Genomic DNA, 144,179 nt, shown 5'->3' with positions numbered 1-144,179 from the left:
AGCTCTTTATTAATTAAATGAGAAATAAATGTAAATTTTTACCTTTGAAAGCACAGAAACTTTTATTTTTAAAATGGCTTCTGGAGATACTGTTTAGACAATATCACACTTTAGAAAATAACAGCAGTGAAATAGTGACATATTATGTGAGGTCATACAGTTATATACTCCACTTTTCCAGCTATTGTATTAGGGGCACATGATCCAATTTTATATAACAGCAAGGTAATAACTACAGAATATTCCACTAGGCCCATATACCATCTCTTATTCTGAACTAATCTTTCATTTCATTCCATTAATACACTTCCTAGTTAAATTTTTTCTGCTGCTAATTTGCAAAGAATTATTCATGTCCATACATATATTTATTGTTTTTCTCCATATTTATTGCTAAATCTTAGATTACTTATTAAATGCTAAATTTGAACTACTTACTCAATATATTAAAATAGCTTTAAAGCTTCAATTTAAGTACTTTAGACAAATTTACCAGCACTATTATCATTTACTAGAATGATATCATTTGCATCATGTCTAATTTTTCCATCATTTCCATCACCAGATATCACCTCTGTAATATATAATATGTATAAAAACAAGGGCTAGTTATTGTTTGCATTATGTTTCTGTTGAGAGAATTCCCATGAAGCCAAGAATTCTATCTTCATAATTATACTCCATAACCTACAAGAGTACCTGGAAAAATAATGTTCAATAAATATTCTTTCAATGTCATGTTTCCAACAAGTTTGAAAATTTGCTTTCTCTTCTGTATAATGTGTAAATAATTCTTGGTCACTTTGAGCCCCATAATGTGTACTCTTGACAGTTGTCCTCCTGTGAGAACATTTCCTCACTTTGAAAATCTCTTCAGGGTGTTTTCAGTAAAAGTAAAACTATGTCAAAACCCACTGTAGCTACTAAACAAAAGCCGGAAAGAAGTTTTACAAGCATACGGCGAATTTCAAATCCACCTCAATCTAAACTGGACAGTGTTTGGTAGTCCACAAAAGCAAATCTGTTGTAACATGAGTACAGTTCTCTAGAATCCCTGGGAGTGTACATCTGATGCTTTGCTGGCAAGGATCAGTCAGATTTCTATGGAGGTCTGTTTGACTACCCTGGTGCATTCGCCCTTTCTTTTGCATTGTGATGCAGTGTGCACTCTCTCCTTTTGAAATGTGACTTTCCCTATTAACGTTGTTGTATTATTACCTTAGCACATAGAACAATAAAGGAATATATTTAATTTACTTCTTACCTATAACTGTTCAATTTCTAGTACTATGAAGGGAGGTGGGGTGTTACAATTTTAAAATAATCATTAGAATTATGCACTAAAATGGATTTTTGAAAGTGTGTTGCACCTGTGATTTAAAAATATGTGGCGTAAGCTAATGAAATTCTTGGTAAAAGTAAATTAAAAGCCAGTAACAAAAACAAACAGCCATGCTTTCAAGATAATATGGATTTTTTTTTCTTTTTTATTAATCTTTATTTTTTTTTATATTAATCACAGGTTATTTACTTTGTATCCCAGCTGTGGCCCGCTCCCTCATTCCCTCCGAATCTCACCCTCCCTCCCTCATCTCCTCCCTGCCTCTTTCCAAGTCCACTGCTATGGGAGGTCCTCCTCCCCTTCCATCTGACCCTAGCTTATCAGGTATCTTCAGGACTGGCTTTCATGTCCTTCTCTGTGACTAGCAAGGCTTTTCCTCCCTCGGGGGCTGGGGGGCGGGTAAAGGAGCCAGTCATTGAGTTCATGTCAGAAATAGTTCCTCTTCCCCTTTGCAGGTAAATGGTGAGATCTAGAAACAATCATCCTGGGTGAGGTATCCCAGGAGCAGAAAGACAAACATGGTACATACTCATTTATATAGACCTATAAGATAGGATAAACATACTAAAATATGTGCACCTAAAGAAGATAAACAAGAAAGAGGACCCAGGATAAGATGATCAATCTTCACTTAGAAAAACAAATGGGATTGACATGGGAATTAGGAGAAAACAAGTAACAGGACAAGAGCCTACCATAGAGGGCTTCTGAAAGAATCTACCTAGCAATGTATCAAAGCAGATGCTGAGACTCATAACCAAATCTTGGGCAGAGTGCAGGGAATCATAAGATAAAAGGGGGAGGTAATATGACCGGGAGAGGACAGGAGCTCCACAAGGACAAAATATATCAGGGCACGGGGTCCTCTATGAGACTGTTTCTCCAACCAAGGATCATGTATGGATATAACCTAGAATATGGAAATTTACCTGAAGTGTATGACTTCTCCTCAAAGAGTTACAAAGGCTAAGGCTGTGGCTTAATCAGTAGAGTTCATGATGGGTGTGCAGGAAACCCTGCGTTTGGTCTTCAGCTCTGCATAAACTCAGTAGAATGGCTCATATCTACAAAGCAATCACGTATGAACTGATGTTATGAGGACCAATAGACCAAGGTTATCCTCCATTACATTACAAATTCCCAAACAGCCTGAGCTACATAAACCTGTCTCCAAGCAAGCAAACAAGCAAGCATACAAACAAAAATAGAAACTTTTAAAAGTACGCAACATGTTAATACCATATTTTCCCCTTAAACAAGACTTCCCAAAAGAACAAGTGTACAGTAAACAAATGTCAGTGCTCAAACTAAAATGAAAAACTTGAGAAACGTTATTAGAAGAACTAGTCTGCATGAGAATTTGCCAAAGGTCACCGTATGCTTAAAATATCCCAAAGAAACCAATAAACAATGTAATTTTTTTTTTCTGGCCAGGAGTAAGATGTTCTTTGTCACTTATTCAGTTAAGAGATGAAAAACAAGTCTTGCTCCCAGCAAATATGGTACTGACGGCAACTAAATGTTTGTAGCATTTTATCATACGGTATATTCCATCCATTTACAATGCTTTTCTAACTGACTTGTCCTAGATGCAAGCACATGTCTTTAATGTTGTCTGTCTTCTGTGCTATTCCTGTAAGTTAGCTATTAAAATACATTAAACTATAAAAGAAATAAAGAAAGAAAGAAAAGAAAGAAAGGAAGGAAGAAAAAGAAAAGAAGAAAAGAAAAGAAAAAGAAAACTGTCACTAGTAAAATGTATAGAATGGCTTTAAGTAAAAATGGAAAAAGCCCCATACAACATGAAGGCAATATCTCCTGACACAGACAACCACTCTCTCAATGGTGAAGTGCAAGCACTTAATTTCTTTAATTTAAAGTTTTCTCTACCTGGTGGAATTCATGTTCAGTCTTTTGTTATTGTTTAAATTGAAATTGAGAGAAAGTGTACACTGTCTTTGATTCACTTCTTTCAACCTCTAGGATGAATCTAGTCTCAGGTGATAAAACATTTTGTCTTTTTGATACCTGGTTGTTTAATAAGTAAGGCAGTTATTGTCAGTAATTATAATATCAATTAATGATTTTTATAAATGGACTCGGCAATCTCTGCCATAAAAAAAGTCCACGTCTCACTCGGCCAGACAACATAGAGAAAATGATTTATTAGGCAGTTGATGCCATTGGTCCAGTGGTCTCTAACTATTGTTCCCAGTATTCTACTGCTGACCTCCTCCCCACGACTCTAAAAAACGCAAGAAAGTTCAACTTTTTCTTCATCTCTTAAAGTAAATCATTCCACACCAATACCTTGGCTGTATTTATAGATCTCCCCAGTTTAATACAATTTTAATATCTTCTTAAAACATGAATAGGCACATGATAAACCCATTACACTCCATTATTCAGTGATACCATCGATATTCACCGCTTCACTTTGTGCCAGGCCAGTACTAAGCAGGCTAGCCCTTTCTAGCTTTCAAAGGCTGAGGCAAAGTGCTGTGTTCACAGTTGTCTATTCAACACACTTACATTGTCTGCCTTCACTTACTGATATGTTGTTACTCAGTATATGGTCAAGGTTCAGCTTCTTATTCTGGATTTTAAGAAATATAATATTTAATATTCTTTAAGAATTGTACAGAAGGATACAAGGAATTTTGTTCACATCTACCCCAACTTTCCCCATTCTGTCTTCTTCGAAAGCCCTTCCCTAATACATACCCTTGCCAACTTCATGTCCTCTTCTTTCTTTTTATATTTTTATAGCCCTTTGAGACAAAAAAAAAATGTTGTTCCTATGGCCATAAGTGTTTGACCATCCACTGAAGTGTGAATAACCTACTAGTGGCCACAGCTTTGGCCTTCAGACCTTCAGGCCTTCAGGCCTTCTTCTTCTTCTTCTTCTTCTTCTTCTTCTTCTTCTTCTTCTTCTTCTTCTTCTTCTTCTTCTTCTTCTTCTTCTTCTTCTCCTTCTTCTCCTTCTTCTCCTTCTTCTCCTTCTTCTCCTTCTTCTCCTTCTTCTCCTTCTTCTCCTCCTTCTCCTCCTTCTCCTCCTCCTCCTCCTCCTCCTCCTCCTTCTTCTTCTTCTTCTTCTTCTTCTTCTTCTTCTTCTTCTTCTTCTTCTTCTTCTTCCTCCTATTCTTCTTCTTCTTCTCCCTCTCTCTCTGCTCTTTGCCCCTCTGCTTTCTCTCTCCCTACCCCCTCCACTCTTTCACAGCTTCTTTTTTTATCTCCCCCTTGGGACAGATGAACCCACCTACTGCTGCTCTCAATAAACCTGAATTTAATTAAAAAAATTAGCTTGAATTGAATCATTTCACCCGTGGAAGAATGCTTACCAACAGCATGAAAGAAAAGTGAGTACCCTCCCCCAGCAGCCATCAGCTTCAATTTCAGCTTCTTAAATTATTAATCAAATAATACATGCAATGATATCTAGTTCCTAAAAAATTGTCAGTAAGAATCACATAATATGAGCAATAAATAACTGATAGTTGCATATTGTATCTTATCCATTGTCCAAAGCACATTGTTCTGGGTTCTCTAACCATGAAAATGTTTGTCTTACATCCTGTGTAAATTGTGATTCTAACTCTCTTTCAACTTGTTTCTTAACAGTGCAATTGATTGAATGGTTCAATTTGATAATATTGAGCCTGTGATTAATAGCCTTAAACAACCATTATTGCACTTCAGTATAACAGAATGCAACAGCCAGCCCTGACTTAATTTTTTTTAATAAAGAACACCACATATGCAGCCTTTGTAAAAGACTGCTCCTGTGAGTAGAAAATACTCTGTGCTGTGCAGAATGGTTTTATTCTAGGGCAAATTGGTTCACGGTTTCTTTGAAAATCGTATGTCTTCTTTTGTCAAATCTGAGTTTTTAATTTAACTACAGAGATCTGTTACAATGTGAAGTGTGATGACATTTTAAAAATCATTCTTATGGAGAGAGAAAACAATAGATATCACAAAGTGCCTTCTGCTTTGTTGTTTGTTTGTTTTATAGTTCAAGTTTCTCTTCCTGAATACCAGGAACTGCTTGTCTTCTGGTTTATTTGATAAAAATTTATTTATTTATTTCATGGTTTTTCTGTATTTGCTCTCTTGGATTTTAGGGTAACTCATTTTATAATTATAAAATTCTCTAGTAGTGTTACTGTTATTATAGTTGCAAAAGACTGTATGAATTTAAAAGCTTACATGATAAACTGGAAGAACTGGCCAAAGAAAGATTGAGGGCAAAATGAAAGGAGTCATGATACTTAATCCCTGGGTTCAAGGTAAAGCTACAAGAATCAAGGCAGAGACTCCCTAGCAAAGGAAATTTCCCATTACCTAGCAGAAAAGGACAACCAGTGTAGAATAAAAACCTCATGCTGGAGCAAATTCTAGTTGACAAAGGTAGAAGTGAATCAGTGGAAAAGATGGCACAGAGACAGTGTGTGCTCAAAGCAACCGCAAACCAACAAAACTTCTGCCTTTTCATTCTAGAGTAAATATAGACTATGCAAATTCAACTGCATAATAACTGTAATATTTACAAAATCAAATTTCTGGAAGAAAAATATGGCAGAAATTGACATGATCATCTGTCTGGTGATGACTTTTTATATGACTTATCAAAATTACAACACATGAAGAACTTGACAAGTCAAAATTACTAATATTAAAAAGTAAAGTCAGAGGATGGGAGAATATTTTATTAAAACACGTCTGATTAGAGACATTTAGTCAAAGCATATAAACAACTTTTAAATTCAGTGGCTAAAAGGTGAACAACTAATTTAAAAATGTACAGAGATGTAGAGAAATGCACATTTGAAAACACTCACATACATTCTTTGGGTCTATTGACTGTAGTATGGTTATCTTGCATTATTTGGCTAATATCCACTTGTAACTGTCTTTCTGGGTATGGGTTCCCTCACCCAAATTGAATCAGTCAGTCAAATGCACTGTTAAGAAATAAGTTGAGGAGAGATCCTGGGGAGGGGCAAGATGGCGGCGCCAGGAGGACTCTCATTCTGAGCAGCAGCACAGCAGGATCAGCACAGTGAACAGCAATCAGAACTCTCGGCCATAAAACACAGTCATTGTGTTTTCGAGGTGAGAGGATACCCCACGGTGGGGGATTCAATCAGCTTTTAACTCACCCTGCTAAACCGCGGAAGAGATCCCGGTTCCACCAGACGCTTGGCTGCCGGCCGCCAGCCCCAGCCCCAGCCCAGAGCCACAAGCCAGTGTCTCTGGTCACGGTCCCAGACTGAACCTTGGGCACCACACTATCAGAGACTGGAATTTTCAGTTGAGAGATAACCCCAGGGTACAGGAAACGATTGGGACCGGCCTTAGGTCACCCAGACATCCCCTGGAAAAGACTCGGGCAGGTTCCACGGGCACCCCAGGAGCCAGCCCAGAGCCAGAGCAGGGGACCCAGGTTCTGGCACAGAGCCCTGCCTGCCTGCGCGCCTGATTCGCCGCCTGAGATAGAAACGGCGGGTCTGATCTCAGAGCACTCAGCTCACCCCCAAGCTGAAAAGGTCCCCGGAAAATTACCCAGCTTAGGGAGCCACTCGGGCTCCCAAAAGCTGCAAAGGCAGACACAGGCAGTTTCTGCGCACCAGACAGCTGACAGAGACTGAGCCGCCATCACACAGCTGTGCTCCAGGCACAGGCAAATTTCTGTGGCCAGCCAGCTGGCGGACACTGAGCAGTGTGCACCAGGGCAAAAAAAGACACTAGGAGTCCGTGTCTCCAGAGAATCCACGGGGAAGGAGGGAAACTGTACTGATCTAAATCACCCAATCCTTCCCTAGAAAAAGTCTAGCAGTCTAGTGGGGCCGAGGCACCAGCACTCAGCTGTGCTCCAGACACAAGCACAAACAGTTGAGGCGCGCCTGATGTCCAACTGGGTCAAAGCAGCTGATCATTAAATTTGCAACAAGAAACCCAGAAACAGGGCAGCTGCCCTCAGGACTTCCCTGGGTGAGAGGAGAACCCTCTCGACTAACAAAGACCACAGTTACCACTCAGGTCTATATCCCTGAGGTGAGCAACTCCTGAAAAAACACCAGCCATTCAGGGACTATACCCAAAAAGCTGAGAAGACATCCTTCAGGAAAAACCAGCTTTCTGCAAAGGGGATTCTCTACACCACAGGATCCCCAGGAACCACCAGAAAATAACCCCAAACACCTAAGATAACACAATGGGTAGAGGCCAGCGTAAAAGTTCAAGCAACAAAAGACAGAGCAATATGGCATCTCCAGAACCCAGTTACCCAGGGGCAAGTAGCCCTGGACACCCCACCATAACTGAAATCCAAGAAGATTACCTAACAAGTATGCTCATGAAGATGATAACAGAGGAAACAAATAAGATTCGTAAAGACATAGAGGAAGATAAACTCAAACAGAAAATTGCCATCCGTAAAGAAATAGAGGAAGCTGCAGCCAAACAGTTTATGGCCTTTAGAAAGGAAATGCTTAAAACACTGAATGAAATGATAGAAACAGAGTTGAAGGAACTAAAAGAAAAACAGGAAAGTACAATCAGACAGGTGAAGGAAGTAAACAAAACAACTCAAGACCTGAAGATAGAATTGGAAAAATTAAAGAAAACACAAATGGAAGAAATAATGGAAAGGAAGAATCTAGGGAAGAAAACAGGAACTACAGAGGTAAGCATAACCAACAGACTAAAAGAGATGGAAGAAAGAATCTCAGGTGTAGAAGATACAATGGAAGAAATCGATGTATCTGTCAAAGAAAATGTTAAATCCGAAAAATTCCTGACACAGACCGTCCAAGAAATGAAAGACAATATGAAAAGACAAAACCTAAGAATAATAGGTATAGAGGAAAAAGAAGACTCCCTTCTCCAAGGCCCAGAAAATATTTTCAACAAAATCATTGAAGAAAATTTCCCCAAGCTAAAGGAGAGGCCAATTAGAATACATGAGGCCTACAGAACTCCCAACAAATTTGACCAGAAAAGAAAATCCTTCCACCACATAATAATCAAAACAGTAAGTATACAGAATAAAGAAAAAATACTAAAAGCTGCAAGGGAAAAAGGCCAAGTAACATATAATGGCAAACCCATTAGAATCACACCTGACTTTTCAACAGAGACTATGAAAGCCAGAAGGGCCTGGACGGATATCATGCAGTCCCTAAGAGAACACAGATGTCAGCCAAGGCTACTATACCCCGCAAAACTCTCAGTCCTCATAGATGGAGAAAACAAGATATTCAATGACAAAAACAAATTTCAACAATACCTACAAACAAATCCAGCATTACAGAAGACACTGGAAGGGAAAATACAACCCAAGAAAGCTAGCTACATTCAAGAAAACACAGGAAATAAATAACCTCACTTCAGTAAAACAAAAAGCAACCAAGCACACAACCTGATGACCACAGCCAACATCAAAATCAAGAGATCTAACAGCCACTGGTCATTAATCTCTCTCAACATCAATGGACTCAACCCTCCAATAAAAAGACACAGATTAACAGAATGGATACGTAAACAAAACCCAGCAATATGTTGCATACAAGAAACACACCTAAGACACAAAGATAGACATTACCTGAGGGTAAAGGGTTGGAAGACGACTTTCCAAGCAAACGGACCCAAGAAGCAAGCAGGAGTAGCCATTCTAATATCTGATAAAATAGACTTTCAACCAAAATTAATCAAAAGAGATGGGGAAGGCCACTTCATACTCATCAAGGGAAAATTCCACCAGGAAGACATCACAATCCTGAACATCTATGCCCCAAATACAAGGGCACCCACATTTGTGAAAGAAACATTGATAAAATTTAAAGCACATATAGATCCCCACACATTAATAGTGGGAGACTTCAACACCCCACTCTCAACAAAGAACAGGTCAACAAAACAGAAATTAAACAAAGAAACAATGTCTCTGACAGAGGTCATGAATCAAATGGACCTAAGAGACATTTACAGAACTTTACACCCAAACACAAAAGAATTTACCTTCTTCTCAGCACCTCATGGAACCTTCTCCAAAATAGACCATATAGTGGGTCACAAAGCAAGGCTCAACAGATACAAGAAGATTGAAATAATCCCATGTATCTCGCCTGATCACCATGGAATAAAGCTGGACCTCAACAATAACAGAAATAACAAAAAGCCTACACATACATGGAAACTGAACAACTTGTTACTAAATGACAGCTGGGTCAGGGAAGAAATAAAGAAAGAAATTAAAGTCTTTCTAGAAATCAATGAAAATGAAGACACAACATACCCGAACTTGTGGGACACAATGAAAGCAGTGCTAAGAGGAAAGTTCATAGCACTAAGTGCCTTCAAGAAGAAATTCGAGACAGCTCATTCAAGCACCCTAATGGCTCACTTAAAAACCCTACAAAAAGAAGAAGCAGACACACCAAGAAGGAGTAGACGGCTGGAAATAATCAAACTCAGGGCTGAAATCAATCAATTGGAAACAAACAAAACAATTCAAAGAATCAATGAAACCAAGAGCTGGTTCTTTGAGAAAATCAACAAGATCGACAAACCCTTAGCCAGGCTAACTAAAAGGCAGAGAGACACCACCCAAATCAACAAAATCAGAAATGAAAAGGGGGATATAACTACAGACACTGAGGAAATCCAAACAATCATTAGGACTTACTTCAAAAGTCTATATGCCACAAAATTTGAAAATCTAAATGAAATGGACAATTTTCTTGATCGATTTGACTTACCAAAGCTGAACCAGGACCAGGTAAATCAACTAAATAAACCTATATCCCCCAAAGAAATAGAAGCGGTCATCAAAGGTCTCCCATCCAAAAAAAGCCCAGGACCAGATGGCTTCAGCGCAGAATTCTACCAGACCTTCAAAGAAGAGCTAACACCAATTCTCTTCAAACTATTCCACAAAATAGAAACAGAAGGAATATTATCAAATTCATTCTATGAAGCAACAGTCACCTTGGTACCTAAACCTCACAAAGACTCAACAAAGAAAGAGAATTTCCGGCCAATCTCCTTTATGAATATTGATGCAAAAATACTTAATAAAATACTTGCAAACCGAATCCAAGAACACATCAAAGATATTATCCACTATGACCAAGTAGGCTTCATCCCAGGTATGCAGGGGTGGTTCAATATACGGAAATCCATCAATGTGATCCACCATATTAACAAACTGAAAGAAAAAAACCACATGATAATCTCCCTAGATGCTGAAAAAGCCTTTGACAAAATCCAACATCCATTCATGTTCAAAGTATTGGAGAGATCAGGGATACAAGGCACATATCTAAACATAGTAAAGGCGATATACAGCAAGCCTATAGCCAACATCAAACTGAATGGAGAGAAACTTAAAGCAATCCCACTGAAATCAGGGACAAGACAAGGCTGCCCACTCTCTCCATATCTCTTCAACATAGTGTTGGAAGTCCTTGCTAGAGCAATAAGACAGTTGAAGGAGATCAAGGGGATACAAATTGGAAAGGAAGAAGTCAAATTATCACTATTTGCAGATGATATGATAGTATACGTGAGTGACCCCAAAAACTCTACCAGGGAACTCCTACAGCTGATAAACACCTTCAGCAAAGTGGCCGGATACAAAATTAACTCAAAAAAATCAGTAGCCCTCCTGTATACAAAAGACAAAAGGGCTGAGAAAGAAATTAAGGAAACAACACCCTTCACAATAGCCACAAATGACATAAGGTACCTCGGAGTAACCCTAACCAAGGAAGTCAAAGACTTGTATGAAAAAAATTTCAAATCTCTGAAGAAAGAATTAGAAGAAGATATGAGAAGATAGAAAGATCTCCCATGCTCATGGCTTGGTAGGATTAACATAGTAAAAATGGCCATCTTACCAAAAGCAATCTACAGATTCAATGCAATGCCCATCAAATTACCAACACAATTCTTTACAGACCTGGAAAGGAAAATTCTCAACTTCATATGGAATAACAAGAAACCCAGAATTGCTAAAACAATCCTCTACAATAAAAGATCTTCTGGAGGTATCTCCATCCCTGATCTTAAGTTGTACTATAGAGCAACAGTTTTAAAAACTGCATGGTACTGGCATAGAAACAGAATGGTGGATCAATGGAATCAGAGGACCCAGAAAAAAACCCACACACTTATGGACACCTGATCTTTGACAAAGACGCCAAAACCATACAATGGAAAAAAGATAGCATCTTCAACAAATGGTGCTGGTCTAACTGGATGTCTACATGTAGAAAAATGAAAATAGATCCATACTTGTCACCCTGCACAAAACTGAAGTCCAAGTGGATCAAAGACCTCAACATAAAACCAGACACATTAAATCGGCTTGAAAAAAAAGTGGGAAATACCCTAGAACTCATTGGTACAGGGGGAAACTTCCTGAACAGAACATCAACAGCACAGGCTCTAAGAGCAACAACCAATAAATGGGACCTCATGAAAGTGAAAAGCTTCTGTAAAGCAGACACCGTCATCAAAACAAAGCGACCACCTACAGATTGGGAAAGAATCTTCACCAACCCTTTATCTGACAGAGGACTCATATCCAGTATATATAAAGAACTAAAGAAGCTGAAAAGCAACAAACCAAGTAATCCACTTAAAAAATGGGGAACAGAGCTAAACAGAGAATTCTCTGTAGAGGAATACCGAATGGCAGAGAAGCATTTAAAGAAATGCTCAACCTCACTAGCCATTAGGGAAATGCAAATCAAAACAACCCTGAGATTTCACCTTACACCCATCAGAATGGCCAAGATCAAAAACTCAAGTGACAACACATGCTGGAGAGGTTGCGGAGAAAGGGGAACCCTTCTCCACTGCCGGTGGGAATGTAAACTTGTACAACCACTCTGGAAATCAATCTGGCGCTTTCTCAGACAACTAGGAATAGCGCTTCCTCAAGATCCAGCCATACCACTACTGGGCATATATCCAAAAGAGGCTCAAGTACACAAAAAGGACATTTGCTCAACCATGTTTGTAGCAGCTTTATTTGTAATAGCCAGAAGCTGGAAACAACCCAGATGCCCCTCAACTGAAGAATGGATGCAGAAATTGTGGTACATCTACACAATGGAATATTACTCAGCAATGAAAAATAAGGAAATCATGAAATTTGCAGGTAAATGGTGGGATCTGGAAAGGATCATCCTGAGTGAGTTGTCCCAGAAGCAAAAAGACACACATGGTATATACTCACTCATATAGACATACAACATAGGACAAACCCACTAAAACCTGTGCATCTAAAGAAACTAAGCAAGAGAGAGGACCCTAACTAAAACGTCCAATCCCCATCCAGAAAGGCAAAGAGGATGGACATCAGAAGAAGAAGAAAACAGGAAACAACCTAGGAACCTACCACAGAGGGCCTCTGAAAGCCTCTGCCCTTCAGACTATCAAAGCAGATGCTGAGCCGGATGGGCAACTGTTGGGCAGGAGAACGGAATTTTAGGTAAGAACTGGGAAATAGTAAGAGCTGGAGAGGACAGGGTCTCCACAAGGAGAGCAACAGAACAAGAAAATTTGAACACAGGGAACTTCCCAGAGACTCATACTCCAACCAAGGACTATTCATGGAGATAACCTAGAACCCCTGCACAGATGTAGCCCAGGGCAGTTCAGAGTCCAATTGGGTTACATAGTAATGTGAAGAGGGACTGCCTCTGACATAATCTGATTGGCCTGCTCTTTGATCACCTCCCTCTGGGGGGGGGGGGGAGCAGCCTTACCAGGCCACAGTAGAGGACAATACAGTCACTTTTGATGTGAACTGACAGACTAAGATCAGAAAGGAGAGGAGAACCTCCCTTATTAGTGGACTTGGGGAGTGGCATGCAAGCAGAGGGAGGAGGGAGGGTGGTATTGGGAGGAGAGGAGGGAGGGGCTTATGGGGGGATGCAGAATGAATAAAGTGTAATTGATGAAAAATTTAAGAAAAAAGGGAAAAAAATAATTTAAGAACCTTAAATGACTTTCAAAATTGGAGGAAAATATGGAGTTAGTAAATTGGCATGGAGCACGTCTCGCCCCTGGGGGCAATGGTCTCCTGAACCTACTCAGACCTCGGACACCACCACTGCTAGTTCTAGAACTGACGCAGGATGTTCCAACGAGGGGTTAAGGCTTCTCATAATATTTCCTATAAGCCCACACCTGTTTGTCTATATCCCCCATTTTTATTCATTATTAGCCAGATAGAGCCAAGTAATTGTGGTAATGATACTTGCTTTTTTGCCCAATGCTGGAATGCTAGTAAATTTAGGTATGCCCTGGTTACTCGCATGCCTCACTGGGTGCCTGTGCCCATTGATGCCCCTCACGCTATGACTCTCTTCAGACAGAAAAGGGATCTTGGAACTACAGCCACCATTGTTACTACCATCTCATTGATGGCTGTTGGAGCTACCACCAGGGCATTAGCCATGAGTCATACTGTGCAGACTGCTCAGACCCTGAATAATCATTTAGCCAATGTAGCTCATGCCTTAGTTGTACATAAAGGAATTAATGCTCAACTAAAAGGAAGCTTGATGGTGTTCAATCAGAGGACTGACCTCTTGCAGGAGCAAATTGATACCCTATGGCAAATCGCTCAACCTGGCTGTCAATGAAAGTATGCTGGACTTTGTGTCACTAGCATACAATATGAGAATTTTTCCTGTGCTGCAAATCTGTCTAAACAATTGTCGAGCTATATTTTAGGTAATTGGACTGGAGAATTCGATACTACGATGGAGCAGCTGACAGTGGCCATTGTCACAGTAAATTCTACCGGAGTGGACACAGGACTAGCTACAGGATTATCAACATGGATTGCTGCAGCCATGAATCATCTGAAGGAATGGGCGGGCATGGGAGTGTTAGTAGCCCTTCTGGTGTTGGTCTCCTTGGTTTGCCTGTGGTATATATGCAAGATTAGAGTCTCACAACAGGGTGATGCAGCCATGATCATTCAGGCCTTTACAGCCATTGAAGCAGGACATTCTCCCCAAGCATGGTTGGATACCATAAAAAGCTAAAATGATACGCTCAGGATGCGAGGCTAAGCACTGCACTCAGGGTCAGCCGCTTTGGACCCAGAGAAGAGCATGTCTGATTGCATGCGGGTTGATGCCCCAGGTCCCGCCTCTGAGAAAAAGGTATCAGACGGGTCTGATGCTCTTTGGGTGGATGACACCTAAATGAACATCTGTACAAAGTCCCAATTTATTTCTAATATAAGAGATCAGACCTCTACTCTTGCCTGATGCGTCTAAAACAAAAAGGGGGAACTGTAGAGAGCTGCGGAATGCTATGCCTTAATGATGGAGCTGGTTTCCGCCTTCCACCTTCCCGATGGTGAGTGCTCTGTGTCACGAACAACTCCACATTTGGCTAAGGCCGAGGATCTGGCTTGCTTCCATGTATGTGGACCTATCTGCATTGCCCCCGTGGCACGCCTGGGTTGGCTACCCAGAGGCTATTTAAGCTGTGGGCTGGCTTTCCCCGGGGTCCGAGGATTGTTCAATGTTCCTGAATAAACTGCATTGAAAAAAAAAAAAAGAAAGAAGTTGAAAGAGAGTTAGAATCACAATTTACACAGGATGTAAGACAAACATTGTCATGGTTAGAGAACCCAGAACAATGTGCTTTGGACAATGGGTAATTTTTTTTTTATAATTTAATTTAATTTACATATTTATCTATTACAATTTATTTACTTTGTAATCCAACTGAAGCCCCTCCCTTGTCTCCTCCCAGTCCCACCCACAATCCCTCTTCTCTCCCTATGCCCTTTCCCTTCTAGCAATTGGAATGGGGGCCGTCTCTGACATGGACTCCATTGCATGCTTTTGGATCACTTTCCCCTACCTGAGTTGCCTTGTCTGGCCTCAGTAGAAGAGGATGTGTTTAGTCCTGGGGAAGTTGAGTGGCTGTCTTTCCTGAGGGGAAAGGAAGGATGGGAGTGTGGGACTGGGATGAGAGGAGGGAGGGGGCTGCCATCAGATTGTAAAGGTAATAAATAAATGAGAGGAAAAAAAGAGTCAGAGAAGGAAGATTCAGACATACACAAAATCCTAATCCACAAGAGTCTTTACAAATAGCTTAAAGAAGCCAATAGAAAGGAATGATCAGCATGAGGCTTGCCTAATTTTAAAGCCATTCAATGTGAACATTAAGAGTATTAATATTCCACGAAAAAAAAAAACAGAAAACATACTCACTTTCAATTTCATTAGAAAAATTCAAATTAAAACAGAAATACAATAGCACTTCATAGTGATTAAGACAAACTTTCACAAAAGAGGCAGTCTAGCAAGCACATTCCCAGAGATCTAAAAAGCTGATTGGAGAACCTACATATCCCCAAAAATGTGAATATGAACATTTGTAAGGTGTTATTTATAATATCTCCCCAAATTTGAAGAAAAACCATATTATTTAGCAACAGAAAAACATGGTACGAGCTAAGGACCTTCTTATCGGGATAGGGTGATGCAGAAAGATGGGGGTGGCAAGGTAGAATTAGTTGTATTAATAAGAGCTGGAATTAGTAATAAGAACTCATATTAGCTTAATGTAGATTAAGGGATCATTATATATAAAAATAAGTACAGATGTAAGTATACTGGTTATTTTATATATATGTGTATATATATGTTTACTTACTCTTTAGCTGAATTGTTTTTGGAAGTAATGACTCCTCAGTAGCAGAGAACAAACCTAGTATACAGATCTCTTGCTTTTAATTGCATTCCGAAACAAGCAAACAAAACAGGAATCCTAGGGGAAAGAAATGAATTTCAATAGAAAAAAAATTGAGATTAGTAAAGTTAGCCTCTCACAATGCCCAAAGTAACGGACTTCTTCAACACATGCTCTCAAGGGCTTGCATGTTTTACAGCCGTGCAGAACAGGAATGTTTCTCAATGGCTAGAACTGTAATAATTTGAGCAACACACTAAAATAATATTGCACTATAACTCAGAGTATGAAATAAATACTCACGAGTCTGAGTTCCTATAAACAATTAAATGACTAATACATGAAAAGCTGAGGGGAGGAGAATGAATAGGCAAATTTTTCATGCAAAGTAATTCCAAACCTTCTCAAGTGGACGAAATAAACTTTTCATGAATGAAGTACTGAGTGCACATAGTTTCCTTCTTTCAACGACTGTATGATGCTAAAGGGGATGTAAAGGACAGTGTCAAAGTAAAAAAACATGAAAAACACTGCCTAGTCAGATAAGGAAGGTGATATCCAGAGGAAAGTAATAGTGAATGAGTATTCCCTTTACATACTGTGATGAAAAATTCACGAAACCTCTATGATATTCCACAAACCTCAGCCATCTTAAGAAAAAAGTCAGAATGATCTAGCATGAAGGTCACATAACAAAAAATTTCATTCTATCTTCATGCTATCAAAAACATTGAAAGCAAGAAGCAAGTCTTAGACATTGTTACAACCAAACGAAACATAAGGAGATAACATAATTAAATATAACATAATGTCTTAGAAGTTATACTGAAACATGCTAAAAATTAGAATAAGACATGAACTTTGCTTAATAATGCATACAAATTGGTTCATCATTTATGACAAGAACATTATATAAAAATAAAGGGTAAATAACAATAGAATCTTGTGTGGTATGTGCAAATTCTGTACTGCCTTCTTGGTGATTCTGTTAATATAAACCTTCAATGTTTATTTCTAAGTGTGTTCTGAATTTATGGTCATATGCTCAGAGGAAGTGAGGGTTTGGATTAGCTCTGCACTGAAGGAAGCAAGTGCCCTAAGAATATGCTTAGACAAAAACAGTGCAGCATTCTTACCTCCACTAAATTCCACTTGTAACTGCCTTTTTACAGACAGGTAACTTCGTATGGACTCAACAGGTCTTATCTAGGAACATGTACTCACACTTGGAAAAGATGCCATTGCAGCAGAAGGAGGGCACGTGGGAGGATTCGGAGAGAGAAAAGGGAATGGAAAATGCAATTAATTGACAAACCCAAAAGAAAAAAAAAAATATGTCCAAGCAAAATTTTCTCTCAAGCATTACTTGGGGAGTATTTGAAAAATTAATTCTTGTATACTCAATTAATTTTACATTATCAATAGCCGCTATAGTAAATGCTTTCAAGCATTAAAAACATAGCACACTGCTTTATTGATTTTGCCCGTGAAGAAATGGAAGCCTGAATTCTTTCAGTTATTATCGAGCCAGGTTTGACATGATGTTTACACAGCAAACAAAGGGGCAAAATACTTACGACTTTTCTGAATGGTTTAAGCCAAGATGTAATTTTTTCCATATGCTTTCCACAAATGGTTCATCAATTATTGATTAGGCTTAATGAGTATGCTAATAAGCAGAACTCAAGTGACTTCTTTAGCCCTTCTGTGCTTTTCAGATCCTCATAAATTTTTGAAATGGTGACTGCTGGAGATAGATTATGGATTAGTGCCAAGATGCCATAATGTAGACCACATATGGTGTTCAAGGGCTGATGTTTGTCCTTTCAGGATAGAACCAAGATGTTCTTTGTGTGCCATTTGTTCTCAGATGCAAATTAATTTACAAGTTTTCCCCCTGTGTGCTTGTTATGTATCATGCTCATGCTCATGAGTGATGATAGAATACTACAATCCCTGAAAAGATTAAACTGAAAAGGATCAAATTGGAGTCATATTGTGTCTAGAGATTGTTGTAGTGACCCAAATTCCAAAGCAAATTTCTGTTGCCTGGATTCACTTTAAGAGAACTACGTTAGAAGTCCGTGAAGAAAACTTGTGGAACTTGATGGACACACCCCCATTCTCCAAATCACTGGGCTGAGTAGTATATTTTCATTTAAAGATAGCAGTGTATTCAGATGATTATTTCCTCAGAAGGAGGAATCTAGAGTACACATTCTTTCATGGTAGTTTTTTCATAAAGAGAATCTACAACTCTGTTCAGAGCATCCTTTAATTATGAGTTCTGTAGGAGTGAATGAATTACAAGCTATTGTATTTTCCTAAGCATCCAAATTTTTTATTTAATTTTTATTTTATTTTTACAATTTATTTTTATTAATTACAGTTTATTCACTTTGTATATCCCCTGTAGATCCCTTCCTCCTCCCCTCCCAATCCCACCTTCCTCTTCCTTCTCCACCCCTGCCCCTCCCACAGTCCGCAGATAGGGGAGGTCCTTCTCCCCTTCCTTCTGATCCTAGTCTATCAGATCTCATCAGGAGTGGCTGTATTGTCTTCCTCTGTGGCCTGCTAAGGCTGATCCCCCATCAGGTGTAGCCCATGGCAGTTCAGTGTCCAAGTGGGTTCCATAGTAATGGGAACAGGGACTCTCTCTGACAAGCATGCATATAACATGATCTTGAAATCAATGAATACAAATCCACTGAAAAAGTTTATTTTACAAATAATTACTTGAATTTTGCATCATGTATTTCAAATTTATAGCTGAAATAACTTGTAAAATGGTGATTTGTAAAAATGACTGTGCATATATTGAAAAGCATCCTTTTCAAATGCCGTAAAATCTTTTTGTTGTTTTGTTGTTGTTATTATGTTTTTTGTTTTGTTTTGTTTTGTTTCTTTCTGCTGTGTAGCCTTGGATGTCCTGAACTTGCTTTGTAGACCTTGCTGTCTTCGAACTCACAGAGATCTACTTGCCTTTTCTTTCCTGAGTGCTAGGATAACATGGGTGTGCTGTGTGCCTGGCTCACTGTAAAATCTTTTTGATGTTTTTTTTGGGGGGGGTTGTTTGTTTGTTTGTTGTTTGATAGCTTCCTATTGAAACCCCAGTTTTAAAAATTTGTTACTTAAAAATATAAGCTGAAGTAAGAGATGTAATGATACTTAATTTTTATCAACATTTTTTGTTGTAAGAATTCAGATAAGATGGTGTTATATATTTCCCTACTGTGTCTGCCTCTTACAAGCTCTGTAAAGAAAGCAGTATGGTAACCTACATTCCTCAAATAAACACAGATTTCTTCTGCTACTTTGTTTTTTTACTGGCCATCATATTTAATATTTCTATGTTCAGGTAATCAAAATCTCAGTTTAGATAACTTTAGTTAACAGTATTTATGTTTTCATTTTGAACTTTAATAAAGATAATAACATATCAGGCTATTAGGATATTTCCTAAAATATAGATGTCTGCCCTTGTCATAAGTATTATTCCAAAGCTGTAAGGATAATGCATGGAAATATATGAAAGATTAAATATATTTTAACTGCAATTACCCAAGAGGTATAGTTTAGAATGATTCTAAAAGATGGTCAATTATTTAAGGTACTTTCTAATAATTGAATAATTTATAAACCACTGATACAAATTGATTATCCAGATATTTGTCTCTTTTCACTGTGGTCAATCTAGTAGTATACTAGTAATCTTCAGTAGCATACGTATGTTTATTCTTTGTTAATACTTTTTTTTGTTGAATAAATACTTTCTTTTGTTGAATACTTTCTTTTGTTGAGAAATATTTCAGTCCTCTTCAACAAACTGCAGCCATCAAAGAAAACCCATCCTACAAAATTGCATTCCACATAGTTACTAATTCCAAACAGGTAAGAGTTCTGCAGATAGAGACTTCAGAATTAAGTAATAACATAATTAAAATTGTGATAGAGAGCATGGATATGCTTTGACTTTTGATGCTGCTGGTGGAATTTTGGGATTCTTTCCAGGTCAATTTTTTCTTGTAAGTTATCAGTCTTTGATTAAACATATTTTACTTTAAACCCACACTAATATGTAGAAACTCATGAAAATCAAACCTTACAAAAATATAAATAATAACAGAAAAAAATGGTCAGATCCCAATTTACATTTAACCTTTGTTTTAAATGATTAATGGATGCTATTTATGTAAACTACTTCTACAATGCAGCATGAAATGAAATTTAAATTGCAGATTTTACAGTGTAGTATTTTAGCTAGTGACCCTCTCCCCATGAAGAAAAATAAAAGAAAACCAATTACATTTGTAATAAAGATGCTAATGTGTTTCTTATTTTAAAGTTATTTTAAATTGTGATTGTTTAGGATACTTGGTATTTTTTATGAGAAGGACTTGTGAAACTTTTGTTTTGGATAGAAGAAAAAGTAATTGGTTTCATTCTCCATTCTCAATTGAACAATTTTCCTCCCATGGCCCAGCTTCTATAAGTATCTGCAGGCAGTCTGGTGGTAAGTAGGCCACTGCTCATCCAGACTGAGAGAGACTGAGAGAGAACTATGGATTTGCCCTGAGCCAACCATCTGGGAACTTGGTCAACTGCCCTGTTACAGCTGTCAGACTGGGCCCACAGACCTGTAGACCTTTCAAGTGGGAGGTTGGCATTTATATTCTTGAGTGCACCTGAAATTTCTGATACCCCAGCATAAAAGAGGTGTTAATATTGGTTTGTTTCTTTTATTTTTCAGGATTTTAAATTTTAATTTAACTTAATTTTACAATTTATTCATTTTTATATCCCAATTGTAGCCCCCTCCCTTATCTCCTCCTGGTCCCAGCTCCCGCCCTCTTCCCACTTATCCTTTTCCCCTAGTTCACTGAAAGGGAGAGTTCTTTTATCAAGTCTCCTTAGGACTGGCTGGATACTCTTCCTCTGTGGCCTGGCAAGAACACATCCTTTTTTTTGTTTGTTTGTTTGTTTATGCAATTTTTTTTTAATTTTTCATCAATTACACTTTACTCATTCTGCTTCCCCCCATAAGCCCCTCCCTCCTCCCCTCCCAGTCCCACACTCCCTCCTCCCTCTGCATGCATGCCACTCCCCAAGTCCACTGATAGGGGAGGTTCTCCTCGCCTTTCTGATCTTAGTCTGTCAGTTCACATCAAAAGTGGCTGCAGTGTCCTCTACTATGGCCTGGTAAGGCTACTCCCCCCCAGGGGGAGGTGATCAAAGAGCAGGCCAATCAGATTATGTCAGAGGCAGTCCCTGTCCCTCTTCACATTACTATGTAACCCAATTGGACTCTGAACTGTCCTGGGCTACATCTGTGCAGGGATTCTGGGTTATCTCTATGAATAGTTCTTGGTTGGAGTATGAGTCTCTGGGAAGTTCCCTGTGTTCAAATTTTCTTGTTTTGTTGCTCTCCTTGTGGAGACCCTGTCCTCTCCAGCTCTTACTATTTCCCAGTTCTTACCTAAAATTCCATTCACTCTGCCCAACAGTTGCCCATCAGGCTCAGCATCTGCTTTGATAGTCTGTAGGGCAGAGGCTTTCAGAGGCCCTCTGTGGTAGGTTCCTAGGTTGTTTCCTGTTTTCTTCTTCTTCTGATGTCCATCCTCTTTGCCTTTCCAGATGGGGATTGGACATTTTTGTTAGGGTCCTCAAAGAAGCTGAAAAGCAGCAAACCAAGTAATCCACTTAAAAAAATGGGGAACAGAGATAAACAGAGAATTCTCTGTAGAGGAATACCGAATGGCAGAGAAGCACTTAAGGAAATACTCAACCTCACTAGCCATTAGGGAAATGCAAATCAAAACAACCCTGAGATTTCACCTTACACCCATGAGAATGGCCAAGATCAAAAACTCAAGTGACAACACATGCTGGAGAGGTTGCGGAGAAAGGGGAACCCTTCTCCACTGCTGGTGGGAATGTAAACTTGTACAACCACTCTGGAAATCAATCTGGCACTTTCTCAGACAACTAGGAATAGCGCTTCCTCAAGATCCAGCCATACCACTACTGGGCATATATCCAAAAGAGGCTCAAGTACACAGAAAGGACATTTGCTCAACCATGTTTGTAGCAGCTTTATTTGTAATAGCCAGAAGCTGGAAACAACCCAGATGCCCCTTAACTGAAGAATGGATGCAGAAATTGTGGTACATCTACACAATGGAATATTACTCAGCAATGAAAAATAAGGAAATCATGAAATTTGCAGGTAAATGGTGGAATCTGGAAAGGATCATCCTGAGTGAGTTGTCCCAGAAGCAAAAAGACACACATGGTATATATTCACTCATATAGACATACAACATAGGACAAACCCACTAAAACCTAAAGAAAAGAACACATCCTTTTTAGAGACCGTAGGTAAATGGCAACCTTGGGTTCATGGTTTAATAGCACATTGGAAGTTGGGCAGTTATTCAAAACTGCTAAATGGTAGAAAATGTTTGTGCTAACATTATTCACAGGTCTATGAAAATCATACCCTTAGATTCTATAATCTCAAAGACAGTGAAATAATGTTATACTTCAAGAGAGATGCCAAGAAAAATGAAATAAGGATTCACCCATATGAAGACAATAGAGAAGTAAAAGCAGCAAAAAGTTAAGTAGCAATATAAAAACACTTGTTAAAAATTAGAAAAATTCAGCAGCGCCAAAATACCTGGGCCCAGGGGGCCTGCAGAGACCAAGACTCCAACCAAGGACCATGCATGGAGAGGACCTAGACCCCTATTCAAAGGAAGCCCATTGGCTGATCAGTTTCCACGTGGGTTCCCTAGCAAGGGGTACAGGGGCTGTCTCTGACATGAACTCAGTAGCAGGGGGGTTTACAGCCTTTCCAGGCCACAGAGGAAGATGATGGAGCCAGCCTTAATGAGACCTGATAAGCTAGGGTCAGAAGGAAGGGGAGGAGATCCTCCCCTATCAGAAGAATAGGGAAAGGGCATAGGGGAAGAAGAGTGATAGTGGGTGGGACTAGGAGGAGATGAGGAAGGGGGCTGCAACAGATACACAAAGTGAGTATTGTAATAAGTAAATATATAAATAAAATTAAGTCACCAATATTAAAAACAAACAAACAAAACCAAACCAGATTTATTTGAGTTCAAAAGATTAAATAAGAACATGTGCTTAACTCTCCTCTATGTGCTATTTGCTTGTAAGTCAAAACGCTTGTGACTAGAGCAAAATTAGAATAGACTGCCAGCTGCAAACCATATTTGAACACAATTCTGGAATGACGACTGAGGATAGCAGTAATTCATCTAGGGAATAATGAAAGAATGAGAGTAAATAGAGCTGAGGGAGATCCCTCCCAAACAAGTGAAAAGACAAGCATGCATAGAGGAATGCTGTGAAGGAACAAAGAAGTAAACCTCAATCAAACCTCAATTAAATACATTTTAATTGTGGTATCGATACAAGCATCATCTTTAGTCTATCTGGATTATTAAAAATACGTGTAAGAAGAAAATAAATAAATATAAACAAATCATGAAACTTAAATTAAAAATTTAAGAGATTGATATAACTGATAGAGGATGTAAATATAGTACCACGTGTTTGTTTACACAAACACAGAGAGAGAGAGAGAGAGAGAGAGAGAAACACCACAGAACTACCTGTGTAATAAGGATCTAATAATAATCAGAACATAAAATTACAAATCTGATCAGGATGACATTTTATTTACAAGACAAGAAGTAATTCCAAGACAAAAAGTAATTCAAATATATAAACCAAACATGTAATAGTTAAACAGAATCTGTAAAGATAATATATATGTATGCATATGCATACATGTATCTATATATACATACATATGGACAGCCACAAGACAAAAGAAGAGATTTTACAAAATGTTATCTAAAACCACAAATTATCATTACAATAATAGTTATTTAAAGGTCTTGTTAAGAAGTGTAAACCGATATGCATTCTTAAATTTTAATTTTTATATTAATTGTAGTTTATTCTCTTTGTATCTCAGCTGTAGCCTCTTCTTTCATTCCCTCCCAATCCCACTCACTCTCCCTTATCTCCTCCCATGCTCCTCTCCAAGTCCATTGATAGGGGAGGTTCTGAACCTAGTCTATCAGATCTCCTCAGGATTGGCTGCATTGTCTTCCTCTATGGCCTGGTCAGACTGCTCCCCTCTCAGGGGTTGGTGATCAAAGAACCAATCAGAGACAGTCCCTGTTCCCCTTGCTAGGGTACGCATTTCAATATTGAACTACCATGGGCTACATCTGTGCAAGGGTCCTAGGTTATCTCCATGAATGGTCCTTGGTTTGAGTAACAGTCTCAAAAAAAAAAAAAAAAAAAAAAAAAAAAAAAAAAAAAAAAAAAACCCTGTGTCCAGATGATTTGGTTCTGTTGCTCTCCTTATGGAGCTCCTGACTTCTCCAGGTACCACTGTCTCCCCATTATTTCATAGAATTCTCTGCACTCTGCCCAAAGTTTGGTTAAGAGTCTCAGTATCGGCTTTGATACACTCCTGGGTAGAGTCTTTCAGAGACCCTCTGTGGTAGGCTCCTGTCCTTTTCCCTGCTTTCTCTTTCTTCCAATGTCCATCCTATTTGTCTTTCTGAGTGAGGGTTGATCATCTTACCCCGGGAACTCCTTCTTGCTTAGCTTCCTTAAGTGTACAGATTTTAGTATGCTTATCCTATATTAGATTTCTAATATCCACTTATAAGTGAGTATATACCATGCGTGTCTCTGTTTCTGGGATACCTCACTTAGGATGATCTTTTCTAGCTAGATCCTACCATTTGCCTGCAAATTTCATGAATTTTGTTTTTGTTTTTGTTTTTAATTGCTCAGTAGTATTCCATTGTGTAAATACCACAATTTCTGTATCCATTCCTTATTGGGTTGTTTCCAGGTTCTGGCTATTACAAATGAAGCTGCTACAAACATGGTTGAGCAAATGTCCTTGTTGTGTACTTGAGCATCTTTTGGATATATGCCGAGGAGTGGTGTAGCTGGGTCTTGAGGAAGCATTATTCCTAATTGTCTGAGAAAGCTCCAGGTTGATTTCCAAAGTGGTTGTACAACTTTACATTCCCACCAGCAATGGAAGAGGGTTCCCTTTTCTCCACATCCTCTCCAGCATGTATTGTCATTTGAGTTTTGATCTTAGCCATTCTGATGGGTGTATGCTGAAATCTCAGGGTCCTTTGGATTTGCATTTCCCTGATGACTAAGGACGTCGAGCATTTCTTTAAGTGTTTTTCTGCCATTCTATATTCCTCTGTAGAGAATTCTCTGTACCCATTTTTTTAATTACTTGATTTGTTGGTATTTAACTTCTTGAATTCTTTATATATTCCGGATATCAGCTCTCTGTCAGAAAAGGGTTGGTGAAGTTTCTTTCCCAGTCTGTATGCTGCCGTTTTGTTCTGATGACAGTGTCCTTTTCTTTATAGAATCCTTTCAGTTTCATGAGGTCACATTTGAACAGGAGACAATTTCCTGAACAGCACAGGCTCTAAGATCAACTGATGTGCATTTTTAAAAAGAACAAGTTGGCTTAGAGAATGAAGGTAAAGAAAAGTAGCAAAAACACACTGTGGACAAATGAGGTAGCAACTTGAGAAGTAATAGAAAGTATGTATGAATTCCAAATAACTTATCATTAAAGTTTTTTAGCATTATACTAAGATTTGAGCAAAATATACAAGATGAGAAATTATAGTGTGCAATTATGGATGTAAAACAAATTAAATAAGTAACTCAAGTTGAAAGCTTTAAGGCCTTTACAAGGGCTGGAGCGTTTATTTTCCAAAAGCCATAAAGATAAGGGGTGTGGTGTGTGCATGTTTGTGTGTGTGTGTGTGTGTGTGTGTGTGTGTGCGCACAGGAGTGTTTCAGATGAACATATCTAATTAAATAGTATGTATACATGATATCTATAATTATGTTTATTATACCTATCCCATCTTAATAATAGTCAGAATCTAATAAAATCATCACATATCAAAAAAGCTTTTTGACATGTTTACCATTTTTCGAAGGTCAGAAGTTATATAATAAAATTAAAAATAGCATGTCAACTAATGTATTTTATTTTTTTAAGGTTCTTAAATTATTTTTATTCCTTTTTTTAAATTTTTCATCAACTACACTTTATTCATTCTGCATCCCCCCATAAGCCCCTCCCTCCTCCCCTCCCAATGCCACCCTCTCTCCTCCCTCTGCATGCATGCCACTCCCCAAGTCCACTGATAGGGGAGGTTCTCCTCTCCTTTCTGATCTTAGTCTGTCAGTTCACATCAAAAGTGGCTGCATTGTCCTCTACTATGGCCTGGTAAGGCTGCTCCCCCGCAGGGGGAGGTGATCAAAGAGCAGGCCAATCAGATTATGTCAGAGGCAGTCCCTCTTCACATTACTATGTAACCCAATTGGACTCTGAACTGCCCTGGGCTACATCTGTGCAGGGGTTCTGGGTTATCTCCATGAATAGTCCTTGGATGGAGTATGAGTCTCTGGGAAGTTCCCCGTGTTCAAATTTTACTGTTCTGTCGCTCTCCTTGTGGAGACCCTGTCCTCTCCAGCTCTTACTATTTCCCAGTTCTTACCTAAAATTCCATTCACTCTGCCCAACAGTTGCCCATCAGGCTCAGCATCTGCTTTGATAGTCTATAGGGCAGAGGCTTTCAGAGGCCCTCTGTGGTAGGTTCCTAGGTTGTTTCCTGTTTTCTTCTTCTTCTGATGTCCATCCTCTTTGCCTTTCCGGATGGGGATTGGACATTTTTGTTAGGGTCCTCTCTCTTGCTTAGTTTCTTTAGATGCACAGGTTTTAGTGGGTTTGTCCTATGTTGTATGTCTATATGAGTGAGTATAAACCATGTGTGTCTTTTTGCTTCTGGGACAACTCACTCAGGATGATCCTTTCCAGATTCCACCATTTACCTGAGAATTTCATGATTTCCTTATTTTTCATTGCTGAGTAATATTCCATTGTGTAGATGTACCACAATTTCTGCATCCATTCTTCAGTTGAAGGGCATCTGGGTTGTTTCCAGCTTCTGGCTATTACAAATAAAGCTGCTACAAACATGGTTGAGCAAATGTCCTTTCTGTGTACTTGAGCCTCTTTTGGATATATGCCCAGTAGTGGTATGGCTGGATCTTGAGGAAGCACTATTCCTAGTTGTCTGAGAAAGCGCCAGATTGATTTCCAGAGTGGTTGTACAAGTTTACATTCCCACCAGCAGTGGAGAAGGGTTCCCCTTTCTCCACAACCTCTCCAGCATGTGTTGTCACTTGAGTTTTTGATCTTGGCCATTCTCATGGGTGTAAGGTGAAATCTCAGGGTTGTTTTGATTTGCATTTCCCTAATAGCTAGTGAGGTTGAGCATTTCTTTAAGTGCTTCTCTGCCATTCGGTATTCCTCTACAGAGAATTCTCTGTTTAGCTCTGTTCCCCATTTTTTAAGTGGATTACTTGGTTTGCTGCTTTTCAGCTTCTTTAGTTCTTTATATATACTGGATATGAGTCCTCTGTCAGATAAAGGGTTGGTGAAGATTCTTTCCCAATCTGTAGGTGGTCGCTTTGTTTTGATGACGGTGTCCTTTGCTTTGCAGAAGCTTTTCAGTTTCATGACGTCCCATTTATTGGTTGTTGCTCTTAGAGCCTGTGCTGTTGGTGTTCTGTTCAGGAAGTTTTCCCCTGTACCAATGAGTTCTAGGGTATTTCCCACTTTTTTTTCAAGCCGATTTAATGTGTCTGGTTTTATGTTGAGGTCTTTGATCCACTTGGACTTCAGTTTTGTGCAGGGTGATAAGTATGGATCTATTTGCATTTTTCTACATGTAGACATCCAGTTAGACCAGCACCATTTGTTGAAGATGTTATCTTTTTTCCATTGTATGGTTTTGGCGTCTTTGTCAAAGATCAGGTGTCCATAAGTGTGTGGGTTTATTTCTGGGTGCTCTGTTCGGTTCCATTGATCCACCATTCTGTTTCTATGCCAGTACCATGCAGTTTTTAAAACTGTTGCTCTATAGTACAACTTAAGATCAGGGATGGAGATACCTCCGGAAGATCTTTTATTGTAGAGGATTGTTTTAGCAATTTTGGGTTTCTTGTTATTCCAGATGAAGTTGAGAATTTTTCTTTCCAGGTCTGTAAAGAATTGTGTTGGTAATTTGATGGGCATTGCATTGAATCTGTAGATTGCTTTTGGTAAGATGGCCATTTTTACTATGTTAATCTTGCCAAGCCATGAGCATGGGAGATCTTTCCATCTTCTCATATCTTCTTCTAATTCTTTCTTCAGAGATTTGAAATTTTTTTCATACAAGTCTTTGACTTCCTTGGTTAGGGTTACTCCGAGGTACCTTATATCATTTGTGGCTATTGTGAAGGGTGTTGTTTCCCTAATTTCTTTCTCAGCCCTTTTGTCTTTTGTATACAGGAGGGCTACTGATTTTTTTGAGTTAATTTTGTATCTGGCCACTTTGCTGAAGGGGTTTATCAGCTGTAGGAGTTCCCTGGTAGGGTTTTTGGGGTCACTCACGTATACTATCATATCATCTGCAAATAGTGATAATTTGACTTCTTCCTTTCCAATTTGTATCCCCTTGATCTCCTTCAACTGTCTTATTGCTCTAGCAAGGACTTCCAGTACTATGTTGAAGAGATATGGAGAGAGTGGGCAGCCTTGTCTTGTCCCTGATTTCAGTGGGATTGCTTTAAGTTTCTCTCCATTCAGTTTGATGCTGGCTATAGGCTTGCTGTATATCGCCTTTACTATGTTTAGATATGTGCCTTGTATCCCTGATCTCTCCAATACTTTGAACATGAATGGATGTTGGATTTTGTCAAAGGCTTTTTCAGCATCTAGGGAGATTATCATGTGGTTTTTTTTCTTTCAGTTTGTTAATATGGTGGATCACATTGATGGATTTCCGTATATTGAACCACCCCTGCATACTTGGGATGAAGCCTACTTGGTCATAGTGGATAATATCTTTGATGTGTTCTTGGAATCGATTTGCAAGTATTTTATTAAGTATTTTTGCATCAATGTTCATAAGGGAGATTGGCCGGAAATTCTCTCTCTTTGTTGAGTCTTTGTGAGGTTTAGGTACCAAGGTGACTGTGGCTTCATAGAATGAATTTGGTAATATTCCTTCTGTTTCTATTTTGTGGAATAGTTTGAAGAGAATTGGTGTTAACTCTTCTTTGAAGGTCTGGTAGAATTCTGCGCTGAAGCCATCTGGTCCTGGGCTTTTTTTGGATGGGAGACTTTTGATGACCGCTTCTATTTCTTTGGGGGATATAGGACTCTTTAGTTGATTTACCTGGTCCTGATTCAGCTTTGGTAAGTCAAATCGATCAAGAAAATTGTCCATTTCATTTAGATTTTCAAATTTTGTGGCATATAGACTTTTGAAGTAAGTCCTAATGATTGTTTGGATTTCCTCAGTGTCTGTAGTTATATCCCCTTTTTCATTTCTGATTTTGTTGATTTGGGTGGTGTCTCTCTGCCTTTTAGTTAGCCTGGCTAAGGGTTTGTCGATCTTGTTGATTTTCTCAAAGAACCAGCTCTTGGTTTCATTGATTCTTTGAATTGTTTTATTTGTTTCCAATTGATTGATTTCAGCCCTGAGTTTGATTATTTCCAGCCGTCTACTTCTTCTTGGTGTGTCTGCTTCTTCTTTTTCTAGGGTTTTTAAGTGAGCCATTAGGGTGCTTGAATGAGCTGTCTCGAATTACTTCTTGAAGGCACTTAGTGCTATGAACTTTCCTCTTAGCACTGCTTTCATTGTGTCCCACGAGTTTGGGTAAGTTGTGTTTTCATTTTCATTGATTTCTAGGAAGACTTTAATTTCTTTCTTTATTTCTTCCCTGACCCAGCTGTCATTTAGTAACAAGTTGTTCAGTTTCCATGTGTGTGTAGGCTTTTTGTTATTTCTGTTATTGTTGAGGTCCAGCTTTATTCCATGGTGATCAGACGAGATACATGGGATTATTTCAATCTTCTTGTATCTGTTGAGGCTTGCTTTGTGACCCACTATATGGTCTATTTTGGAGAAGGTTCCATGAGGTGCTGAGAAGAAGGTAAATTCTTTTGTGTTTGGGTGTAAGGTTCTGTAAATGTCTGTTAGGTCCATTTGATTCATGACCTCTGTTAGAGATATTGTTTCTTTGTTTAATTTCTGTTTTGTTGACCTGTCCTTTGTTGAGAGTGGGGTGTTGAAGTCTCCCACTATTAATGTGTGGGCATCTATATGTGCTTTAAATTTTATCAATGTTTCTTTCACAAATGTGGGTGCCCTTGTATTTGGGGCATAGATGTTCAGGATTGTGATGTCTTCCTGGTGGAATTTTCCCTTGATGAGTATGAAGTGTCCTTCCCCATCTCTTTTGATTAATTTTGGTTGAAAGTCTATTTTATCAGATATTAGAATGGCTACTCCTGCTTGCTTCTTGGGTCCGTTTGCTTGGAAAGTCGTCTTCCAACCCTTTACCCTCAGGTAATGTCTATCTTTGTGTCTTAGGTGTGTTTCTTGTATGCAACAGATTGCTGGGTTTAGTTTACGTATCCATTCTGTTAATCTGTGTCTTTTTATTAGAGAGTTGAGTCCATTGATGTTGAGAGAGATTAATGACCAGTGGCTGTTAGATCTCTTGATTTTTATGTTGGCTGTGGTCATACTGTTGTGTGCTTGGTTGCTTTTTGTTTTACTGAAGTGAAGTTATTTATTTCCTGTGTTTTCTTGAATGTAGCTAGCTTTCTTGGGTTGTATTTTCCCTTCCAGTGTCTTCTGTAATGCTGGATTTGTTTGTAGGTATTGTTGAAATTTGTTTTTGTCATTGAATATCTTGTTTTCTCCATCTGTGAGGACTGAGAGTTTTGCGGGGTATAGTAGCCTTGGCTGACATCTGTGTTCTCTTAGGGTCTGCATGATATCCGTCCAGGCCCTTCTGGCTTTCATAGTCTCTGTTGAAAAGTCAGGTGTGATTCTAATGGGTTTGCCATTATATGTTACTTGGCCTTTTTCCCTTGCAGCTTTTAGTATTTTTTCTTTGTTCTGTATACTTACTGTTTTGATTATCATGTGGCGGGAGGATTTTCTTTTCTGGTCAAATTTGTTGGGAGTTCTGTAGGCCTCATGTATTCTAATTGGCCTCTCCTTTAGCTTGGGGAAATTTTCTTCAATGATTTTGTTGAAAATATTTTCTGGGCCCTAGAGAAGGGAGTCTTCTTTTTCCTCTATACCTATTATTCTTAGGTTTTGTCTTTTCATATTGTCTTGCATTTCTTGGACGGTCTGTGTCAGGAATTTTTCGGATTTAACATTTTCTTTGACAGATACATCGATTTCTTCCATTGTATCTTCTACACCTGAGATTCTTTCTTCCATCTCTTGTAGTCTGTTGGTTATGCTTATCTCTGTAGTTCCTGTTTTCTTCCCTAGATTCTTCCTTTCCATTATTTCTTCCATTTGTGTTTTCTTTAATTTTTCCAATTCTATCTTCAGGTCTTGAGTTGTTTTGTTTACTTCCTTCACCTGTCTGATTGTACTTTCCTGTTTTTCTTTTAGTTCCTTCAACTCTGTTTCTATCATTTCATTCAGTGTTTTAAGCATTTCCTTTCTAAAGGCCATAAACTGTTTGGTTGTAGCTTCCTCTATTTCTTTACGGATGGCAATATTCTGTTTGAATTTATCTTCCTCTATGTCTTTACGAATCTTATTTGTTTCCTCTGTTATCATCTTCATAAGCATACTTGTTAGGTCATCTTCTTGGATTTCAGTTATGGTGGGGTATCCAGGGCTACTTGCCCCTGTGTAACTGGGTTCTGGAGATGCCATATTGCTCTGTCTTTTGTTGCTTGAGCTTTTACGCTGGCCTCTACCCATTGTGTTATCTTAGGTGTTTGGGGTTATTTTCTGGTGGTTCCTGGGGATCCTGTGGTGGAGAGAATCCCCTTTGCAGAAAGCTGGTTTTTCCTGAAGGATGTCTTCTCAGCTTTTTGGGTATAGTCCCTGGATGGCTGGTGTTTTTTCAGGAGTTGCTCACCTCAGGGATATAGACCTGAGTGGTAACTGTGGTCTTTGTTAGTCGAGAGGGTTCTCCTCTCACCCAGGGAAGTCCTGAGGGCAGCTGCCCTGTTTCTGGGTTTCTTGTTGTAAATTTAATGATCAGCTGCTGTGACTCAGTTGGACATCAGGCGCGCCTCAACTGTTTGTGCCTGTGTCTGGAGCACAGCTGAGTGCTGGCTCCTCGGCCCACTAGACTGCTAGACTTTTTCTAGGGAAGGATTGGGTGATTTAGGTCAGTAGTTTCCTTCCTTCCCCGTGGATTCTCTGGAGACACGGACTCCCATTGTCTTTTTTTTGCCCTGGTGCACACTGCTCAGTGTCCGCCAGCTGGCTGGCCGCAGTAACTGCCTGTGCCTGGAGCACAGCTGTGTGATGGAGGCTCAGTCTCTGCCAGCTGTCTGGTGCGCAGAAACTGCCTGTGTCTGCCTTTGCGGCTTTTGGGAGCCTGAGTGCCTCTCTCAGATGGGTAATTTTCCGGGGACCTTTTCAGGTTGGGGGTGAGCTGAGTGCTCTGAGATCAGACCCGCTGTTTCTATGTCCGGCGGCGAATCAGGCGCGCAGGCAGGCAGGGCTCTGTGCCGGAACCTGGGTCCCCGGCTCTGGCTCCGGGCTGGCTCCTGGGGTGCCCGTGGAACCCGCCCGAGTCTTTTCCAGGGGATGTCTGGGTGACCTAAGGCCGGTCCCAATCGTTTCCTGTACCCTGGGGTTATCTCTCGACTGAAAATTCCAGTCTCTGATAGTGTGGTGCACAAGGTTCAGTCTGGGATCGTGACCAGAGACACTGGCTTGTGGCTCTGCGCTGGTGCTGGGGCTGGGGCTGGCGGCCGGCAGCCAAGCGTCTGGCGGAACCGGGATCTCTTCACTCTTTAGCTGGGTGAGTTAAAAGCTGATTGAATCCCCCACGGTGGGGTATCCTCTCACCTGGGAAACACAATGACTGTGTTTTATGGCCGAGAGTTCTGATTGCTGGTCACTGTGCTGATCCTGCTATGCTGCTGCTCAGAATGAGAGTCCTCCCGGCGCCGCCATCTTGCCCCTCCCAATTTATTTTATTTTTAAAAAATTGTTTATTATAATAGTCAAAAACACATTGTTGTTATAATCACATTGTTATATGTACATATCACAAATATTTTATTGAAGTTTGTATTAACGTACTAGGTCAATTTTGTTTTATCTAACAATACCATACTCACTTAGTCTTTACCATGCTATTCAGTAAGGTAGGTATTAAACTACTCACTGCCTCGTGTCACAGTCTTTGAAGTAAATTAGTTCATGTTCCCCTCTTGTGTTAGCTGCCAGCACTGGTGTCTCAGAACTACAGGTAATTCAAGTTGCCTTGGATCCATATCTCTGGCACTCAAAATGTGTGTAATGTAAAAATCACCCTTGGTTGAAGCATCAGTTTCTGCAGTACCCCCAGGCCCAGATTTTTTGACTTTGTTGGTCTCCTTGTGGCTCTCCTGTCCCCTCCATGTCCTTCTATCCCCCTTCTTCCATAAGACTTCCTGCTCTCTGCCCAAAGATTAGCAGTATCAGCATCTGATTTGATCCTCTGCTGGGTAGACTCTTTCAGAAGACATCTGTGATAAGCTCCCATCCTGTTCCCTTTCTTCTGCTGCTACTAGTGTTTACCCTGTTTGCCCTTCTGAATGAGAATTAAGCATCCTCCTTATGGTCCTTCTTCTTGTTTAGCTTCTTTAGTTCTGTATATTTTAGTATGCTTATATTATATTACATGGCTAATAGCCACTTATAAGTGAGAATATAATATGTGTGTCTATCTGATTTTGGGGTATATCACTCAGGATGATCTTTTCTAGTTCCATCCATTTGCCTGAAATTTTCATGATTTTCTTGTTTTTAATTGCTGAGTGGTATTCCATTGTGTAGAAATACCACAATTTCTTTATCCACTCCTCCATTGAGGGACATCGAGGTTGCTTCCAGATTATGTATGAAGCTGCTTTGAACATAGTAAAGCAAATATCCTTATTGTATTGTGGAGTATCTTTAAGGTATATTCCCAGGAGAGGTATAGCTGGTTCTTGAGGTAGCATTATCCCCAATTTTCTGAGGCCCATGAAGGGAGAGGACCTAGACCTCTTGCCCAGATGTAGTCCATAGGCAGCTCAATCTCTCCTTGGGTTCTATTAAAGGGAGCAGCTGTCTCTGACCTGAACTCAGTTTCCTGCTCTTTGATCACTCCCCCCTGGTGGGGCAACACACAAATGAGGAGGTTCCATGCAGTCCTGCAGAGACTTGACAGGCTAGGCTCAGATAGTAGGTGATGAGGACACCCCCTTCCAGTGAACTAGGGGATGGGATAGGGGATAAGAGAGAAGGCAGGTGGGAGCAGGAGGAGATAAGGAAGGGGTATAGAATAACCAGGAGCAGCAGGGGAGTTGGGATAGCATCAGCAACCTTCTTTCTTGGAGCTCCCTTCTCTCTCTGCCATTTATTCCCTCTCCAGAGTCCTCAAATTTAAACTATCTGCAGCTGGCAAAGAGCACCTCTCAGCGCCCACATGAGGTAAATAGTCTGCTGCTGTGGACAGTCTGAATCAGTCCCATGTCCCTCACCTGGAATTAAAAAAATATGTACATATCATAAACCAAAACCTCCACAACATTCTTGAGTCCTTTACATACTTTGGATACTAGCCCTCTGTCGGATGTAAGATTGGTGAAGGTCTGTTCCCATTCTGAAGGCTGGCGTTTTGGCCTATTGACAGAGTCCTTTACCTAGCAGAATGTTTTCAATTTTTTTTTCTGGGATTTTCATATTTTATTAAACAAAAAAGTTAGTCATAAAATTACCTGCATTCATTCACTTGATCATCATTTGTTAATATTTGTATAAATGTAGGAATTATAGGATATAGGAATATAGAAATATAGGAATTAGGATAGATACAAAGATGACATCCTGGCTTACATATATACCCACCATTAGAATTCTATTGGAATCTCACTTCTAATTATATTCCATAACTTGGCTTATATGAATCCTAAAATTAAATTCAACTTGAATGATTTTTTTCTCTCTCTAGAAGAAAATCTGGGAAACTAATTTTTAGGAAGTCTGACCATTTATGAGATGCCTACTATTAAAAATCAATAATGATTTTAATTTTCTAGTTCATTAAATTCTAGACTTTCATGAGTTCCCATTTATTGACAGTTATTTTAGTGCCTGAGCAGTTGCTCTTCTGTTCAGGAACCAGCTCCTGTGCTGATGAGTTCAAGGCTACTCCCCACTTTCTCTCTATTAGATTTAGTTTATCTGGTTTTATGTTGATGTCCACTTGGACTTGAATTTTGTGCAGGGAGAAAATAAAAATCTTTTTGCATTCTTCTCCCTATAGACATCCAGTTAGACCATCATAGTTTTTTTCTTTTTAGATGTGTACCCCTATTTTGAATAGAGTTATTTGTTTCATTGACATTTAGCTTTTTTTTGAGTTTTTTGTGTGTTTTGAATATTAATCCTCTATTGTATGCAGAGTTGGCAAAAAAAAAACAAAACAAAACAGCAAATCATTTTTTTAGGTAATGCTTTTTTATTTTTTTGCAGAAATATATATTTTTATTTATTTATTTTTATTATTAGTTACATTTTATTAACTCTGTATCCCAACTGTATCCCACTCCCTCATTCCCTCCCAAAACCTCCCTCCCTCCCTCATCTCCTCCCTGCCCCTTTCCAAGTCCACTGCTTGGGGAGGACCTCCTCCCCTTTCATCTGACCCTGTTTTATCAGGTACCTTCAGGACTGGCTGCAAAGTCCTCCTCTGTGGCCTAGCAGGACTGCTCCTCCCTTGAAGGGTGGCGAGGTCAAAGAACCTGCCATTGAGTTCCTGTCAGAAATAGTCCCTATTCCACTTACTTTGGGAAACCAATTGGTTACTGAGCTACCACAGGCTTCATCCAAACAGAGGTTCTAAGTTATATCCATACGTGGTCCTTGGTGAAGTGTCAGTCTCAGAAAAGGCCCCTGTGCCCATATATATTTGGTCCTTGTGGCGCTCCTATTCTTTCAATGTCATAAGAACTCCTCCTTTTTTCATATGATTCCCTGCACTCTGCCGAGGGTTTGGTTATGAGTCTTAGTATCTGCTTTAATACACTGCTAAGTAGGGTCTTTCAGAGGTCCTCTGCAGTAGGCTCCTGTCCTGTTACTTATTTTCTCCTAAGTCCAATGCACCTCCCATTTGTCTTTCTAAGTGAGGATTGATCATCTTACCCCGGGTGCTCTTTCTTGTTTATCTTCTTTAGGTGTATAGATTTCATTATGTTTATCATATTTTATAGGACTATATGAGTAAGTATATACCATGTGTGTCTTTCTCCTGGGATTCCTCACTCAGAATGATCTTTGAATGATCTCAGAATTTGCCTGCAAATTCCATGATTTCCTCATTTTTGATTGCTGAGTAGTATTCCACTGTGTAAAAATACCGAAATTTCTGTATTCATTCCTCCGTTAAGGGTCATCTATGTTGTTTCCAGGTTCTGGATATTACGAATAAAGCTGCTACAAACATGGCTGAGCAAATGTCCTTATTGTGTACTTGAGCAAATTTTGGGTATATACCTAGGAGTGGTATAGCTGGAACTTGAGGGAGCCCTATTCCTAATTGTCTGAAAAGCACTAGATTGATCTCCAAAGTGTTTGTACAAGTCTGCATTCCCACCAGCAATGGAGGAGGGTTCTCCTTTCTCCACAACCTCTCCATCATGTGTTGTCACTTAGAGTTATTGATCTTAGCCATTCTGATGGGTGTAAGGTGAAATCTCATGGTCGTTTTGATTTGTATCTCCCTGATGGCTAAGGATGTTGAGCATTTCTTTAAGTCTTTTTCTACCATTCTATATTCCTCTACAGAGAATTCTCTGTTTAGCTCCGTAACCCATTTTTAAATTGGATTACTTGATTTATTGCTTTTTAACTTCTTTAGTTTTTATATATGCTGGATATCAGCCCTCTGTCAAATACAGGGTTGGTGAGGATCCTTTCCCAGTCTGTAGGCTGTCGTTTTGTTCTAAGGACAGTGTCTTTTGCTTTACAGAAGCTTTTCAGTTTCATGAGGTCCCATTTATTGATTGTTGCTCTTAGAGCCTGTGCTGTTGGTGTTCTGTTCAGGAAGTTGTCTCCTGTGCCAATGAGTACTAGGCTGTTCCCCACTTTTTCTTCTAACAGCTTTAGAGTATCTGGTTTTATGCTGAGGTGTTTGATCCACCTGGATTTTAGTTTTGTGAAGGGTGATATATATGGATCTATTTTCATTTTTCTGCATGTAGACATCCAGTTGGACCAGCACCATTTGTTGAAGATGGTGTCTTTTTTCCATTGAATGGTTTTGGCTTTTTTGTCAACTATCAAGTATTCATATGTGTTGGGTTTATTTCTGGGTCTTCTATTCAGTTTCATTGTTCCTCCTTTCTTTTTTTATGCCAATACCATGAAGTTTTTATTATTATTGCTTTGTAGTACAGCTTGATATGGGGGATAGAGATACCTCCAGATGAACTGTTGTTGTACAAGATCGTTTTGGAAATTCTGGGTTTTTTGTTTCTCAATATGAAGCTGAGAATCTTTTTTTCAAGGTCTATAAAGAACTGAGTTGGTATTTTGATGGGAATTTCATTGAATCTGTAGATTGCTTTAGGCAGGATGGCCATTTTCACAATGTTAATCCTATCAATCCATGAGCATGGGAGATCTTTCAATCTTCTGATATCTTCTTCAATTTCTTTCTTCAGAGACTTAAAGATTTTTTCAAACAGGTCTTGCACCTCCTCGGTTAGAGTCATCCCAAGGTACTTTATGTTATTAATGGCTATTGTGAAGGATGTTGTTTCCCTGATTTCTTTCTCGGCCCTTTTGTCTTTGGTATATAGGAGGGCTTCTGACTTTTTTGAAATAATTTTGTATCCTGTCATTTTGCTGCAGATGTTTATCAGCTAAAGAGTTCTCTGGTTGAAATTTTGGGGTCACTCATGTATACTATCATATCATCTGCGAATAGTGACACTTTGACCTCTTCCTTTCCAATTTCTATCCCCTTGATATCCTTTAGTTGTCTTACTGTTTTAGCTAGGACTTCAAGTACTATCTTCAAGAGATATAGAGAGAGTGGGCAGCCTTGTCTTGTCCCTGATTTCAGTGGTATTGATTTAAGTTTCTCTCCATTTAGTTTGATGTTGGCTATAGGCTTGCTGTATATTGCCTTTACTATGTTTAGGTATGTGCCTTGTATCCCTGATCTCTCCAAGACTTTACACATGAATGGGTGTTGGACTCTGTCAAATGCTTTTTCAGCATCTAAGGAGATGATCATGTGGTTTTTCTCCTTCAGTTTGTTTATGTGGTAGATTACATTGATGGCTTTCCATATGTTAAACCACACTTGCATGCCTGGGATGAAGCCTACGTGGTCATGGTGGATAATATCTTTGATGTGTCCTTGGATTTGGTTTGCAAGGATTTTATTGAATATTTTTGCATCAATGTTCATAAGAGATATAGGTCTGAAGTTCTCTTTTTTTGTTGGGTCATTGTGTGGTTTAGGTACCAAGGTGACTGTAGCTTCATAGAATGAATTTGGTAACATTCCTTCTGTTTCTATTTTGTGGAATATTTTGGAGAGAATTTGAGTTAGCATTTCTTTGAAGGTCTGGTTGAATTCTGCACTGAATCCATCTGGCCCAGGGCTTTTTTTGGAAAGGAGACTGTTGATGACTGCTTCTATTTCCTTGGGGGATATAGGACTATTCAATCTTTCTACCTGATCTTGACTTAATTTTGGTAGATGGATTCTTTTTTTTTTTTGTAATTCTTTTTTTTATTTTTAATTTTATTCTTTTTCTTATTAGTTACATTTTTTATTTTTTTAATTTTATTTTTTTCTTATCAGTTACATTTTATTAACTTTATATCCCAGCTGTATCCTGCTCCCTCATTCCCTCCCAATCCCACCCTCCCTCCCTCATCTCCACCCTGACCCTTTCAGAGTCCACTACCTCCCCACCCCCCAAGAGAGGAGCAGTCCTGTTAGGCCACAGAGGAGGACTTTGCAGCCAGTCCTGAAGAAACCTGATAAAACAGCATCAGATGAATGGGGGGAGGAGGTCCCCCCCATCAGTGGTAGATGGATTCTATCTAGAAAATTGTCCATTTTTTTTTAGATTTTCGAATTTTGTGGCATATAGGCTTTTGTAGTATGACCTAATGATTGTTTGGATTTCCTTACTGTCTGTAGTTATGTCCCCCTTTTCATTTCTGATTTTGCTGATTTGGATAGTTTCTCTCTGCCTTTTAGTTAGTTTGGCTAAAGGTTTGTCTATCTTGTTGATTTTCTCAAAGGACCAGCTCTTGGTTTCATTGATTCTTTGAATAGTTTTATTTGTTTCCGATCGATTGATTTCAGCCCTGAGTTTGAGTATTTCCAGCCATCTGCTCCTCTTGGGTGTATTCGCTTCTTTTTTTTTTTTTTTTTCTAGGGCTTTCAATTGGGCCATTAAGTTGCTGGTATGTGATACCACAAATTTCTTCTTAAAGGCTCTTAGTGCTATGAATTTTCCTTTGAGCTCTGCTTTCAATGTGTCCCATAAATTAGGGTATGTTGTACCTTCATTTTCATTGAATTCTAGGAAGTCTTTTCTTTCTTTATTTCTTCCTTAATCCAGCTGTCATTGAGCAGCAAGTTGTTCAGTTTTCATGTGTTTGTAGGCTTTTTTCTAATTCCATTGATGTTAAGGTACGGCTTTAGTCCATAGTGGTCAGATAGAATGCAGGGGATTATTTCAGTCCTCTTCTATGTGTTGAGGCTTGCTTTGTGACCAACTATATGGTCTATTTTGGAGAAGGTTCCACGAGGTGCTGAAAAGAAGGTATACTCTTTTGAGTTTGGGTGGAAAGTTCTGTAGACATCTATTAGGTCCATTTGATTTAGGACCCCTGTAAGTGCCTTTATTTCTTTATTAGGTTTCTGTCTGGATGATCTGTCCCTTGATGAAAGTTAGGCGTTGAAGTCTCCCACTATTAAGGTGTTGGGATCGATGTGTGATTTGAGTTTTAATAATGTTTCCATTATGAATGTAGATGCTTTTGTATTTGGGGCATAAATATTCAGAATCGTGATGTCCTCTTGTTGGATTTTTCCTTTGATGAGAATGTAGTACCCCTCTCGATCTTTTTTGATTAATTTTTGTTGGAAGTCTATTTTATTAGATATTAGGATAGCTACCCCACCTTGTTTTCTGGGTCCATTTGCTTAAAAGACATTTTTCCAGCCCTTTACTCTGAGGTAGTGTTGTCTTTGTTGCAGAGGTGTGTTTCTTGGATGCAGCAGAATGTTAGATTCTGTTTCAGCATCCATTCTAAAACAGCAAATCTTTTCCCATTTGGTAGGATGCTCTTTTGTCCAAATGACAGAGTCCTTTGCCATGTAGGTGCTTCTCAGTTCCATGATAATTGATAGTTGTTGATCTTAGTGCATATGATGTGTACTATTGTAAAGTCTTTTCCTGTGGCAATGAATTCAAGGTTATTCAAAACTTTCTCTTCTATCAGGTTAGGTTTATCTGGTTTTATGTTACTGTTTCATTCCAGTTGGAGTTGGGTTTTGTTTAGGATGATAAATATGGATCTATTTGGATTTTTGTACATAGAAGCATCCAATCTAACAAGCATCATTTGCTGAAGATGCAATTTTTTTTTCAGTAAGTATTTTTGGCTTCTTTGCCACAATTCAAGTGTCTTTGGGTTTGCAGATTTGTGTCTGGGTCTTTAATTGATTCTGTTGACCAACATGTCTTTTTTTGTGCCAATACCAAGCTGTTTTTATTACTATACTTCTGTAGTATCACTTGAAATCAGGGATAGAGAAACCTCCCACAGGATTTCCTGATCCCCCTCCCCCATGAGGATTACTTCAGCTAATATGGGTTTTTGTGTTCCTATATGAAAGTAAAGATTATTCTTTTAAGATCTGTAAAAGTTGTTTTGGAATTTTGATGGGGATTGCATTGATTGTTTAGATGGCTTTTGCCATTTTTATTTATTTATTTATTTTTACTATATTAATCCTACTGATCAATGAGTATGGCAGATCTTTCCATTTTCTGGTAACTTCTTTAATTTCTATGTGCAATATCTTAAAGTTGTTTTTATCATCAAATCTTTCACTTCCTTAGTTATAGTTACCCCAAAATATTTTATATTATTTGAGAGTGTTATGAAAGTGTTCCCCTGATTTCTTTCTCAGTCCACTTGTCATTTATTTACAGAAAATTTACTGATTTTTGTGAATTAATTTTGTATCCAACTACTTTGATGCAAGTGTCAGTTGTAGGTCTTTCCTCGTGGAATTTTTTGGGTCACTTATGTATATTATCATATTTTCTGTAAATTAAGATACTTTTAATTCTTCCTTTTCCAACTTGTATCCACTTGATCTCCTTCAGTTGTTTTATTGATCCAGCTAAGACTTAAAGTACTACATTGAGTAGGTATAGAACGAATGGACAACCCTTCTCTTGTTTCTGATTTTAGTAGAATTGCTTTGAGTTTTTATCTATTTAATTTGATGTTAACTATAGGCTTTCTGGAAACAGCTTTTGTTATGTTCAGGTATCTAACTTCAATCCCTAACCTCTTTAGGACTTTTATCATTAAGGGGAGTTTAATTTTGTCAAAGGCCTTTTATTACATCCAGTGAGAGGATCATATATGTGTATATGTTTTTTCTTTTTCCTACAATTTGTTGTATGGTAGATTTCATCTTTTGATTTACATATGTTGAACCATCCCTTCATCTCTGTGATAAAGCCTATTTGATCATGATAGATAATCTTTTTGATATGTTCTTGGGTTGGGTTTGCAAGTATTTTATTGAGAGAATTTACATTTATCTTCAGGAGAATAATTGGTTCATAATTTTCGTTTCTTGTTCAGTCTTTATTCTTTATGTGGTTGCTTCATAAAACGAATTGGGCAATGTTCCTCTTTTTTATTTTGTGAAATAGTTTGAGGAGTATTGTTGTTAATTCTTCTTTAAAAGTCTCTTAGAATTCTGTGACAGTGTGATAATACTATCTGTCCTTGGGCTTTTTTTCAACTCTTTGGTTGGTAGACTTTTTGTTACTGCTTCTGTATCAATAGGGGTTATGGGTCTGTTTAAATTACAAAACACTTATATGCTCTTGATTTAACTTTGGTGATATGTATCAAGAAAATTACCAATTAAGGGTTGGGGGTGGAGCTGAGGGTATTCTACCAGCATCAACATAGTGCCCTGGGAATGAAGCCAGAGAGTGAGAAGAGGCTGCAGTGTGTAGACTGCTGCAGAGCTGCCAATGAGACTCTGGCACTAGATTTGGCAGAGAGGTAGAAGAATGAAGATCTGAAGCTGACTTACTTCCCTGTCTACTTGCTTTTCTGTTAGCGAACGACTGTTAGAGATAGAGACTGGTATAACAAGATGATTGGGGAGGAAATTTAGAGAAGTGCTGTGTGATTTTCTGTAGATGGGGACAGAAAGTAAAAGGAAGCCACAGCAGGGAGTCTGCTACAAAGTTGAAAATGAGAATGGAATATTGGATTTGAAGAAGAGCTGAAGATCTGCAAATAGGCTACTTGTTTTCTTGGCTCTCCTGGCCTGAGGGTACTTCAAGTATGTTAGAGTTAGGGTCTGGAATAAAGCCATGAGTGAGAGGAAAGGAAGGTTGTAGAGGAAGATCTTTTTGATCTGCTGAAAATGGGGCAAGGAGGGAGGTGACGCAACAGCAGGTCTGATGTTCTGCTACAGAGCTGAGGGTGAGACTGAGAGTTGGATCTGGAGGAGGGTTGGGGAGATGTGATGATCTTCAGATAACCTACCTGATGTCCTGGGCTGAGTGTGAAAGTTGTTTTAAATAAATGATGCTGGGATGTAGACCATAATTTACATATAAATGCATGGGCTTCAAAATGTCTTAATACTTTCTCTTAGAAGTAAATAAATATCTGGATGTAAAATACATACAACAAAGCTTAGAGAAGGCATGGCACAGGAAAAATCTCAGTACTGCTGGGATAGCTGATGAGTTTCTAACACCTCAAACAAACCTGATACTTGAAAGTGGATCATATAGAATGGACATATTTTAAAATGCCCTTGCTGTTGAAAACAATATTGATAGAAAAAGCCAAATGATAGGCATGGAGAAACGTAAGCAAGGCATGTGTAAAGATTTATTTTATTTTATTTTTTGTTTTCTTTTTTTAAATTTTTTATTTAACTTTTATTAATTACACTTTATTCATTTTGTATCCCCCCATAAGCTCCTCCTTCCTCCCCTCCCGGTCCCACCATCCCCCACCCCTGCATGCATGCCCCTCCCCAAGTGCACTGATAGGGGAGGTCCTCCTCTCCATCTTTCTGATCTTTTTTTTTTTTTATCAGTTACATTTTATTAACTCTGTATCCCAGCCGTGTCCTGATCCCTCATTACCTCCCAGTCCCTCCCTCCCTCCCTCATCTACACTGTGCCCCTTTCCAAGTCCACTGATGGGGGGGACCTCCTCCCCATTCATCTGATCCTGTTTTATCAGGTATCTTCAGGACTGGCTGCAAAGCCCTCCTCTGTGGCCTAACAGGACTGCTCCTCCCTTCGGGGGTGGGAGACCAAAGAGCCAGTCATTGGGTTCCTGTTAGAAATAGTCGCTGTTCCCCTCACTTTGGGAAACCAATTGGTTACTGAGCTACCACAGGCTACATCTGAGTGGAGGTTCTAGGTTATATCCATACATGGTCCTTGGTTGAATGTCAGTCTCAGAAAAGACCCTGTGCCCAGATATATTTGGTCCTATCCTTTCCCCATCAGACTAACTCCCCTTCTTTCATATGATTCCCTGTACTCTGCCAAAGGTTTGGTTATGAGTCTTTGTATCTGCTTTGAAAACACTGCTAGTTAGAGTCTTTCAGATGTGCTCAGTAGACTCCTGTCATACGTTCAATGCACATCCCATCTATCTTTCTAAATGAGGATTGATCATCTTACCCCATGTCCGCTCAATTGATTATCGTTTTTAGGTGTATAGATTTCATTATGTTTATCATATCTTATAGGTCTATATAAGTGAGTATATCCCATGTTTGTCTTTCTCCTTCTGGGATATGATCTTTTCTAGATCCCACCATTTGCCTGCAAATTTCATGATTTCCTCCTTTTTGATTGCTGAGTAGTATTCCATTGTATAAAAATACCACAATTTCTGTACCCATTCCACTGTTGATGGACATCTGGGTTGTTTCCAGGTTCTGGCTATTACAAATAGAGCTGCTTTAAACATGGTTGAGCAAGTGTCCTTTTTGTGTACTTGAACAAACTTTGGGTATATACCTAGCAGTGGTATAGCTGGGTCTGGAGGAAGTACTATTCCTATTTGTCTTAGAAAGCGCCAGATAGCTTTCCAGAGTGGTTGTACCAGTTTACATTCCCACCAGCAGTGGAGGAGGGTTCCCCTTTCTCCACAACCTCTCCAGCATGTGTTATCGCTTGAGTTTTTCATCTTGGCCATTCTGATGGGTGTAAGGTGATATCTCAGGGTCGTTTTGATTTGCATTTCCCTGATGGCTAATGAGGATGAGCATTTCTTTAAGTGTTTTTCTGCCATTCGATATTCCTCTGTCGAGAATTCTCTGTTTAGCTCTGTTCCCCATTTTTTAATTGGATTACTTGGTTTGCTGCTTTTCAGCTTCTTTAGTTCTTTGTATATACTGGATATTAGTCCTCTGTCAGATAAAGGGTTAGTGAAGATTCTTTCCCAATCTGTAGGCAGTCGTTTTGTTTTGATGATGGTATCCTTTGCTTTACAGAAACTTTTCAGTTTCATGAGGTCCCATTTATTGATTGTTGTTCTTAGAGCCTGTGCTGTTGGTGTTCTGTTCAAGAAGTTGTCTCCTGTGCCAATGAGTTCTAGGCTGTTCCCCACTTTTTTTTCCAATTGATTTAGGGTATTTGGTTTTATGTTGAGGTCTTTGATCCACTTTGACTTTAGTTTTGTGCAGGGTGATAAATATGGATCTATTTTCATTTTTCTGCATGTAGACATCCAGTTGGACCAGCACCAATTGTTGAAGATGCTGTCTTTTCCATTGAATGGATTTGGCTTCTTTGTCAAATATCGAGTATTCATAGGTGTGTGGATTTATTTCTGGGTCTTCTATGCGGTTCCATTGATCCTCCTTTCTGTTTCTATGCCAATACCATGCAGTTTTTATTACTGTTGCCCTGTAGTACAGCTTGAGATCAGGAATGGAGATACCTCCAGATGATCTGTTGTTGTACAGGATCGTTTTGGAGATTCTGGGTTTTTTGTTTCTCCATATGAAGCTGAGAATCTTTTTTTCAAGGTCTGTAAAGAATTGAGTTGGTATTTTGATGGGAATTGCATTGAATCTGTAGATTGCTTTTGGCAGTATGGCCATTTTCACAATGTTAATCCTACCAATCCATGAGCACGGGAGATCTTATATCTGAAATAACTGAAAAACTTTAAAAACTCAGCTAAGGGGGGAGGGCTTAATTCATAAAAAGGGCAAAAAAATACGAACAGGCACATCACCAAAATTACAATAGCAAAAGCATGAAGAAAGACAATCAAGTCATATCTTGTCCAAACTTTGCAAGTTAAAACATTAAGACGTTCCTGCAATGTTACAAAATTATTAAGATGACTAACTCCAAAAATAAAACAAAACTGAAAAAAAACGATCACTTTTTGGTGAGTTGTGAAAGAACAGTAAAAGTCATCTGTTGCTGATGCAAATGAAAAATAGCAGACTCCTTGGAAGACACATGCCCTTGGAAAGGCACATTCTAATAAATCTAAATGTGTTTCAACACACAATTTAGCAATTTAGTTTGCATTTATTTATCTATTTGAAATTAACATGATTTTCAATACATAGTTTGCATACTTTTTTTTTTTTTACAATTTCACCTATATTTATTGAAAGGTAGATGGTAGATGTATTTCAGTAAGTGAATGCTTGGACCAGCTATGATGTATTCATGCCGTTGAATGTTGTTTAACTCTAAGTTAAAAGACCTAGGAGTTGATGTGTAGAAATTTCAAATGTGCATTGCTAAGTGAAAGCTGATAGTCTCAACAGGCTCTAAGTTACATAGTTCCAAATATCTGATCTTCAGAAGAGAGGAAAACAACCACGGAAAAGGCTTAGGTTTGCCAGGACTTTAGGGACACAAGGAAGAGACTGTTGACATAAACACAAAGGATTTTTAGGAAACCAAAACTATCTTGAAGATTGATCACATTTATCAAATGTAATAAATCAAATTTATCAAATGTTCCACTCTGTGGAACAGAGTGAACCTTAAACTATGGCCTTTAATTGTATAGGAATTTTATTTAGCAACTGCTCTGGCTGTAATACAGATACACCCTTAGCACACAACTTTAATCCCTCAGACTAGAATACAGACAGGCCCTTAATATGCACCTTGAATCCCAAACCATAAAGGTAAAGTTGGTCAAAGGAAGCAGCCATGTTTGAAAGTGATCTCTTTGTCAAAGATCAGGTGTCCATAAGTGTGTGGGTTTATTTCTGGGTCTTCTGTTCAGTTCCATTGATTCACCATTCTGTTTCTATACCAGTACCATGAAGTTTTTATAACTGTTGCTCTATAGTATAGCTTGAGATCAGGGATGGAGATACCTCCTGAAGATCTTTTATTGTAGAGGATTGTTTTAGCAATTCTGGGTTTCTTTTTGTTCCATATGAAGTTGAGAATTTTTCTTTCCAGGTCTGTAAAGAATTGTGTTGGCAATTTGATCGGAATTGCATTGAATCTGTAGATTGCTTTTGGTAAGATGGCCATTTTTACTATGTTAATCCTGCCAAGCCATGAGCATGGGAGATCTTTCCATCTTCTCATATCTTCTTCTAGTTCTTTCTTCAGAGACTTGAAATTCTTTTCATACAAGTCTTTGAGTTACTTGATTAGGATTACACCAAGGTACTTTACGTCATTTGTGGCTATTGTGAAGGGTGTTGTTTTCGTAATTTCTTTCTAGGCCCTTTTGTCTTTTGTATATAGGAGGGCTATTGATTTTTTTTGAAGGTGTTTATCAGCTGTAGGATTACCCTGGTAGTTTTGGGGGTCACTCATGTATACTATCATATCATCTGCAAATAGTGATAATTTGACTTCTTCCTTTCCAATTTGTATCCCCTTGATCTCCTTCAACTGTCTTATTGCTCTAGCAAGGACTTCCAGAACTATGTTGAAGAGATATGGAGAGAGTGGGCAGCCTTGTCTTGTCTCTGATTTCAGTGGGATTGATTTAAGTTTCTCTCCGTTTAGGTTGATGTTGGCTATAGGCTTGCTGTATATTGCCTTTACTATGTTTAGATATGTGCCTTGTATCCCTGATCTCTCCAATACTTTACACATGAATGGATGTTGGATTTTGTCAAATGCTTTTTCAGCATCTAGGGAGATTATCATGTTTTTTTTTTCTTTCAGTTTGTTAATATGGTGGATCACATTGATGGATTTGCATATATTGAACCACCCCTTCATACCTGGGATGAAGCCTACTTGGTCACAATGGATGATATCTTTGATGTGTTCTTGCATTTGGTTTGCAAGTATTTTCTTGAGTATTTTTGCATCAATGTTCATAAGGGAGATTGGCCTGAAATTCTCTTTCTTTGTTGAGTATTTGTGATGTTTAGGTACCAAGGTGACTGTAGCTTCATAGAATGAGGTTGGTAGTGTTCCTTCTATTTCTATTTTGTGGAATAGTTTGAAGAGTAATGGAGTTAACTCTTCTTTGAAGGTCTGGTAGAATTCTGCGCTGAAACCATCTGGTCCTGGGCTTTTTTTTTTTTTTTTTTTTTTTTTGGACGGGAGACTTTTGATGACAGCTTCTATTTCCTTAGGGGATATAGGACTATTTAATTGATTTACCTGGTCCTGATTCAGCTTTGGTAAGTAGAATAGATCAAGAAAATTGTCCATTTCATTTAGATTTTCAAATTTTGTGGCATATAGCCTTTTGAAGTAAGTCTTAATGATTGTTTGGATATCTTCAGTGTCTGTAGTTATGTCCCCTTTTTCATTTTTGATTTTGTTGATTTGGATGGTGTCTCTATGCCTTTTAGTTAGCTTGGCTAAGGGTTTGTCTATCTTGTTAATTTTCTCAAAGAACCAGCTCTTGGTTTCATTGATTCTTTGAATTGTTTTATTTTTTTCTAATTGATTGATTTCAGCCCTGAGTTTGATTATTTCCAGTCATCTACTCCTTCTTGGTGTGTCTGCTTCTTCTTTTTCTAGGTTTGTTTAAGTGAGGCATGAAGTTGTTTGAATGAGCTGTCTTGAATTTCTTCTTGAAGGCACTTAGTGCTATGAACTTTCCTCTTAGCGCTGCTTTCAGCATTTAAGAAGATTGTCATGTGTGTTTTTATTTTCTTTCAGTTTGTTAATATGGTGGGTCACATTGATGGATTTACTTATATTGAACCACATCTGCATACCTGGGATGAAGCCTACTTGTTCATAGTGGATGCAAGTTGCCAAAACCATACAATGGAAAAAAAGATAGCATCTTCAACAAATGGTCCTGGTCTATCCAGATGTCTACATGTAGAAAAATGCAAATAGATCCATACTTATCACCCTGCACAAAACTAAAGTCCAAGTGGATCAAAGACCTCAACATAAAACCAGACACATTAAATTGGTTAGAAGAAAAAGTGGGGAAAACCCTAGAACTCATTGGTACAGGAGAAAACTTCCTGAACAGAACACCAACAGCACAGGCTCTAAGAGCAACAATCAATAAATGGGACCTCATGAAACTGAAAAGCTTCTGTAAAGCAAAAGACACTATTCTTAGAACAAAACGACAGCCTACAGACTGGGAAAGGATCTTCACCAGCCCTTTATCTGACAGAGGGCGAATATCCAGTATATACAAAGAAGCTGAAAAGCAGCAAACCAAGTAATCCAATTGAAAAAATGGGAAACAGAGATAAATAGAGAACTCTCTGTAGAGGAATATCTAATGGCAGTGAAACACTTAAAGAAATGCTCAAAGTCATTAGCCATTAGGGAAATGCAAATCAAAACGACCCTGAGATTTCACCTTACACCCATCAGAATGGCCAAGATGAAAAACTCAAGTGACAACACATGCTGGAGAGATTGTGGAGAAAGGGGAACCCTCCCCCAGTGCTGGTGGGGATGTAAACTTGTACAACTACTCTGAAAATCAATCTGGTGCTTTCTCAGACAACTAGGAATAACGCTTCCTCAAGATCCAGCCATACCACTTGTAGGCATATATCCAAAAGACACTCAGGTACACAATAAGGGCATTTGCTTAACCATGTTTGTAGCAGCTTATTTGTAATAAGAAGAAGCTGGAAACAGTCCAGATGCTCCTCAACTGAAAAATGGATGCAGAAATTGTGCTGCATCTACACAATTTAGTATTACTCTGCAATGAAAAATAAGGAAATCATGAAATTTACAGGTAAATGGTGGGACCTGGAAAAGATCATCCTGAGTGAGCTTCCCCAGAAGCAGAAAGACACACATGGTATATACTCACTCATATATCATATAACATAGGATAAACCTACTAAAATATGTACATCCATAGAAACTAATCAAGAGAGAGGACCCTGACTAAAACACTCAATCCCCATCCCAAAAGGCAAAGAGGATGGACACCAGAAGAAGAAGAAAACAGGAAACAAGTTAGAAACCTGCCACAGAGGTTCTGAAAGGCTCTGCCCTGCAGACTATCAAAGCAGATGCTGTGACTTATGGCCAACTGTTGGGCAGAGTTCATGGAATCTTATGTAAGAAGTGGGAAATAGTAAGATCTAGAGAGGACTGGAATTCCACAAGGAGAGCAACAGAACCAGAAAATTTGAACACAGGGGTCCTCCCAGAGACTCATACTCCAAACGAGTACCATGCATGGAGATAACCTAGAACCCCTGCACAGATGTAGCCCATGGAAGTTAGTGTCCATGTGGGTTACATAGTAATGAGAAGAGGGATTGCCTCTGACATAATCTGATTGGCCTGCTCTTTGATCACCTCCCTCTGAGGGGGAAGCAGCCTTACCAGGCCACAGAAGATGACAATGCAGCCACTCCTGATGTGATCTGATAGACTAAGATCAGAAGGAAAATGAGGAGGACCTCCCCTATCAGTGGACTTGGGGAAAGGCATGGGTGAAGTAGGGGGACAGAGGGTAAGACTGGGAGGGGAGGAGGGAGGGGCTTATGGGAGGATACAAAGTGAATAAAGTGTAATTAATAAAATAAAATTAAATTAAAAGAATTAAAAAAGTGATCTCTAACAGTGAAGAATCAGAGAAAGTTTTGACAGACTGGGATATGAAAAACTAGAGGAAAAAGAGAGGATTTAGGAGAGCAGTGTAGACGAAACGAGAGAAAAGGTAGTTTTACCAGGACAGTTTAAAGAGACAGGTTGTAGAGAGAACAAGCTAGACACAAGACAAAGCAGATCAATCAAGAAAATGAGAAAGAGCCAGAAGGTCAGAGCAGATTGCTAGAATTAATTTGAAGGTAAGCAGAGCAAGTCAGTCAGAGGCTTAGAGAAACGCCAGATTGAATCACCCAGTTTGGAAAGAATTTGAGCTGAGTTGAACCAGCCGACTAGAGTTCAGAAAGAGCTGCAAAGGATGAACTTATTCAGCAGTATTTCTCAGAACCTGAAAACATTCTAGGCCAAGATTAGTTTGTACAGAGGCTAGAAGCTTCAAGGACTAGGCCTAGGCCTAGGTTAACAATCATAGATAGCAAGGAAATAAAAGATGCTTTAACATTTAATAAAAAAAAATGTACTAGTACTGCGTCATTATTGGTAGTAAATGAAATACATTAAAAGAAGATGCTATTTCATGAAAAGGTGTAGGGGGAAATATACAGAAACCTGTGTAGTGTATAGTATTTTCTAAATTAGCTTTTACTTTTTCTTTTGTTTTCTTTCTTTTTTAGTGTAATTTTTATTTTTCCTAATATTTCTATTGATTATTTGGGAATTTTACATCATGAATCTCTAGCAAACTCATTTTCCAGTTCTCCAGGTGGGCTCAACGTATCATAAGGTATGGAAATCTCCAGGATAGGGGAGGTTCCCCGAGTATATGGGTGACCCTGGCTGAGATTCCTATGGGGGGATGTGGAGCCTGAAGTTGAGACCTCCTGTAGCCAAGTGGGACGTACGTTGGACAGAGGTTGACACCAACCTTTCCATAAAATCTTCAACTCATAGTTTGTCATGTCTACAAAATGTGCAGGGATAAAGATGGAGCAGACTGAGAGAATGGCCAACCAATGAACAGCCCAACTTGAGACCTACTCCATGGGAGAGAGAGAACCCCGACACTGTTAATGATATTCTGCTATGCTTGGACACCGGAGCCTAGCATAAGTATCTTCTGAGAAGCTTAATCCAGCAGCTGATGGAAACAGATGCAGAGACCCACATGCAAACAATTGGCAGAAAGATCTCTTGTGGAAGAGTGGGAGGAAAGACTGAGGGAGTCAAGGATACCACAAGAAGACCTGCAGTGTCAACTAATCTGGGCCCATGGGGTCTCACAGCAAGTGAAGTACCAATCAAAGAACACAGATGGACTGGCCCCCTACACACATGAAGCAGATATGCAGCTTGGTCATCCTGTTGGCCCCATGTAGGCTTATATTTTTTACCAAACCTAGTTTATTTAGGGATCTGAAACGCCTTTACCTCACTTCAACACCTGACCTTAGTTATGAGATTCGTAGGGAAAAGCTGTAGACTTCTTTTATCTGTTTCCTGCTGATTAGGGTCAATGGGTCTTTAGGGGATTACCAAACTCAGTTGTCAAGATACTAGCAGTCCAGTCCAAAGGCCAACACCAAGCAGCAACATGAATCAGCACAACAAGTCAGGCAAAGCAAAAAGACTCTGTTAGATTGACCTGAGAAGTTCCCAGGAACATTTCTTTCTGTGAAGACAAGTATTGAAGCACGAAGATCAGTGCAGCATGTGGATCCAAAAAAGAGATGCCTCACTGTGCAGAGCCTCCATATATCTCCTCTCCTCAGAACCCACCCATGGATGTTCTCAGCTGGCCAAAGTCATTCCACTCAACTAAGATAGCTTACAACAAAACAACATCACATGAGAAAACCGTGTCTTGAATAAATCAGAAACTTCCACTTCAGTCCCCTAACAATGGGAGTGAGAGCTATCTCTGACTTTGTTGCCTGCCTTTAGATCCCTTTCCCCTAGCTGGACTGCCTTGCCTGGCCTCAGTGGGAAAGGATGCACTTAGTCCTGCTGCAACTTGAAGTGCTAGGGTAGGTTGTACCCATGGGAGGGCACCCCTACTCAGGGAAGGAGAGGGGGAAATGGGAGCAGAGGGAGTGAGGGTGGAACTTGGAGGAGAGGAGGGAAGATGCTGGGATCAAGCTTTAAAGTGATTAAATTAATTAATGTTTGTTTGTTTTTTTCTGTCTCTGTCTCTGTCTCTCTATCTCTGTGGATGTGTATGTGCCTAAGTATTTTTGTTTGCACTACATACATGTACCTATGCCTCAGAGGACAAAAGTGAGAATAGTAATAGAGGAAGTTGTGAGATGTCCAGTATGTGTTTTGGAAAGTGAAAATAGGTCCTTTAGAAGAGCAGCAAGCATTCTGTACTGCTGAGCCATTTCTCTGACTGCTGTAAAATCCCTGTGAAATAATTAATACAATTAATTGTGAAAGACTTTGGAGTTTCTCCTCAGGCTTGGAAGATGCTGAGGCTGTTTACTATCATCACTGAGGCAATCACTAACAGCAGAAATTAAAGAACATTTAACTACTGAGAGCTACCACATGTTTCTGGGCTAGAAGAGTCAATAACAAGACACCATCTGCAAATTATTTATAGATTTATTGTTCTCTCAATGAAAATTTCAGAGGGATTCTTAACAGTGATCATCAAGTTAATTGTAAAATACATATGGAGAGCTGTAGAAACTGAAGTAGTCCAAACAACCCTGAAAAAGATAAACAAATGTGGAGTAGTCATTTTACTTGAATCCATGAGTTTTTATATCAGTTATGTCAGTTTGATGCTAAGGAAACGATATTCATGTAAGCAATCAGGAGCTCCCACAGGTATGGCGGATTGAGCTGTACCAAAAGTGCAGAGGATGCTCAGTGCACAGAGAAGCATCTTTACAAGGGAAAAAGCTGGAGCAATTAGCCACGTTTCACAATATAGACCTCCAACTATATTGTTCAGAATAAGAAATGGAAATGAACCAGTAACATGAGTGGTAAAACTGAAACTGTCTCCATCATAAATTAAAATTGTTTAATTTTGGGCTAAAAAAATATATTTTCTTTAATACTAAATATGTTTTAAAATGGTAACAATAAAGGCTCATCAAAATTATGATCTCATGTTCAAATTACCATATTAAAAAAACATTAAAAAACAGGTGTAATTTGTGAAAAAAAAATTGGGAAGTATATGTCCTATATAAGTCTGCATAGATTTACATGGTCTCAAAACTAAGTAGTAGTAACAATACAAACAAGAAGAAAAGTTAATCAAAAGAATGAAACGTACTACTCACCCAGGAAAACTGACAAGTGATCAATAATACATGACAAGTTGTTCACCATCAGGACTGACCAAATCAATGCATCATCAGTTACTATGGTTACATGTATAAACACTGATGAATTAGGTATTAGTAGGCTGTCCTTCCTGGCAATTTATTTTTTGTTTTGTGAATTAAGATAATCTAGGATCACGTGGGGAAAAAAAGAGGGAACATCAGTTAAGAAATGAGTCTTAAGCAGATACTGAGACTCATAGCCAAACTTTGGGCAGAGTACAGGGAATCCTATAAAAGAAGGTAAAGATTGAAAGACCTGGAGGGGACAGGAACTCCACGAGGAGAGCAACAGATCCAAAACATCTGGGTTAAGGGGTCTTTTCTGAGACTCTAACCAAGGACCATTCGTGGAGATAACCTAGAACCCCTGCACAGATGTAGCCCATGGCAGCTCAGTGTTGAAGTGGGTTCCCTAGTAAGGGAACAGGGGCTCTCTCTGACATGAACTCAGTGGCTGGCAATTTGATCACCTCCCCCTGGGGGGATGCATCTTTACCAGAGCACAGAGGAAGACAATGGAGACAGTGCTGATGAGACCTGATAGGCTAGGGTTAGAGGGAAGGGGAGAAGGACCTCCCATGTTAGTGGACTAGGGGAGGGGCATGGGTGAAGAAGAGGGAGGGAGGGCAGGATTGGGAGAGAATGAAGGAAGAGGCTACAGTTAGGATACCAATTAAATAAATTGTAATAAATAAAAAAATAATTTAAAAAGTGCTATTAGAAAAGAAAGAAATGCCTTTATTAGATTGACTTATAAATATGTTTGTTGAAAATTTTCTTGATTAATAATTGATGTTGGGGTGCCCAGCCCACTCTAGGCAGTGTCACTAATGAACCAGTGGTCCTGAGTTGAATAAGAAAGTAAACAGAAAAGCATAAGGAAAAGTCACTAGTCAGCATTATTCTATGACCCCTGCCTCAGTCCCTAACTTCAAGGTTCTGCCTCATTTATGCTTCTACCTTGGTCTCTCTCAACGATTGACTATGCCTGAGAGATATAAACCAAATAAACCCTTTCTACCCCAAAACTGGTTTTCGTCATAGTCATTTCTACAGCAAAAGAAAACAAACTTGGGCATGGGAACAGTATATAACAAATATGCAAGTTTAACGCTTTCTTCCCCCGAGTTATTTTTTGTCATGGCATGGTCATTTCAAATGTACAAGTTTAAACTGCTAGTAAGATTAGAAAATAGCCTGGTTTCTTCAGAAAACAGTTTGTGCTTTCTTTTAGGGACAAAAATAACATCCTATGTTATGTAACAGAAATCATACTCTTACGCAAAAGAACTGAGGACACGGCCGTATAGAAATCTGTGCAGTGTGTTTTACTGGCTTTGCTAAGTATTGCCAAAAGCTGGAACAAATGACTTTTGAAGCATGAATGGGTCAATACACATTTTCATGTCGATTAAAATGCAATGCTTCTCAGCAGCAGCAAAAAAAAAAAATACCTCTATTACTGATAGAACCATATATGTATTTGAATCTCAAGTACGTTAAGACAAGTGAAAGACATCAGATCAAATGGCTACATGATATGCTCTCATTTCTGTAATCTGAAACAGGCAAAAATAAGTATTGACTAAGATATGCTGTGGATCAACACAGCTCTGTCATTTCCAAAGAACACATTGGAACAGAAAGCTGAGGAAGGTATTTAGGAGCAATACTTGTGATGACATATTATTTATTTTCATTTTGCAGTTAGTTCTGAGAAATCATGCTTATAAAAATTTAACTGTATGTGTATTTTACCTTAGTAAAATTAACATTATTTTGTGTGTGTGTGTGTGTGTTTGGTCTGGGGAGTGGCTTATGAGTAAAAGTGCTTGCCCTGAAAGCATGAGGGCCTGAGTTTGAATCCCCCAAACCTACATGAAAATCAATTGGACTGGAGAATTCGATACTACTATGGAGCAGCTGAGAGTGGCCATTGTCACGGTAAATTCTACCAGAGTGGACACAGGACTAGCCACAGGATTATCATCATGGATTGCTGCAGCCATGAATCATCTGAAGAAATGGGCGGGCATGGGAGCGTTAGCAGGCCTTCTGGTGTTGGTCTCCTTGGTTTGCCTGTGGTGTATATGCAAGATTAGAGTTTCACAACAGCGTAATGCAGCCATGACCATTCAGGCCTTTACAGCCATTGAAGCAGGACAGTCTCCCCAAGCATGGGAGCTAAAATGTTATGCTCAGGATGCGAGGCTAAGCACTGCACTCAGGGTCAGCTGCTTTCGACCCAAAGAAGAGCATGTCTGATTGCATGCGGGTTGATGCCCCAGGTCCCACCTCTGAGAAAAAGGTATTGGACGGGTCTGATGCTCTTTGGGTGGATGACACCTAAATGAACATTGGTACAAAGTCCCAATTTATTTCTAATATCATAGATCAGACCTCTACTCTTGCCTGATGCATCTAAAACAAAAAGGGGGAACTGTAGAGAGCTGCATAATGCCGTGCCTTGAAGATGGAGCTGGTTTCTGCCTTCCACCTTCCCAATGGTGAATGCTCTCTGTCACAAATAACTCCATATTTAGCTAAGGCTGAGGATCTGGCTTGCTTCCGTGTATGTGGACCTATCTGCATTGCCCACGTGGCACGCTGGGGTTGGCTACCCAGAGGCTATTTAAGCTGTGGGCTGGCTTTCCCCAGGGTCAGATGATTGTTCAAGGTTCCTGAATAAACTGCATAGAAAAAAAAAAAGAAAAAGAAATTCACTCTAGTGCTTATATCTGTTATCTTCAGCACACTTATGGATGTCAGAGGTAGAGACGAGCAGATCTCTGGAAACTCAAATGTAGGCCAGCTAGCGTGACACAAGGAGTGATAAAAACAAAAGAGAAAGACTGCTTAAAGAACGTGGGAGGTGAGGATTAACAATTAAAATTTTTATCTAACATATGTACACTATGGCACAAAAATGACTACAATAACACACACACCAGGCAAGCAGGTTTTCAAAAGAAATCACGAAGTTGAGTAGGAAGGCAACAGTATGGAAAAGTGGTTATGGAAGAGTTAGGGAAGGAAGATAAATATGCTTAAAATGCACTGTATGAAATTCTCAAAGAATTAATAAAAATATGTTAGAAACTGTAGATGGGCTGTAGAAGTTGTAGATGGGCTTCTGTGGGGATCTGGGAAAGGACAGAGTCTTGGAACATCCCTGACTCCCTGTCCTACAGATACCAACTGTGCTGCAGCTCATCCTCCCACCGAGAGGATGTGTGTGTGGTAGAAAGGAAGGCTCACACTTTGGAACTTTAGTCCTAATGAGATGTCTTCAACAAGCCCCTCTCCTCGAGTCTAAGAGCTATGTGGAAGAAGAGGAAAGGTCATGGAACTAGATGGGATGGATGATGCCAGGCAAGGAGTGTCATCCAGATAAAGCAGGACCAATGCACTTATGAACTCACAGAGACTGTGGCAGCGTGCATAGGATCTGTACAGTTTCAAGCCAGATGCGGTCCTAGAGCTGAAGGTGGAAAGTGAACCAGAGCTCCCATTTCTAACTAAGAACCTATGTCCAGTTGACGACCACTTGCAGAAAGAAAAATCATGTTCTTCAATACAATTTTTATGTGTTATGTGTGTGTTTCTTATGCTTTTTGTTTTCTTTTTTAAGATTCTGTTTATTTGTTTACTTATTTATATTTTTCCTGTTGTTTTATAGAGAAAGAAAAAAAGAAAGTGTGGAGTTGTTTGTGAAACTATGCACAAAATTTATTGTATGAAAATTATTTCAAAAATTTTGTTAAATTTTTATTAATTACAGTTTATTCACTTGTATCCCATTTGTAACTCTCTCCCTCCTTCAATCCCAATCCCACACTCCCTCCTGCTTCTCCACCCATGCCACTCCCCAGTCCACTGATGAGGGAGGTCTTCCTCTCCTTCCTTCTGATCCTAGTCTATCAGGTCTCATCAGGACCGGCTAGATTGTCTTTCTCTGTGGCCTGGTAAAGCTGATCCCCCCTCAGGGGGAGGTGAGCAAAGAGCAGGTCAATCAGTTCATGTCAGAGACAGTCCCTGTTCCCATTACTATGGAACCCACTTGGACCATGAACTGCCATAGACTACATCTTTGCAGGGATTCTAGGTTATCTCCATGCATGGTCCTTGGTTGGTGTATCAGTCTCAGGAAAGACCCCTGTGCTCAGAATTTTTGGTTGTGTTGATCTCCTTGTGGAGCTCCTGTCCTCTCCAGGTCTTACTATTTCTCACTTCCTTCATAAGATTCCTTGCACTCTGCCCAAAGTTTGACTATGAGTCTCAGCATCTGCTTTGATACCCTGTAGGGTAGAGTCTTTCAGAGGCCCTCTGGGGTAGGCTCCTGTCTTGTTCCCTGCTTTCTCCCTCTTCTAATGTCCATCCCATTTGCTTTTCTGAGTGAGGGTTGATCATCTTACCCAGGGTCCCCCTTCTTGCATAGCTTCTTTAGATGCACAGATTTTAGTATGTTTATCCTATTTGTATGTCTACTATCCACTTATGAGTGACTATGTATCCTGTGTGTCTTTTTGCTTCTGGGATACTGCAAAGAAAGAGAGAAAGAAAGAAAGAAAGAGAGAGAGAGAGAGAGAGAGAGAGAGAGAGAGAGAAAGAAAGAAAGAAAGAAAGAAAGAAAAAAGAAAGGAAGAAAGAAAGGAAGGAAGGAAGAAAGAAAGAAAGAAAGAAAGAAAGAAAGAAAGAAAGAAAGAAAGAAAGAAAGAAAGAAAGAAAGAAAGAAAGAAAGAAAGAAAGAGAAAATCCTGGGTTCCTGACTGTTTGCTACCTGGACTGGCTTCTTTTTTAAAACATCAGCAGCTTTGCTTGTTTGTTTGTTTTGTTTGTTTGTTTCTTTAAGACAGGGTTTTTCTGTGTAGCCTTGTCTGTCCTGGATTCACTTTGTAGAACAGGCTGACCTCACACAGAGATCTGCCTGCCTCTGCCTCCTTGAGTGCTGTGATAACAAGCATGTGCCACTGCACCCAGCTCACCAGTAGGTTTTAAAAGATATATTCATCTTCTCCTATGCCACTTCCCCAGTCCAAAGATAGAGTAGGCCCTCCTCCCCTTCCATCTGACCGTAGTCTATCAGGTCTCATCAGGACTACTTTCTCTGTCTTCCTCTGTGGACGGGTAAGGCTATTTCTCCCTCTGAGGAGGTGATCAAAGAGCCAGCGCATGAGTTCATGTCAGACACAGTCCCTGTTTTTAATATTGGGGAATTCTTTTAGACAAGGAGCTGCTGTGGGCTACTTCTGTGCAGGAGTTCTAAGTTATCTCCATGCATGGTTCTTGTTTGGAATATCAGTCTCAGAAAAGACCCCTGTGCCCAGATTTATTGGTTCTGTTGCTCTCCTTGTGAAGCTCCTGTTCCCTCCAGGTGTTACTGTCTCCCCCTTCTTTCATAAGATTCCCTGCACTCTGTAAAAAGTTTGGCTATGAGTCTTAACATATGCTTTGATACCCTACTGTTAGAGTATTTCAGAGGCCCTCTGTGAGGGTGGGATTGGGAGGGGATGGGGGATGGGGGAGGAGGCCACTGCTGGGATACAAAGTGAATAAACTCTAATTATTAAGGAAAAAAAAAAGTAAAAAATAGAGAAAAACCACAGCTAACACCATCCTAAATGGAGAAAAGCTTGAAGCAGTCCCACAGAAGTCAGGAATGAGACAGGGATGTCTGTCTGTGTCTGCACTTTTCTCCAGTATTATGCTTCAAGTACCAACTAGAGCCATAGAGCAAGAGAAAGAAATTAAAGAAATACAAAACATGTATATATAAATATATGCATATAATTTTAAAAAGAGGCCATGATCTTTAAAATGGCCCTGGAAGGCTACATGTGAGGGTTTAAAGGAAAGAAAGAGAAGGGAGAAATAATGTAATTGTATTATAATCTCAAAAATAAAAGAAAATCTCTATTATGTATAAACCTTTTCAATAAAATTTATATATCAAAAAAGATATATTCATAAACTATGGCTTAAGCTTCCCTTGCAACTTCCCATGCTTTGCTGGGTTTAGGTGACTTTAGAGTAGAGAGAATGCAGTGAAGCATTATGTCTCAAAAATTCAAGCTTTAAATATGTTTTGGGGAACATTACACATAAACACTGCATCTGCATCCTCGCTGCTTTCTCCCACCCCATCTTTACAGTTTCCCTCCTGGGACCTCCCAGATTCATGATCTATTCCTTATTCTGTGTGTGGGTGTGGGTGTGGGTGTGTGCACGTGTGCTGTACTCCTGCTCACATGCATGCATACGTATATGTATATGCTGAGTCCATTTGGCATTGCTCATGTGTACACAAGTGCTCACCAAGAGGATTGACTACTTGGGACTGGACAATCTAAATAAAGATTTGTCCTGGAGGAAACTATTTCTTCATACTTCAGGAGCCACTGACTACCTGTGGTTCTTCATCAATGTATGTGACCATATGGAATCTCACCTGTCCATGTTGCCATGTACACTGAGAGTGTCATTATGCTGTTCTTGCTCAGGAAATTATATTTTTCAGATTTCATGAGTGCAGTCTCATGGCCATAGTATTCAGTTTATCAACAGCTTTTCTGGATCTCTGGCTTTTACAATATTTCCATCTCTTTTTCCAAGTGATTGTATTGCAAGTGCATCATTTAGGTTGGGCATCACATAATCACTTATTCACTGCATTTTGACCAAACATGGACCTCGATAATAGTCTCCACTTGTTATAAAAAGAAGTTTCTTTGATTGGGCTGAGAGATATTAATCTGTGGATTTAACGATAAGTGCTTAGAAAATAATTAGAAAGTATAATAGTTTAGGAAAGTGGTGGGAGTAGATTCTTCTGTAGGTTCTATGTGATTTCCAGCCACGGTTAGTTGGCTATGATTACTGTACCTCACATGAACTGTATACTATTTAGCCAGCCTAAATCCAATTAGACAATTGTTGGTTACCATGGAATAAAACTGCCGCTATTTCGCTGTTCTCATTTCTTCCCAGTCTATCATTATTATGGATCATAGATTTTGCAACTGTTAAGAACTAAAGAGTCAGCATTCTCAAGAGAGGAATATTCAGTGGTGGAGAGATGTTCAATACCCTTAATCATCAGGAAAATGCAAAATAAAACAACTCTGGGATTCCATCTTACACACATCAGAAATTCAAAGACTAAGATCAAAACCTCAAGTGGCAACACATGCTGGAAAGGATGTGGAGATAGGGGACTCCTCCTCCAATGCTGGTGGGAATGTAAACTTGTACAATCACTTTGGAAATCAATCAGGTGCTTTCTCAGAAAATTGGGACTAGCACTACTTCAAGACTCTTGGGCATATATCAGAAAGATGCTCAACGATACTACAAGGACCTTTGCTTAACTATATTCAAAGCAGCTTTATCTGTAAAAGCCAGAATCTAGAAACAACCTCGATGTCCCTCAACTGAAGAATGGAAAAAAAAAAAAAAAAAACAACAACAACAAAAAAAAAAACTCTGGTTCATTTACACAATGGAATACTGCTCACCTATCAAAAACAAGGAAATCATAAAATTTTCACACAAATGGATGGAACTAGAAAAGATCATCCTGAGTGAGGTAACTCAGAAGCAGAAAGACACACATAGTATATGCTCACTTATAAGCAGATATTAGCCATAATATAGGATAAACATAGTAAAATCTAAGACATAAAGAAGCTAAACGGCAAGGAGGACCCTATTGATGATGCTTAATTCTCATTCAGAAGGTAAACAGGATAGATATCATAAACACTGGAAGAGCAAGAACAGGATGGGAGTCTACCACAGGTGTCCTCTCTAAAACTCCACCAAGCAGGCGATCAAAGCAGATGCTGAGACTTACAGCTGAATTTGGGGGTAGTTCAGGAAGTCTTATGGTAGGAGGTGTGGGGATAAAAGGATATGGAGGGGACAGAAGCTACGAAAATAGACCAACAAAACCAAAAATCTGGGCACAGCGGGCCTGCAGAGACTGATGCATCAACCAAGGACCATACATGGAGAGGACCTAGAACCCCTGTTCAGATGTAGCCAATTGGCAGCTCAGTCTCCATGTGGTTTTCCTAGTAAGGGGAGCAGGGGCTTTTTCTGACATGAACTCAGTTGCCAGCTCTTTTATCACCTTCCCCCATGGGGTGGCCTAAATAGGCCACAGAGAAAGAGGGTACAGACAGTCCTGATGAGACCTGATAGGCTATGATCAGGCTATGGACTAGGAGAGGAGGATAGAAGGGAAAGAAGGAGGGAGGAAGGGTAGGACCAGGAGGAGATGAGGGAAACAAAGTGAATAAATTGTTTCTTTAAAGATTGTTTTTTTGTTGTTGTTGTTTTGTTGTTGTTGTTTCTTTTTGGCAGAATGCATAGGACCTAATACAATGGGAGGCAGTCCTTGGGGAGCAGGCTTCCAGTAAGTCTCAGCTCAGCTCAATTCTTTCATGTCCTGTGTCCAATGTCCAAACTAGGTCTTCATCCAAAGAGTCTGGGAGGCAACTAAGTGCAATGGCAATAGCTCATACAGTTTTGGGATACTCTTGTTCTTCTCTGATAAACAATTAAGGGAGAAATTTACCATGGCCTGGCACTAAGGCTTTTGGGGGTGAGCAGCATAGCTCCATATGGTAGTGCTTTTAATTCAAGCTTCTTCTTGAGATTTCACTTGTTTTCTTTCCTCCTTTGTGTGGAACGCTTGTATGTACTACAGTTGTTTTTTTTCCCCCCCATGTCATCAATGGAATTTTGTAAATAAAGCAGAGCAATTGGTTCCCTGGAATGACTGACTAAAAAAACCACTCAGTGTAAAACACAAAAGTTCATTCTATGAGTATTTTCCAAATTTTAAAACCATGAATAAAATGCACAAAAACTCTACTAATTCTCCCTTAAGAATAAGTCCCATTTCATTCCATGTATTTTTTTTTTACAAATGATAGAGTAAGCTGTGTCATCTCTTCAACTTTTAAAAAGGTCTGACTTTATAATTTTCTAGAATTTTAATCTATCAGATATCTTTTTTAATTAATTTTTATATTAATTACAGCTTATTCACTTTCTATCACAGCTGTAGCCCCCTCCCTTATTCCTTCCCAATCACACCTTCATCTCCTCATCTCTTCCCATGTCCCTCTCCAAGTCCACTGATAGGGGAGGTCCTCCTCCCCTTCCATCTGACCATAGCTTAGCAGTTATCTTCAGGACTGGCTTCCATGTCCTCCTCTGTGGCCTAGCAAGGCTGTTCATCCCTCGGGGAGGGGGAGGGGAAGGTAAAGGATCCAGTCATTGAGTTCATGTCAGAAATAGTTCCTGTTCCCCCTACTAGGGAACCCACTTGGGTACTGAGCTACCATGGCTTACTGAGCAAGGCTTCTAGGTTAATCCATACATGGTCCTTGGTTGGAGAAACGGTCTCATAAAAGACTCCTGTGCATGCCATATATATTTGGTCCTTGAGGAGCTCCTGTCTTCTCCAGATCTTACTATCTTCCCCCTTCTTTCCTAAGATTCCCTGCATTCTGCGCAAAGTTTGGTTATGAGTCTCAGCATCTGCTTTGATGTACTACTGCTAGGTAGAGTCTTTCAGAGGCCCTTTGTGATAGTCTTCTGTCTTGTTTCCTGTTTTCTCCTTCTTTCAATGTCCATTCCGTTTGTCTTTCTGAGTGAGGATTAACCATCTTACCAAGGGTCCTCCTTCTTGCTTAGCTTCTTTAGGTGTGCAGATTTTGGTATGTTTATCCTATATTATATGTCTAATATCCACTTATAAGTGAGTTTTATCAGATATCTTAAAGGCTTTCCTAGTCTTATTAAATACAAAATTAATTGATAGTGGGATGTAGCATATCATATTACAGTTGTGATATAGCTTTAATTAATTACATAATGACTTCAAAGATTTTTTTTAACCTAAATATCATATATCAAAAAACCTTCTAACCACTCTCACTAAAATGTTTGACATTCCTGGTTAAACTAAAAATTTAAAGTTAAAAACTTGCTTTTCTTTCAGTTAACTTGTTTCCATTTTTTGGAATCACATTTAAATGTACTTGGTAGAATGCATACTATTTTCTGTACACTATAAAGCATTTAATAACTTTGAGCCCCAAACTGGGCAGCTTGTATTTAATTCATCTAGAAACCAATTTACTTTTCCCATAACTTTAAAACAATTGAAAAAAAAGATATAACAAGAATATTAAAATTAGAAATAAATATTTTGAAGTAGACCATTTGGAGAGTAAACAGTACCTTTGGGTCGTATTTATTGAACATAAACTCTATTCTAACGATATTGCTTAATAAGAATATGAAAAGAGTAACATGCTTCTCCTAGTGAGTTTCATGTGGTATCAGCTCTCATAACCTTGAGGAGGGGTCTCTGAACTTTCCTTAATACTAGTGCCGTCTTCTGATCCTCATCTGTGTAAATGTAGGGAGACAGTGCATTTCTTAGATTCCTGGAGAGAATTATAATGAAGCTTCATAGGTGCAGATTTTTTTTTTCATTTTTTCAAATGTAGCATTTTAGTTCCTATGAGGACTTTATTTACTTAATCCCCACAAAGAACATAAATTGTCTATTATGTTTTAAATTTCCTTGTTTAAAAAGAAACACAACATCTAAATAGCACCAATTAAAGTATCCACCAGTTAAATCGAGACGTACAATGCCAACAGCTCACTGCAGGTCTACTCTTCTGCTTTTCCAACTGTGTCCCTCAAACTGGGCACTAACGCTGGTGTTTTGCAATGTTTGGAATTTACATGAATTAAATTTTACTGAGTTAACTCTAAGGGTTATGATTTCTTTTATTTGTTATTATGCTCCTTTCACTTACTATTTATGCATGGAACAGGAGTCCATTTATTTTCTCTTCTTGTTCATTTTCCGTCATATGACCACTCTACACTGCCAAGGCTTTGAATTGATTTTGTGTACTTCTGTATTTTTTTCTTCTTGGTTATAATGTTATTTTGTAAGAGGAATTTTTACTTGCCTGTTGTAACTGTTATTTCCGAGGCTTGCTGCCTCTGTCTGCTAAACTAGACCTAACCTTGGAAGCTTCTAGCTTCCATACACTCTAACCTAGGCCTAGAATGTTTTCAGCCTCTGAGACTTACTGCTGAATAAGCTCACCCTTTCATGTTCTTTCTGAGCTCTGGGCTGGCTGGTTCAGCTGTTCTGGCTCAAATTCCTCTCTCAGTTTACATATTCAATCTGGATTTTCTTTCAGCCACTGTATTGCTCTGCTTGGGCTCAAACTAACTGAAACAATCTGCTCTAATCTCCTGGCTCAGTCTCATTCTTTAGATGGTTCAGTCTAATCCTGAGCTCTCTCTTGGTAACCTGTCTCTCTATTACTGTCCCAGTAAAACTGCATCCTCTCTCTATCTGCATTGCCCCTTAAGTAGTTTCCTTTTCCTCTTGCTTCTTGTGAGAGTCAGGCATATCCTGTACTGTCAAGTCTTTCTCTCATTCATCACTTTTTTGGCTCCCCAACTAGACATCACTTTCTACAAACTAACATTGCCTTCATTGTCTGGGATTAAAGGCATGAATCATCACACCCGACTGAAGCTATCCTTTACCTGAAACTTGCTCTATACCAGGCTGACCTTGAACTCAGATCTGCTTGCCTCTGCCTACTGGATTTTTGTATTCCAGCCAGGTCATACAGAGCCAGAATATCTTTGGATGTAATCTCTTGTCAGAGCAACCATATTCTGAATTAATATTTCTCTACAATATTGTATACAATTTTGCGCATGTAGTTTGGTGGTGGCTTTTTGTTTGTTTTATTTAGAGTGGTAGACTCAGTGATAGCAAATGGGTTATGTGTTTTCAAATCTGGCAATACCTCACAACTGTTTTTCAGGATAATTGTTCTCCTTTTTCTTCACCTCAGGAATGTCTAAGAGACCTATTCTCTTCCTATGATTTGACAATAATTACTATTAGTCTGTTTAATTTTGTTATATTTGAGGATTTGCTGAGTGTTCCTTTCCATAATCATCATCATCATTGTTAAATCATAATTTTCTTATGACATGCTACTCACAGACATTTCATGTATGTGCTGGGCATGTGAAAATGTTCCTTATAGCATACCAGTTCACACCTTCTCTTTCCATTTTCTCACTTACATCCCATTTTACAGTTATTTTGGTTTTCATATATATTCCTTTGTTCTGCTTGTCAAGCACTTTTCAAAACCATGGCTGCATAGATTTTTTCATACCACATACATTTTCTGTCATAGCTCATGTCTTTTGGGTAAATAAAATTCTTACACTATTGTGTATCAGTTTATCAATTTTTAAATATTTTTAGATAATGCTTTCTGAGCCCAGCTTAATAGGTGGCAAGTATATTCTGCTATGATTTCTATAATGAAAGGCCATCAGGATTTTTTTTAATAAAGAGAAAAAATACTCTCTAAATTTGTGGGCCATATACTCTACGTTGCAGTTACTGGACTTCACCTTTGTAGCAGAGAACAGCCATATACAATATCATTGAAGACCCACCTATAAACTCATGCTTCTACAGACAGGTGAGTTTTGAAAAAGACAGAGAAAACTTGACTTTCATGTATAAGTTTTTAACTGCTGCACTGGATTCACTTTTAAAACATTGTGATTAGAGTTTGGGCACTTGTGGTCTCCTTTTATGTGGTCTTGAGTAGAAAAATACCTCTGCTAAGTTTCCTGTAAAGTTGTGTCAATTTCTTTAAAGGAATTGTGAAGTTAGACTAAAAACTTAGTCTTATTAGTTGCCTAAAGGTCTGAAAATGTTCATCAGTAAAGCCATCTGGTGTTCCAGTTTTTTGTTTTTCAGTGGGAACACTTCCAATCCAGACATTGCTTCTTTGGTATGCTTATTCTTTTATAGAGAACTTTTTTTGATATGGCCTTATTTGGACTTTCTATCTGTTCTTTTCATTTTTGGAAACTGAGATATCTTTAGTAATTGCTCATGTCCAATACAATTTCAAGGTCATAGATAACATTCATGTTGTACGGGTTTCTCCTACTTTATTTGGTTTTAGTTTTCCATGTTTTTTCTAACATTTGAAATTGTCTCTTAAATGCCTGGTTTTGAGTATTTAAAATATTAATATATGCTGTGAATGCTGTAAGTTACCTTCTAACTGTACTAAATTGAATTGAACCAAGTTTGGGATATCTGCTCATCTCCCTTATGTATTTTGCACAATGTTCTCTTTGTGTCTTAATTTAATTATTTCACATTTAACCACCTTCCAGTATACTTATCCAGTGACAGGGAGCAGAATTCATTGGTCTGACTTCTCTTGGAGTAAAAAAAGAGTGCTTAATTAAAGTACATATTTTCAAAACTTTAAATCAGTGGTTCTCAACCTTCTCAATTCTGGTGACCCCCAACCATAAAATTATTATTGTTGCTTCTGTAATTTTGCTACTGTTATAAATCATAAAGCCAGCCACTAAGTCCATGCCAGAGACAACCCCTGCTCCCCTTACTAAGAATCCTACATGAAGACTGAGCTGCCATGGGCTACATCTGTGCAGGGTTATCTCCATGCATTGTCAGTATCTACAGGTCCCCTGAGCCCAGAATTTTTTTTTACTTTGTTGGTCTCTTTGTGGAGCTCCTATCCCCTTCAGGTCTTTCTATCTCCCCCTTCTTTCATAAGATTCACTGCACTATGCCTAAATTTGGTTATTAGGCTCATCATCTGGTTGGATACCCTGCTGGATATATTCTGTCAGAGGCCTTCTATGGAAGGCTCCTGCCCTGTTCCCTGTCTTCTCCCACTTCTGATGTCTATTTGATATACAGAATATCTAATATGCAACACCTGTGAAGGAGGTCATTCATTCTCCTAAAGGGGTTATGACTCGCAGGTTGAGAACCTCTGCTTTAAATTGATTAAGGACATTTCTTTTTCTTTTTTTTTTTTTTCAATGCAGTTTATTCAGGAACATTGAACAATCCTCGGACCCCGGGGAAAGCCAGCCCACAGCTTAAATAGCCTCTGGGTAGCCAACCCAGGCATGCCACGGGGGCAATGCAGATAGGTCCACATACATGGAAGCAAGCCAGATCCTCGGCCTTAGCCAAATGTGGAGTTGTTCGTGACAGAGAGCACTCACCATCGGGAAGGTGGAAGGCAGAAACCAGCTCCATCTTTAAGGCATAGCATTCCGCAGCTCTCTACAGTTCCCCCTTTTTGTTTTAGACGCATCAGGCAAGAGTAGAGGTCTGATCTCTGATATTAGAAATAAATTGGGACTTTGTACAGATGTTCATTTAGGTGTCATCCACCCAAAGAGCATCAGACCCGTCTGATACCTTTTTCTCAGAGGCGGGACCTGGGGCATCAACCCGCATGCAATCAGACATGCTCTTCTCTGGGTCCAAAACGGCTGACCCTCAGTGCAGTGCTTAGCCTCACATCCTGAGCGTATCATTTTAGCTTTTTATGGTATCCAACCATGCTTGGGGAGAATGTCCTGCTTCAATGGCTGTAAAGGCCTGAATGATCATGGCTGCTTCACACTGTTGTGAGACTCTAATCTTGCATATATACCACAGGCAAACCAAGGAGACCAACACCAGAAGGCCTGCTAACACTCCCATGCCTGCCCATTCCTTCAGATGATTCATGGCTGCAGCAATCCATGTTGATAATCCTGTGGCTAGTCCTGCGTCCACTCTGGTAGAATTTGCTGTGACAATGGCCACTGTCAGCTGCTCCATCGTAGTATCGAATTCTCCAGTCCAATTACCTAAAATATAGCTCGACAATTGTTTAGACAGATTTGCAGCACAGGAAAAATTCTCATGTTTCTTGAGATGGCTGTAAATCAGAGGCTTATATACATGTCTTATTGTGGGTTAGAATTGTGCCTGTTCTCCTCTTAAAACAAAAGAATAAAAAATGTAATTCTCCCAAACTGTATTAAAATATATCTTATGAGGTTAAGACTATATAACCAATATGAAGAAATGCCATAATATTAAGCAATGGTTTATGTTTAATGAAAAAGCAAAAAATATACACCAATATGAAAGTTCTTTGTAGCAAACAGAATTCTGAAAAGTATCTTTTCTATTTGTACTGTGTTGTATTTTTTTACATTTACTCTTTTGCTCCAGTATTTTAGTTGCTGAAATGATTTTGCAGGCATTGACTGAACTCAGCACTTGGGAAGACGAGAAACACCCACTTGAAATGCAGGAGCACTGCTCTGAATCAAAGGCTCACATCAGCACTCAGAAGTATTGTTCACAGAATATGACTTGGTTTTACAGTCTCTGGACAAAGAACTCTTTCGGTATAATGAACAATAACTTTGTGGGTGAGCAGGTTGGACAGACAGTGGAGTTGTAAAAATAAAACAATATAATGATTTTAACTCCAGTTTGTAGAATTTTAAGATCCAGAATTTTTCATCCCTTTACTGAACTATTATGAGTGTTTAGAAATTTATCTATATTTTTACTGTTACTGAGATAAATTATCCTTCCAGTAAGATAATTTTTATTTATATAGGTTTTTGTATGCTAAACTTACAAAATTACAAAAGTCACAATGAAAAAGTTTCGCTAAGATGCAAACATATCCACAGATAACTCATATAGCTAAATCTTACATGAAAATAAAATATTGACTAAAGAATTACACAGTCCTTTGCTATTTTGTTTGACACATCTATGGTGATGGTATCCATAACTTTAATTTTAATAGTTATTGAAATATAGAATCATTATTGAATGATCACCTCATTTTCAAATTCCCCTGTAAAATTTTAGTGGCTGACCTGGCAGTAAACACTGTGTAATGTTTAGGTAATTTACATTGGCTTTTGGAGTCTTTCTTTTTATTTCCAAAACATGTAAGGGTTCTTTAGGAAATTTAATATCTAATCATACTTATTATATATGGTAGATATGTTTCTAATATACTCACAAACTTAGGGTACTCAAATTTTTCTTCATTTTCTCTTTTTAAATTTTGTTTTCTTTGTAAATTAAAAAAAATTATCAAAGATTTGTAGTTGATGGATCTGTGGAACTCCTGTTTAGTAAATGGGCACTGACTGGCCTGAAGTACAATTTAGCTTTGTTGTCTCCATGTGGCTACAGCACCTGGTTTTATGGAGCGTCTGTCTTGCTTCTTCGGTACAAGTAGAAGGGCATGCTTGCATCTGAATAACTTATGAAAACAAGACAGTTATTCTCTCATCGGTTTGTCTGTCTGGTGAGAGCATTCCTTTGGGATCTTTATGCAGCAGTACAAATGCTGTGAGCTCAAGTGGCACAAAACAGAGAGCACAAAGGGGAAAAGTCAGCACTCTTCACCCTTTTCACTAGAACAGCCACTGGCGAAGCCTCAGACCTCATGATTTAGTCTCTTATCTTCTAATGCATTACCTCTTAATTATTGCATTGGTAAATTCATTTCAGTCTGAGCCATGGAGAAGACCCATGGATTTCATAATAATGGACATTTTAAGGGTCAACGTGGAGAAATTGACTGGGTTATTTGCACTGCAGTGTCGCTCAGAAAGTCTATCAGGCTAAGGGCATGTGATCCCCAAATGATCTGGAAAGCTAACAGCACTGTAACTATCAATAAAATCTAGACCATGCTGGAATGAATGCTGTTTTCTGTATCACAAAGAAATTTTACCTTTCCAAGGTAAAATAACTTTTAACCAATAGAGTTGTATTTTTTGCTGTGAACAGAGATGACTCATGAGATCTCATGACAATTTGGATAATTATTACCTTAATTACTCTTTGTTAAACGCATTAAGTGCTTATCACCTTTTCTTGTACTTTACAAATATTCTTCCATTTAGTTATTAAACAAGTCTATGCTGAAGATACTGTTAGCCTGTTTATTTCACAGAGCATCAAAATGAAATAGAGTGGTAGAGTAACTGGCACCAGGAGAGTCTTCACTCATTCAATTAGTGATAGGTATATTCTTCACGGCTGTGAGTTATCTCTAAATTACAGAGAGTGCAGAATTCATTCCATTTATCCCTTTTTACTGCGCTCTCTCCAAACACACACACACACACACACACACACACACACACACACACACCTGCAAATGCTTCAGAAAAATAATTATTATAGACTCACAGCCTTTTCCATGGCTGTGAATCATTCATGACAAGTTTGCTGCTTTCTTCTGTCCTATTCTTTGTAGCTGGTTCCTTCTCAGCCTAATTCTTATTTTATAATTTTTATTTTCTTTATATTAATCACAGCTTATTTACTTTGCATCCCAGCCATAGCCCACTCCCTGATTCCCTCCCAATCCCACCCTCCTTCCCTCATCTCCTCTCTGCCCCTCTCTAAGACCACTGATAGGGGAGGTCCTCCTCCCCTTCCATCTGAACCTAGCTTATCAGGTATCTTCAGGACTGACTATTATGTCCTCCTCTGTGGCCTAGAAAGGCTTCTCCATTTGGGGCAGAGGGGAGGTCAAGAGCCAGCCATTAAGTTCATGTCAGAAATAGTCCTGTTCCCCTTACAAGGGTATCCACTTGGATACTGAGCTACCATGGGCTACATCTGAGCAGGGCTTCTAGGTTATATCCATACATGGTCCTTGGTTGGAGAAAGAGTCTCAGAAAAGACCCCTGTGCCCATGTATATTTGGTCCTTGTGGAGCTCCTGTCCTCTCCAAGGTCATACTAACTCCCCTTTCTTTCATATGAATTTCTACGCTCTGCCGAAGGTTTAGTTATGAATCTTAGCATCTGTTTTGATATATTGCAAGGTAGAGTCTTTCAGAGGCCCTCTGTAGTAGGCTCCTGTCCTGTAATCAGAAAAATCAGAAATTAAAAGGGTGACAGAACTACAGACACTGAGGAAATCCAAACAATCATTAGGTGGTAATACAGAAGCCTATATGCCACAAAATTTGAAAATCTAAAAGAAATGGACAATTTTCTTGATAGATTCCTTCTACCAAAATTAAGTCAAGATCAGGTAGAAAGATTGAATAGCCCTATATCTCCCAAGGAAATTGAAGCAGTCATCAACAGTCTCCCTTCCAAAAAAACCCTGGGCCAGATGGTTTCAGTGCAAAATTCTACCAGACCTTCAAAGAAGTGCTAACTCCAATTGTCTTCAAACTATTCCACAAAGTAGAAACAGAAGGAACACTGCCAAACTCATTCTATGAAGCCACAGCCACCTTGATACCTAAACCACACAAAGACCCAACAAAAAAAGAGAACTTCAGACCTATCTCTCTTATGAACATTGATGCAAAAATACTCAATAAAATACTTGCAAACCAAATCCAAGAACACATTAAACATACCATCCACCATGACCAAGTATGCTTCATCCCAGATATGCAAGGGTGGTTCAACATATGGATATCCATCAATGTAATCTACCATATAAACAAACTGAAGGAGAAAAAAACCACATGATCATCTCCTTAGATGCCGAAAAAGCATTTGACACAATCCAACATCTATTTATGTTTAAAGTCTTGGAGAGATCAGGGATAGAAGGCACATACCTAAACATAGTAAACTCAGTATACAGCAAGCCCACAGCCAACATCAAACTCAATGGAGAGAAAGTGAAATCAGGGACAAAGCAAGGCTGCCCATCTCTCCATATCTCTTCAACATAGTTTTGGAAGTCCTTGCTAGAGCAATAAGACAATTAAAGGAGATCAAGGGGTTATAAATTGGAAAGGAAGAGGTCAAAGTTTCACTATTCGCAGATGATATGATAGTGTACATGAGTGACCCCAAAAATTCAACCAGAGAACTCCTTCAGCTGATAAACACCTTCAGCAAAGTGGCTGATACAAAATTAACCCAAAAAAATCAGCCTAATTCTTTAAGCTTCATTGCTTTCCTTGTTTTGTTAGATGATCTTAGTGCCCTTTTCTTATTTGTATGTGTGTGGTGAAGGTTTAAGCACACAGAGAACTCAAAAGATAATTTAAAAGATTTACTTGTCTCCTTCTACTGCTTAGCTTCCAAGGATCAAACTTAGGTCATTAGAATGTTAGCACATGTCCTTACTTGCTGTGCCATCTCTCCAGACTTGGTCATTGCATTTGACCACCTCATCTACACAAACTACTTTTCTACAGTCTATAGAAAAAATGAAATGGACAGAAACCAAAAGAGAGAATAGACAGAAGCCAAAAATGAGAACAAAACCCCAAACATGATAATGACAGTGTTTGCAGGTTCCCTTTGTTATACCCAGTTCGCGAGCCCCCAAAAGATCTACAGGAATCGACTCCGTCGCCAAACACATGAGGGTCTTTTTATTGTAAATTACAAGCTGCAGCTTGGGCCCACAACACCCACCGCTTTCTGAGCACGCTGCGCCCAGGTTAGTTGGGTGATATATAGATTCTGGTCCCTCCCAGCATGCCCAAAGCAGGGGCAATTCCTGCCTGGCAAGCATCTATTGGTCAAAATGCCACATTTTGAATCGATTGGCTATAGGAAGGTTCCCAGACCATTAATGACCTGGTGTCCCTCCCTAGGGGGATGGTCCAGTTTCCTAGCAACTGTATCTCTAGTGGGTGGGGAAAGAATGCAGTGAGGTAGCTCTTCCCCTCAGGTCATTAATAAACTTCATTACTGTACCTACTTTAGGTCTTAATAATAGCTGCTACTTTATCTTTTGGTCTCTCACCTTGACATGAACAATAAAAAAATTAAAATGCAAAAAGCATAAATGAATTGTAAGAGCAGAAAAAATCACACAAATATTATAAAATTTATATTTCAATACTCTGGTTTAGAAATGGGGTTTTCTTCTGTAGTTGTATTACCCAAAAATAGATAGGAGTGAATAGATTAAATGCAATTAAGATCTGAAGATTTTATTTTAAAATCCTACACAACAATAAAAGTCAGTGTTAACTACTATTTAGATATTGAAGAAATCAAGAACAGGTGCTAAATTCTTTAAAGGACAGGAGTAATTTGTCAAATGATTGACAGCTCTAATGTGAGGGAAAAGATCTATTCATCCAGTACATAACACTAATAAAATATGTTTCATCTGTTTTGTATGTACATGTGTTGGATACTTTTCCTTTAGTTGACACCAAGTAAAGTCATTTGGAAAGAGGGAACCGCAGCTGAGGAAATATTTCTATTAGACTGTCTTGTAAGCAAGCCAGTACAGCATTTTTCTTTCTTTCTTTCTTTCTTTCTTTCTTTCTTTCTTTCTTTCTTTCTTTCTTTCTTTCTTCTTCTTTGTTTTTTGTTTGTTTATTTGTTTTTATTAATGAAGGATGCAAGAGCCTAATTCATTTTAAGAAAGTGGTCCTGAATTTTCTAAGAAAGCTAGCTAAAGAGCAGGACAATCAGTTCATGTCAGAGATAGTCCCTGTTCCTATTACAATGGAACCCACTTGGATACTGAACTGTCATGGGCTACATCTGTGCAGGGGTCTTAGGTTATTTCCTCCATGCATAGTCCTTGGTTAGAATAGCAGTCTCAGGAAAGATCCCTGTGCTCAGATTTTTTTTTTTGTTCTGTTGCACTCCTTATGGGGTTCCTGTCCTGCTCTTTAATTTCCTCCCCCTGAGGGGGAAGCAGCATTACCAGGCCACAGAAGAAGACAATGCAGCCACTCCTGATGAGACCTAATTGACTAGGATCAGAAGGAAGGAAAAGAAGACCTCCCTTATCAGTGGACTTGGGGAGGGTCATGCAGGCAGAGGGTGGAGGAAGGGAGGGATTGGGATGGGAGGAGGGAGGGAACCGGGGAGGGGGGAGATACAAAGTGAGTAAAGTGTAATTAATTACAAAAAATAAAAAAAAAGAAAGAAAGCTAGCTAAGCAAGCCATGGAGAGCAAGCCAGTCAGCAATATTCATCCATAGTGTTTGCTTCTGTTTTTGATTCTAGTTCTTTCCTTGCCTTCTTTCCATGAAAGATTAAAACCTGTAAGCCAAATAAACATTTTCCTCTCCAAATTACTTTTGGTCAGTGTTTTATCACAACAACAGAAATGAAAGTAGGCTAAAATTTGTTTTATTTGATATTATTATTTAGTACAATTTATTCACTTTGTATCCCAGCTGTAGCCCCCTCCCTTATTCCCTCCCAATCAAGTCCTCCCTCTCTCTTCTCCTCCCATGCCCCTCCCCTAGTCCACTGATAGGGAGGTCCTCCTCCTCCTTCCCTCTGACCCTAGGCTATCAGGTCTCATCAGGACTGGCTGCATTATCTTCCTCTGTTGCCTGGTAAGGCTGCTCCCCCTTCAGGGAAAGGTGAGCAAAGAGCCTGCCACTGAGTTGAAGTCAGAGACAGTCCCTGTTCCCCATACTAGGAAACCCAATTGGACATTGAGCTGATTGAAGCCCACTCCCTCAACTCCTCCCAGTCCCTCCTCCTTTTTTTCCCCCTCCCCTAATCCACAGAAAAGGAGAGGTCTCCTCCTCTGCCATCTTCCCATAGCTTATCAAGTCTAGTCATGACTGGTTGGATCCTCTTCCTCTGTAGGCTGGCAAGGCCACATCACAAGGGGCAAGTGATCAAAGAGCTTGCAATTGAGTTCATGACAGAGGCTGAACTTGCTCCCCTTACTAGGGAAACGTACATGGAGACTGATCTGCCAATTGGCTACAGCTAAGCAGGGGACCTAGGTCCTCTCCATGCATAGTCATTGGTTGTTGCATCAGTCTCTGTAGGTTGCTGCTGTGCCCAGATTTTTGTCTTTGTTGGTCTCTTTTCGGAGCTTCTGTCCCCTCCATATGCTTTTATCCCCAGACCTTCTTCCATAAGAATTCCTGTTCTCTACTCAAAATTTGACTGTGAGTCTCAGCATCTGCTTCTATCCCCTGTTGGGTGGAGCCTTTCAGAGGACCCTGTATAGTAGGTTCCCATCCTTTTCTCTCTCTTCCAATGCTTTTGGTGTCTATCCTGTTTGCCATTCTGAAAGAGATTTAAACATCCTCCCAGGGTTCTCCTTGTTGTTTAGCTTCTTTAGCTCTGTAGATTTCAGTAATATATGCTTGCATAAATTTTTGAAATTATATTAAATACCCGTGCAGACAGTTGGTCAAAATAGTATCTGGTTCATGGTTCTTAAAGCAGAATGTACTGAAGTGCACAGAAATGTTCCTGTTTCTAAAATCTGAATACTCAGAGGAGGAGTGTAAATGAAGGGCTCAGTTTCAGAGGCTGGAATATATTTTTTAATTATTTTATTTTTATTAATTACAATTTATTCATCTTGTATCTCAGCTGTAGCCTCCTCCCTTGTCCCCTCCCATCCCACCTTTCCTCCCTCTTCTCCTCCCATGCCCTTCTCCTCCCCTACCATCTGTCCCTAGACTATCAGGTATTATGAGGACTGGCTGCAGTCTTCCTCTGTGGTCTGATAAGGCTGCTCTCCCCTCAGGGGGAGGTGATCAAAGAACCCCGAGGCTGGAATATTTAAGCACTGGAAAACAAGCTATATCCATTATCTGCCCTCTGTAGTTTGCTCCCTGAGATGCTATTTGTTAGCTAAAAGCAAAATTCAAGGTCTGCCCCTGGTGACCTGATTAGAGCCTGAATCTTCAGGCTCAAGCAGGAGGTAAGCAGTCAGCCTTGGCCTCCTAGGAATCCAATGAGATGATTGTCTCTGGCTTCCACCTCACTTCCCTTTTCTGGCTTTAAACTCCTTAAACAGTCATAAAATACAGCCTCAAGAGGGCACCTGAAGGAACTACTGTTGTCTAGGGCCCGTTTGACTAAGGCTTCTACTTTGGGTGTTCTGATGCAATACATTTGAAAAGAAAAGAAAAAAAATGGTTTTTATTCATCTGGTTTCTTCCTCTTCTTTAATTGTTCTTCTGTCTATTTTGGCTAGGCATTAAAATCTGGGGACTGGAGGCTTCTACTTTGGGTGTTCTGATGCAATACATTTGAAAAGAAAAGAAAAAAAAATGGTTTTTATTCATCTGGTTTCTTCCTCTTCTTTAATTGTTCTTCTGTCTATTTTGGCTAGGCATTAAAATCTGGGGACTGGAAACAAAGGAACCAAGCTCTGTCTATAGTTTCATTATCTTCTGTAAAAACTTGAGCCATCCCTGAATTAAAAGAAAACAATCTGTTGCAGGGAAACCTCTTGACCTGGTCTTAGGTAGTAATGTCAATGAAGACAAAACAAGTGAACACATATGCGAACAAAACAATTTTCAAGATGTCTTTAGCCATGATAACAGGCAGAGATATCTGCCTGAGAGGATCTGGTCCACAACAATACTCTTCCTCTGTGGTAACTGGGGTAGAGGAAAGATGACAAGGAATGAATAATGAATTTTGTAAGAAAATTATAGACAGTAATTTATATCCAGCAAATAGTGTTTATATTTTTCTTAGCTTTTGGTATTATCCATTCATTGTTTCCTCCTTCCCTTTCCTCCAAGCACTCTTATATATGACACAGTGCTCTCTTTCTAATTCATGATTTTCCTTGTCATCAATTGTTTATATATGCATATTTACCTTTGCATATATATCCTGGTCAGTTGATATAATATTACTTGAAATACATTTTTGGGGCTGGCTATTTGGCATTCAATGACTAATGATAACATCTTCAATACAATTCAGGTTGTATCTAAGGCACAGGGGTCATTGTGGAGGAGAGAGCAGAGAGATCATAAGAGGTGGAGCAGCAGTGAGTGTAGGGTTATGGGACAAATTAAATAATGACCGTTAGGCATGCAACAGATCTCTACATAAAAGAAGTTTATTAGGTGGATATGGAGAGAAAGAGAAGAGAGAACAAGAGCAAGAAGAACAGGACATGATGGGAGGAAAGAGAGATAGAGGGAAAGAGAGAGAAGGGGAAAGAGGGGCACCTGGATAGAGAAAGGGGAGAAGGCCAAGAGGCCAGGAGCAAGAAGGACCAAGAGAGAAAGGACCAAGGGAGGGAACACATGGCTGGCTGGTCCCTTTAAGGGGCAAGGTAACCATGCCTTCCAGGTGTGGCCACCTGGCCAGTGACACATGATGACATTATAAGTTGCTAGGCAACCCAGAAGCAAGTTTGATTCCAAAACCCTAACATTCCTCCATTTTTCAACAATTAAAAAATGTGGAACTTGGGGTGCTTCTCATGTAAGATAAGTTAAAGTATATCAATTTATGTTCATTGGAAGTGGCTCTTGGTTGTCATGTAAGGGGTTAAGAGAGAAATAATAGCAACAAAATGGTCAGATTACATGGTAAAGAGGAGGAAGGGAAGCCTCTGGCCTGGAAAATTCAGGGTAGAGAGTTGCCAGCCATGTAAGGCGGTAGGTAGGGATTGAGGAATGCTGGAAGAACCTGGAGCTGCTTGTCCTGGACCTGAAGCACACCATTCCAGCTTTTTGTTAATAAATGAATAACGGGCGTAGATTCTCTTCTGGCTACTTCCTGCTGACACTGGGGTCGCTGTAGGAAGGTCAAAATGCTGAAATGCTGGCCATGCCCAGGAAGAACAGGCTACTTTGATACTATCCAGGGTTTGCAAGAACATCCATGGCTGGGAGGGAAAGTGCAGGTCCAGCTTGTTGGAAGTCTGTGAAGTCAGACTGTAACACTTGTAGTTGCTTTGACGCTGTTATGGCTATACATCTGTGTCTGGCAGTACACTGAAACATATATATATATATATATATATATATATATATATATATATATATAGGCAAAAGTAAAGTTAAGTAGGTTATGGAGAAATTCCTTTAGGTACATATTTAAAACTTTTGGGAGAGTGAACAGAGATGGAAGGTTTGATCAATGAGGCTTGAATAAGGGAACCTCTGTTTATCTGAGGGGACCTGCATTTACCCCATCACTGGCAGTAAGTTGCTGGACATCCAACAATCAAGCTTCCCCTACCAAGAGAGGCATTTTATGCTGATAAATGAAGTGAACTCACCAATCTAGTGGCTGGCCAATGAGGAGAACTCACCAATCCAGCCAGTGTTACAAGCAGCAGATGGCAATCTGGTAGCCAGGAAAGGGAAGTCTTAAAACCAGGGAAAAGGGGAGTCCCACCTTCCGAGATAGACAATAAGTGGAGTACTTAGCTGGAACCCAATTGTCCTAAGAGGTGGATTCAGGTGGACTCCCTTAAAAGAATTACTTTTAAGTTTTAGGGAGGAGATAAAACTTTAGACATGTTAGCATCACAATTGTAATCTGCACTGAAATATGCATTGTAGAAAAAGCAGTGGACATACACATTTGTGTTAACAGCACAAGCATTTTTTAAGGTGAACTCTGAAAGGGCAGAAGCCTTTCATGACGCAGAAGTGGAAGCTCATTTGATCTTAACCTTTAGTATTAGCACACATTATGGAGATTTAAAATCTTGACCTTGGAACTATAATGGTGGGTGGTTTAGTGGAAGGTTTTTGTATTAGACTTAGATTAATAAATCAGAGCTTTATTGATAAAGGTCAAAGTTCTGGACAGTCAATACAACAGTAGCATAGGAACAGGAGGAACTATTAAGTAGGTTTACCTATTTAGGATATCTTAAATTACCTTAGACCTTTTAATCTTTATAACTTGCACTTACCAACCTTAAAACATTTTTTAGACATTTAAATATTTATGACTTGCATTTGCCAACCCATAGACACTTTTTTAGACTCTGAATTATGCATAACTTATGTTTACCAATCTTAAAGCATTTTCTTAGACTCTCAAGCATGTATAATTGCTGTTTATCAATCTTAAGACACTTTTTTAGACTCTCAAATAATATTTGGGGGGGGGCTTTATATCTAGTTATTTACCATGAGACGTAGGTGAGATTGCTATGAACATTTATTGTCCATTAGCTAAATAAAGGGATAGTAAAAGGTTACATTCAGAACTGTTTTTTTAGTCTGGCAACAAGGCATATTGTGTCTAGGTCTGACAATAGCAGCTCTATAACTTAGGTATAAGGCCTGGTCTCCTGCATATGAAGAGAACTGAAAAGACATCTGAAGTCTCACAAGACAGAAGTTGGCAATATGTCCGTGGGACCCATTGTGAGGCCAAAATAGACCTATAATGTTAGTCTGGGTTGGGCGAGAGTGGTGGAGGTCGCTGAATCAAGGAGCCATATATTTGTCCTCCGCCAGGCCAATGAGCTTAAAGGCTGGAAGTGTCTATGGCTCTTGTGCTGGTTGAACCTCCATGGCTGGGCATAGAAGATAAACCTGCAGGGGAACATTTTGACTTCCAGAGGCCAGTCTGCCAACAGGCAGTATATGGTTTGTTGAGGCAGCAGTAGGACCAGTGTCCTCTTTGGCTGCATTTGAAACAGTCACCTGACAGAACTGACTTTTGGTTATACCCAGTGGGGTGGGACACTGCAGACCTCTTATCTTTTGTGCGGGAATGCCAGCAGCCTCAGAGCAGCAGCTAAGCTCTGGAGCATAGATATTGCCCTGGATGAGCCAGTCGGGAAGGCTATTATTTTTACCAATTCCAATATGATAACTCAAGGACCATTTCCAGCTGTTTATTAAAGATAGCAGTGAAACCATGTTTGCATCTGTAGGACTATAAATATATATTTGGACATCTATGAGATGACTATTAACTTGCATTTGTTAAGCCTTAAATATTAAGACTTTAGGTTTTGTCCTTGCTAAGTTGGAACCTTAAAATATAGTCCATGAAAGTGAGAGCACAAAAGTTTTTTGTAGGATTTAGTATATAAAATGTTTATAGCTTATAGAAGTCTAAGGTATACCATAGATCAACAACAATACCATTTTAAGAAAACAAGACCAAGCATATTTTAACCATTTGATAGTAGAGATACAGCACAAAGACCAAGTTTTAACATAAATAAATCTTGTAAAATTAATAGACCTTAATTTAGAATATTGGCAAATTGCTATATGTGGTAAAGAACCTGAGTTATGAGTTTTAAAACCAACAATTTAGTAGAACAGTATAAAGCAATTTTAAAATTACATTTGAATTTATTACAGCAAACCCATTAGCCAGAAAGCCTAGTGGTGAATCCAGATCATAGGCAGCACATGACAGGAGAAACAGCAACAGCATTTATTAATTTAGAAACTGAAAAGACATAAGCAGTTAGGTATATATTTTAAACCAACTTAATTTGAGTAGATATTTATAACTTTGAAATTTATTATTATATAAAATTTATTTTGAAGCAGGGCTGAATTATAGATAGTAAAACATAACTTTGAATTTTTATAAAAATCCATGCCAATTTAAAATGCTGAGACCTAGTCTAAAAGATAAAATAAACAGTTAGTTATGATTAAGGAAGTCTTCTAAATGTAAATCCAATGAGATTATATAAATCATTAGATTAAAAATTTAAAGCATTTAAAACATTATATATATATTTAAGAGCAGAGTGTACAGGAATCAGGAAGAAAAGATTTTTTAAAGCTTGAAAGTAACACCTTAGAATAGTTAGAATACTGAGAGTCAGAGTATGGAAAGAAAGCTGCTTGGTGGGGGAGGGGCTAGCGCATGGCAATTGCCCTGAGGCAAAATGGCCAAGGAGTCAGAGTGTGGAGCCATGTGAAGCTATGATTCCACCCATTTCCTCCCCAAACCAACATGGCATCTGAAGCCTCACTGGAGATTTAAAATCTTGTTCAAGGGAGCTCATGCAGCTGTGCGGGGGTTTTTAGCAATTTCTTCCCTATAGCCGTGGGCTAGATTTTCCCAAGCCGATTTTTTGTGCTGCGGGAGTCTGTGGGGTACTCACTGGCAGGAGAGGCAGCCACCACCACTGGAGTTCAGAATAGTGTAGCCAGTTGTAGCGGTAGGTAGTGGCTACAGCAGGGAGCCAGGAGGTTACCTTTGCTGCAGCTGACAGTGCAGGCAGATGTGCCATGTGCGATAAGACAGTTGAAGAAGAGTAAAGATTTTCACGCATAGAGCAGAGAGAGATTTGTTGCATAAATTCATTTTGTCCCAGAGGAGTTCAAAAGGGTCTGGCAAAGCCAAGGGACCCTCCTGAGTTTCTGCACCAAATATAAGGTTATGGGACAAATTAAATAATGACCATTAGGCATGCAACAGATCATCTATATAAAAGAAGTTTATTAGGTGGATATGGAGAGAGAGAGAGAAAGGAGAGCAGGGAGAACAGGAAATAATGAGGGAGAGAGAGAGAGAGAGAGAGAGAGAGAGAGAGAGAGAGAGAGAGAGAAAGAGAGAGAAGGGGAAAGATAGAGGAGACCCCCATAGAGAAAGGGAAGAAGGCCAAGAGGCCAGGAGCAAGAGGGACCAAGAGAGAAAGGACCAAGAGAGGGACCACATGGCCAGCTGGTCCCTACAGAGGCAAGGTAACTATGCCTTCCAGGTGTGACCACCTGGTCAGGGACACATGATGACATCGTAAGTTGCTAGGCAACCCTGAAGCAGGTTTGGTTCCAAAATCCTAACAGTGAGTATATTGTGACATTCTGTTTTCTAGGAATGTCAGGAATTTCATCCATGAAGTCTTTCCAACATGACTTCTTTTACATGAGCTGAACAAGGATAACAATAATAGACACAATATATGAAGAGAAAAAGCAGAAGCTCTCAAAAGTCCTCAGTCCTACATATAAAACTACAGGCAACTAAGGGACCCTGAGTATGAAAGGGAAAGTCTTCCCCAGGGAGGAGCAAACATTTTTATATATGAATATAAGAGAAACATCTTATGTTTCATCCTGTAAAAAAAAGACATGCTATGTTAGACAAAAGATAAAAATATTAAAGAAACAGGCATAACTAACTCTTAAAACACTAATGATTAAGTCAACATCAGTTGAAACAAACACCAATTATTAAGTGAAAAATGAGCTATCAAAAAACTAATATTAGGGAAAGTGTACAACTCTCTGCTCAACAACATATGGGTCAGAGAAGAAAAAAGAAATAACTTAAAGACTTTCTAGAATTCAATGAAAATGAAGACACAACTTACCCCAATTTGTTGAACAAAGTAAAAGCAGTGCTAAGAGGAAAGTTCATAGCACTAAGTGCTTCATAAAGAAATTCGAGTTATCACATACAAGCAACTTAATAGCATACCCAAAAAACACTAGGAAAGAAGAAGAAGAAGAAGAAGAAGAAGAAGAAGAAGAAGAAGAAGAAGAAGAAGAAGAAGAAGAAGCAGAAGAAGAAGAAGAAGGGAGAAGGAGAAGGAGAAGGAAGGAGAAGGAGAAGGAAAGAGAAGGAGAAGGAGAAGGAGAAACATTCAAGAGGAGTAGATGGCTGGAAATAATCAAACTCAGAGCTGAAATCAATAAAGAGCACAATTCGAAGAATCAATGAAACCAAGAGCTGGTTCCTTGAGAAAATCAACAAGATAGACAAACCCTTAGCCAAACTAACTGAAAGGCAGAGAGATGCTCTCCAAATCAACAAAATCAGAAATGAAAATGGAACACAATAGAAAATGTGGCAATCCAAACAACTATCAGGTCCTATTTCAAAAGCCTATACACAACAAAATTAGAAAATCTAAATGAAATGCATAATTTCCTTGATAGAATCCATTTACCAAAGTTGAGTCAAGATCAGATAAATAAATTAAATAGAACTATAACCCCTAAGAAAATAGAAGCTGTCATCAAAAGTCTCTCATCCAAGAAAAAGCTCAGGGTCAAATGGTTTCAGGGTAGAATTTTACCAGAACTTCAAAGAGCTAATATCAATACTTTTCAAACTGTTTCACAAAACAGAAAAAAAAAAAAAAAAAAAGGAACATTACCAAACTCATTCTATGAGGCCACAGTCACCTTGCAACTTAAACCACACAAAGACCCAACAAAGAAGGGGAATTACAGACCAATCTTTCTTATGGACATTTATGCTAAAATGCTCAATAAAATACTCGCAAACTGAATCAAAAAACACATAAAAGATAACATCCACCACCACGACCAATAAGGTTTTATCCCAGGCATGCAGGGATGGTTCAATATATGGAAATACGTCAATGTAATCCACCATATAAACAAACTGAAAGAAAAAAAAAGTCACATGATCATCTCCTTAGATGCTGAAAGAGCATTTGACAAAATCCAACACCTATTAATGTTTAAAGTTATGGAGAGATCAGGGATACAAGGCATATACCTAAACATAATAAAAGAAAATTACAGCAAGCCTATATTCAACATTAAACTAAACAGAGAGAAATTGAAATCAATCCCATTAAAATCAGGCATAGAAAAAGGTTGCCTACTCTCTCCATATCTCTTCAACATAGTACTGGAAGTCAGAGCTAGAGAAATGAGACAACTAAAGGAAATTAAGAGGATATGAATCAGAAAGAAGTAAAAATATTAGATTAAGAATTTAAAGCATTTAAAACATTATATATATATATATATTTAAGAACAGAGTATACAGGAATCAGGAAGAAAAGATTTTTTAAAGCTTGAAAGTAACACCTTAGAATAATTAGAATACTGAGAGTCAGAGTATGGAAAGAAAGCTGCTTGGTGGGGGAGGGGCTAGCGCATGGCAATTGCCCTGAGGCAAAATGGCCAAGGAGCCACGTGGAGTCAGAGTGTGGAGCCATGTGAAGCTATGATTCCACCCATTTCCTCCCCAAACCAACATGGCGTCTGAAGCCTCACTGGAGATTTAAAATCTTGTTCAAGGGAGCTCATGCAGCTGTGAGGAGTTTTTTAGCATATTTACAGATGATATGATTGTACACGACTGACCCCAAAAATTCTGCCTGAGAACTTTTATAACTGATAAAATAAATACCTTCAGCAAAGTGGCTGGATACAAAATTAACTCAAAATAATCAGTAGTCAAAATAATCAAATACAAAAAAAAAAAAACAAAAAACAAAAGAGAAAGAAATTAAGGAACAATACCTTTCACAATAGCCACAAATAACATAAATTATCATGGTATAATTCTAACCAAACAAGTAAAAGACTTGTATGAAAAACAAAAACAAAAACAAAAAAAACTTTCAAGTCTCTGAAGAAAGAAATTGAAGAAGATATCAGAAGATGAAAAGATCTTTCATGTGATGGATTGGTAGGATTAACATAGTGAAAATGGTCATCCTACCAGAAGATTCAGTACTTTTCTCAACAAAATGTCAACACAAATTTTCTAGGCCTTGAAAGAACAATCCTCAACTTCATATGGAAAAATGAAACAAAACAAAACACAGAATAGCTAAAAACCATCCCGTACAATAAAAGTATTTCTGGAGGAATCTCCATTTTTGATCCCACCTTGTACTATAGAGCAACAGTAATGAAAATGGCATGGTACTGGCATAAAAACAGACTGGTGGATCAATGGAATCAAATTGAAGACCAAGAAATAAACCCACAGATGTATAGACACCAGATTTTTGACAAAAATGCCAAAACAATTCAAAGAAAGTAAGACAGCATCTTCAGCAAATGGTGTTGGTCTAACAGGATGTCTACATGAATAAAAACGCAAATAGATCCATAATTTTCACCCTGCACAAAACTAAAGTCCAAGTGGATCAAAGACCTCAACATAAAACCAAACACACTAAACCTGTTAGAAGAAATAGTGCGGAAGAGCCTTGAACTTATTGGCACAGGAGACAATTTCCTGAACAGAACACAAAGCCTTAGACTCTAAGATCAATAATCAACAATTGGGACCTCATGAAACTGAAAAGCGTCTGTAAAGAAAAGGATGCAATCAGCAGAACAAAACAATAGTCTACAGACTGGGAGAACTCAAGAAATTAAATGTCAACAAACCAAATAATCTAATTAAAAATGGGTAAGAGCTAAAGAGAATTCTCAACAGAGGAATATGGAACAGAGGAAAAACATTTAATGAAGTGCTCAAAGTCCTTAGTCATCAGAGAAATGTGAATCAAAATGACTATGAGATTCCATCTTATACCTGTCAGCTTGGCTAAGATAAGTAATTCAAGTAACAAAACATGCTGGAGAGGTTGTGGGGAAAGGGGAACCCTCCTCCATTGTTTTTGGGAATGTAAACTTGTACAACCACTTTGGAAATCAATCTGGCACTTTCTCAGAAAATTAGGAATAGTGCTACCTCAAGAACTATACCACTCCTGGACATACATCCAAAATATGCTCAACCATACAAGAAGGACATTTGATCAACTATGTTCATAGACACTTTATTTATAACATCCAGAATCTAGAAACATCATCCTAGACCATCCTCAACTGAAGGATGTATACAGAAGTTGAGTTACATTTATTTACACACTGTAATACTACTCAGCTATTTAAAAGAAGGAAATCATGACATTTGCAGGCAAATGGGTAGTACTATGATAGATCATCCTGAGTGAGTTATCCCAGAATCAGAAAGACACCCACAGTATGTATTCACTTATAAGTGGATATTAGCCATATAATATATGATACACATACTAAAATTTACAGACCTAAGGAAGCTAAACACCAAGGAAGACCCTAGGGAAAATGCTCAATTCTCATTTAGAAGGGAAAACAGAATAGACAGCAGGTGCTGTAGAAGAGAGCAAACAGGATGGGAGCCTACCACAGGACGGGGCAAGAGCTGCACAAGGAAACCAACACAGCCAAAAAAAAAAAATGCTGGGCACTGTGGGTAGTGGAGAGACTGATGAATCAACCAAAGACTATGTGTAAAGAAAACTTAGATCCCCTGCCCAGATGTAGCCCATAGCTCAGGCTCCATGTGGGTTCCCTAGTAAGGAGAGAAGAGACAGTCTCTGACATGAATTCGGTTGCCTGTTCCTTCATCACTTCTCTCTGGTGGGGCAACCTAGCCAGCTCATAGAGGAAGAGGATCCACACAGTCCATTTGTGACCTGATAGGCTAGGGTCAGCCAGTAGAGGAGGACGACTTCATCTATCAGTGGACTAGGGAAGTGGGATAGAAGAGGAAAAGGGAAAGAAAGTAGGACATGGATGAGATGAGGGAGGGGCTATACCAGGATACAAAGTGAATAAACTGTAAAGAAGAAGAGGAAGAAGAAGAGGAGGAGGAGGAGGAGGAGGAGGAGGACGAGGAGGAGGAGGACGAGGAGGAGGAGGAGGAGGAGGAAGAAGAAAAATATGGTCTATGTTCAACAACAGTCTCAATATACTTAACTTTATTAAATCATATACTTTAAAAGGTGTACGTGGTTTAAAAAGCTAATATAATTCAAATTCATGTTTTAGTTGCCAACAGTATGTTTCAAAAGGAGAGATTTTAGTAGTGAGAATGTTACTCAGAAGCACAGAAAACTCATGGCCTTATATTCAGTTTTTCATCATACTTAAAGGAGGTGTCTTAATGTTCTGCATTGTGTAAATAAAAAAGCCCTTTGAAGATATATTTTCAACTAAAAATGGCCAAACTGTGTTAATTTTCTTTATTCCCATTTACACTTAAATGTTCTGTTGAGGCAACTACAAACACATGTAAAATCATTCTGTTTCGAAGGCAGGAGTACAATGAGGAGCAATGATGTTTTAAAAACAGTCAATATGGCAGAGCAAGTTGGTAAATGAAGCTGCATCAGTGGCTGGATTAAAGCTGAGCTTTGAACAGCAGTGGGAGCCTGAAAAGCAGGATGATAAAGGAACCAGAATGTTCTCAGAGGCCAGTAACTTGAAGCCATCATATCTCAAAAGGAGAGCACCGGAGGCAGGGATTGAAGTAAGAAGGAATTCTCTTTCTCTTTCATATTATTGTTGTTATTATCATTGACTACAATTTATTCAATTTGTACCCCAACTGTGTCCCCCTCCCTTGTGTCTTCCCAATCCCACCTCCCCACCCTCTTCTCCCCCTATGCCCCTCCCCTAGTCCACTGATAGGGGAGGTCTTCCTCTCTTTCTATTTGACCTGAAGCTATCAGGTCTCATCAGGACTGGTTGCATTGTCTTCCTCTGTTGACTTGCAAGGTGGCACCCCCAGGGGGAGGTGATCAGAAAGCCTGCCACTGAGTTAGACCCTAGGGAAGAAGAAATTCTTACAAACCAAAAATTAGACTTGATTCCTCCACTCCACACTATTGGAATTCTTTTCCTTAAAGCCTATGTAAATCATTCAGCAGATAACTTCATTTTTTTTCTCTCTAAAATTTATCTATCCATCTTCTGTTTGCTCCAGGGCATGCCCAGGCCAGCCCACTGGGAAGTCAGAGGACAACCTGTGGGACGTGGTTCTTCCCTTCTACCGTGTGAGTCCTGAGTATTAACCTCATGTCATGAGCCATGATGACAAGAACATGAACTCGTTGATCCATCTCAACAGCCATTATTTCAATGACCGAATGACATAGTGCTAATGTCCAAATATCGCTTTAAAAATTATTGGTGGACAATGAAGTTAGTAGATATCAAGAATATATTTAGAATAAAGGAGGGGAGAGAACAGAGAAAGAAGGGAGAAGAGAGGGAGAGAAAAAAATATAACAAAAACACTGGGTTGGATTTATTTTGTGGTCCAGAACAGAAATTTGATTTTATAGAACATACCAAAAATATCTACATAGTGATAAAGATATAAGTAAAGATACTAAATTATTTTATATGATCAATTATAATAGACAAATTTTCAGATAAAAAGGTAGTTTTAGAATTTCAATAAGAGAAGATTGAACTGAAAATCCTGATGGGAAATTTGACAAACTGCACAGAGAAAAAAAATGCAACAATGAAGTGATATTAGATAGGAGAGAAAAACAAACACAAAAGAATACAAACAAACAAAAAACAAAAAAAGGAAAAAGAAAGCAAAACTCAGCAAAGTGAAGCACACAAATAAATACTATGACTCTTATAAATGGCACACAGAAAATAAAAATCTACCAATGAAATTGTATAAAATATTGCACAGCATTGAAATATAAGAGTTAACGGGTAAAGTGGTATGATCTTTATCAGGAATTAAGACAGTGAATACAATCTTGGACAGAGATGAGACTTCACAGGCTTCTAGAGAGTAAAGCTTTGCCAAACACAACAGAACAAAGGACAAACTTGAAAAACCTTTTAAAAGTCACAAAGGAAAGCATTTAACCGAAGAACCTGAATGTGATTTGAAGGTTGACAAGGATATGATGCTTAAAGAGTAAACTTTTGGGGGGCTGGAGATATGGCTCAGTGGCTAAGACCACTATCTGCTCTTCCTAAAGGGACCTAGGTTCAATACCCAGTACCCACTTGGCAGCTCACAACTGTCTGTACCCCCATAATCCAAGGGATCTAACACCTTCACACTAAAACATATAAAATAAAATTAATAAATTATCTTGAAAAAAATAAGAGTAAATTTCTCTTTTACAATTTCCCTCTCATAGTCTCATGATTTCTTGAGAGACCTGGAAGGGATTTAAGACAGAGTCTGAGGAAACAGTATGCACCCTGGGGAATGCTTAGAAGAGCAAAGAACTGGAACACTGAGCTTGCTAGCCAGCCATCTAAAGAGGAATGGTAAAACACATCCATCAGAATAGTGCCACAGGGATAATTTCTGAGTAACAATTTATAGGATAATTATGTAAGTTATTGATTTATTCAATTAAAAGCATATTGTAACTACATTGAAAAGATAGTAAAGATAGATGGTAGAGGGAATGTTGAGATAAAAGTTTGAAAAACTTGTTGCTATATTATGAACTTAATAAATACCGCCTAAAAGAGTTATATATATATATATATATATATATATGTGTGTGTGTGTGTGTGTGTGTGTGTGTGTGTGTGTCATTTGCGAATGCAGGTGTGAAAGATAAGTGATGGAGATAAGTTTCTTTGATGAGGGGTGAAGAGTAAATTTATCTCTAGGACAAATATTTAGAGTGTAGTTAGAGTTAGAGTCTTAGTAAAGTTGCAGCTATAGATTGTCCTCCATACTTCAGTAACCCTGGGTAGTTGGATATAGATTTATATATAAATACATATATGTTTGTAACAACAACTAGTGAAAAAAGGAGGTCATGGATTTGAAAGAGATCAAGAAGAAAAAGATAGGAGTTTTAGAAAGGAGGAGAGTGTGGAGGAAGAATGATCTAATTATATTATAATCTCAAAAAAAAAATAAAAGAAGTAATTTAAAAAGTTAGTCTGTTTGGCTGAATAAAGATAGAAGTTAGAGAAGTGTGTGTGTGTGTGTGTGTGTGTGTGTGTGTGTGTGTGTGTGTATTCCAATGCTGGGTATCAGAGCCCAGGCTTCATGCGTGTTCGTTGAATACTTTACCACTGAGATACATGATGGCCCAATAAGCTCGTTGCTTTGCTCCTTTTGTTACATGACTTCAGCGCTGCTGTTATTTGAATTTAAATTTTATAAATGGTCTTCTTTTTATCACAGTGGAAGGTTAAACATAAGTACAGAATGTAAACTTAAAATAGCCCAAAGCCATATGCCATTGAACAACTCAAATTAAATAGGAAGCTAGGAAGAAAGCTTTCTGAAGGAAATACATATTAATAATCACTGATTCTTAGTTCCTACCTACTAACTTGGTAGGTTTTTAAAGTGTGTGTTTATTTCTTTCATCCTGAGAGAACAATGGGGACAGACTGTGACAGTATGGGCTCGTTTGCATATCCTTTCCTGCAAAACTGTGTAGACAGAGGTTACACAGCATCACGGAGGGCTCCACTACAGGAGAGAAATCTGAAGTTATATAATTGAGAACTATAAAGAAACTGCTGCACAACTGCTACCGTTGCTGGAGAAAAGAAGAGAAACACGAACGTTTTAAAGCAATGATATCTTCCTGGGAAGAAAAGAGGACCTTCACATAGGCTTTGTAATAATCCTTTGAAATATAGGTAAGCAGTGAAAAGTTTTCCAAGGAAATGTAAAAATCCATCTTGAGTAATTCAATATCTTGAAATTCCAAAGTATGGTTACTATTTAATTATCCTTTATTCCATGCTGTTGTCTTTTCTCGGTTATGGATATGCAGAAGCAAGAAAATGCTAGTTTTCCCATAACTCCTTGTTTCAGTCAAGGGAAGAATTCTTTCCGTTTTCCATTCTTAGATTTCACTCTCTGTGGACCATATGCTGTAGATTCCCAAATCCTGTCAACTTTCCTTTCAAAATATGTCCAGATTTACAAAGTTGTTTCTGTTACCTCACTGCTCTTTCTGTGTCTTCTCTTACTAATAAAAAAAAAAAAATCCTTTAAAATGTCAGTATTGTATTGTACTTCCCTGCTTTTGAGTTTGGCATTTTACTGGATCTTTTAGGATCTTGAATCCCATTTCTTCTTTTATCTACCCCATAGCTGGCCCTCTTTTTCACTCTGCCCTCCCTATTCCGGGTCAGTTTTGAAAACACTGGAAAAGGCACAACCTCAAGATTGTGCTACCTTTGCTTTTACTGCCTTCTCACAAAGTTATTCAGAAGGTCACTCCATTTTTTGATGATGGCTTTCTTCAGTTATCATCTAATCAGAGATGTACACATTTCCTCCACCGTGCTTGGTGCCTCCTCATAGCACATAACAAAAACCACACATTATAGATCCTGTGCTTACTGTCAGCTTCTTTCCATTAGAACATGAACTCGATGAGGCAGGGCTGCTCTTAACTCTTGACTATTCCCTCAGCATCGCCATGTCTGTGGTAGCATAGACAGAATGTTCTTTTCACAAAATGAATGAATATCAAATATCAGGTCTTGCAGCCTAGATTAATAACTTATAAGCAGTTAATACGAGGGAATCCATTAAAGCTGTATCTTTAATGAAAGAACATATTCCTGTATCAATATTATTAAATATATAATTTCAAATAAAATAACAGTTTTTATATTTTAAAAGGAAGTCCTGTTCTGACTTTTGAAATGCTATGCGTGCATAACACTAAATACCTTAATTATATATGGAGATAGAAGTTAGAGATAGAATAGAGAAGAAGTTAGAGAAGTGTGTGTGTGTGTGTGTGTGTGTGTGTGTGTGTGTGTGTTTATATTCCAATGCTGGATATCAAACTCTAGGCTTCATGCGTGTTAGTTGAATACTTTACCAATGAGCTAGATGATGGCCCAATAAGCTTCCTGCTTAGCTACTTTTGTTATATGCCTTCAGCACTGCTGTTATTTGAATTTAAATTTTATAAATGGTCTTCTTTTTATCACAGCGGAAGGTTAAGAATAAGTACATACTATGGGAAAACACAAATAGTTTTGCACATCAACTCTGGGCAGAATGGTGGTCATTCGGTCCAGTGAGTTAGCAGAAAAGATGATGACAAGTGGTATAAATCTGGATACATTTTGAAAGGAAAGTTGACAGGATTTGGGACTCTACAGCATATGGTTCACAGAGAGTGAAATCTAAGAATGGAAAACGGAAAGAATTCTTCCCTTGACTGACACAAGGAGTTATAGGAAAACTAGCATTTTCTTGCTTCTGCATATCCATAACTGGGAAAAGACAGCAACATGGAATAAGGGATAATTAAATAGTAAAATAATTAAATTCCATATTTTGGAATTTAAAGATTTTTAATTACTCAAGATGGATTTATGAGATACACATATATAGATACACATATAGATATCCATAACTTAAGAAAAGTGAATGTTAGATTTTCAGAAGAAATTTTGAGAAGGAGTGTCACAGGTTTTGTTATTGTTTTTCAACTGTGTTGTGTTTCTTAGGAATTGATTTCATAAACATAGAACCTTAGCTGGAAATTTTCTCAGGAAGAATGATTTAGAATTTATTCTCCTTGGAATTTTGGGATATTTATAGCTGTTCTGTCATGTTGTCTAAACAGGATCTCCATTGCCTTTTGTGATAAATGATGTGTTAGAGGTTAGGGGACATTTGCTTACCTGAGAAATACAATGCCTGCCTTTTTTCACTCCCTCTGGCCAGCTACTTTCTGTTGAGTTCATATGTATATATAAATATGAATATATATATATATATATATATATATATATATATATTGGATAAGGCATAAGTTCAATTTAAGTGTAATAATAAATTCAGTCATTTTATCTTTATTCTACTAATATGACACAGAAATAAACTTATACATTGAGTTTTTGTTATTTCATTTAATTTAGAATGAGTAAAATAATGGTCTTGATCTCATCATTTGACTATGACAGCTTACTTAATAAAAATGGCATATTTTTCTTATCAATGCATTATTTTATCTTTTCCTCACTACTTCTCTGTTTTAAATGGAAATTGTTACTGGGTGTGCAGCGTTACATATTGGTCTTTTCTCAAGGCTGACTTACAATCACACTTTCATTCCAGAAGCCATCTTTCTTTTTAATCACCTGAAATGGCTCTTTGTATTTTGTCAGATAATTTGATGTTTGATATAGAAATGTGATTAATTTGAAAATAAAATCAGGTCATTATGCGGTTATTGTTTCAGAAAAATCCTAGGTAGTTAAAATTGAACTGAAGCCTTTGTAAAAATCAAGGTTTTAGAAAAATAACATAGAGGATTTTTAGAAGAAAATGCTGAGATATGCAATTGATCAGGTGCATTTTGTAAATGAAACTTCTGCAGCTGTAAAATAAGATGGAAAGGGGTTCATTTTTTATTCCCCTTCTGATTATGCAATAAGTGATCTTGAGACCAACCTTTCACATAACAATATTCAATTTAGGTTGTTCAGTCATTTATTTATTTGCAAATGATGTTATACTTTAAGTTAGAACTTTGAAATTTTAAAAGTTCTTAAAATATAATTTCTCATGCACGCACATAGAGCAAAAGACAACTATGAACTCATTAAATAAACACTTATTTAATGAGCTTTGATATCACAATAACCATTAAAGAAACAAGTACAGCATAAACTGAGGCATTTAGTAGTTCTTAACTTTCAGTACTAGGTTATACATCAGTTCTTCTTGGTGTGATGCTTGTAACATGTAGAAGAACATGGGTACACTATATATCATTGCACATGAGCCTCATGTGCAACATGCATTATATCCTATTGTATTTTAGCATGATAACTTGATTCTCTTCATCTCTGTCTCCCTTCAACATTAATGTAACTTAACAATCACTCAGACATCTTCTGAGTATTTCATCTTTCTGCCAGTGTGATTATCAATGAGGACATTGAATTTTTGAGGTAATAGCCTTCGAAAGTGAAACTTTCTGTACCACCCCTTACATAGAGAAAGAATCCAGGACATTTTCTGAGCCTCTTCAAGAATTTTATGAAGCGGTTCTTTGACAGAATACTCAACAGCATGCATGCTGGGTAATCATTGTATTAAAACTTTGTCTTATTCTATAAATTGGGATAATTGGGTATTTCTGTATGCTAAAAATTCTATCCAGATTTCTTCTGCATCTTCATTCTGAAACTGCCTCAATAGTTATCTCCTGAGTTCCCCACATCATTGAGTAACTTTGTCCACCACAAGAGCCACTGTGCTTCCAGTAAGTCTCAGTCTGTCTGCTCTGTTGTGATACAAATTCTCACCCATCACATTCTCTGCAGGCTGCAGCAGTTGTACAATCACTTCCTAAGCACTACCTGGTCCTGCTGCATCCTTTCCCCAAAGGCCCGGCCAGCTGCACTTCCTGTGAGTCTGTCTGGCTGAAACCATGGACCTTCCTGTGGACACCCTGACTACAGACACAAAGTCCATAGAACAAGGCTGTTTTGTAGTCTGCTGTCTTCTGTCAGGTTTTCCATTATCTAAATGCTCCTGGATCCCCAGATTTCATCAGCTTCAACTCTTTTCATATCAGCTGTAGTCAGAACCAGAAGGAAACATGGATGAGAGAAATAGTCTGGAGGCAAACCTGACAGATTCAGTTCTAGACACTTACAATCTGCTTTCCAAGTACTCTCCCACTCTTCCTGACTTCTCAAATCAGAAATTTTTCAGCATTGCAAGCTTAACATAGGATTCATGACCTTCACAGCAACGCAAGCATATTCGTGAGAAAATATATGTGAGAGTAACAGCACCCATCCACTGAGATACCATGTTAACATTTTTCTTTGATTCTTATTAGATAGAAAAATAGTAAGAACATTAAAATGTGCTGATTTAGGTAACAACGTTGACAAGTTTTTCCCGCCTATGATTTTTAAGATTTTCTGTAGCTATTTTATTTTCTTGTATAATTCACAAGCTGAATTTATATGGCTCTGATGTTTTTATCATTAAAGTTTCTTACCCACGTGAAATATTTCCACTTTCACTCCTGTAATATTTTCTATTTTATTAATCTTCTACATTAGTTTTTAAAAGGTGGCTTAATTATGATATTTAAATTTTTCCTATTTTCTTTTGAGGAGGACTGATAATCTTAAGATACACAGGGTTTCATTCTATTAATGTGACATCTTTTTCTCTCATATGTATACATACACAAACACACACACTAAAAATATCTATCTCTTCTACCTTTATTGTACTTTATAGTTTTCAGTATATAAGTTTTACATATTATTCGCTAAGTTTACTCTGAAACAATTTTATATTCTTGAGAACGGTCTTGTTTAGTATTTTAAATTAGATATTGTTATATTGATCTTGTCTTGAAAATTTCTTTCTACTTTTGATTCTTGTAACCATTTTGTGGATTGCAAGTCATTTTTTACATGCATGAGCAGAAAAGTAATATTTATTTCTTTGCAGGTGCTGTCTTTTTTCTTGTCCTTGCTCCATTGGACTGACTATGACTTCCAATAAAATATTAACAAAAGTGAAATTTCCATCTTGTATAGAAAGCAAGAAGACTTTCCTTGTTTAATATCATGTCAGCTATTGATTTTTCCTAGATATCCTAAACAAGCCTGGTGATATTCTTTTCATTCAAAATTTATCAAGAGTTTTTATTATAAATGGATAAGAAAATGGCCTGGTCCTTTTATTTTTTAATATAAATTTCAATTTTTAATTAGCATACAAAGTACAGTTTTACTTAAGGCATTTTTATATGTACTTTTGCTCTTTGTACCACTTTCTCCTCAATTCTTTCAAATGGCATATTTTTATTTTTCTTTCTGACAATAAAATGTCTTTGTTTATATGTATCATTTTATATACTTTTATGTATCATTGTTATATGTATTATTTTAGTATCTAGTAGATAAAAATATTTACAATACCATTATTATCAACGCAAGTAATTCTCTTTCTTGTGCATTTTCCACAAATACATTACTATATTTTTAGTGATTTATGTTGTTTATAATCTGTTGTAATGCTATTTATTATTATAGTAATATAATCACTTACTTCTTGGTCAAAAAAGAAACTTTCCAACACGTCTGCATCACTTTGAAGGATGTATGTAATAATATAAACTACAATTTAAATCAATATTAATTTAAATTCAAAACAAACAACTTTGGATACAACACAATAGTAATAAAATAAACATTTTGCTTCCAAGTTTAGGCTAAATGATTTTTTTCTTTAGCTCTTAATTATTGAATTGTTTCCATTGATAATCTAAAATTATATTTCCTAAAAAATTGCTAGGAGATGTATACCATGTAAAATAACTGTATGGCACAAAATGTAAATAGGTTTCTTCAAATTTTAAGAATGAGACCCATGAAGAGATTTGTTAGAAAGCCCTGTTTACATTTCCCTAGGCGACTTATATTTATTTTTCGACTTTAGGATTGAAATCAAGATAAATGAATCAAGGAGGCCACAGTTATTGATGGGCCATTTAGTAGACACAGTTACATAGACTTCCTCTTCTCAGAGCCTTTTTATAAATCAAAGTTTATTTTATCAGCCCTAAGTAAACTTTATTTTAGCAAGTCTATAACTATTCATTGCTGAACTCTTTAAACAGGTCAAGCAGACACAAAATGCCCCCCCCCTTAAATTTGTCTGATTAACATCAATAGATGCACAGCAGTGGTCTTTGTTTAGAAAACTATTAACATCTGCATTTGTTGCTCGATTCAAATGAACTATTCTTTTAGGTGTGTTCAAAAATAGCTGAGTTTAGCTGCTTCTCAGATGTTTGCCAGTGCAACTTCCCAAATGATTTCTTTCAGGTATTTATCTCTATAACTTCTGTTTACAAATCAATTTACTCTCTTGCTCTCTCTCTTTCATTCTCTCCCTTTTCCCTCTCTCACCTTGAAAATGTTAGTGTGATTTCTTATGTTTAGTTGTGAAAAATGTACCCATTACCCCAAAATTTTCATATTCAATCCAAAATTAAAAGTATCTATAGCAATGTTATACATCATAAGGACAAAAACATGCAGAGAAAAGAAATTATTGAATGATAATTACAGTCAGAAACATGCATCTGCTTTTACATAATCAATATTCCCTAGAAAGGAAAAAGAAAATAGATATCAGGTTATGGTTAGATAGGAGTTGCTTTCTAATATTTTATAGAATCAGATAAATATAATTAAAGACTATAAACACAAATTTGAAATTTCCCAAGACAAAAAGTGATAAGAATTGAAGAAGAAGAAAATGATAATTACTTATATTCATCATCATCTATTAAGTACATGTGCAGTGTGGGGATTGCATTCCTTGGTATGGTAGTTTGAATCAGGAGAGTTTCCATGGACTTATATATTTGAATATTTGATTCCTAATTCATAGACTGTTTAGGAAGGATTAGAAGATGTTGTTTGTTGGAGAAGGTGTGTCGCTGGGGGTGGGCTTTGGGATTTCAAAGGCTCAAACCAGGCCCACTCTCTTCCTCTCTCTGCTTCCATCTTTTAGATAAAAGGTAAGTTCTCAGCTACTACTCCAGCACCATGCCTCCTTGATTTTATGCTCTCAGCCATGATGGTCATGGATTACCCCTTTGAAACTAAAAGTAAGCTCCCAATTAATTGCTTTCTTATATAATTGACTTTGTCATGGTATTTTTTTTTTCTCTCAGTCTCTCTCTCTCTCTTGAGTTTTCTATGTTAATCTGATTTTTTGTTTTTATTTTTAAAATTATATTTACTTTACACCTTTATCTTAGTCCCCTTCCTCCTCTCCTCCATGTCTCACCCCCTCCTTCTCTCTTCTTCTATCCCCCTCTCCTATTCCTCAGATAAGGGGAGGCCCCTACCTACTCATCCCAGCTCATCAAGTCACATCCTCTTCTCCTGTTCCCTGACAAGGCAGACCCATTATGGGGGTAGTGATCAGAAAGTAGGCAACAGAGTCCATGTCAGAGACAGCCCCTGCTCCCCTTACTAGGGAACCCACAGGGAACCAAAGCTTCCCATCCGCTACTTTTGTGAAGAGGAGCTAGGTCCATTCTACCTATGGTCCATGGTTACTGGTTCAACCTCTAGAAGCTCCTTTGGGCCCTGACTATTTGGCCCTGTTGGTCTTCTTGTGGAGATCCTGACACCTCTAGGTCCTTCTATCCTTCCTCACACCTTTCCACAAGGTTTCCTACACTTCACCCAATGTTTGGCTGTGAGTCTCAGCATCTGTTTTGATCCATTGCTTAATGGAGCCTCTCAGAGGACAGCTATCCTGGGTTCCTGCCTGTGAGCATAGCAGAATATTATTAATAGTGTCAGGGGCTGGTTCTCCCCTAGGGATGGGTCTCAGACTGGGCCAGGCATCGGTTGGACACTCTCTCAATCTCTGCTCTATCTTAATCTTTGTACATCTTGTAGACAGGATGCATTTTTGGTCAATGTTTTCATGAGTGGGTTGGTAATTTCCTCCCTCCACTAGTCAGAGGGTGTCCTCTTCAGTCTCCATGACCCCTGCTACTACTAGTCTCAGCTAGAGTCACCTCCAAATCCTCCCAGAAAATTACTCTATCTTAGGTCTCCAGCTTCTCAATGAGATGACTTTGTCCAAGGTTCCTCTTCTCTCTGTAAATCCTCTGTCCTTCTACACTCTTCCAAGAGCTGGTCTCCACCATCATTTCTCTCTGTGCTCTCTCTCCTACTTGTTCTCTCTCTTCAGCCATTTCTGCTGTGTATTCCTTTTTCCCATTCTGAGTGAGATGTAAGTATCCTCCCCTTGTTACTTATCTTTTTTGGGTCTCTGAATTGTAGTATGTTTATCTTGTACTATATGGATAAAATCCACTTATAAGTGAGCACACATCATGTGTGTCTTTCTGAGTCTGGGTTATCTCACTCAAGATGAACTTTTCTAGTTCTATCCATTTGCCTGCAAATTTCATGATTTCTTATTTCTAATAGATGAATAGTATTCCATTGTTAAATAAATGTTCCACAATTTCTGTATCCATCCTTCATGTGAGGGACATCTGGGTTGTTTCCAGATTCTGGCTATTATGAATAAAGCTGCTATAAACATAGGTGAGCAGATGTCCTTGTTGTATGGTTGAGCATTTTTTTTTTTGGATACATGCCCAGGAATGGTATAGGTCGTGAGGTAGCACTATTCCCAGTTTTCTAAGAAAGTGCCAGCTTGATTTCTAAAGTGATTGTACCAGTTTACATTCCCACCATCAATGGAGGAGGGTTCCCCTTTCTCCACATCCTCTCCAGCATGTGCTGTCACTTATGCTTTTTATCTTAACGAAGTTGACATGTGTAAGATGGAATATCAGAGTCATTTTGATTTGCATTTCCCTGATGACTAAGGACATTGAGCATTTCTTTAAGTGCTTCTGCACTATTCGAGATTCCTCTGTTGAGAATTCTCTGTTTAGTTCTGTACCCCATTTTGTAAGTGGATTATTTTGTTTGTTAGTGTTTAATTTCTTGAGTTCTTTATAAATTTTGGATATTAGCCTTTTGTCAGAAATAGGCCTAGTGGAGACCTTTTCCCAATCAGTAGACTGTTATTTTTGTTCTATTGACATTGTCCTTTGCCTTACAGAAGCTTTTCATTTTCAAGATAACCCATTTATTAATTTTTAATCTTAGAGCCTGCACTGTTGGTATGCTATTCAGGAAGTTGTCTCCTCTGCCAATCCCCACTTTCTCCTCTAGTAGATTTAGTGTATCTGGTTTTATGTTGAGGTCTTTGATCTACTTACTTCTACTAAATTTTTGTGCAGGTTGACAAATATGAATCTTATTTTCATATTTTCTACATGTTGACATTCACTGAAGCACCATACATTGAAGATGCTATCTTTTTTCCATTGTATGGTTTTGTCTTGTTTTTCAAAAATCAATTGGCTCTAACTGTGTGGGCTTATTTCTGAGGCTTTGATTCTATTCCATCGATCAGTCTATATGCCAGTACCATGAAACTTTTATTACTATTGCTCTGTAGTATAGCTTGAAGTCACAATGGATATACTTCCAGAAGTTCTTTTGTTGCATAGTATTGTTTTTGATTATGAATTTTTCCATATAAAGTTTAGAATTTTTCTTTCAAGATCTATAAAGAATTGTGTTGGTATTTCATTGGGGATTGCATTGAATCTATAGATTGTTTTTGGTAAGATGGCCACTTTTACTCTATAGCAATAGGACAGCAACTATGACACTTGGGATGAATCTTGAACTATACAAAAAGGAGAAAATGAGCTGAGCAGCACGTTCATTTTCCTCTGTTTTCTGAAAAACATGCAGTATAGCTAGTTACTGTGATGGCCCTGCCTTGGTGGACTGTAAACTAAACCTGTAAGCCTCTATACACCTTGATTTCCTTAGGGTACTTTTATCAGGATATTTTGTCATGGAAATAGGAAATATGAGTAAGACAATTTGTTACTCATAATCGCCATTATATTTTCATCAAATAATAACAAATTATGCTATTTGTTACAGGATTCAACAATATTCACTATTCTTGAAACAACATTTTTCCTTCCTTGGCTGACAGTGGCTCAGATCCAAATATAAGATTGTAATTGTTTTTAGGTTACAATATCAGATGATTATTCCCAGTATCAATTATTTTTTTTAATTTTTATTTTTTTATTATTAGTTACAGTTTATTAAATTTGTATCCCTGATGTATCCCACTCCCTCTTTCCCTCCCAATCCAACCCTCCCCCCCTCATCTCCTACCTGCCCCTTTCAAAGTCCACTGATAGGGGAGGACCTCCTCCCCTTACATCTGACACTGGTTTATCAGGTGTCTTCAGGACTGGCTGCAAAGTCCTCCTCTTTGGCTGCTCCTCCCTGGGGGGCGGGGAGGAGGTCAAAGAGCCCATCGTCGAGTTCCTGTTAGAAACAGTCCCTGTTCCCCTTACTAGGGTAACTTAGATACTGAGCTACCAAGGGCTACATCTGAGCAGGGGCTTTAGGTTGCATCCATACATGGTCCTTGTTTGGAGAAACAGTCTCATAAAAGACCCCTGTGCCCAAATATATTTGGTCTTTGTGGAACTCCTGTCTTCTCCAGGTCGTATTAACTACCCCCCACCCTTTTTTTTGATTCCCTGCATTCTGCTGGAGGTTTGGTTATGAGTCTTAATATCTGCTTTCATACACTGCTAGGTAGAGTCTTTCAGAGGCCTTCTGTGGTAGGCTCCTGTCCTGTTACTTGTTTGCTTCTACATCTAATGTCCATCCCATTTGTCTTTCTAAGTGAGGATTGATCATCTTAAACTGGTTCCTCTTTCTTGTTTATTTCTTTAGGTGGATAGATTTCAGTTTATTTATCCTATCTTATAGGTCTATATAAGTGAGTATATACCATGTGTGTATTTCTGCTTTTGGGATACCTCAATCAGGATGATCATTTCTAGGTCCCACTATTTGCCTGCAAATTTCATGTTTCTCATTTTTAATTGCTGAGTAGTATTCCATTGTGTAAAAGTACCACAATTTCTGTATCCATTCCTCAACTGATGGACATCTGAGTTGTTTCTAGGTTCTGGCTATTACAAATAAGGCTGCTACAAACATGGTTGAGCAAATGTTTTTGTTGTGTACTTGAGCCACTTTTGGATATATGCCTAGGAGTGGTATAGCTGGATCTTGAGGAAGCACTCTTCCTAATTGTCTGAGAAAGCTCCAGATTGATTTCCAAAGTGGTTGTACAAGTTTGCATTCCCATCAGCAATGGAGGAGAGTTCCCCTTTCTCCACAACCTCTCCAGCATGTGTTCTCACTTGAGTTTTTGATCTTAGCCATTCTGATGGGTGTAAGGTGAAATCTCAGGGTCATTTTGATTTGCATCTCTCTGATAGCTAAGGGTGTTGAACATTTTTTTAAGTATTTCTCTGTCATTCTGTATTCCTCTACTGAGCATTCTCTGTTTAGCTCTGTTCACCATTTTTTAATTGGATTGCTTGATTTGCTGCTTTTTAACTTCTTGAGTTCTTTATATATTTTGGATATCAGCCCTCTGTCAGATATAGGGTTGGTGAAGATCCTTTCCCAATCTGTAGGCTGTCATTTTGTTTTGATGACTATGTGCTTTGCTTTACAGAAGCTTTTCAGCTTCATGAGGTGCCATTTATCGATTGTTGCTTTTAGAGCCTGTGCTGTTGGTGTTCTGTTCAGGGAGTTGTCTCCTGTGCCAATGAGTTCTAGGGTTTTCCCCACTTTTTTTTCAAACCGATTTAGTATATCTGGTTTTGTTTTGATATCTTTGATCCATTTGAACTTTAGTTTTGTGCAGGGTGGTAAATATGGATCTATTTTTGTTTTTCTGCATGTAGACATCCAATTGGACCAGCACAATTTGTTGAAGATGCTATCTTTTTTCCACTGAATGGTTTTGGTTTCTTTCTTAAAAATCATATATCCATAGGTATGTGGTTTTAATTTTGGGTCTTCTATTTGGTTTCATTGATCCACTATTCTATTTCTATGCCAATACCATGCCGGTTTTATTACTATTGCTCTGTAGTAGAGCTTGAGATCAGGGATGGAGATGCCTCTAGACAGTCTGTTGTTATACACAATCATTTTGGAAATTCTGGGTTTTTTGTTTCTCCATATGACATTGATAATTTTTCTCTCAAGATCTATCAAGAATTGTGTTGGTATATCGATGGGAATTGCATTGGCTCTCTAGATTGCTTTTGGCAGAATAGCCATTTTCACTATGTTAATCCCACCGATCCATGAAAACAGGAGATCTTTCCATCTTCTGATATCTTCTTCAATTTCTTTCTTCAGAGACTTGACATTTTTCTCATACATGTCTTTCACTTGCTTGGTTAAAGTCACCCCATGGTACTTTATGTTATTGGTGGCTACTGTGAAGGGTGTTGTTTTCCTAATTTCTTTCTCAGCCCTTTTGTCTTTGGTATACAGGAGGGCTTCTGATTTTTTTGAGTTGATTTTATATCCAGCCACTTTGCTGAAGGTGTTTATCAGCTGAAGGAGTTCTCTGGTTGAATTTTTGGGGTCGCTCATATATACTATCATATCATCTGCGAAGAGTGAAATTTTGACCTCTTCTGCTCCAATTTTTATTCCCTTGATCTCCTCTAGTTGTCTTATTGCTCTAGCTAGAACTTCAAGTACTATGTTGAAGAGATATAGAGAGAGTGGGCAGCCTTGCCTTGTCTTGATTTCAGCGGGATTGGCTTGAGTTTCTCTCCAGTGAGTTTGATGTACGGCTATAGGCTTGCTGTATATTGCATTTGTTATGTTTAGGTACATTCCTTGAATCCCTGATTTCACCAAGACTTTAAACATGAATGGGTGTTGGATTTTGTCAAATGCTTTTTCAGCATCCAAGGAGATGATCATGTGTTTTTTCTCCTTCAGTTTGTTTATATGGTGGATTACATTGAAGGATTTCCATATATTGAACCACCCTTGCATGCCTGGGATGAAGCCTACTTGGTCATGGTGGATGATATCTTTGATGTGTTCTTGGATTTGGTGTGCCAGTATTTTATTGAGTACTTTTGCATCAATGTTCATAAGAGAGATAGGTCTGAAATTCTCTTTTTTTGTTGGGTCTTTGTATGGTGACTGTGGCTTAGTAGAATGAGTTTGGTTATGTTCCTTCAGTTTCTTTTTTGTGGAATAGTTTGAGGAATATTGGTGTTAATACTTCTTTGAAGGTCTGGTAGAATTCTGCACTGAAACCATCTGGCCCACAGCTTTTTTTTGGAGGGGAGATTGTTAATGACTGTTTCAATTTCCTTGGGGGATATAGGGCTATTCAGTCTTTCACCTGATATTGACTTAATGTTGGTAGATGGAATCTATCAAGAAAATTGTCCATTTCATTTAGATTTTCAAATTTTGTGGCATATAGGTGTTTGTAGTATGACCTAATGATTGTTTGGATTTCCTCAGTGTCTGTAGTTATGCGACCCTTTTCATTTTTTATTTTGCTGATTTGGATAGATTCTCTCTGCTTTTTAGTTAGTTTGGCTAAGGGTTTGCCTATCTTGTTGATTTTCTCAAAGAACCAGGTTTTTGTTTCATTGATTCTTTGAATAGTTTTATTTGTTTCTAATTGATTGGTTTTAGCCCTGAGTTTGATTATTTCCAGCCATTTGCTCTTCTCAGGTGTATCTGCTTCTTTTTTTTTCTGGGGTTTTCAGTTGGGCCATTAAGTTGCTTTTATGTGGTATTACAATTTCTTCTTTTTTTTTAAGATTTTTTATTTAACTTTTATTAATTACACTTTATTCCTTTTGTATCCCCCATAAGCCCCTCCCGGTACCACCCTTCCCCCCCTTTCTGCATGTATGCCTCTCCCCAAGTCCACTGATAGGGGTGGTCCTCCTCTCTTTCTTTCTGATCTTTTTTTTTTTTTTTTTTTTGTTCTTCTCAATGCAGTTTATTCAGGAACCTTGAACAATCTTTTGACCCTGGGGAAAGCCAGCCCACAGCTTATATAGACTCTGGGTAGCCAACCCCAGCGTGCCTCTTGGGCAATGCAGATAGGTCCACATAGACAGAAGCAAGCCAGATCCTCAGCCTTAGCCAAATATGGAGTTGTTTGTGACAGAGAGCACTCACCATCGGGAAGGTGGAAGGCAGAAACCAGCTCCATCTTTAAGGCACGACATTACACAGCTCTCTACAGTTCCCCCTTTTTGTTTTAGATGCATCAGGCAAGAGTAGAGTTCTGATCTCTGATATTAGAAATAAATTGGGACTTTGTACCAATGTTCATTTAGTTGTCATCCACCCAAAGAGCTTCAGACCCGTCCGATACCTTTTTCTCAGAGGCAGGACCTGGGGCATCAACCCACATGCAATCAGACATGCTATTTTCTAGGTCGAAAGCGGCTGACCCTGAGTGCAGTGCTTAGCCTCGCATCCTGAGCGTAACATTTTGGCTTTTTAGGGTATCCAACCATGCTTGGGGAGAATGTCCTGCTTCAATGGCTGTAAAGGCCTGAATGATCATGGCTGCATTACGCTGTTGTGAGACTCTAATCTTGCATATACACCACAGGCAAACCAAGGAGACCAACACCAGAAGGCCTGCTAACACTCCCATGTCTGCCCATTCCTTCAGATGATTCATGGCTGCAGCAATCCATGATGATAATCCTGTGGCTAGTCCTGCATCCACTCTGGTAGAATTTGCCGTAACAATGGTCACTCTCAGCTGCTCCATCATAATATCGAATTCTTCAGTCCAATTACCTAAAATATAGCTAGACAATTGTTTAGACAGATTTTCAGCACAGGAAAAATTCTCATATTGTATGCTAGTGACACAAAGTCCAGCATACTTCCATTGACAGCCAAGTTGAGCGATTTGCCATAGGGTATCAATTTGCTCCTGCAAGAGGTCAATCCTCTGAATGAACACCAGCAAGTCTCCTTTTAGTTGAGCATTAATTCGTTTTTGTACATCTAATGCATGAGCTACATTGGCTAAAAAATTATTTAGGGTCTGAGCAGTCTGCATAGTATGACTCATGGCTAATGCCGCAGTGGTAGCTCCAACAGCCGCCAATGAGATGGCAGTAACAATGGCGGCTGTAATTCCAAGATCCCTTTTCTGTCTGAAGAGAGTCATAGCGTGAGGGGCATCAATGGGCACATTAGTTCACATCAAAAGTGGCTGCATTGTCCTCTACTATAGCCTGGTAAGGCTGCTCCCACCCCCAGGGGGAGGTGATCAAAGAGCAGGCCAGTCAGATTATGTCAGAGGCAGTCCCTCTTCCCTTTCCTATGTAACCCACTTGGAGAATGAGCTGCCATGGGCTACATCTGTGCAGGGGTTCTGGGTTATCTCCATGAATAGTCCTTGGTTGGAGTATGAGTCTCTGGGAAGTTCCCTGTGTTCAAATGTTCTTGTTCTGTTGCTCTCCTTGTGGAGGCCCTGTCCTCTCCGGCTCTTACTATTTCCCAGTTCTTACATAAAATTCCATTCACTCTGCCCAACAGTTGCCCATCAGGCTCAACATCTGCTTTGATAGTCTGTAGGGCAGAGGCTTGCAGAGGCCCTCTGTGGTAGGTTCCTAGGTTGTTTCCTGTTTTCTTCATTTTCTGATGTCCATCCTCTTTGCCTTTCAGGATGGGAATTGACTGTTTTAGGTAGGGTCCTCTCTCTTGCTTAGTTTCTTTAGATGCACAGATTTTAGTGGGTTTGTCCTATGTTGTATGTCTATATGAGTGAATATATACTGTGTGTGTCTTTTTGCTTCTGGGACAACTCACTCAGGATGATCCTTTCCAGGTCCCACCATTTACCTGCAAATTTCTTGATTTCCTTATTTTTCATTAATGAGTAATACTCCATTGTATAGATGTACAACAGTTTCTGCATCCATTCTTCAGTTGAGGGGCATCTGGGTTGTTTCCAGCTTCTGGCTATTACAAATAAAGCTGCTAAAAACATGGTTGAGCAAATTTCCTTTTTGTGTACTTCAGCCTCTTTTGGAAATATGCCCAGGAGTAGTATGGCTGGATCTTGAGGAAGCACTACTCCTAGTTGTCTGAGAAAGCACCAGATTGATTTCCAGAGTGGTTGTACAAGTTTACATTCCCACCAGAAGTGGAGAAGGGTTCCCCTTTTTCTACCACCTCTCCAACATGTGTTGTCACTTGAGTTTTTGATCTTGGCCATTCTGATGGGTGTAAGGTGAAATCTCAGGATTGTTTTGATTTGCATTTCTCTAATGGCTAATGAGGTTGAGTATTTCTTTGAGTGCTTCTCTGCCATTCGATATTCCTCTACAGAGAATTCTCTGTTTAGCTCTGTTCCCCATATTTTTTTTACCATAAAGACATTTTAATGTTTTTTTTTAATTTTTCATCAATTACACTTTATTCATTCTGCATCCCCCATAAGCCCCTCCCTCCTCCCCTCCCAATCCCACCCTCCCTCCTCCCTCTGCTTGCATGCCACTCCCCAAGTCCACTAATAGGGGAGGTTCTCCTCTCCTTTCTGATCTTAGTCTGTCAGTTCACATCAAAAATGGCTGCATTGTCCTCTTCTATGTGGATTACTTGGTTTGCTGCTTTTCAGCTTCTTTAGTTCTTTATATACACTGGATATGAGTCTTCTGTCAGATAAAGGGTTGGTGAAGATTCTTTCCCAATCTGTAGACAGTCGTTTTGTTTTGATGACGGTGTCCTTTGCTTTGCAGAAGCTTTTCAGTTTCATGAGGTCCCATTTATTGATTGTTGCTCTTAGAGCCTGTGCTGTTGGTGTTCTTTTCAGGAAGTTTTCTCCTGTACCAATGAGTTCTAGGGTTTTCCCCACTTTTTCTTCTAACCAATTTAATGTGTCTGGTTTTATGTTGAGGTCTTTGATCCACTTGGACTTCAGTTTTGTGCAGGGTGACAAGTATGGATCTGTTTTCATTTTTCTACATGTAGACCTCCAGTTGGACCAGCACCATTTGTTGAATATGCTATCTTTTTTCCATTGTATGGTTTTGACATCTTTGTCAAAGATCAGGTGTCCATGAGTGTGTGGGTTTATTTCTGGGTCCTATGTTGGTTCCATTAATTTACCATTCTGTTTCTATGTCAGTACCATGCAGTTTTTATAACTGTTGCTCTATAATACAACTTAAGATCAGGGATGGAGATAACTCCAGAAGATCTTTTATTGTAGAGGATTGTTTTAGCAATTCTGGGTTTCTTGTTATTCCAGATGAAGTTGAGAATTTTTCTTTTCAGGTCTGTAAAGAATTGTGTTGGAAAAAAAAAAAGAATTGTGTTGGTAATTTGATGGGAATTGCACTGAATCTGTAGATTGCTTTTGGTAAGATGGCCATTTTTACTATGTTAATCCTACCAAGCCATGAGCATGGGAGATCTTTCCATCTTCTCATATCTTCTTCTAATTCTTTCTTCAGAGATTTGAAATTTTTTTCATACAAGTATTTGACTTCCTTGGTTAGGGTTACTCCGAGGTACCTTATGACATTTGTGGCTATTGTGAAGGGTGTTGTTTCCCTAATTTCTTTCTCAGCCCTTTTGTCTTTTGTATACAGGAGGGCTACTGATATTTTTGAGTTAATGTTGTATCCGGCCACTTTGCTGAAGGTGTTTATCAGCTGTAGGAGTTCCCTGGTAGAATTTTTGGGGTCACTCATGTATACTATCATATCATCTCCAAATAGTGATAATTTGACTTCTTCCTTTCCAATCTGTATCCCCTTGATCTCCTTCAACTGTCTTATTGCTCTAGCAAGGACTTCCAGAGCTATGTTGAAGAGATATGGAGAGAGTGGGCAGCCTTGTCTTGTCCTTGATTTCAGTGGGATTGCTTTAAGTGTCTCTCCATTCAGTTAGATGTTGGCTATAGGTTTGCTGTATATTGCCTTTACTATGTTTAGATATGTGCCTTGCATCCCTGATCTCTCCAATACTTTACACATGAATGGATGTTGGATTTTGTCAAATGCTTTTTCAGCATCTAGGGAGATTATCATGTTTTTTTTTTTTCTTTCAGTTTGTGAATATGGTGGATCACATTGATGGATTTGCATATATTGAACCACCCCTGCATACCTGGGATGAAGCCTACTTGGTCATGGTGGATGATATCTTTGATGTGTTCTTGTATTTGGTTTGTGAGTATTTTGTTGAGTATTTTTGCATCAATGTTCATAAGGGAGATTGGCCTGAAGTTCTCTTTTTTGGTTGGGTCTTTGTGAGGTTTAGGTACCAAGGTGACTGTGGCTTCCTAGAATGAATTTGGTAATGTTGCTTCTGTTTCGATTTTGTGGAATAGTTTGAAGAGAACTGGAGTTAGATCTTTTTTGAATGTCTGGTAGAATTCTGCGCTGAAACCATCAGGTCCTGGGCTTTTTTTGGATGGGAGACTTTCAATGACTGCTTCTATTTCCTTGGGGGATTTCGGACTATTTAATTGATTTGCCTGGTCCTGATTCAGCTTTGGTAAGTCAAATCGATCAAGAATATTGTCCATTTCATTTAAATTTTCAAATTTTGTTCCGTATAGACTTTTGAAGTAAGTCCTAATGATTGCTTGGATTTCCTCAGTGTCTGTAGTTATGTCCCCCTTTTCATTTCTGATTTTGTTGATTTGGATGATGTCTCGCTGCCTTTTAGTTAGCTTGGCTAAGGGTTTGTCTATCTTGTTGATTTTCTCAAAGAACCAGCTCTTGGTTTCATTGATTCTTTGAATTGTTTTATTTGTTTCTAATTGATTGATTTCAGCCCTGAGTTTGATTATTTCCAGCTGTCTGCTCCTTCTTGGTGTGTCTGCTTCTTCTTTTTCTAGGGTTTTTAAGTGAGCCATTAAGTTGCTTGAATGCGTTGTCTCAAATTTCTTCTTGAAGGCACTTAGAGCTATGAACTTTCCTCTTAGCACTGCCTTCATTGTGTCCCACAAGTTTGGGTATGTTGTGTCTTCATTTTCATTGAGTTCTAGGAAGATTTTAATTTCTTTCTTTATTTTTTCCCTAACCTAGCTGTGTTTTAGTAGCAAATTGTTCATTTTCCATGTATGTGTAGGCTTTTTGCTATTTCTGTTGTTACTGAGGTCCACCTTTATTCCATGGTGATCAGACAGGATACAAGGGATTATTTCAATCTTCTTGTATCTGTTGAGGCTTGCTTTGTGACCAACTATGTGGTCTATTTTGGAGAAGGTTCCATGAGGTTCTGAGAAGAAGGTAAATTCTTTTGTGTTTGGGTGTAAGGTTCTGTAAATGTCTGTTAGGTCCATTTGATTCATGACCTCTGTTAGAGATATTGTTTCTTTGTTTAATTTCTGTTTTGTTGAACTGTCCTTTGTTGAGAGTGGGCTGTTGAAGTCTCCCACTATTAGTGTGTGGGGATCTATGTGTGGTTTAAGTTTTATCAATGTTTCTTTCACAAATGTGGGTGCCCTTGTATTTGGGGCATAGATGTTCAGGATTGTGATGTCTTCTTGGTGGAATTTTCCCTTGATGAGTATGAAGTGTCCTTCCCCATCTCTTTTTATTAATGTTGGTTGAAAGACAATTTTATCAGATATTAGAATGGCTACTCCTGCTTGCTTCTTGCGTCCATTTGCTTAGAAAGCTGTCTTCCATCCTTTTACCCTCAGGTAATGTCTATCTTTGTGACTTAGGTGTGTTTCTTGTATACAACAGATTGCTGGGTTTTGTTTACGCATCCATTCTGTTAGTCTGTGTCTTTTTATTGGAGAATTAATTCCATTGATATTGAGAGAGAGTAATGACCAGTGGCTGTTAGATCCTTTGAATTTGATGTTGGCTGTGGTCATACGGTTGTGTGCTTGGTTGCTTTTTGTTTTACTGTAGTGGGTTATTTATTTCCTGTGTTTTCTTGAATGTAGCTAGTTTTCTTGGCTTCTATTTTCCCTTCCAGTATCTTCTGTAATGCTGGATTTTTATGTAGGTACTGTTGAAATTTGTTTTTGTCATTGAATATTTTGTTTTCTCTGTCTATGAGGACTGAGAGTTTTTCTGGGTATAGTAGCCTGGGCTGACATCTGTGTTCTCTTAGGGTCTGCATGATATCCGTCCAGGCCCTTCTGACTCTCATAGTCTCTGTTGAAAAGTCAGGTGTAATTCTAATGGGTTTGCCATTATATGTTACTTGGCCTTTTTCTCTTGCAGCTTTTAGTATTTTTTCTTTGTTCTGTATACTTACAGTTTTGATTATTATGTGGCGGGAGGATTTTCTTTTCTGGTCAAATTTATTGGGTGTTCTATAGGCCTCTTGTATTCTTATTGTCCTCTCCTTTAAGTTGGGGAAATTTTCTTCAATGATTTTGTTGAAAATATTTTCTGGGCCTTGGTGCAGGGAATCTTCTTTTTCCTCTATTCCTATTATTCTTAGGTTTTGTCTTTTTATGTTGTCTTGAATTTCTTGGACGGTCTGTGTCAGGAATTTTTTAGATTTATCATTTTCTGTGACAGATACATCTATTTCTTCCATTGTATCTTCCATACCTGAGATTCTTTCTTCCATTTCTTGTAGCCTATTGGTTATGCTAACCTCTGTAGTTCCTGCTTTCTTCCCTAAGTTCTTTCTCTCCACAATTTCTTCCATTTGTGTTTTAATTTTTTTAATTTTTCCAATTCTATCTTCACGTCTTGAGCTATTTTGTTGGTTTCCTTCCCCTGTCTGACTGTATTTTCATGTTTTCCTGTCAATTCCTTCAGCTGTTTGTTTGAACAATCCACTGTTTCTTTTCATTCAGTGATTTAAGCATTTCCTCTCTAAAGGCCACAAACTGTTTGGCTGCAGCTTCTTCTATTTTTTTTTTTCGTATTTTATTTGTTTCCTCTGTTATCATGTTTGTGAGCATAGATGTTAGGTCGTCTCCTTGAATTTCATTTATGCTGGGGTGTCTAGGGCTATTTGCCTTTGGATAACTGGGTTCTGGAGATGCCATAATGCTCTGGCATTTGTTGGTTGAACTTTTACGCTGTCCTCTACCCATTGGGCTATCTTAGTTGTTTGAATTTAGTTTCTGGTTGTTCCTGAACTCTTGTAGTGGAGAGAATCCCTTTGGCAGGAAGATGGTTTTTCCTGAAGGAAGACTTCCCAGCTTTTTGGGTACATCCCTGGATGTCCAGTGTTTGTCAGTGTTTTCCAGGTGTTACAGCTCACCTCAGGCATAGAGACCTGGGTGGTAACTGTGGTCCTGATTAGTTAAGAGGGCTCTCCTCTCACCGGGAGAAGTCCTGGAGACAGCTGCCCTCCTTCTGGGTTTCTTGCTGTAAATTTAGTGATCAGCTGCTGTAACCTGTGTGTCCCGTGGTTTGGTCTGTTTTGTTAGGTATAACTGGTTGCCCCTTGGAGCAGTATCTGGGGGTTGATCTCAGGGTTCCCGGTCTTTTGTAGGTCTGAGGTTGGGGCTCTGTGCCCCAGAACCCAAGAGGTAATCTGTGGCGGGTGAGTACTGCTCTGGTGTCGTAGGGCACACAGTTCTGTCTGTAAGGAGTAGTTGGTACAAAGCAGGCCTCTGGGCTGGCGGAGCTTGCTCCCACCTGCTAGTCTGCAGGAGCTGAGTTTCCAATCACTCTGTCCTCCCTGTTTGGGCCCAGATCTGTGATGGCTGGGTGTACTCGCCTATTTGCGATCTGCAGTCTGCTAGACTTTCCCTAGGTGACCCCAGGAGCACGGTTTCTTCCTTCTCTGTGGGGTCCTCTCCGGACAGGGGTTCCCAGTCCCTCTTGTACTGGGGCACGCAGCTTGTCTGTACAGCTGAGCTGAGTGTGCAGCTCTCTGCGTGCAGCAGGAGCTCAGCTGTGATGGTGGTGGGCAACCACTGTCCCAGAGACCTTCTGGGGAAAGACTGGGTGACCGGCGATCAGACCTGCAACCTTGCTTCCCCGTGGGGTCCCCCTGGGACTGGGACTCCCAGCCTCAGACACCCTTGTGTCCACAGATCAGCCTGGGAAAGTGATGGGGACACGCAGGCTTAAGGCACCAGCCCAGAAACCCAAAGCTCGCGCCACCTGGGATCTCTTTCGGGTTCTTGCTGGGCAGCCGAGAGTGGACCCGACTGATTCCCACGCTGTGGGAGCCTCCCCTCACCTGGGAAACACGACCGCTGTGGTTTCAGGGCCCAGAGTTCAGTCTCCTGGTCACTGCATGGAGAGTGCTGTCCTGCTTCTCAGACACAGTGCTCTCCTGGCGCCGCCATCTTGGCTCCCCCCACAATTTCTTCTTGAAGGCACATAGTGCAATGAATTTTTCTCTGAGCACTGCTTTCAATGTGTCCCATAAATTTGGGTATGTTCTGCTTCCATTTTCATTGAATTTTAGGAAGTCTTTAATTTCTTTCTTTATTTTTCCTTGACACAACTGTCATTGGGTAGCATGTTGTTCAATTTCCATGTGGGTGTCTGCTTTCTGTTATTTCCATTGTTGTTGAGGTCCAGCTTTAGTTCATGGTGGTCAAAAAGAATACAAGGGAATTTTGCAATCTTCTTGTATCTGTTGAGGCTTGCTTTGTGGCCTACTATATGATCTATTTTGGAGAAGGTTTCATGAGGTGCTGAAAAGAAGGTATACTCTTTTGAGTTAGGGTGAAAAGATCTGTAGACATCTATTAGGTACATTTGATTTAGGGACTTGTAAGTGACTTTATTTCCCTATTTAGTTTCTGTCTAGTTGATCTGTCCCTTGGTGAGAGTGGGGTGTTGAAGTCTCCCACTATTAAGGTATTAGGATCAATGTGTGATTTAAGCTTTTATAATGTTTCATTTATGAACGTAAGCGCTCTTGTATTTGGGGCATAGATGTTCAAAATTGTGATGTCCTCTTGGTGGATTTTTCCTTTGATGAGAATATAGTGGAGCTCCTTATCTTTTTTGATTTCTTTTGGTTGAAAGTGTATTTTATTAGATATTAGGATGCCTACTCCAGCTTGTTTTCTGGAACCATTTGCTTGAGAAACATTTTTCCAGCCCTTTACTCTGAGGTAGTGTTTATCTTTGTTACATAGGTGTGTTTCTTGGATGCAACAAAATGTTTGATCTTGTTTCTGCCACCATTCTGGTACTCTGTGTCTTTTTATTTGAGAGTTGAGTCCATTGATGTTGATAGATACTAGTGACCAATAATTGTTACTTTCTTTTGTTATGAGTTTGGTGGTGTTGCTGAGTTTCATTGTATTCTTATTTTGTTGTTGTTGTTGTGTAGTTATCTATTTCCTCTGTTTCCTTAGATGTAGTTGTTTTCTTTGGGTTGGAGTTTCTCTTCTAGTAACTTCTGTATAGCTGGGTTACTGTGTAGATATTGTTTAAATTGGTTTTATCATGGAATATTTTCACTTCTCTGTCTATGTTCATTGAAAGTTTTGCTGGGTATAGTAGTCTAGGTTGGCATCTGTGGTCCCTTAAAGTCTGCATGACATCTGCCCAAGACCTCTGGATTTCATAATTTCTGTTGATAAATCTGGTGTGATTCTGATAGGTCTACCTTCATATGTTAATTGGCCTAATTCCCTTGCTGCTTTTAAATTTTTTTCTTTGTTCTGCAGATTCAGTGTTTTGACTATGATGTGACATGAAGAATTTCTTTTCTGGTCTAGTCTATTTGGTGTTCTGTAGGCCTCTTGTATGTTTATGGACATCTCTTTCTCTAAGTCTGGAAAATTTTCTTCTATAATTTTCTTGAAAATATTTTCCTACTTAATGTGTCTGGTTTTATGTTGAGGTTTTTGATCCACTTGGACTTTAATTTTGTGCAGGGTGATAAGTATGGATCTATTTTCATTTTTCTACATGTAGACATCCAGTTGGACCAGCACCATTTGTTGAAGATGCTGTCTTTTCTCCATTGTATGGTTTTGACATCTTTGTCAAAGATCAGGTGTCCATAAGTGTGTGGGTTTATCTCTGGGTCCTCTGTTTGGTTCCATTGATCCACCATTCTGTTTCTATGCCAGTACCATGCAGTTTTTATAACTGTTGCTCTATAGTACAGCTTAAGATCAGGGATGGAGATACCCCCAGAAGATCTTTTATTGTAGAGGATTGTTTTAGCAATTCTGGGTTTCTTGTTGTTCCATATGAAGTTCAGAATTTTTCTTTTCAGGTCTGTAAAGAATTGTGTTGGTAATTTGATGGGATTTGCATTGAATCTGTAGATTGCTTTTGGTAAGATGGCCATTTTTACTATGTTAATCCTGCCAAGCCATGAGCATGAGAGATCTTTCCATATTAAAAAAGTGGGGAATAACCTTAAACTCATTGGCACAAAAGACAACTTCCTGAACAGAACACCAACAGCACAGGCTCTCAGAGCAACAATCAATAAATGGGACCTCATGAAGCTGAAAAGCTTCTGTAAATCAAAGGTTACCATCATCAAAACAAAACGACTGCCTACAGATTGGGAAAGAATCTTCACCAACCCTTTATCTGACAGAGGACTCATATCCAGTATATATAAAGAACTAAAGAAGCTGAAAAGCAGCAAACCAAGTAATCCACTTAAAAAATGGGGAACAGAGCTAAACAGAGAATTCTCTGTAGAGGAATATCGAATGGCAGAGAAACGCTTAAAGAAATGCTCAACCTCATTAGCCATCAGGGAAATGCAAATCAAAACGACCCTGAGATTTCACCTTACAGCCATCAGAATGGCCAAGATGAAAAACTCAAGTGACAACACATGCTGGAGAGGTTGTGGAGAAAGGGGAACCCTCCTCCAGTACTGGTGGGAATGTAAACTTGTACAACCACTTTGGAAAGCAATCTGGCACTTTCTCAGACAACTAGGAATAGCGCTTCCTTAAGACCCAGCCATTCCACTCCTAGGCATATATCCAAAAGAGGCTCAAGTACACAATAAGGACATTTGCTCAACCATGTTTGTAGCAGCTTTATTTGTAATAGCCAGAAACTGGAAACAGCCCACATACCCCTCCACTGAAGAATGGATGCAGAAATAGTGGTACATCTACACAATGGAGTTTTACTCAGTAATGAAAAAAAAGGAAATCATGAAATTTGTAGGTAAATGGTGGGACCTAGAAAGGATCATCCTGAGTGAGCTATCCCAGAAGCAAAAAGATACACACGGTATATACTCACTCATATGGACACAACATAGTATACACCTACTAAAAACTGTACATCTAAAGAACCTATACAAGAGAGAGGACCCTGACTAAAATGCTCAATCCCCATCCTGAAAGGCAAAGAGGCTGGACATCAGAAGAAGAAGAAAACAGGAAACAACCTAGGAACCTGCCACAGAGGACCTCTGAAAGCCTCTGCCCTGCAGACAATCAAAGCAGACGCTGAGACTTATGGTCAACTGTTGGGCGGAGTGCATGGAATCTTATGTAAGAAGTGGGAAATAGTAAAAGCTGGAGAGGACAGGGTCTCCACAAGGAGAGCAACAGAACAAGAACATTTGAACACAGGGAACTTCCCAGAGACTCATACTCCAACCAAGGACAATTCATGGAGATAACCTAGAACCCCTGCACAGGTCTAGCACATGATAGTTCAGTGTCCAAGTTGGTTACATAGGAAAGGGAAGAGGGACTGCCTCTGACATAATCTGATTGGCCTGCTCTTTGGTCACCTCCCCCTGAGGGGGAAGCAGCCTTACCAGGCCACAGAAGATGACAATGCAGTCACTCCTGAGGCGATCTGATAGATTAAGATCAGAAGGAAGGAGAAGAGGACCTCCCCTATCAGTGGACTTGGGGAGGGGCATGCATGAGAAAGGGAAATGGAGGGGAGGATCGGGAGGGGAGGAGGCAGGGGCTTATGGGGGAACACAAAGTGAATAAAGTGTAATTAATAGTAAAAATTTTAAAAAAATTAAAAAAAAAATATTCCAGACCTTGGAGCCTGATGTCTTCTTTTTCATCTACTCCTATTATTCTTAGATTTTTGTCTTTTCATGGCGTCTTTAATTTCTTGGATGTTTTGTGTTTGGAACTTTTCTGATTTTATTTTTTCTTTGAAAGGCGTTTCAATTTCTGCAAGTGTATCTTCGGCACCTGAGATTCTCTCTTCCATCTTTTGTATTCTGTTGGTGATGCTTACCTTTGTAGTTTCTGATCTTTTCTCTATGTTCTCCAGCTCCAGGTTTTTCTCTATTTGTGTTTTCTTTATTGATTTTAATTCTTTTTTCATGTCTCGCACCATTTCCTTCATCTGTGTGAATGTGGAATCTTGCTTTTCAATGATGGCTTCTATTTTTTTGTCCGTTTTCTCTCTATATATCACTAATTGTGCCTCTACTTGTTTGGGTGTATTTGCCTGTATTTCTTTGAGAGCTTTGTTCGTGGTCATTTCTCTGAGAGCTTTATTTATTTCCTCTTTGTTCGTCTTGATTTCTTTGGCTATTTCTTTGAGGGCTTTTTTTATTTCGTCTTTATGGGCCTCTAATAGCTGTAAAAACATAGCTTTAAATTCGTTTTCTTGTGTATCTAGTGAATTGAAGTGTCCCTTGATTTGTGGTGTTGCTCGTGAAATCATAATGTCCTGATTTTTGTTGGGTGTGTTCTTACGTCTGCCTCTAGCCATCTGGTTATTTATAACCCTCACTGTTTGCTCCTGGAGTTGTAGTTCAGGCTAAGATTGTCCCTTTCTGTTTTCTGGACTGTTTTTTCAGGAAGATGAGAGAGGTTCACTGGTTTGGGAGTGTGCACTGTGGTTTCAGTTTTGCCTAAGTAAGGAATGTGATGCTGGCGCTATCCGCCTGTGCTTTTAGCGGCACAGTGTGTATGCGCAGATTCTTTGAGTATTGCAGTGGCCTGCAAGCCACTATTACGCAGTTCTGTCTGAGATCCAGGGATTGTTTTTCTGGATTACACTGGTAGTCCTGCAAGGTAGAGGCTTCAGTGTTGGGGTTGCTATCCCAAGAATCCCTATGGTGTCCACACTAGGGGTGTGGGTGGCAGGGATCTCTTGTCTGGTTGCTTGCATAGAGAGGTCCTGAGTCTGGGGCAAACACTCCCTAGAAGTCACACTCACTCCCTTGCAGGACCAGTTTGTTTGCATAGGAGTTCCCCTTCCTCTTTACTCTCTGATTTTATCCTACTAGGGCAAATGCAGGTGTAAGCTAACAGTCAGCTCTGTGGCACTGTAGCAGCAGGATTCATTGTCCACCTGCACTGTGTCCTGCCAGGGAAGGCTTATGGTGGCTGATCCCTGGGTAGCACCTGAAAGAGTTGGGTTGAGTGTCCTCAATCCTAGATCCTGGGCCCAGATCTCTCTGCCAGAAGCTGCCTGGTGCTAGCGAATATGTCCTCCGGTTCTGAGAGAGTACCAGGTAAGGTTGAGTGTCCTCAGATCCAGAACTTGGATTTCTCTGCCAGGGGCCGCTGGGTGCACTGGAGAGGGGGTGTTTTGGCTTATGGCAGGCTGCCTCTATGACCTTCACCTCTGCTAGGGCAAGCTTATGGCCGCACTCTCAGGGGAGTGCCAGGAGGGGTTAGGAATTCTCAGTACCCAATCCTGAGCTGGGGTTTCTCTGCCAGGGGCCAGGGGGCCTCCAGTGCTAAGACTTGGTTCTAGGCCTTATTGCGCTGGACCCAGAGAGTGTCAGGACATGTTGAATTACCACAGTCCCAGACAGACAGATCCTGAGTTGAAGTTTGTTTGTTAGGAGCAGCCAGCAGTACTGGGGTCCAGGCACTGGATTTTCTCAGCTCCAGATCTCAGGTGTTTTTTTTTTTTTTTTTTTTTTTTTTTTTTTTTTTGGTGGAAGCTGCACCTCTCGCTGGGGCTGGGGTACAGACAGTGTGGTCTGTGGCAGGTTCTGCTAGCTGCGTCCTGCCTCCTCCAAAGAGGGAGAAGGAAGTTGGAAAAGGGGAAGTGCACCTCCTGGGATGTCTCCTCCCAGAGGAGTCTGCTGTGACCTGATTCTAGATAGACTCAGTTCTTCCTGGAAGTTTAGCTAACTCTGTTCAGGGTTGAACAGCCCCTTCACTCACCAATTTCGGCATTGCAGGTCCTTTGCCCTTCAGCTAAGGTGCACACTAGCCACCGCCATCTTCTTCTGCCCCTCTGCAAGTCCCCCAGTATCAATTATTAGTTACTGCTTTAGTGTAGAAGACATAGACCCTCTCCTAGTGATAGTTTCTTATCAAACTGTCTGAACCTTTCAGTAATCTTGTTACAGATTGTCAAATTAATTATTGGAATTATGAATCTAAATTTCTAATGCACAGACTGTGTATACAAATATTCATAACATTTTATTTTGCAAGACATTGAAAAACCAGATTTGTTTTGTTTTAGCGCCATGGCAGAATGTTAAACTATGCATTCCTTCTTGTATTTGTTTGGTTGTTTCTCAGCTCTGGCTGGCCTCACAGGAGTGATATTCCTGCTTCAGTGCCTTGAGTGTGTAGATTACGGGCCCAAACCATCTGTATTTGTATTTCTACTGAGTCTCTAGTGAGTGTGTCGCTGAGGATACAGCTATGAGCAAGGTTGAAAACGCCTGTGTTCCACTGTCCTCATGAAACATATCTTCTTAGTGGGAAAGAGGGAGAAAGGAAGGTTATAGACAATGATCAGACTAAAATTAAACAAATTCATGAGACCAGATACTGCACTGGGCTGGGTTATTTGGCCATTTCTGTTTAAAGAGTTTTGACTCAAAGTGCCACCTCTGAGTTTGAGCATTTCTACAGACGCAGGTGTGACCGAGGCCTCTCTTTCTGCTTTTGGTTCCTGTCGTGTCTATGGAGTCCCACAGTTTCTGATCTCCTGAGTTCCTTGCTCCAGGCGCTAACAATGGTGATTAGATTTCTTACCTGAAGCATGAGTAATAGAATGAAAGATCTAGAATAAATAATAAGGGTTTTAAGCTGCTGGGATTTTGTTGTTGCTTTTTAATAAGTAAGCAATATCGTGTTTGTGGCTTCCTAAAAACTACATTTGATAATCATTCAGGTTGAAATTTATTTTTCATTGGCTATCAGCTCATGTTTTTTTTTTTTATCTTCTAAGAATTATTTTTGCCTTGGCTTATTATGTTTTCTAAAGAGTCTTGAAGTTTTCTTGTTAAACGGAATGATTTAACTGATCAAAAATTTCAGCACTTGGAAATATATGTTATTTTATTCAAATTTATTATTTCTCCATTAATTTTTTATACCTAATTTTATCATTTGTAATTGTATGCCCCTATAATTATGTCTCAACAATTACTAACTGACCTTTCATTATATATATAATTTCATGTGTAAACGTAAATTCAAAAACTGAAAGAAGCTGCCTACAATGGGACAAAAGCTACCAGAAACCCTGTGAGAAGAAAGACTGACATGAAAGGCTAGTTCTCACGTGAATTGAGAAAAACACTCATTTATTGAAATGGGTTAATTGGAAATCACTCAGCATGAACTCATGGCCTCAAAGGAGTCTTCTTGTCACTGGAAAGAGCCAAGATATCTGTCTGCTGGCAAACGTATTTGCCCTTGAGATAAACCTGTTTTCAATCAGTAGCTTGGTTAAATGTTATTTTCCTATGGCTGAATATTACTGAATACAAACTATAGGAATTTATAATTTTTAATGAGATGAATACTTTCTGTCCCTTGTCACTGCTAGGAGGAAGGCTAAGAATCTTATTGCAAGATGTCAAATGTCCTCTATTAAAAAAAAATAATGGAAATGAAAGTCAGTAAAATCAACATTTGTGCTAAATCATTCCTTTTTGTTAAAAATAATGAAAAATTCAAAGATATTCACAATATAATTATAAGCAAGTTAGCATAAGGTGGAGTTATTTCAGAGAAAAGAGGAAAGGTTCTACAGCTTTTTGCTTTATTTCAGCCTTATGTTTTGTTTACTTGCTTTTGCTTTCACAAAGCCATCCATCAATTACTGGGTAAAATTTCCAGCATTTCTCCACTGTTGAAAATATATAGGCTTCTGCCATCATTGTGCTTTGATACTTTCAAGAGGATTACCCAATACTACTTCACAATGCTTTTTTGTTCATTAACATTAACACACAAATGAGATATGAAACACATTGTCTTCTAAAGGTAGGCATGGAATAAGGTTGTGGTGTGTACTATGTTTTACTAGCTAATAAGAAACCATCAAAGGTAATAATTTACAGAATTATTACTGAATATATGTGGGCATTGTGTGCTGTGTTTTATGGATACTAGCAATTACACTGAAGACAAACAAAAATATAAATGAATTCGAAGAAACAAAGTTATCACTCTTTATTCACTGCTAGTTATGGAATACCTTCTCTATGGGAGAAGCTATCCTATGTAGGTGATGTTAATAGACACACACACACACACACACACACACACACACACACACATACATAGATATGCCACTTTCTTGCACATTCTTGCTCTTAAGGAAATGAGAGAATCATTGAGCACCTTTGCAATGTGTTGGCAGATGCAGAGCTCAGCATTCCTTAGCATATAATAGGCAGTAGCCTATAATTGAATAAAGGAAGAAGAAGGTGAAGGAAATGAATTAATACAATTTAAAGATTCAGTCTCTCTCTGTCTCTGTGTGTATGTGTGTATGTATATATGTGGGTGTCTATAGGAGTAAGAGGGACATGGAGAGGGAGGTATAATAACAATACTTTCTTTTAAGGGTATGAACAAAAATTGTACTTACATAAAAATAGCAAAAGCATGCTTTTTTTCCTTTCATAAAATAAAGAGGATTCATTTATTTCCTTTATTGTTTACTTGAATATATTTGTTGTGGTGATTTCAGGAGATGCTCATAAAAGACAATTAAGATCTTAATGTCTAGCCAGAAGTAGGTGTTGAAATTAGATTGAAAAAGACAGACTTGTTTAAGATTAAATAAAAATTGCGGTTTATATGAACATACTCTTTTCTATTTTCACAACCTTTATGCCATTTTGCTCATATAGGATTGTTGCACTCATTTTCCACATTATGCTAACTGTGAAAGAACCCAGCATTTTAAAGACAAATTTGAAGTTGCATGGAGAAAGTCTGATTTAAGAAATCAGTGTTTAGCTGCATACTCTTCTTCATTGTGCTTTTCATTTCTTCTACTCATCATCATGAATTTTGCTTTCCGTTATTGCGCTTTCTTATCTCCACTGTTTTCTGAAAAAGAATAAAAGGGGATCTCTAAAATCCCTTAAAATATATGCACCTGGTAGTCCCTACTACCTGCTTTACGTGTTGTCTGTGATATGCCAGGTGATGGCTGTAGAGCACTTGAAGGCTGTTGGAGACTTACGTAAAGGTATGGAAGAATTTGAAGAACACATTTCTGTTTGTGGACAGTATTGCTGGAATGATAAAGACGGACAATGTTGTCATAGAAACTCATGAAGAATTTGCATTGCCTTATGCCATGGTCTTAACAATGACTGATAGATCTTAATTAAAATTTATTTATTTATCATTAATTATAATTTATTCACTATGTATCACTAATTGTAGTCCCTTTCCTCATCCCCTCCCAATCCTACCCTGCCTCCCTCTTTTCCACCCATGCCCCACCCCACAATCCACTGATAGGGGCGGTTCTCTTCAACTTCCATCTGACCCTGAGCCTAGTCTATCAGGTCTCATCAGGACTGGCTGCATTGTTTTCCTCCATTGTGGCCTGGTAAGGCTGCACCGCCCATCAGTGGGAGGTGATCAAAGAGCAGGCCACTGAGTTCATGGACTGACAGGTCTTCCAAGGGCTAAACGAGTGCTTCAGATCCAGATTTATTTTTAACCCACAAACACAAGTTATTTTAAAGACTAGAATGACCTGTGTTGGAATGCTTCATAGTACATATAGCAGAAATCATTTATTTATTTATTTGTTTGTTTGTTTATTTTTCCACTTATTTACTTTTTATCCCCACTGCAGACCCCTCCCCCTTCTCTTCCCAGTTCCACCTACCCTTTCTTTTTTTCCCCTATGGCCCTTCCTTAATCCACTGACAGTGAAGGATCTCCTGCCCTTCTATCTGACCCTAACTTATCAGGTCTCATCATGGCTAACTGCATCATCTTCATCTGTAGCCTGGCAAGGCTGACCCCCCAGGGGAGGTGAAACAAAGAACCAGCCGCTGAGTTCACATCAGAGATAGCCACTGATCCACTCACTAGGAAACCCACTTGGAAACTGAGAAATCTATGGGCTTCCTCTGAGCAGGGGGTCTAGGTCCTCTCCAAGCATGGTCCATGGTTGGAATATAGCTCTCTGCAGGGCCTCCTGGGCCCAGGTTTTTGGGCTTTGTTGGTCTCTTTGTGCAGTTCCTGTCCCCTCCAAGTCTTTCTATCTTTCTCTTCTTCCCTAAGGTTTTCTGCACTCTGCCCAAAGTTTGTCTCTGAGTCTTAGTATCTCCTTTGATACCCTTGTGGATAGAGTCTTTCAAAGGTCCTCTGTGGAAGGCTCCTGTCCTGTTCCTTGTCTTCTACTTCTGATGCCTATCCTGTTTGCCCTTCTGAGTGAGGATATAAGTGATATGATCAGAAAATGGGTAAAGGGTGCTCTTTTGAGATGGAGAAAAAAGATAAATACAAAAAAGTTGGGTAAATAACACTAAGCATGTACTATATACTATGTATCTAATAAACAATATTACAATACACATAATTCTTCATATAAATAAGCATATATAGTCTAAATAAACTTTTCTCGTCGAGACTGATAATGCTTCCTCCTGAACCAAGACCACCTAACAAAAACTCCAATACCTTATAGGAGAAGTCCTCCTTTGAGTTATTGGTCAAATAATCAAGGGACTTCCAAAACGCATAGCCTATCTTTTTTTTCCTGCTGGTTGTTCCCCAAAGGTGAAAAGTAAATCCTCTTGCAGAAGGTACCTTGTACTTCAGAAACAAGACCCAGAGTCCTATGAGGAATATCTGAACTGAAAGCCTCTGCTCTAAATACTAGATTTCATGGTAAAAGAAGATAACACACAAGCTGCCAAAGGAATGAAGCAACTAATAGCCTTACCCAGCTATGACACCTATGAACCCCTACAATGACCAGCACGGTAAAATAACTGTAGGGTATAGTAGCAGCATGCATATAACAGTAACCAACAGGTTATTTCTAATTGGTCTTAGTAACCCAGAAGCAGAAAGACATATATGGTACATACTCACTTATAAGTAGATATTAGCCATATAATATAGGATAAACATACTAAAATCTATAGCCCTAAAGAAGCTAAACAATAAGGATGACCCTAGGGAAGAGGCTTAATCCTCATTCAGAAGGGCAAACTGGATAGATATCAGAAGTAGGAGAAGACAAGGAACAGGGCAGGAGCCTTCCACAGAGGGCCTCTGAAAGAATCTACTCAGCAGGGTATTAAAATAGATGCTGAGACTCATAGCCAAACTTTGGACAGAATTCAGGAAATCTTATGGAAGAAGGAGGAGATAGTAAGACCTTGGGAGGGACAGGAGCTCCACAAGGAGATGAACAGAGTGAAAGAACCTGGGTCCACAGGGCCTTGCAGAGACCTATACTACAACCAAGGACCATGCATGGAGAGGACCTAGACCCCCTGCTCAGATGAAGCCCATAGGCTCCTCAGTTTCCAGTGGGTTCCCTAAGAAAGGGAGCAGGGGCTGTCTCTGAGATGAACTCAATGGCCAGCTCTTTGATCACTTCCCCCTGGCGGGGAGGGGGTGTGGCCTTGCCAGGCCACAGAAGAAGATAATATGGCTAGCCCTGATGAGACTTGATAGTCTAGGGTCGGATAGAAGGGAAGGAAGATCTCCCCTCTCAGTGGACTAGGGGAAGGGCATGGGGGAGGAGAGGAAGGAAGGATGTGACTGGGAGAAGAGGCTGGAAGCTACAGCAAAGATACAAAGTGAATAAATTCTAAATAAAAAAAAAATCTCAATAAGAAGGAAAACAGTCCTGATACTAGACACCTAGTTAAATAATCAGTGCTCATGAAGTAATATATCTTGGCAAAGAATCTACAATAATCTAAATCTTGGCTTTACTAAACCAGCATAATCCCTAACAATTTAACCATTTGTTCTTATACCAAACATAAGTGAAGTGCATATGCTTATATTTTACATGATTCAGCATCTACAACATAATTTCAAAAATATTCACAAAGGTATGGCATATAATATTGATAAATAGTGCATTCTCAAAGTGAATGGAAGAAGAAATTTCATTTTTTGAAAAAGAAAAAATAGAGTCAAGTACGTCCAAGGTCCAATTTCTACCACTGTAGTTTTAAAGAAAACTATGGCAATCATTTAATAAGCCTGAAATTCTGTAAATCTTACCTTTCCAACTGGTATATGTCCAAACTATCTGCAGCCTTGACTGATAGACGTGACCTCAGCTATCTTACCAGCCAATTAGAGAGGAACTGGCCACCACTGTTAGAAGTATGTATGTTCTGTGCTAGAATGGCATCTGTGCTTGCCATTAAAAAGGCTTGAAAACCCCACAGAGTTCCCAGAAAATCCCCCTTAAGCTCCTCTGTAGGCGGTACTCTAAGTTGAATCTTTTGGTCCAGAGCAGGGAATCAAATTCTTCAGTTCTTTCTAAACTTTAACTGCTAGTCAGTCAGGATATAGTATTATTAAGCCTAAAATCACAAAATCCACATTTTAGACTTGATAAAGTGGTGTTTAATCATATTTCAAGGAGCATAACACAGACTATGATAATGAAAGGAAAGAGAATGGATTCTGCTGTAGGATTATCATATCTGAAAAACAAATTACTTGTTCTTTTAATATCTTTATTCTGACACTATGATACACTCTGAGACAAATGGAAAATATACGCTTTAAAACTCACTATTGAAATATCTTTCCATATACTAAACTAAGCAGTATAAAAAGCACATAAGTCTTATAATGAGCAAGTTATAAATGTATGGTTTTCTTATAACTTTGCAAGTGATATCACTTTAAAATTCATTGAGTAAGATACATGAGGATTTGAAGAAAATGCAATGGCTGTGAGCCCCCAAGTTATGAGTTGGATGAAAAGGTCTCCCTCCACTGAACAGCAATGTAAAGATAAAAAAAATGGCATCTTTAGTATATACTAAAGTATATCTGAATTAGTATATACTTCTTCATAAATTTTTCATCAATCTTGTTTTCTTGAAATATTTTGGAAGGTATGATTTATTTTCACTCTTGAGTTTTCTGAAACTCAAGCTCTTAACTTTGCTGTATAGTAAATGATTTAATTCATATCGTGTGTACCCCAGCCCTGGTTAATGTTAATGCTTACGTGGTCTGTGCCTTTGGAGGAACCTTAAAGAATCAAGAAAGAGACATACCAGACAACTGGCAAAAACCTAGAAGCCCGGTCTTATATCACAGTCCTAGGTACACAGCCCTGCCCACACTGCAGTGTCTTTTGCAGAAGAAATTCTAAAGCCCTAAACAAGGTTTAGCTGAGGACTATCCTCAGTTTATAAATCAATCTTGTAATTCAGAGATTTTTGCTCTTAGTTTTCTGAAGTCAGGGAGAATTTGGCCCTAAAGTCACACATTTCTCTCATGAAATCCTCCACTTAAATATTTTCTAAAGTTATATGACTGATGAGAATTCTTAATCTGATCTGTTATGGATCCCCATGATAAAGGATTCAATTTAATCTTGCCTTAAGGACAGAGGCTGTTTGTTTAACTCTCTTTTCTCAAGTGGTAGAAATTAAAACTTCAATCTCCAAACAAAACCAAATTAGCTGGAATATATCCCCAAATTCCATCACTTATTCACCCCAGTAGCTCCCTGAGCATGGAGGCACTTGTCCTCTGAGTCATCCGGTGACTTCCCTTTTGCATTGTAAATTCAAATAACTCTGAAAAGGGATGCTGGCTTCTCTTCCTCTGATAATGGATAATTGAGCTCAATATTATTTTATCACCAGCCCTTGTGATTTCCAAATAGCCTTAACAGGTTGTACTGTATAAAATTGAGCCCAGAACGATTCTTTTTGAAAATTAGCATGTTCAATCAAAATCCAACCAGCTTTCCTTTTCAAAGCATCTGTTGTCATTTCAAATTCATGAAACACTTTAGCACTGTCTAGCTATCAATTCTTAGTATGTAGCAATGTGTTCTACTGAATGTTACTAAAAGACAATCTCAGGTTTTGATGGCTTAGCAGAGTGTTTTGATTAATCTACATTTCAGAATCATTTTTGTGGTGTGCTTCTAGAGTCAACATATATATATATATATATATATATATATATGAAAGGATATACATACATATACATATACATATATATGTATGTATAAAAAGGGGAGAAACAGTTTAGAAGAAACTAGTATTACAATTATTATTCTGTCTTCCAAAGAAAAATTCTTATCCTTGAGATAAGAATTAAGAGACAACAACAGAGCCAAGCACGATGGCATTTGCTTTCTTAAAAAAATTACTCATTTTATTAATTACATTTTATTCACTTTGTATCCCAGCTGTAGGCCCCTCCCTCATCCCCTCCCAATCCCACCCTCCTTCTCTCTCCTTCACCCATGCCCTTCCCCAAGTCCACTGATAGGGGAGGTCCTCATCCCATTTCCTTTGACTCTAGCCTATCAGGTCTCATAAAGACTGGAGGTATTGTCTTCCTCTGTGGCCTGGTAAGGCTGCTTCCTTCTCAGGGGGAGGGGATCAAAGAGCCAGCCACTGAGTTCATGTTAGAGACAGTCCCTGTTACCATTACCAGGGAACCCACTTGGAGACTAAGCTGCCGTGGGCTACATCTGTGCAGGGGTTCTAGGTTATCTCCATGAATGGTCCTTGGTCCTTGGAGTATCAGCCTCAGAAAAATACTGTGCCCAGATTTTTTGGTTCTGTTGGTGTCTGCATGGAGCTCCAGTTTTTTCTATCTCCCCTTCTGTCATAAGATTCCCTGCACTCTGCACAAAGTTTGGCTATGCGTCTCAGCATCTACTTTGATACCCTATTGGGTAGAGTCTTTCAGAGGCCCTCTGTGGTAGGTTCCTATCCTGTTCCCTGTTTTCTCCCTCTTCCGATGTTCATTGCCTTTCTTTGGGAGAGTTGATCATCTTACCCAGTGTCCTCCTTCTTGATTAGTTTCTTTAGGTGTACAGATTTTAGTATGTTTATCCTATATTATATGTCTAGTATCCACTTATAAGTGAATATATACCGTGTGTCTTTCTGTTTCTGGGATACCTCACTGAGGATGATCTTTTCTAGCAGAGAATTCTCAATAGATGAATATCAAATGGCGGAGAAACACTTAAAGAAATGCTCAACAGCTTAGTCATCAGAGAAATGCAAATCAAAATGACCCTGAGATTTCACCTTACACTCATCAGGATGGCTAATATCAAAAACTCACGTGATTGTACATGCTGGAGAGGATGTGGAAAAAGTGTATTTGCTTTTAATGCCAGTGCTAGAGGCAGTGACAGGCAGATCTCTGTGAGTTCAAAGCCATCCTGATCTGCACAATGAGTTCCAGGGTAGCCAGAACTACATAGAGAGACTCTTTCTCAAATGCTATCCCCTAAAACAAAAAGTGAGAGGACAAAAAAATGTTAAAAATATTTGATTGCTGGAGAGGACAGGGTCTCCACAAGGAGAGCAACAGAACAAGAAAATTTGAACACAGAGAACTTCCCAGAGACTCATACTCCAACCAAGGACTATTCACAGAGATAACCCAGAACCCCTGCACAGATGTAGCCCAGGGCAGTTCAGAGTCCAATTGGGTTACATAGTAATGTGAAGAGGGACTGCCTCTGACATAATCTGATTGGCCTGCTCTTTGATCACCTCCCCCTGGGGGCGAGCAGCCTTACCAGGCCATAGTAGAGGACAATGCAGCCACTTTTGATGTGAACTGATAGACTAAGATCAGAAAGGAGAGGAGAACCTCCCCTATCAGTGGACTTGGGGAGTGGCATGCATGCAGAGGGAGGAGGGAGGGTGGGATTGGGAAGGGAGGAGGGAGGGGCTTATGGGGGGATGCAGAATGAATAAAGTGTAATTGATGAAAATTTAAAAAAAAGGGAAAAAATAATTTAAGAACCTTAAAGGACTTTCAAAAGTGGAGGAAAAAAAATATTTGATTCAAAAGATAGAATTTCTGCAGTCAGAGATCAAGGACAGACTAATCTTCATTTGCAAATAGTCAGTTAAGAAATTAAATAATAAAAAAAGAAATAATAAAATAATAAAAAAATAATAACCAAAATTATACAAATAGCACCCATTTTTGATAACTTAACTTATAAAATTGGTTACCTAGGAAGAAGGACTCCCAGCAGTATCAATCAGTGTTCCTCTCTAGCTTTGTCCCTCAGGGATTGGATTTTCACTCAGTAGACCTACAAACAACTTTGGACTCTATATTTCAGACTATACATACTGGGAAAGTGTATTTTAAGTTATGATGGAAATTAACCCAAATATGTATGTATGTTTTGATGTTATACCATTTTAAGGCATAGTTAATTGATTAATTTTCCTATTTCATTAACCATACACACATCCTGCCATTATTTCTCTTAAATAAACATTTTAATGTTTATTAGTTGCATTTTGCATATTTCTTCAACACAGTCGTAGGTACAGTGGAAGGGATTCAGGACTTAAACACAGACAAAAGTTAAATGCTCTCCATGGACAAGAGAGGAAATGTGACTTTAAAACCTAGCCAACTGCTGGATGAGGTGGAGCATGCCTGTAAGCACAGTACTCAGGGAGGCAAAGACAGGAGGATTGCTGTGAGTTCGAGGCCAGCCTGGTCTACAAAGTAAGTCCAGGAAAGCAAGACAGAGAAACCCTGCCAAAACAAAACAAAACAAAAACCCAAAACAAAACAACAATAAAAAACAACCAACCAAACAAACAAAAACAAAAACAGTAAAGAAAACAAAAGTAAAACCCAAAACCTAGCCAACCACTCATGGTTAGAGAGGTTAAAGATTGTAGGTGAGGAAAAAACAAGCCTGACTCCTTCTTAGACTTCAAAGCCATCTTTTGTAAAGACCAACGAGGTTCATTCCTGTTTATGATTAAACTGCTGTTTCTCAAGGATTGGTTTATTTCTTTCCTGGAACCTTAAGTTCAAAAAGTTCTGTGACGGCAATCATGTCTTTGTTTCAAAAGTTAATAACCATCTTACAATCCTACCTTTGTTTCAAATGGTTGTTATAGAACTTTGTCATGACTACCTTGCAATCATGTCCTGGCTTTGGGTCATTAGGACTAACTAGTTATGACGTTCTCCTGTAACCCCATGTGTTTTGCCCTCCAAATCCCTGTTTGGAAAATCCCTACCCATGAGTTATTAAATCCTTATCTTTCTCATATCCAATTTTGACCTCCCTTAGGGGGAGGCAGCCTGTCTACATGGATTAAAAAAAGGTTAATTTAATTAATTATTATTATTATTTTGGTTAATTTGGTTATGATGATTTTGGTCAGTGGTCTCTCTTCTCCCTTCTTTGGGGTTAACAATGAGACCCACTACTGCCATTTTCCTAAACCATCATAATTTCTACCTGTATCCTAAATACTGATCCTTGTGTTTACAGAACTAGCCTGTAGCTCTCACCATTCATTAATAAAGCTTCTTCTTCTTCTTCTTCTTCTTCTTCTTCTTCTTCTTCTTCTTCTGAAACAGAGACTATTACTGAGACCTAACTCAGTCAAAATATAGTCAAAATGAATACAAAATACAAAATAAATGACTGTGAGGAGCCCAGCCTCAATTCATTTGTCCATCTTCAATACAACCCCTATTGCACGGAAGGCTTGGTGGAAGAGGAAAAAAAAAAGTCTGTAAAAACCAGAGGGCCAGGAAACCAACTATAGTGTAGTGTCTTCTAGAACTACAGGTATGGTACACACCTATAAAATTTCAAAAATATGTTTGAATAAATAAGATCTATATAACATCAGTTAAAACATGAATGTAGCCGGCAGAAATTTCACAAGGTCAGACTTCTACAAGCAATACCAGCCACTGGAAAGGGGAGAATTAGTTTTTTGTCCAGTGACCAGCATCCTGATAGGTGATCTAATATCTAATGGTCAGCCTTAAGCACACACACAAACACACACACACAAACACATATTATGTATGTACATGTGTAATCATGTAACAATATATGATTATACATATATGTATATAATATATGATTATACAATATACAATGTCTGATTATACATACATATACAATTTATGATTATAGAATATACAGTATATGATCATACAAATATATACAGTATATGATTATATAATGTATGATTATACATGTACATATATATATATTTATGAGTGTTTGTTTGTCCAAAAATAATAATTACAGAAGAGGATTCTAGAATTTTAGAGACATTTTCAGTCTCATTCCATCACACATATAGTAAGCAAGATCATTGATAGTGAAATTGGTTTAAATCTGATTTGAACATTGTATACATAAGCATTATACAATGACTCTTCAATCAAATAACTTTTTTTGCACTTAATAATGATTTATTTCTGTGTGAAATGACTACATAACTGCTGACTAGGATGATTATGAGGAAGGTTTTTATTGTAGCTATAAAAGAGCAGCCAAAGGCTTCTGGAAGATTTCAAAACAGAGAAATAAAGTAGTAGACTAACCATGGCAATCAGACTGGACCTGGCCAGGGTAGAAGCAGGAGGACCTGAACAAAGGAGAGAGAGAGAGAGGGCAGAGAGCAGAGAGAGGGGGAGGGGGAACATGAGAAAAGGAAACAATGAAAGGAGAGAGGAACACCTAGAAGAAGACAAAGAGAGGCCAGGTCAAAGAAGAAGCATGGCCAAAATAGCAGGGTTATAAGGATAATGAGTGGCTGGGGCAGAGAAGCCCATCAACTGGGACAGTTTAGGGAAGGGGAGGAGATACGAAAAGCCAAGGTACAAGCATGGTCTTTGAAATGTGTATCAAGTACTTGTGATACTGAGGGAGCTTGGAGGCCAACACGTGCTTTCATATGCTAAGAGGCACCACAGCAAAGCATTTGTCCTTTCTTCCAGTGATATGAGAAATGTCTCCTTTTTGTAGAGTGGAAGTGACTTCACAAGTTCCTGATGAATGCTTATTTCTGTCTAGCTGCCAAGTGGTTGGGGAAATGGAGTTTCTTTGTGACATTAAAATTTTCATTTGCTCTTTTGTCAGAAAATAGTATATATAATAGCATCAGTTTTAACTCACTTAGCATACGAGTAGATTGTGCAAATAAAAAGCAATGGATTTTCTTTTTCATGTTTATATTTTTATTCCTGGTGATCAAAACTGAGCCAAAGACCTCATCTTTGCCAACAATGAACCCTGACCACTGAGCTAAACACCTACTCCCAAAGATTTTTATTCCTAGCAAATAAAAAGCAATGGATTTTCTTTTTCATGTTTATATTTTTATTCCTGGTGATCAAAACTGAGCCAAAGACCTCATCTTTGCCAACAATGAACCCTGACCACTGAGCTAAACACCTACTCCCAAAGATTTTTATTCCTAAAGTATTATTTGAAATAGTTTTGTACTGACCCAGTGAATTAGCTATTATTGGATACTTTATGAAGTGGTACCTAAAATAGTCATTGAACACAAAACAAAACAAACAGCATAAAGAGCTGTTGGAATATGTTTAATAAAGTTTTTCACATCTAATATTAATAATGATTAATGTTATGTTTCCAAAAATTTCATCTTCAATTATTTATGGTTTACATTTGATTAATTCATTTCATTAGTTAAAAAATATCAGTAAAGACCCATTAAGGGAAATCTGTTTTCACTGGTCTAGAGAATAAAGTGTCTGGCTGGGTTGATATCTTACAATGATCAGGCTAAAGAACCACCATTAGCAAGTTCAGACAATCCCTAAAAGGCAGGTTTGCAGTAATCCATGCTAAACAGATGGGAGGAATAATTAGCCTATACGTGAAGCAGTATATTGTCCAAATCCCCATCGGATCACTCCAGATCCGTCCCAACTCAGAAAGGCATAACTTTTCTCTTTTATTTTTTTTTAATATGTTGCCCAGAGCCTTCTCTTGTACTTTGGACATCTTTCATTTTTTTCTTTAAAGTATCCTTTTCCACAAGATGACTGGTTGTCTGCTATGTGGCTGATCTCATACATGATTAACTTAACTGGAATGGCTTTTTCTTCCTATTTTTCTCTTTCTCTGAGCAGCTGTCTTCCTTGTGTTTTTTTTTTAATATTAATAAAATAGTCCTAGAGAGTTTATTGAGTCCTTAAATTCTTCTATTAATCAAATTAGAACACCAGGAGAGGACCCTAAGATTGACTTCCCTCTTATCAATTTGATTCTTCGGTGGTCTACCATATATTTTGTAAAACTCTCTTAAACAATAATTTCCCTAATTTATTGGAAAAAGGCAGGAATGATACATAGTGCCATATAGTTTTTGATGGATATTGATAAAGTGAAGCATGGAGTTGGAGATGTATTAATGGGATAAATTGTACAAAATACCCATTGTTCACTAGAAAACTCATAAACTATTATTTTTGTATTTATAACATTTTCATGCAGCCACTCCTGATGAAACCTAATAGACTAGGATCAGAAGGAAGAAAAAGAAGACCTCCCCTTGGGGACTTGGGGAGGAGCATGCATGCAGAGAGGGGAGGAAGGGAGGGATTGAGACAGGAGGAGGGAGGGAACCACGGGGGAATACAAAGTGAATAAAGTGTAATTAATAAAAAAATAATATTAAAAAATTTTTAAAAAGTTATACTAAAATATTTTCATTAAGTCTTTTAAATTTTAATGGTAATGTTGATTGAATGAAGCTTGGCTTGGGAGCTCTTTCAGAATTGTTGCTGGAATGGATTGAACATGGAGTACCCTTTGTACATCCATCATTAACTACTACTCTAATACATTTTGATTTCCACTTTAGGTGTATTTTAAAATTCAACTTAAACTTTAAGGTAATATTTCATTCCTTTAATGTCAACCTATAAGTATCAACTGAAAATTATCTTTTTCTAAAAGTTTGCTTTTGCAGAAAGCTAAGTATGGGTTGTTTTCTTCTTGTGGCCCTCCCCCCAATCTCTGTATAGTCGTCACATTTATAAGAAACGTGAAGGGGAAAATAAAAGCCAAGAACTACAAAGAGACATTTATTGCAACTCTCTTTCTAGAATGATTCTATTCCCCAGAGTAAGCAACACCTATATTGGAAAATCAATGCCTATTCTTACAAAGATAATTTAAAATAGTTAGGTGTTTATAAAACCTCAGCCTGAAATAAATTAATCCTTTAAGAAACCAAGCTATAGACTAAGAAGGACTTCTAAGTATAATTCTTAACAAAAGAACATGTAAAACATTCCCTAGTTTTGTGTTTTCTCTAGCTATTATATCCTATTCAGTTAACATGGGAATAAAGTAGCTGGAAATAAGAAATTATGAGTTAAAATAAAGATAGCATTTAATTTAGAACTAGACTTTGCTTTAAAATTTCAATAAAAAGACTTTGTTCATGTATTGAAATGTTGGTGTACCCTGCATCTCAGTAAGCAGAGAACTGTGTGCTCTGTTACGACTGGCTTTAAATTCAAATTATGTGAATGTCCACATCTGTATATGTTCTGTATAATGACTTGTATATGTTCTGCTATTTCTTCAAGACTACCAGGAAGCCTTCTAATTCTACAATTGATTTTTGTTATACTTACTCCCATTAAAACTACTCCTCCTACCTTCCTCGTGGCTCGCTGCTTTCTTTTTCTTTTGAATTGTTTTCATAACACCACGCTGATAAAAATAAGGATGTGGTATATTTAACAAATTTATAGATACTTAGTCCTGTTCAGAACCTACAAGGATGCTCTGAATGAGACAAGAAAGCCCCCGTATGCATGCAGCATCCGTGTGCTCAGCTCTGTTTGCTTTGAAAATAAGGGATGTTTGGTATCAGAGTTACAGAAAGTAGATTCTGCCTCAGAAGACATCCTCATGTCGCTTCTGAAATCATGTATGAGATTCACATTACTTTGGGACCTCTTCCACGTTTTCTTCAGAGCAAAATATAATCATCACTGGGAATTACAAATTAGGCATGCTATAAATGCTATATAAGACAGCATCAGGTTAGCTGTCTGAAATGTCATGGAGACAGTTTTCCTTAGGCTAAAGGTGGAAAGCATCTGAAATCAGGGTCTGGTGCGTGTATGTCTGTGTGGGTGTGGGTGTGGGTGGGCGGGTGTGTGCACCTGCACGTGTGCGTGTCTGAGTGTTTGTCAGTTTGGAAAGGGTACCGATAACAATGGGTGTTTGAGGGAATAGTTCAACCATGCTACATCTTATTACTTCATAACTTAGTGTGGAGCTTGCACTGAGTATTTCACACGCTTCTAGGTTGTTATGAAACTTCCATTTCAAAGTGTCCTATCTAAAATATAAGAATGTTTGCCAACTGACTCGGTTAGCACCTGTCACTGACTCTGAGTGCAGAGAAATGGTTTTAATAAAACCTTCTCAGGCAGAGGAGAAGCACCTCGCCTTTGTCCAGTGAGGAATGGTGGTATTTTTATTCACTGACACAGTGAGCTTGTCTCCATTTAGCATGCAGTGTCCTAGAAAGAATATTCGAGTTTGCTCACTAGCAGCAAGCTGTTTCTGCCGTCTCTTGGGGATTTAAACCCCTGGTGTAAAACTTAAAGTTAATTTTTGGCTCAGATGCCATTTCTTATTTCTTGATCTTAGCACAATTGGCAAATGTAATAGAAACTTCTTTCTATGTCACTGTAAAGTGTGTGTCATGGATGGATGAGTGGTACTTTTAGATTTTACTTTAACAATCCTGAAACTTCACACACTAAGAAGGCAAGTTTCCTGTCTTCCACAGCTTGCCATGTCTATCCTGTTTGCCCTTCTGAAGGATTAAGCATCTTCCCTAGGGTCCTCCTTGTTGTTTAGCTTTTTTAGGAATATAGATTTTAGTATGTTTAGACTATATTATAATGCCTAATATCCAACTATAAGTGAGTGTATACTGTATGCATCTTTCTACTTCTGGGTTACCACACTCAGGATGATCTTTTCTAGTTCCCACCATTTGCCTGTAAATTTCATGATTTCCTTGTTTTTAATTGCTAAGTAGTATTCCATTGTGTAAATGTACCACAATTTTTATAACCATTCCTATGATGAGGGACATCTAGGTTGTATTCAGAATCTGACCATTTTGAATAAAGCTGCTATGAACATAGAAGCCTACCACAGAGGGCCTCTGAAAGACTCTGCCCAGGAGGGTATTGAAGCAGATGCTGAGACTCATAGCTAAGCTTCAGGCTGATATCAGGGAATCTTATGGAAGAAGGGGGTAAATAGAAAAACCTTAGTGGACAGGAGCTCCACAACGAGACTAACAGCCAAAATATCTGGGCCCAGGTTGTCCTGCAGAGACTGATGGATCAATCAAGGACCATGCATGGAGAGAACCTAGACCTCCTGCTCAGATTTAGCCCATAAGCAGCTCAGTCTCCACGAGTAAGGGGAGGTTCCCGCGTAAGGGAAGCAGGGGCAATCCTTGGCATGAACTGTTTGCATGCTCTTTGATCACCTTCCACTGGCAGGGTAGTCTTACTAGCCTACAGAGAGAGAGCATCCAGACAGTCCTAAAGAGACCTGATAAGCTAGGGACAGATAGAGAGAAGGACCTCCCCTATCAGTGGACTAGAGGAGGAACATTGGGGGAGAAAAGGGAGGGAGGAGATGAGGGAAGCAGCTACAAAGTGAGTAAATTGTAATAATAATAATGAAAAACAATAAAATCATTGAATATAACAGAAAATTATCAACATATATGCATTTTTCTAAATGTAATATATAAAGAATGATACATATGTACATATAACATCGGTCAGTATGGTAAAAATAAAAAAGAAAGAAATCTCATCTTTTACAAAGACAGGAATTGTCATTGAGATTGACAGTAGAGATGTAAGAGGTCATCACTCATGGGAAAAATAATACAAAAGAAATGACTACTCGGTCTCTACCTTCAGTTGTTGTAACATGCTTACCATGTATATATCAACTGGACTAAAAGCTCTTACAAGTATTCAAGTTTCTTTCTTTTATATTTCTTTAGATTCCTCACACTGAGTTGGAACAAATGTTCTGAAGTGTCAGTGGATGATGGTGAGATACAGTAAGTGAAGATTATGGACTGAAGATGCCATAGTATGATATTTAACTTCTACTTCTCTCTTCCTTCCCATGATCAGTTTCCATTTGGCCTGCTCATTTGATAATGTTTGTTTCTTTGTTTTATTTATATATCAGGTAATTCTGGAAAATGAATATGTGCATGGGGATGGGGTGAAGATCATGAGCCCGAAACATTCTGTCTCATGAGAGATAAATTCTATTTTCTTTTCTCCTTAAATTTAGCATTTTCCTTCCCTAATGGGTAATGTAACGTAGTACATTCTACTGAGGATCAATTAATTCCAACACTATTTTTACATCATTCAGTGCTAATATGATCCTGATGTGCTTAGGTCATTGCAATAATGTTTAAGGCAAAGAAAATCTCTTTCTCTGTCTCTATTTATTTTATGTGTTTATGAAGTTTGGGAATACACACCACAATACGCAAGGGTCCATGAACATCAGGATAAATGAAATCCCCAGGTACTGGAGTTACAGAAAATGGATGTGAGCTGTGATTTGGGTGTTAGAAATCAAACTCAAGTCTTCTGCACTGATGACCATTTCTTCAAACTCCAGGTAACTTCATTTTCTAATGGTTTATAATAACCATTGGCATTCAATACATCCACCAAGGTATTACCAGACATGTAACATACTGTGTATTTGACAGTGTTTGTTGTGTTTAAGAATGATGACACAGGGTGTAACAAAGGTGGGTCAATATTTTAAGGCTCTTTTCAGCAGACATCAGGCTCTTATTTCAATTCCCACGACTCATGAAGTCAGAGGAGAGAACTATTTCTAGAAAGTTTTCCTCTGTCGTCCACACACACACTACAGTAACTACTCATGATTTGTATAATTTTAATAAAAATAATCCTTTAAAAAATGATGCCTCCATAGCCAGAATACAAAATGCAAATCCTTTTTGATTGGCTCCTTGACATCTTTGGCAAGTTACACATTTCTTTATGTTTTGTTTTTTGACTAGCCTAAAATTGTTGCCTTAATTTAATGAAAACAGACATGAAATATTTAGAAAAGAGCTTATATATGTTAGGTTCCTACTACTGCTAAAACACATTTTTACAAATTTAGTGTCCTAACCAACATAAAGTCACTGCTTTATTGTTTTGTATCTAGAATGTGAAATTGCCCTCAGAAATCAAATCTCAAGGCATGATCAGCACTGCTAGAGGTCAGAGGAGAATCTGTTTCTTGGTCATTTCCAGTCGAGGTGACTAACAAGTTCCTTCTCATCCATTAAGTAAGCAAAGGGTGGTCTAAGCATCTTAGTCCTCTTCCATAGTATCATGATTAAGCTTGGCCCACATATATCATCCATGAAAATATTCTAATTCTAAGCTTACATGAACAAAACTTCCTTACCAAGTCACAACGGCCAAAGAATAATAGGACATTTTTGATGGTGCAATTATTCTGATATCTAGAATGATTGTTTTAAAAATGTAACTAGTGTTACATGTTTATTTTTAAGAATCAGTGTGTGTAGATTTTGTTTTCTGTGAAGGTTCATAGATTTAAGGAATTCAAGATAGAACAAGTAAGCAATCATTTCCAAAATTAAAATACATACATTAGAAAATAGGGTTTACATATTAGACAAAATATTAAAGTTTTACAGTGATTTCTACTACCCTTAGAGAGACTCTGCACTTTCTTGAATTTGCAAATATAATTGCTTTCTGTCTAATTTTCACCATTGCAACTAATAGGAACTGAGAAAGTTTATTTATCTCCATCAAACACGACTACGTGCCTGTTTGCTTTGTTAAATTCTGTAATCAAAATGGTCCCTAAAAGGAAAGACAAGAAAGTAACACAAGATTATTTTAGATATCATGTTACATGCACCCTTGCTCTTTTATTCTTGCTAATTTTTGCTTGTGATTCAGAAGTATTTTTTTTTAGTTTTACAGATAAGAAATCTTAAACTTATATTAAGCACATATCAGTGGACCGGGGCATGGGAGGAGAAGAGGGAGGGAGGGGATCAGAGAGGGAGCTACAGCTGGGATAAAAAGTGCATAAATTGTAATAAATAAAGAAATTTAAAAAAACTGAGTTTTAGTCAGGGTCCTCTCTCTTGATTAGTTTCTTTAGATGTACAGATTTTAGCAGGTTTATCCTATATTATATGTCTATATGAGTGAGTATATATCGTGTGTGTCTTTCTGCTTCTGGGACAGCTCACTCAGGATGATCCTTTCTAGGTCCCACCATTTACCTGCAAATTTCACAATTACCTTATTTTTCATTGCAGAGTAATACACTATTGTGTAGATGTACCACAATTTCTGCATCCATTCTTCAGTTGAGGGGCATCTGGGCTGTTTCCAGCTTCTGGCTATTACAAATAAAGCTGCTACAAACATGGTTGAGCAAATGTCCTTATTGTGTACTTGAGCCTCTTTTGGATATATGCCTAGGAGTGGTATGGCTAGATCTTGAGGAAGCACTATCCCCATCCTGAAAGGCAAAGAGGATGGATATCAGAAGAAGAACAAAACAGGAAACAACCTAAAAACCTGCCACAGAGGGCCTCTGGAAGGCTCTGCCCTGCAGATTATCAAAGCAGACACTGAGACTTATGGCCAACTGTTGGGCAGAGTGCATGGAATCTTATGTAAGAAGTGGGAAATGGTAAGATCTGGAGAGGACAGGAACTCCACAAGGAGATCAACAGAACCAGAAAATTTGAACACAGGGGTCTTCCCAGAGACTCATACTCCAACCAAGTACTAGGCATGGAGATGACCTAGAACCCCTGCATAGATGCAGCCCATGGAAGTTTAGTGTACAAGTGGGTTACATAGTAATGGGAAGAGGGACTGTCTCTGACTTGAACTGATTGACCTGCTCTTTGATCACCTCCCCCTGAGTGGGGAGGAGCCTTACCAGGCCACAGAAGATGACAATGCAGCCACTCCTGATGAGATCTGATAGACCAAGATCAAAAGAAAGGAGAGGAGGACCTCCCCTATCAGTGGATTTGGGGAGGGGCATTCGTGAAGAAGGGGGAAGGAGGGTAGGACCAGGAGGTGAGGAGGGAAGGGTTTATGGGGGGTTACAAAGTGAATAAAGTGTAATTAATAAAATAAAATTAGATTAAAAAAAAACTGAAAAAAAATTCAAACAGCTAGTGTTGGGGAACCTCCCACAGTGATTAGGGGAAGTTAGCATAGTGACTAAAACTATGAAAAAGTCAGATATTTTCATCCCTAGCAGTTCTGTAAGAGGTACTTTACAATGTAAAGTGCGATGTTGTCATTTTCATTCAGAAATCCTGCTTTTCATTTTCTATTTCATTGCTTCCTGTAAACACCAGCTCATGTTGGCTTCCCATCTGTGTCTTCCCAGCTACCATCGGACATTGCTTACTCACTGTGACATTTATAACTTAAGCACATGAACATTAATATAGTGTTGTGGACACTTGTGAGATCATATCCTAATGTCCCATTAAAGTCAGCAGAAACTAAAATTTTAAGAGCACATAATATTTTCCACTCTGTAGCTGGCATATTTATAATTTTCAGTCAATGCATGTTTTCAATTTCACACCATGTGATTCTGAACTAACAGTTTGAGGCCAGTGATATTTGTCTTTGTCTCCCTCTTAATGAACTGAATGTTTCCAAAAAACATTTAGTAATATAATTGTGTTTCTCAGAAAGATAAAGCCATTTCCTCTGCAGATAATATTCTCAATATCCTAAAGAGATTGAAATCAGTTGGGGGTGACTCACAAGAGTGATTAAGATCAGTTTGATCAATCTTAGCAATTGATTCTCATCAACACAAAATTCTGCTCATGAGTATTTTCCTATTTATGCTCTCTGTCTCTTATTCGTGTTGTATAATCACTGTTTTCTCCTATATCAGGAGAGTAGATAATGAGCTATGCAAGAGCTATACTTGTGGGTCATAGTTCTGTTCCATAGGATACACAATGCCTTTCCTCCTTGGGTAATCATGCAGCAGATTCATCTTAAAGAATCTAAACATACTCAGAACTTTATTTTCCTTATAAAGCTTCTTGTTTCAAGACAAATGCCTTCAAATGCTAAATTGTGTAGTGGTGGCAACGCAAGGATACAGAGCATTTTCTTCTTGCTGTTTCTGTTCTGCATGCCTTACCAGTTCTCTCACAGAAAACCAAGGCATGCACAGTTTTTAGAAGTGGAAATTACCCCTTTCGATGTCTAAAATTTATGGTAGAAAAAATTGCATTGGTGTAAAGGTTCAAGTTATTGTATTAATAACTTATACAAAAATCAACAAAAATTATAAATAGTACAATGAACAAAAGCAGTACACACAAAATTGTATCCTTGTTTAAATTAGTCTTTCCTCATTGTGAAGTGCCTCTTATAGGACTGCTGGAGATGAAAACATCAGACTTCTTCATAGTTTCAGTCTACTGTAGTATGTTTTAGAATCACTGCATAATTGACTGAAACTATCATGACAGGAATTATGTGCTCTCTTTGATGGTAATTTTTGGCATTTCCACACTGAGCTCATTACATGGGGAAGCAATGATTTAAAATATTATTTTAAGGAAAAGCAGAACACCATCACTAATGCTGACGAGCATAACAAAGTTTTCTCAATAAACTGACTTTCATAGAGATAAGACAGAAATAAGAATTGAATGTTATTTACATGGTAAAAGATGTTTAAGCTTTGTGACCTTAATGAGGTATGTATTTAAGCTCATTAATGAGGCATTTCTATTCTGAAATCAAACAAATTATGTGTAATATTTCATGTTTACTATTATACCAGACTCTTTCTTTCCTTAATTAGGCACAAATTTTATTCCTTTATCTTTTGGTAATCTTACTGTTTTGCTGCTGTAGAATCACTAACATAGAGGTTATTTGCCAAAACAAACAAACAAACAAAATCCATATGCTAATTAAGCAAAATAGTCATTATGAAAATCACCTAATGTAGTCTACAAGATTTGATATTTGTACAGAGATAATTATATAAAGGAAAGAATTAACTAAAAGATGAAGAAAGAGATTTTTCTCTGACTTAATATTTTTTAGTCATCATGTCCATTTTTGTTTGAATAGACACACCCATGCCACTTCTAAGGTAGTAAAGCCAGACATCAAAGTTTCACCTAATATATCTACATCTTCAACAAGCTGATGAATATTTCTCAAGAGGGAAATATTTGACCTTTTCTTGTTGTAACAAGGAGATGAACAGTTTCTTCTGCATCCATTTCCTGTGCTAGCCTTTACTGTCTTCTCAAAAAGAGCCTGTCCTTTTATAGTTAGAGACAGAAAGGGAGTGGTGCCCGAAAGCAGGGGAGGTAGGATAGAAGGTTGAGAAACTGTAATCAGGATATACGGTATGAGAAAACAATCTATATTTAATAAAGGGGGAAAGAAGTGAAGTCACTGTGCAAGCATCATAGTTAACTTGAGCTATCAAATTGACACAATCAAGAGTAAATTGGAAAGAGGAAACTCAACTGAAGCATTATCTAGATGAGCCTGTCTTGTGGTCATATCTGTCAGACATTTTCTTATTTGTTAACTAATGTAGGAGGGCACATGTCACTGTTGGTGGGGCCATCCCTAGGCAAATGGATCTGGGGTTTGTAAGAAAGGCAATATAACAATTATAATAAATAGAGAATGTCTCTTAAAAAACAAACAAGCAAACAAAAAATAGAGACTGTGCCTTTCTTCTACTGATCTTTCTTATTCATAAATACTTCTAAAATATTTGTGCTAAACTTAAAATTTCAAGCTTGGTTCATTTTCAGCCTGCTTTCTTCTCGTGACATTGTGACTATTTTAAAAATCATATATGGCTTTATGGCATTCTTAGTAACATTTCTGTAGGTAATTAACATTCTGGATTCATTACAATGTTCTTGTTATCTGCATTAATATAAGCACTTTCTTTTTCTTCGTCATTGGAGTAATCTGTAATTATATTAACATACCTTTTATATTCTTAAGCTTGTTTTAAGTTATCAACAGTTTTAAGACTCTTGGAAGCCAGAGCAATAAAAAATATTTCCTGGAATGGTTTATTATTAGAAAGTTGTTTATTATTCATTATTGACTGAGTTACATATGGTTTATGAATTTGTGGATGAATGATAAGTAGACATGGCATATGGCGAAAAGAGTACATAGAAATGATCAACAACCAGTTCTTCAGGGGTGGAGAAATCAAAATGTGCAATAGTTCCTGAATTTTCCTATGGGTTCTCCCATATGACCAATGTCAAGCTACCAGCTCGATATCACTGATCAGAGAGAGGGAAGAGATATGAATTGATGGTTCTGGGGAGCTGGTGTGACTTTGCTCTAGCATACCTGTTTTAAACACTGATTTCATGCCCTGTAATCTCTCTCTCTCCAGAAGTGGCAACTTTGCATTCTTTTAACTGTTTTCTCTTTATTTATTCTGCTTATGAATGCATAATTCAGTGAAAATGTTATATTATTATCTTGCATTTCCTGCTTTTTCTTAAAGTTGGTGAGTATATTTCGTAGCTATTACTATTTCCAACATCTTCCAATTGGTTCATTCCTCCCTTTCTTTCTTCCTCTTTCCCTCCTTTTCCCCTCCCTCTCTCCTTCCACTAAAGCTCTCTCTCTTTTTCTCTCTCTGTGTACTCCCTTGCACTCCTTTATGCATATTCTTTCTTTCCATCACATTTGCATACACACACTATCACATGCACACAGACAAACATTTTATTATTGCTCCTTCAAAAGTATAAGGCAAAAAGTGGCAAAGAACACGGGGGCATGAAGAAACATCTACCTTCTTCCCACTGTTTCTCATCATGATCTCTCCTTAACATGCTCTTCATGCTCCCTAAAATTCTTTGATGGCATTTTATCATTTTGGGAAGAGGGAATGATAATTTCTTTTCAGGATTTGAACGCTACTTTTTATTATCTAGTATCTGTGTCACCATTGCTATAGAAACACATTCATACACAGAGGAGGAGTAGGGGAGAGGGAGAAGGAAATGAGAAAAAAAAAGAGCACATAGAAAGCTCTTACTAAGTCATATTCTTGCTCATACATACATTTCTTTAGGGCTCTAACTTCTCTCCAACCTAGTCCAGGAACTTAGAACACCCAGGCCCAGCTCCCACAGGTTTGTAATAACCAGAAGCTGGAAACAACCCAGATGCGCTTCAACTGAAGAATGGATACAGAAATTGTGGTACATCTATACAATGGAATATTACTCAGCAATGGAAAATAAGGAAATCATGAAATTTGCAGGTAAACAGTGGGAACTGGAAAGGATCATCCTGAGTGAGCTGTTCCAGAAGCAGAAAGACACACATAGTATATACTCACTCATATAGACATATAATATAGGATAAGCCTACTAAAATCTGTACATCTAAAGAAACTAATCAAGAGGGAGGA

The 144,179-nt window shown here is 38.6% G+C and overlaps 1 long non-coding RNA gene across 1 annotated transcript; it reads left to right on the top strand.

Annotated features, from left to right (window-relative positions):
* The first annotated feature begins 32,513 nt into the window (after window positions 1–32,513).
* On the top strand, window positions 32,514–137,293 carry LOC132646486 (uncharacterized). Its single transcript, XR_009584781.1, has 3 exons — window positions 32,514–32,623; window positions 136,663–136,722; window positions 137,146–137,293. It is a non-coding gene; the product is annotated as an uncharacterized LOC132646486 (long non-coding RNA).
* Window positions 137,294–144,179: the final 6,886 nt, after the last annotated feature.

Source organism: Meriones unguiculatus, chromosome 11 (assembly GCF_030254825.1).
Source record: "Meriones unguiculatus strain TT.TT164.6M chromosome 11, Bangor_MerUng_6.1, whole genome shotgun sequence".
Taxonomy (NCBI): Eukaryota; Metazoa; Chordata; class Mammalia; order Rodentia; family Muridae; genus Meriones; species Meriones unguiculatus.
The sequence above is the reverse complement of the archived record's forward strand: the minus strand, read 5'-3'. Positions and strand labels throughout refer to the sequence as shown.